Genomic DNA, 117,998 nt, shown 5'->3' on the forward strand with positions numbered 1-117,998 from the left:
GGTGCAGATTGCTCATACTACCCACCCTCCAAATTGTGTAGTAGAAATGACCGATATTCATAAGAGTCACCATTTTGACACCCATACTTACAGATGAATGGTCATACCCATCAAATACCATATACATTTAGGGTTCACGAAGTTGAGAGGTATGATCAGGATATTTCTGCCTATAGAAAGGCAGAAATCTGGCCTTGCTTCTCTGGATAAAGCACAGATAGAGAAGGAGCCAGAACATTTCAGGGAAAGTAGAGATCTAGATGCAAGCCCTTTTGGAGAAAGTACAAAATGGTCAGGAAACCTACCCACCCACAATCTCAGATACAGATATTGGAATCTGGACCGACCCTTCTTCCAGGCAGATGATGTACATCATCCTCCCCACCTTTTGAGGTTCAAGTTCAACTGATTATAGAACCCAGCCATCTGATCACCTAAATCTGGGTAATTGCATACTTCACCTTGAGCTTACTTGCTGAAGGAGACTAACTGGCAAACTTTTCTTCCAGAGCTTCTGCCATCCCAAATAAACTATATTAATGGGGGACTGATATTTAAAGTGGAAAACTCGTGCCTTTTTGATGTTGACTATCAATAAGAAAGATTCCCCACAAACGGTCATTTTGCCAATTGTCATGACCCAGGGAAAAGTGTTTTCCCGATAAACCAAACACTTTGGTCAATATGTTTAACAATGCCCTTTTAAAGTAGTCATCATTTTACTTACCCTCTCCTGAGGCCTGTCTGTATTAGCGCACAGGCTATTGTGACCTGCAGATGATAACTGCACTCCAATCAACAGCATCATTTCAGAAAATCTGGGGAGGGTAAAGATGGGGGCAGAGTTGTGTCAGCACAGAGAACATTATATGTTATTATATTGTATCTGGCAAAGTCTTGGGGCAGGAGGGCAAAGAGTGAAGCAAAGATTTACAAAAAGTCTGAGGGGTTGGCAACTGCTTCCTTTGTCTCATAGCCTCCAAAGACATCTGTGGCAGCCATTTTGGATAAACATCCATCACACTAAGTGGAGTGTAAATTTCATTCCTTTGTACACTCACTGAATACCACACTGATGGAATTTACACCACTTACGTGCACTTGCCCACTTTTCTTTAGACAACTTGCACCTGAGATATAACTTACATCTTCATTCATGTCACTAAGAATTTGGCCCAGTGAAATTATACATTCACTTACAGCAAGTCTAAATCGTGCCCTGTACATCCAGGAAACTCAGAGATACAGCAGCACTCCGTGCACCAACTCACAATTCCACACATTCCAATGGGCGGCCTGGAGGAAACACATTCCAGAACCACATGCGTAGGCCACAAAAGAGGAGGAGTTAACATGGGAGCGTCTTCTTATTGCATCTATCAGGGTGCAGATTATAGCTTTTCTCTGGGAATAAGTTATAGCATTTTTTTTTAAACACACCACACACTTGCTCTCTTACTAGCAGTATCCATCTATCAATGAATTTACAGAGGATCTAATTACCATGGTATCTAGAGGCAACATCTATACAGTACTTGGAAAAGTTTTTCTCAACTCATTGCACAAGCACAGCTCATGCCTAAACATGGAGTCAAGAAATATACCCAAGAATGTATCTGGGAAAGGGTTGGAAATCTGATATTTATTTTTTAAAATAAAAGGAGTGCTGCTGTACAAGAGGAGGAGAGGAGTAAGGGAAATCCTGGGGAAGGCACAGTGAGGCGTATCCCTCCCTGCCGCCGCCAGAATGGCCCATTATGTTTGATGATAAACATATCTTTCAAAGACTAAACCTTAATTTAGGACATCTTTCCTTTTGAAAAATGTTGATCCCACAACGTTCCATGGCACTTGAAAGCCACATTGGGGTCATGCAGGGGACACTGAGACTCTGAAGGAGAAGCCCCAGGACTTGAGAACTGTATGAAAAACACCTGGAAAAAAAGAGACAGTAAAAGAATGAGGTTGAGGAGACAAACCAGACAGTCTCATGCAGGAAGAGAAACTAAAAGAGGGAAATAGACTAGCAGAGGTCTAGAGGAAAAGTCCCTCGATACAGTGAAAGGAACAGAGTGGTGAGAAGATTAACCCTTAAGAAACTTGCAGTCTCAGCTCTTTGATAATACTTGCTAGCCATGGAATCAGTGTCTCTTCAAGGTCCTTTCTATGTCTTTCCATTAATAAGACATAGAGAGGACTCTAAAAATATTAACTACCTCACTGCTGTGTCAGATACATTAGAATTATCCCCATTTTACAGATGAGGAAACTGAGGTGGAAACTTTATTTGCCTTGGTCAAAGCCACAGACACAGTCAGTGTCAGAGCACTTTCTGAAAAATCAGGCCTTTTTATGGCATCACAAGTTGGCCGCCAATATTCCTAGTCACTTTGAAAATGTTGGCCTTCTCCGCTCAATGTTCTCATGCACAAGATGGAGCTAACACCTACTGTATCTCACGAGGCTTAATACACTAATGCTAAAAAATGCTTTAAAACACTTGATGGCAGGAAGTGCTAGGGAAATGCAAGGTTAGGGGTACACTTGAGCATTAACCATGCCACATGTATGAACCACATCTGTTTGCAAAGGCAGTCGATTGACTGATCTATGTAGCTGACTGGCCACATCCCCGTCCCTCTCTGCTTTGACTGTCAATGACTCATTTTAAGCCATTTAAATATCCCCAGATACCATTGTGCAAAGGACCTTGGAAATGTGCATAATAAATAGATGAATGAATATTCATGTGTATTATTAATAAACTCAGGAGCCTTTCCTTTACAAGCTACTTCTCCCCTGTACAGTTACATAGCAGAGACAGGTCACTGGTCATAGTTTTACTTCCTCCTGCTTCAGCACCTGTTAGCGACAGCAGTCCGAGGCAGCAGAGCATTTCAGCAAGAAGGAACCCGGCTGCTGCTCTGTGCTCTGATTGGCTGAGAAGAGCCTTGGTTTGTGGTATCGTTGATTTTGGAGTCACTGTAGACGGCGAGCTTGAGCGTTGTTCAAATAAGGTCACCTGGAGCCTAGACTGTGCACCGAATGCCACAATGCTGCACTGTCTTGCAGCAGCAGCCTCCACAAGGCTGCATGAGGCGGCACTGGCACCGGAGAGCGCGCCAGACTTTAGTGTCAAGAGAAACTCTTGAAATAACAGGAGAAATAACCTTCTTCCCTTTGGGAAATGCTGTATAGTTTGTGTGTTTGCTTTGGTCATTTGCTCCTGCCTCTGCTTCTAATGATGTGAAAGGTACAAACGGCCTGTGGTTACAAGCACTGACACAGGGATCCCTGAGAGGACCTATGTATACAGGAGGAGGCACAAGGAGCCAGTCAATCAGGGCTTAATGTTGGTATCATATCCAATCCTTCAGTGTTTGTGTGGTTACCTTGCTACCATACCTGATGCTGGTGTTATGTAACTACTGTGATACTAGCTGCTTTCATGTTTAAGTATTCCCCTCCTATCTGGGCTCTGCTTCAAATATAGTGTTTAGTTTAAAAACCAAAACCAGGTCCAACCATATCAAACCTGACCAAAATACATCATGGTGTCAGCAGAGTCTTTATCCTCCTGGTTCCAGAACCATTCTCAGGCAGCCGGGATACTCGCCTTGGTCAGGGCTGCTCATGTCTCCCTCCCCACATTCCACAAGGCCCTCGTTGTAACTCTTGAACTTCAGACCTGTATAACAGCAGTGGTCACACCCAGGGCCAGCTCCAGCTTTTTTGACACCCGAAGCGGCGAAGAAAGAAAAAAAAAAACAGAAATACCCCAATTGAGTTGCCGCCGAAGAGGGAGAGAGGGACTGAAGGACCTGTTGCCAAACTGCCGCCGCAGACCCTGACATGCTGCCCCAATAATGGACGGAGTGCTGTCCCTTTCTATTGGCCGCCCCAGGTGGCTGCTTCCTTCGCTGGTGCCTGGACACACCAGTGCCAAATACGGAGGCAAAATAACCACTATACTGCTAGTCACACTTCCCCTATTTATGCATCCAATGATTGTATTGGCCCTTTTAGCCATCGCATCTCAGTGGGCACTCATGCTGAGCTGATTATCTACCATGACCCCCAAATCTTTTTGAGTCACTGATTCCCAGGGTAGAGTCTCGATCCTGTAAGTATGGCTGTAATCAAGTTCAGACTCATCCGGCAGTACCTGCTGCTGGTCATCTCCAGGAATTCGCTCTCCAGCCATTGGAGTGCCCTCTGCAGGCCAGTGTCCCATTACCACTTGGCCCCCCATGTCCTTCCCAGACTGGGTGCCCTGTTGTCTGGGGTGTTTCCCCCTGGCACAGCCCACACAGTCTGGGGCTTTCCTCCTCCCAGGGGAATCCCCACCCACTGTCCCCACTTCACCTCAGTTTTGGCTACTGCCGAGTCTCCATCTAGCCCCCGTTCACTGGCGCAGACTGCAGTATCAGCCACTCATCACAGGCAAAGGGTTTTGGACCTGCTGCCAATGGCAACCCTGCACCTATTCAGCCTATAGTCGGGCCTGCAGCCTGGGGCATTCCAGGCCAGAGCTCCCAGCTCCTCTGGCCCTTCCCCAGCCCTGCTCCTAATCTAGGTGTCTTGCTTGGGTCCCTGCAGCTTCCTCAACAAGCAGAGGAAGACTGTTTGCTTGAGCTCTTGGCTCAAGCCTTTATAGGGCCAGCTGGGCCCTAATTGGGCGTGATCCCAGCTGAGCCTGCTTCCTGCTCAGCCTGGGCTGTTCTCCCAGCCCTCTCGCAGGGCTGGTTTTAATCCTGTCAGGGCTGGAGCAGGTAACCACCCCGCAACAATGACCTACGTTATTTGTTCCTACCTAGTAATAAAATCACCCATATGAAACTTCAAGCATATTAATTAGCTGTGAGAAACCAGATTGTGTGTGACAAAATTTGGCTTGTAATGGACAATAGCTTTAATACTAAATGAATAACATCTCTCATTTACCTAACCATCTGTCTGTCCATCTATACATTGTATAATTGAGAACAATCTTATATTTTTCACCTGACTTCTCCTCCTTTAAACAGAAGTGGGACATTTTCATCTTAATTGAAACATTAAAGGCAGTTGTGGGAAAGTAACAGTCAGATTGTTGAATTTTCAACATAAATTTGCAGAAGCTTTACTTGACTATTTGAAAATATGTTACGTTCTTAATGTTACCTATTCAAAACTCAACTAAAGAACAAAACAAAATTAATGTATTTTCATAGAATGGGTTGGAACTTTCAAAAGAGTGTTAAAAATTATTTGTGGTTATTCTGTATAACAATACTAATGGTGCATCTCAGAACCCTACAAGTAACGAAACTCAAAACTACCAAAAATTAAGCAAGGAGACCATGATAATAAATGGAAAACTCATCAGGACATTCTATAATAAACATACGTGGCTCTGTCCCACCAAACCTTAGAGAGCAAGAAATTAAGATTATCCATTAACACCTACATTGTAAGTGTAGTTCAAAATTTCCTTGGTAGAGATTTCCTGAACTGTTATACATATTCACTGCATAATGTTCCTCATCCTTTTTCTCCATATTATACAGACATAAGACTCTAGCAGAAAAGATTTGAAACCTGTTGGTACATTCATTCTTGCAGTGTTCAGTAGTTTGAATTCTCTGGTTACTTAATAAGATTTTTCCCTTTTTCCACGTGATATTAATGAGGTGGCTCAGGTCTGCACCCTCCAGGTGAAGAGTAACTAGGGTGACCAGACAGCAAGTGTGAAAAATCGGGACAGGTTGTGGGTGGTAATAGGAGCCTATATAAGAAAAAGACCCAATAATCGGGACTGTCCCTATAAAATCAGAACATCTGCTCACTCTAAGAGTAACAGAACCACCCAGGGCTCCAGTTATATTTATCACATCATTGTGCACTGGGAACAGGTGTGCTGGACAGTGTTCTCTCTAATTTTTCCCACCCATGTGTGGAATTAATTTTGTTATGTGCACCAATATGAAGGTGATGTGTGACACATCACCTTCATATTGGTGCACATAACAAAATTCATATGGTGGGGGGTGAGGCCGATGGGTTCTTGTGGGAAGGGGCTCAGGACTGGCATAGAGGGTTGGGGTGCAGGCTGTGAGGGCTCCGGCTGAGGGGTGTGGGTTCTGGGGTGGGGCCAGGGATGAGGGGTTTGGGGTGCAGGAGGCTGGTCCCGGGCTACTGTGGGGAGAGAGGACTCCCCATAGTGCTCTTTCCCTGCAGGAGCACCTGGGTGGGGTGGAGGAGGTGGGGAGAGGTGCCTGTGTCTGCTGCAGGAGCTCTGGGGCTGCAGGATAGACGCCTCTCCCCCGGCCCCAGCAGGCAAGCTAACGGGGTCTTGGCGAGGGCAGCAGCGACCCTCATATCAGGAGTCAGCAACAAGGCTGTATAATCATTTTTTTACTAGCCTTACTGATTCAAACTCACAAAGCGATAATGGATCTAATGAAACAGACACGTTATACCTTTGACCACTATATCAAACAGCATCCAAATCTATCAGGCAAGAGAATGCTAATAAACTTTTTTATTTCCACATCACTGCTGCAGCAGTGGGAAGTGAGCCCTGTATGACCCACCTCACAGCAAAATCAGGCTTTTCAGATCCCTAATATGCGAATGTGCTAGAGCAATACTCAACAGTCAAAGCTGAAAAAGGGCTGGTTGTGTGGTTTTGGAGAAAAAGGTAACTAGCAGTCGTATGGTGTTCGTATGGTGTCCCCCTCCAAATTGTGCAGCATATCAGGCATTCTCTTCCTATACAAACATACGTTCCTTAGGGAGGAACAATCAATTGCACAAATACAAAATGGGAAATGACCACCAAGGAAGAAGTACTGCACAGAAGGATCTGGGAATTACAGAGGAAGGGGCAAGGCACCTCCTTTGCCTTACTGGGCTCAGCATTTCCCCCTCGGGCAGTGCAGGGGCCTGGAGTAAATCAGTTCCACGCGGGAGAATCTTTATTCCTCATTCAGGTTTTATTTTTCAGTATTTAGAAGGTGGGCCTCAGAGTAGGCCCAAGGAGCACCCTTCAGCCAAACCAAAGAAACAAATTCATAACAGGTCACACAAAAAGGACTACCTTTTCCTGGGCACTCTCCGCTGTGTTTCCTTGTTATGCAAACCGCAGGATGTCAGTCCTTCCCCAAATAGGCAATTCGCTTAGTTGCTTCCCCTATCAGGAGGAGAGCAGCCTTTCACCCTGGAGAAGCCTTTTCTGTCTGTTGCCACAAGCCCTGCTGCAGCTTGTCTCACCTCCTTCTCTCTCACCAGAGGAGGGGTTTTTAAAGGTCTCAGGCAATCCTTAACCAGGACTCAGATGTCCCTAGTTGACCTGAGGTAAACTCTTTTCAGCCCATGGGGAAAAGAGCCTTTACCATTCTAGGGCTGCCTTCTTCCATTCTTACAGCTGTCCGGTCTGACTTTGTCACATATCCCGTCCTCCTTTCCCCCAACACTGTGGGTTTGGACTACTTGGGCAGAGAAACGGTGTACCGTTGACAGACCATCAGCATTGACATAACAGATTCCTACCCTCTGTTGCACTCTGAAGTGGAAGCATTGTAATGACAGGAACCATCTTGCTAGCCCTGCATTTTTTTCTTTGTCCTGGTGTATTCACTTCAGAGGGTCTATGGTCTGTAATGAGGGTAAACCACCATCTGAGCAGGTAGTGCAGGAGGGTTATCATGGCCCATTTTACTGTACAACATTCCTTCTCCACTACAGTGTACTTTTATTCTCTAGGAAGGAATTTCCTGCTAAGGTACAAGACTGGGAGTTCTTCCTCTCCTACCGTTTGAGAAAGTACAGCTCCCAACCCTAACTTGGAGGCATCTATTTGGAATATGAATTCTTTCTCAATGTCTGCAGTTACTAGCACCGATTACTGCAGAAGGCTGGCCTCAGATCTGCAAAAGCTTCTCCGGCCACACTGATCCAGTTCACTATGTTTGGGCCCTGGGCCTTTATCAGGTACATCAAAGGGTATGTGAAGTGGGGAATTAATCACCTATAATACCCCACTATCTTCAGAAATGCTCTGCCTTGTTTCTTCTGGATTGGTCAAGGCCAACTTTGTATTGTCTCCAGATTGTTCAGTTGAGGTTTCACTGCACCTCTCCCCACAATGTACCCAAGGTATTTGGCTTCCACTGGCCCTGTTGTACATTTGGATAGATTAGCACTGAGACCTGATTTCATCAGGGTACCCAGTATTATATCTATCTTTTCTAAGTGCATCCCTCAGTCTTGGTTGTGTATGACCACATCATCCAGGTAATACTTGGTGTGTGGAGGTAATAGCTTTCCATAAGTCACTGGAAAGTTGCTGGAGCCCCATATAATCCAGAAGAGAGGATGGTATACTGGTATATGACTCCTGGTGTAGAAAAGGCAGACTTGTCTTTGCCTTTTTTTTGCCAGAGGGATTTGCCAATAACCTTTGGTCAGGTCGAGGGTAGACAAGAATTACGTTTTTCCCAATTAGAATTTAGCTCATTTATCTGAGGCAGGTATTGAACTGAGACGCCTCATTTAATTTTCAGAAGTCATTGGAGAATCTTGTGGTACCATCGAGCTTAGGCAGCAGAACAATTGGGCTTGACCACTGATCTATGGGACTCTTCAATGATTCCCAGCTCCAGCATCCTCTTAAGTTGCATACCTCTCAACATTTCAGGTCTCTAAAGTGAGAGGGGAGCTGGTCACTTCCAATCCTGTTGAGCCATCCCCGCTGTATGGAAGTGGAGAACTAGAACGCAAGTCTGCAGGGTTACAGGTGACCAGCGCTTCCTCGCCACCACCACACTGTGGCTGTGGCAGAGCTGCAATCCATGCACTGAGAGATGGAGCACCACAGGAAGTGACAACCACAGAAAACCCGACTGGCAACACACACAGCCCAGGACCTCTGATAGAGTCAGGCGCAGTATAGAGGATGTTCCAGGAAGCTGTCTGTGCAACCCAGCTGTACCCCATCAGCTGCTAGAGTACACCCTGCTTTGGATTCCGGCTCTGCTCTCATGCTCTGACCATTGGCTTGATTCCTGATCTTTGACTCTGTCTACACTCTCTGACTAGACTTCCGATTCTTGACTCTCAGTTTGTGACTCTTGCTACAGCTCCTGCCTTGCTTGTGGCTCCTGACTCCTGTCCTACCCTCTAGGCCAGTCCACCCACATCCCAGTCATGACAGCCCCAGCACCTTGCCCACCCCACACTCAGCCCCTGCCCTTCAGCCTGATGCCCCTGAGTTCACTGTCAGTCCTCATCCCTAAGCTCCCCTGCAGCCACCGCTGCCAATGGCATGCACTGTGCATTTCGTGTGGTCAGCTGTGGGTGACACTGAATGTGGGAAATGTCTTGTTTCAACCGGGATGCGGGGGGGCGGCAAAGCAGGACAGTCCTACGAAACCCAGAACTGTTGGGAGGTATGAAAATGAGTGTGGCCAAGGTGACTTTGTGGGAGCTGGGTTCGGGTGTCTGGTGGAAGATGAGGCTAGTTGGATGAGGGAGCTGGGTGGAAGCTGAGATCTGTCAGTGGGTAGGCTACCTGGGAAAGACTGCGACCAATACCAGGTTCCTTTACCTTCTTTCCCCACCACCCTTCTGCTTGCCTACTGCTCCCAGCAAGACTCTCCCTCTGAGATCCAACATGATGGACCTGGAGGCAGAGGTCACGTGGCTGCTCAGCTGCTGACACAACAGCCTCTGGCAAATTGGAGGCCACTCCTGCAGCTCAGCCGAATAGGTAAGATTCACTCTGGCTAAGGAAATGTGTGAGGGGCTACTGCATAATCTCACGTGTGATGCCTGACGCTAGGCAAGTCTGCATATAGTTACCTTTGCCTAAGGCTGACATGTTTTAGCACACCGGTCATGTGACCTACAGACAATAGCAGCACTCCAGAAGCAATCATGACAGCCATTTTGGATAAACATAAGTGTGACACATATTAAATGTTGACAGGTTCTCTTTCAAATTATTTATACTATTGTAATTATACCGAGAAGATTGTTGGTCATGTCTCCTCCCCGAGCCTGGGAGAATGGATGCCAGAGAGCAAAAATAATCAGCCTGCTTCCATACACTTTTCCCTCAGATATGTGATGCTGTGCCATCTCCTAGCTGGTCTTCAAACATCATGGCTTTCTTCCTTTCACTGTTCAGTGAAACATGGTTTTGCATTTCCTACTGAGATTAGATTCAGACTGAGTGGCAATCTAATTCCAGGCAGTGTTGGAGTCATCTCCTCTCCTCAGATTTCACAGAGAGCTTTCTGAATGGCCTTTCAAGTTCTCCAGATGGGGCAATTCCAGGATACATGTTGTGTGGAAAGTGTTAGTGAGTCAACGCTTCAACAATTATCATGTGTTACACAGGCTGTTTATCAGAAATTGACTAAAACATGAGCTAAACCCATAAACTAAAAATAAATGTCCGCAGCTGTACAATATTTAGGAAGTATTTATTCAACAAGTTTGAAGATTACTGATTTGTTCTGAGGTGTTAGTTCTTTAGTAAAGATAATTTCCCATTCGCCGCATACCAGATCCTGGTTCTTAATCTGTTTTGGAGAATTGTGAACATTTGGGTGATGAATTATGTCAAAGGTATTTTTTACAGGACATGAATTTGAGGAAAGGGAGATCAGATATTAAGTTAGTCATACTCTGAATCAACTGCATATACAGATAAAATTACTGGTTGCTGAGAATGAGCTCCTCATGAAATTGTGCGTTTAACCCATGCCAAAGTAGTTCGGCCTCCTTAGCAATAAAACATTCTATACCCTGGTTGTAGCAACAGAATTTCAGAGTTTGGAGGTGAGTTAGAAAAATAACAATTGAGTTTAGTAAGAGTTTATTAGAACTATGTGTGTTAGAGAGAATCTTCTCTGAGCTTCCACAGAATCTAACCCCTAAGTTCTCTAGAAGGAAGTCTAGTGACAGCACAATGAACCAATGAAACACAAGTTAGACGTATTACGCCATCAGAACAAATGTTCACTGGCTGGTCCTACCCAAAAAGCATGACATTGCCTCTGTTGCCATCTTAAAAACAAATTAACACTTTAATAGCTGGCACATACACCACACTACAAAATAGAAGTGAAAAGCTTTATTATAATAAAAATTACACACTTTTAACAGAGGTGTTATTACACTCAAAGAAGCTCAAGAAATACGGTATCTAATTATTAAGGATGTAAATTATAGCAATATGCTTAAAGTTCAGACAACTCACTAGTGATTCAATGGCTTTTTGTCAAAATAACCCTGTGTTCAGCCTCCAGCCAGGCTCAAGTTCAATGTAGCTTCCTTTTTTAATGTGACTTTAGTAGAATAAATTACCAGATATGTTGTTCATAAACAAACCAACACATGAGATAAACCTCTGTCTAACTTCACTAAATTAAACTACAGCCTATTTGACCCAAAATGCCATGCTAGGAGCAATCAGATCCACTGAGCTGGGGCATCTTGACTTTGATATTCCCCTTTTCCCACATTCACCTGTAGATTAAGCAGAGAAGAAGACTAGAATCGAGATTGGGGATGAGCACATACGTCCAGAAAACTAGGAAATCCTTCTCTTCTCTAAACCATCCCTTGTTATTAGAAACAAAAGCGAAACCAAACCTTTTTTTGAGGTTCCAAAATATGTTTGGTTATTTTCTGTGTTTGGTATGCAACTGGGCTCAGAAGTGGAAGTGCTGAAATATAACGATTAAAGCTCCTTTCTATGTGTTTACATCCATGACTGCAAACTACAGTGCTATAGATGATGGGTTCTCTTGAGCTTACCAGTACAATTCTTCAGACTCAAGAGGTTTGGATAACTTGGATAAGGAATGGATGAGCATTACAGAGTTTGGATAATCCACTATTTGGAGGTTGGCCCATCACCAGATGAGAGACAACATGTGGATCCAACAGTCAGATTTTACAGTTATACCATCAACAGGCACATGCTACATATGGCCTGGTAAAATCTAATGTGAAGATCTTCAGATATGTCCTCCGGAAATTTTGTTTCAATCTGATGGCAGTAGAACCCTGGCTTGCTCCCTTCATTCAGCTCCATCTTCAGCTTAGTCTTCAATGTCGAGAGGGACTTAATCCCCAAAATCTGGAGGAATATTGTCCCTATTAATCCCAGGAGTATAGTACCTGCCATCTATAGGACCAGAGACATTGAAGGCTGCGGGACCACAGTCATTATATTCTGGAGGATCACAGTCATCGAAGTCTGGGGGAACACAGTTGTCAAAGTCTGGGGGAACACAGCTGTCAAAATCTGGTAGGATGCAGTTGTCAAAGTCTGGGGGAACATAGTTGTCAAAGTCTGGGGGAACATAGTTGTCAAAGTCTGGCGGGATGCAGTTGTCAAAGTCTGGGGAAACACAGTCCCTGTCATCCTCAGGAATATAGTTCCCACCTTTCAGAGGAACACAGTCTTTAGTAACTGAGGCAACATCGTTTCCAGCGTGCACAGGCCTGGGCTGTGATTTAGGTCCTTCCTGCCCTTGAAGGAAGAAAGTAAATTAACAACATACCTCATATTATACATTATTCTCCTACCATTTAAGCATGGATTATATAAGGTGGGCCGAAGTTTGGGGTAACCTAAAGCGTGGACATGGGTGTAAGTGGCAAAGGAATGTCATTTATTCTAATTTGGCACTCTGGATGTGCAAAATGAGTACACTGGAATTTACACATTGAAGAAAAGACGGGGGGGGGGTATCAAGAAAAATCTCTAACAGGAGAGTGTAATAAAAAGCAGTTCTCTCTTGATATATTATACACCCCTGTTAATTTCTGTTCTTTCTATGCACCATCCTACTCCCCCTATTAGGGACAGACTTTCAGAAGGTCACAGCACACTGGGTGCTGAACTCTTTCAAAATCTAGACCCTATTTAGGTGCCTAAATGTGAGCTGAGCTGTTTTAAAAATCGAGGCCCGGATTCTCATTGGCACCATCACTGAAGTATATGTTAATGAAATTTACACTGGAGGAGTAGGTCAGACAATGCTTTACACCTTACACTTATTTGCCCTTTTTTCCTGGTCCATTTAAACCATATTTTTACATCACTGCAGAATTTGGCCCAGTGAATTGCAGGGGTCTGTGCTTTCTTTGTGCATTTTAGGTTATTTTCTCTGTCTCCTGCTCCTTTTATTTAAATATAGAAGCCAGAGAAGCCAGCAATATTAGAATACCCACAAGGGTTTAAAATACCACTGCTCCAAATGTACAGAGAAGTGACATGTTTCCATGGATGTGCTTTATACCAGAGAAGCATAAATGTCACTAAGCTAGAAGTCATACATGAGATTTCTTGCCCATTCTCTTCTATTCCTTCATCCCACTCGTGTCATTCTCTACCTCCTACTTTTCTTCTCTGTGCAATTCTCTTCTTCCTTGGTAATGTTTTTCTCTCTTCTTCATTACTCACCTCTCTTTCCTTTGTTAAGAAAGCAGCATCTTCTTTCCTCTCCTTTTTCTTTCATAGTCATCCTGTTATCCACGCCTCCACTCCTTCCCCTGTTAGGTTGTCTCTTTCCCTAATGCCCCAAGGTTCTCCCAAAGCTCTCTTCACTCTTAATACTTGCCACTTACATAGCACACTACAGATGTTAGCTACCATCTCACTGTGAGGGAAGTTAGTGTTGCTAGCCCAGTTTTACAGATGGGAAAATTGAGGAAGAAAGTTTGAGAGACTTGCCCAAGGTGACAGAGGGAGCAGAGTCAGGGTTAAAATGCAGGAGTCCCTTGCTCCCTGGCCCATGTTTACTCCACTATCCCACACTGTCTTTCACACTATAAGACAGCATCTTTTGTGGCCAAGACTGTCCACAAACGAAATGGCTCAGCTACAAGCAGCTGACTGACAGCCCAGAGGGAGCTCACAGCATCCCTGGAGCTGTCAGCAGCATCCCCCACAGCTTCAAATTGCTGTGGGATTCACTCACCACATAGCCCAGCCTTGGATAGCTGTATGTGAGGATGCTGAATAACATGAGAGTTTCAGGAAAAAGTATAGTTTTCATAGACATTAAAGCCAGAAGGGACAATTAGGTCATCTAGTCTGACCTCCTATATATCACAGGTCCTTAAGCTTCATCCAACTGCTTTAAGTAAACTAAAGCATTTCAGTCTTCAGGAGACTAAAATGTTATGTGCCACAGACAAAGAACTGGAAGGATCAAGATGCCACCAGTGCCTGAAGCCTTTGCAATGGCAGGGAATTGATTAAGTGAGAGATGCCCAGATGGTCCAGCAGGGGATCCATGCCCCCATGCTGCAGAGGAGAGGAAAAACAACAAGATCTCTGCCAATCTGACCTGAGTGAAAATTCCTTACCAACCCCAAATCTGGCAATCTGCTTGACCCTGAGCAGATGAACAAGGCACACCAGCCTAACATCTAAGACAGAGGAATCTCTGTATCATCTCAGAGCCCTGATCTGCCCCATCCAGTGTCCTGTCTCCAACTGTGGTCAATCACTGATGCTTCAGAGGAGGGCAAAATAAACCACCCAAAATACATCTGACCAATTGTGCACTGGGAAAAATATTCCTCCTGACTCCTGGAGGTAACTGGCTGAAGCTCTTAAGCAAGGGACAAGCTGCCAAACTCACGCAAGCAGATTGCATTAGTTACATTTTCCCTGGTCTCCCCACAAGAAGAAGGTCTAGAGACTTGCTTTCTGCTTTATATTAAACCTGGTCTTCGCATTGGCATTGATAAGGTCCCGAAATCAGGGTGGGACTGGTGGCCACGGGCTTTGTGGGCCCCGATGGCTACTTTTGGTTAAAAAGGTAGTGCAGAGAAGGAGAAAATAGATGAAGAAGAGCAAACATGGTGAAAAGAAATAACAGGAAGTAAGGACGTATGACACTGTGTCTATTTATAACTTCACTGTTCTAGTCTCTGTCTTCCTAACTATTACAAGAGGGAGTGTGGGCTAGAGGTGTTGGCCAGCAATTTTATTCTTGGCTCCACTACAGAACAAAGCGACCTCAAGCAGGTCACTCAATTTCCCTATCTGTAAATCAGAGATAATAATCACCTGCTGTGCCTCACAGAGCTTAATTTATTAAAGTTTGCAAAATGCCTTAAGCTCTTCCAGTGGAAGGCTAGGCTAGAGGATTGCAAGCTGAGCGATACACTTAAGTACAAACCTAGCCAGCCACATTCAGAAAGAGTTACAAGATGCATCCTTCCCAGGGTTCCAACTCACTGTGCTATGTAATCCTGGGCAGAGTGGCCAAATGCCTGTCCACCCTCTTTCCCAAAGCTGCAGGCAGCAGGGGAGTCTAGTGGGCTTTACTCCTGTTTAGGAATATTAGTGCTTCTATTTAAGCTATTTAAATGCACCCAGATACCACTGTGAAGGGCATTCTGGAAATATGTATTAATAATTATAACTATTATTGAACAAACACAGAGCTTTCCTTTACAAGCTGCTTCTTTCCTATACAGTTATTTAGTGGGAGCAGGGTGCTGGTCACGGTTTTACTGCTTCCTGCTTCAGCACCAGTTAGTGATGTCAGCAAAGCATTTCAGAGAGACCAAACCTGGCTGTTGCTCTGATTGGCTGCGAAGACCCTTGGCTTGTGGGGTCATTAATTTTGGAGCAACTGTACATAGCATATGTGTGTGTTGGCCAAATATAGTCACCTGGAGCACAGACTTTGCACTGAGTCCTGCGGCACCGCTCGATCTGCAGCTTCAGCCTCCCACAAGACTCGAAATAGAGCTCAGTACAGTTACACTGAAATCGCATCTAAGAGAGCCCTGGACTTCAGTGTCACAGGAAATGCTTCAGTTAGGTTAAATAATCAGCTTTCCTGTTTGAAATGTGGTTTAGGGGCTCGGTTTGTTTCTGTCTCTGCTTACCTTGGAAAGTGGAGATATTCAAAGTCAGAGGTTGCTCGGTGTAAAAGCTTGCAGCTGTTGCCACTTCAGTCCCTTTAGCATTCTTAATGCAAGCTTCATTCTCTTGCTCAGCGGAGTTTGCAGCCTCTGGTTCCTGTGAAGCTGGATTTCCATTCTCTTCTAACCAAGAGAGCAAAATATATCTAAGTACACAGACACAGAATGCAAGCATTTCCCTGGGTAGGGTTGTCAAACATATGGCGAGTGGGCCTGATTCCACCCTTCTCATGTATTTAGGATGCCCACGTGATATATTAAGATTGGGCAGAATCTTTAATTTAGAAAAAAAGGTAAGTTTCTAGCTTTCATGACTGCAAAAAAAAAAACAAAAAACCACACCTCCCAAACATGAACCAAAGGCTTGTCTACACAGTGAGTTAGTGCGTGGCAAGCCAGGGTGTGAATCTATAGTGCAGCAGCTAGCCGTGTCGGAACTCATCATGCGTGTGGAGGCTGCTACAGCGTAGTGAAAGGTGATGGGAGCAAAGCCCCTGCAAAGGTAGGAACTGCCTGGGATGGGAGTGGCTGCAGGGAAGGAAATGCAGAGGGAAGAACATAGGAGACACACAAAGATGGGGGTGGGGGGGAGGAAGAGAAACAGAGAAAGGAGGATGTGGAAGGTAGAGAAAGAAAGGACAATCATATGCTCCCTTTTTGCTGACTGATGCCAAATGAAACACTAAGGCACTGGATAAATAATAAAATAAAAATATTAACTTTAGTTACCACATAAAGGCTATTCTCCCTCTTGTTCGTGGGGCAAATTTCCCATTGACATCTTTGGGAAATCAGCTCTGGACTGAGAAGAGCGTGTAGTCCTATATTTATGTCCCACCCCACTAAGTATAATTAAAAATGGAATCTGACCTCTTCAGAGTGAGTTTGACATCCCCGGGCTGGTGACTCACAGTGTCCTAAGACCTGAGCATTGGGCTAGCAGCTCAGAGAGTGCCCTATGGCCTGGGTGCCGGGCTAGTGGCTCACAAAATGCCTTCCTGTCTGGATATTGCCTTGATGCTCTGAGTTTAGTCTCCCCCCTGGACAATGCCTTGGTGCTCTGAGATGCCTGCCTGCCTCAGTGGCAACTGCCAGCTGGGTAAAGATGTTTTCAGAGGTAAAAAAATAAAACTGAGGTTTGAGCCACAGCATCATGAGGAGGAGAGGCAGGGGATTTGGCCAGGAAAGACTCTTTATCATACACAGTTGCAGCATTTTCACACTACAATGATTATAAATTGTTGTATAAATTATTCCCCATTGGAAAGCTTGTATTTTTAGAAGTTCATTTCCTGGGGCTGGCGGATGAATCCAGCAATGCCGGGGCACTGGCTTGACAGGCAGTGACTCATACTAGGCCAGAGACTGATGCTAGTGGCAGCTCAATTCAATAGCAGCTGCACCTAATTCTCTTGGGTTGCACATGAGTAGGTGTGAGAGCCCCATCTGATTTCCTTCCATTTTTTTCCAAGCCATGGTTCACGTTCTACATTACTGCACACACTTGTGGCCTAAAAACATGGCTCACCCTTGATACAGTCAATGGAAATTGATATTTCTTACAGACTAGGGTCAGACTAGGCTTCACCGAAGTCCCACATGGGGTCCCTTATCCATTTTTCTGAGATTTTTCAGGATCTCAATCTATGTTTAAAATATATGATTTCTGAATATGAATAAATCCATACAGTACATCATAGCCTAGTATCAGAACCTCAGACCCATGCATATCCCTGATAGTTCCTACTGAAGAGTTCCATTCAGCAGGTTACTTCCCCTGATGCCACCATTAGAGCTGGTGGCAAGGTTTTGTTCCAAACTCAAAACTCAGGCCTGGCTTGCAGAGATTCCCAGGCATTTCAGTGAATTTGGACTGAGTTCCAGGCACCAAGGAGAGTTATTGTTTGGAGTGGAAACCAAACAAAACTCAGCAGAGTCCCATTGTTACAACCTGAAGCCAAGCACAATTCAGGAGGTTTCTGGAGTTCTGGCTGAGTTTTGCTTTCAGATTTGGGTTCAGTAGATCTCATAATTCATGGGCATGTGAACCCATGTGAACTGAAACCAACAGTTCTGCCACTTCCTATGAAGTGGAACAGCTGAGCTCCACAGAGCTCTATTCACTGTGCTCTGCAATCCCTGCTGTTACAGAGTGTGTGGGCAGAGGGGCTGGTGGAATGCAGTTACTTCACTTGAGTAACCTGGGTGAATGTGTTGTTTCTCTTGGTTTTGCACTGTTCAGTTTGCACCTGCTGGAACTGAGCTGCACCCATAGCGAAGGCCCTATAGCTCCTAAGGGACACATATTAGAAATAACATTTTTAACTGTTTTTGGAAAATCTCTGTGGTCCCCCTGATTCCTACTCATGGTGTTGGGCAAGCTGTCCATGTTCCTGCAATGCCGATGGAGGTGCTATTTGTGAGGAACACACTAATAATAGGTCAGGAGCTGACTTGGCTCTGAAGCAGGAGGAATGGTCTTTATCTGTGCAATGGGCCTTTTCAAGATAGGTCTTTTTAATGGGCGGTGGGGGAGATAAAGGAATAAGAGAAGGGTGACCGAATAGAGCTAAAGAGAAGAGAAACTTTTCCCCTGGTATACACCGTCAGTACCTGTGGAGCCATTCCCATTGAAGCCGCTGGCCTCAGCACCTTGCCCGCTGAATCTGTGCCATGCTCAGCCCTACCTTTCCAGCCTGGGAGGCACATAGGCTCTGGAAGTGGGGTGAGCCTGGGCAAGCCCACGGGGGGATTCCTAGTACAGAAGCCAGACCCACAGCAGCAGTGAGAAGGAGCAGTGCTGCATACCCCACCACCTACTCAGGTTTGGCCTCACCCACCTTCCATCGTGACGGGGAGCTGTGGGGCCAAAACTGAGCAAGTAGTGTTGTGATGAGGTACATGGCACTTGCGGGGCGGCTCCGGTTTGACGCTGTGACCCCTGTGCACCAGGTCACAATGTCACTCACTCCAAACCTGCGTTGGCAGTGGGGCAGCCAGCGCTGCTCCTCCTGGCCACTGCCAATGGTACATACTGTATGTAACGTGCGTATGGCTGCAGTACCACTGCCAGCAATTCTCTTGACAGCCCAGAAGAAACTCATCCACTGCAAACTTATCAGGCATAGGAGTCAACCCACCCTGAGAAAGATATTGAAAAAAGAGGGCTGGGAGGGCATCGAGTGTCACAGTACTAATCTATTAGCAATCCTACCCCATGGGGAGCTTGACGTGAAGGGCAGAAAGGGCCTGTTATAACAGCCCTAACACTGGGACCACTGAGGGGAACTGTGTACAAGGGGAGGTATATGGAGCCAGCCAACCTCCATGGTAATAGGGCTCAGTGCTGGTATCGATGTTTGTGTGGATACCCTGCTACCATCCCTAAGGGCTTGTGTTAAGTAACTGCTGTGATACTAGTTGATTTCATGGATAAGAATTCCTCTCCTCTCTGGGCTCTGCTTCAAACACAGCCAGCAGTATCAAATACATCACATTGTCAGCAGAGTCTTTACTCTCCTGATCCCAGAACCATTCTCCGGCCACCGGCATACTCACCTTGGTCAGGGCTGCTCGTGTCTCCCTCTCCACATTCTACATGGTCCTCATTATAGCCACTTTGGCCCAAAGTCACGTTCCGGAAGCTTAGGTTTGTCATGCGACCTTAACCCAAATAAAATAAGAAAAGCACTAGACATTTGGGAAAGACTCTCAATGAAAGACAAAACTAGCATAATCTACTGGGGCCTGCTTCCCATCAACCCTCCTGGAATCTAAGAGTCCTGGGAAAGTGAAGCCCAGAAGATGAATTTTAAACAATGAATGTGTTACGTGGCTAATTTTAATGCCTCTTGAACTGCACAGTTTATGCCTATTATTTCTTACCACTCTGCCATTCAGGACATTTTGCTTCCCCCATTTTGCCTCTCTTTCCAATTTCATATGTTGCTGCCTGTTTACTTGTCCCTTCAGGATGATCACTCTGCTTTTATTCTGCTCTTTCATTTCCCCTTACTCTCACATTCTCCTCCCCTCTCCTCCCAAGACCTGTCCATTCATCCCACTGAATTTCTCACCTCCCTCATGGAGCAGGAGGACCACATCTGTTCTTCATTGCCCCTCCCAGAGGTGCATTATTTTGAAAATGTGTGTGTGTTGACATTACAGGTGGTAATAATACTGCTCTCCGCTTCTATTCCTACTTTTATTCCTCCTCTCTCCCCTTCCTATATGCTATGCTGGAGTGAGCTGCACCCGCTCTCTCTCCATTTGCCTGTGGGGTATGGGAGTAAAGGGCTGATTGGTCTCCTCTCTCTTCCCTGCCTCACACAGCTGGCAGGAAAGACGTGTCATGGCCTACTTGTTGCTCCTCATGCTGCCTGTGTGCAGGACCACCTCTGTCTCTGTGCTGCAAAGCACTTCCAGTCAATAGCTGACTAATGGCTTCTGGAAGATGGGGAGACTTGCCTAAGGGAGGTCTTTCTGGGACATACTGAACCCCTCCTCCCATCTGTGGCAGGAGAGTGTGGAAAAAAAGACAAAGTTATCTCCCCTCAACTAGACTACGAGGCATTTGCTCCTCACTCCCATCCCCTAGAGTCATGCCCATGACTATGCCATATAGGGCTTTGGGCTTATCAAAACTCTCGAGCTAAAAGATGGTCTGTTGGTACTTGGACAGGAGATCTCCAGTCTAAACTCAGATGCAGCAGAGAGGATTGGAGATTCAGTAGGGCTACGACCCCATTACAAAGTGTTACAATAGCTGAATAAGGGTCTGAGGGACAGAGTTAGCTGACACAGTGCTGACGATGACTTAGAGGCCTATGTAGACTGGGACAAATCGTGTTCAGTCCTGTGTCAACTGGCAAGGATTAAGGACTGGTTCTCCTTCCACTCACCACTGAATGTAATTTGTCTTAGTCTATACTGACTGGTCAGCATCAGATCAGCAAACTCAGCTTTTCATAACCGTGTTCAAACATGGCAATGTTCTGGCAACTGGAGTCACTACTGAACCACTTCAGGCCAGAGCCAGGGATACTCCTCTGCTTGAGATACAACTCTTAAATGAGACATAAAACTGAAGTCCTGGACACTTCAGACCTTTATAGATCCCAGGCCTGTTTAACAAAAGTCAGAGTGTTCTCATGATATCGTGGCCGAATTCTATCTCAGGTCATTATATTCCATTCTTCCAAACCCTAGTCTCACGACTGAGATTGCATTTTGAAGCAATCCAAATTCCACAGCCTATTAGACGGCAGCACCTTTCTGGTACAGTTAAGGTGTTAGGGCCAGATTTTCAGATATTTAGGCACCTAACTCCCACAGAAAATCAATGGAAGTTAAGCAACTGAACACCTTTAAAAATCTGGTCCTTAGTCAGGTAAACAGAGCTAACCAAAAAATAACTTAGGAACCACAATATAAGGTGGACTGTCCCTATGTACTGATTTTTAGTGACAGTGGTTTACCCCATTCTGTTACAGAGTTGAAGAGGGAATCCTTACCTGTTCTGTGTCTGCACTTTCGAAAATGCCATATAAGTGAACCCAACACAACAATGAATACAGCAACATGCACTCCCAGTATGCTGAATAACAGTAAATGCGAGATAACTGATGAGGCCACCGTTGCTGGTTCTAAAATGAAAATACAATGGTAAAAAAAAAATAATTGACTTAAAATTCCTTCTGCCCCATTCTGTTAGCGTTACACATGGTTCTTTTTGTTATTTCCTCTCATATACAGACAGTATAAAAAGATCATACACTAACCAATGGTATAACAAGGCTTTATTTATCTTTTCTGTTTTTCTGACTTCCCTTCAAGTGCAGCCGAGTCAGAAAAGTGACCTTACGAAACGAAACTGTGGGATTCCCTATTTTTTTTCTCAGGGTCCGCAAATTAAAGTGGCCCAGTTAACAAGTCAAAGATGAGTTTTCCTAACAGCTGGCATTGCAAACCCAGCACAGTTTCTGACAATCCAGCAGTGCTCCTTCTGCCTCATACAACATGACCAGAAATAAAGGTTTTGTGGTCAGATGCAAGCTTGTGATTCTGTTGAAGATTTGTGAGTCAGTATAGGCACCAGCTTGCTGTACTGTAGCTTGGCTTACCCTTGAGGAGCTACGAGGAGAAACAATCTTGTTTTGGTTTGTATGAAGTCAACATGTGACATAAAAGGACACAGGGAGCTGAATCACTGGGCAAGAAGAGGATTTGACTATAACATTACTTTAAAGCAGGAGTGGGCAAACTTTTTGGCCCGAGAGCCACATCAGAGAATAGAAATTGTATGACGGGCCATGAATGCTGACGGAATTGGGTTTGGGGTGAGGGAGGGAGTGCGGGCTCTGGGGTGGGGCTGGGGATGAGAGGTTTGGGGTGCAGGAGGGTGCTCCGAGCAAGGACCGAGGGGTTTGGAGAGCGGGAGGGGAATCCGGGCTGGGGCAATGGGCTGAGGGGATGCAGGCTCCGAGCGGCGCTTATCTCAAGTGGCTCCTGGAAGCAGTGGCATGTCCCATCTCCAGCTCCTATGCAGAGGTGCAGCCAGGTGGCTTCGCACACTGCCTCATTTGCAGGCACTCCCCTGCAGCTCCTATTGGAGCATGTAAGAGCTGAAGCGGGGCCATGCCATGGCTTCTAGGAGTAGTGTGGTGTGGCCCCAACCCAGAACCCTGACTGGAGCAGGGCAGGGCCGCATTGTGCGCCCCCAACCCAGCACCCTGGCCGGAGTGCCGGAGCAGGGCCAAACCACGTGGTGCGGCTCACAGGCCAGTTTAAAATGGCTGATGGGCCAGATCTGGCCCGCAGGCCATAGTTTGCCCTCCCGTTTTTTAAAGCAACTGGGTCATATTCCACTTTGGTATAACTCTAGTGGAGCCATGATAGGTATGAATTCAGTCCAAAGACAGAAGTTCTTCTAGCTAAACTTTCACCTGCATTAAAGATTTTTGTCATTATCATATAACTCAGCTGACTTAGAGGCTGGCAATCATGCGTTTTGTAAAAGGTTGGTGCAGTCTGAGAATGCCTGAGTATCAGCTCTACGTACAGTACCTGAAATCAAACTGTTTGGTTGCTGTGGTTATTACTGTCTGAAAATGAAAGCTGACAGTGCCAACAAAAAAGCAAACTATTCTGGATCTGAGTAAGGCCCTTGATCAAGTGACAAATACAATTATTTTTCTGTTCAGTTGGTGAACTACATCCACATAGCAGCTATTTTCACAACACAACCATACACCAACTGAATTTATGAGTCCATACCTATCATGCTGACTGTCTTTGCACATCAGGGTGACCAGATGTCCCAATTTTATAGGGACAGTCCCGATATTTGGGACTTTTTCTTACATAGGCTCCCTTTACCCCCCACCCCCGTCCCAATTTTTCACACTTGCCATCCGGTCACCCTATTGCACATTCTGGGAAAATCTGGGCAGCTATCCCATAGTGCCTCAATATGAGACAGAGTGATTGAAGGACATGCACAAAGAATGGCAGCAACAGCACCTGAGGCAGTGCACTCTGGGATGCCCTACTGCACAGAGAACAAGGAGGAGAAAGGTCAATTGATGTATGCTGGCATGGTTAGGGGGTCTTATCCACACAGCAAAATAACAGCATAAGATGCAGATACAGGAAGACAGGGGCAGGAGTGGCAGGTTTGTATAATTTTTGGTGGTGCCCAGAATGGGTCCAAGTCCCGTGGCGCCCCCCACACCACCACCCCCCACACACTCTCCTTCCTGCCTAAGGCTCTGGGAGGCAGTTTGGGGTGCAGGCTCTGGGAGGAAGTTTGGGTGTGAGAGGGATGCAGGCTCTGGGATGGAGTTTGGGTGCTGGGTGCAGTCTCTGGGCTGGGGCAGGGGGCCAGAGAGGAGGACTCCCCCCAGCCCTCTCCCTGTCGGTAGCAGCAAGTTCCAGGGTGGGAGGTCCCCCCTGGCTCCCCTGGCCCAACACTCACCCAAGACCCCCCTAGGCTGCTGCTCAGGAGTTGCCTGCTGGGGGGGGCCGAATGCCTGCCATGTGCTTTTCCCCTCCTCCCTCTGCAGGTGCAGTAACCACCTCAGCCTGCCCCCGGCACCACTCCCTTGTACCAGGCCGCAGCAGTGCCTGGAGAGGAAGTGCAGTGCGGAGCTGCAGGGGGCAGCCACCCACTGCCCAGGGCAGACAGGGAAGCTTGGGGAAGTGGAGGGGGTCACCTGGTGGGGTCGGGGGACACTCTGGGGGAGGGTGCGGGGCAGCAGGCGGCGCCAGGGGAGAGACCTGGTTCCAAACATTGGTGGAGCCGGGCCCCCGGGCCCTGAATTTGCTGGAGCCTGGGCACCACAGGCCCATACAACTTGCTGTCCCTGGACAAGGGACAGGGCCGGTTCCAGGATTTTTGGCCCCCCCCAAGCAGAAAAAAAAAAGCCGTGATCGCAATCTGCAGCTCTACTGCCGCCGCTTCAGTCTTTGGCAGCAATTCAGTGCCTGGTTCTTCGCTCCGAGAGGGAGTGAGGGACCCATCTCCGAATTGTGGCCGAAGCCCCGAACATGCTGCCCCTCACTGTTGGCTGCCCCAAGCACCTGCTTGCTGAGCTGGTGCCTGGAGCCGGCCCTGACAAGGGATGCTAGGGAAGTGAGCTGCACAGTTGAGCCCCCTCTCTTCCATTTAAATCAGGGAGCTGTTAGCTAAAATGATTTAGCTCAGCGGTTCTCAACCTAGAGTACGCACAGCCCTCGAGGTACGCAGGGGTCTTCCAGGGGGTACATCAACTCATCGAGATATTTGCCGAGTTGTACAACAGGCTACATAAAAAGCACTAGCAAAGTCAGTACAAAATAAAATTTCATACAAAGAATGACTTGTTTATACTGCTCTATTTACTGTACACTGAAATGTAAGTACAATTTTTATATTCCAACTGGTTTATTTTATAATTATACGATAAACATTTGTTTTTAGAAAGCTGACCTGCAAAACTTGGGGCACACCTAGGGAACCAATGAAAGACTTGCCAGAAACAGACAGGAGTGGAGGAGCTTCATCACTGCCCTAAATGCCAGAGGCGTAATAGGAACATAATGATGATGGTCAAAATGAGAAAGTGAGCAATTTTTCAATAATAGTTGCTGTGACATTTTCGTATTTTTTTATGTCTGATTTTGTAAGCAGGTAGTTTTTAAGTGAGATGAAACTTGGGAGTATGCAAGACAAATCAGACTCCTGAAAGTAGTACAGTAGTCCGGAAAGGTTGGGAACCACTGCTGTAGCCAATTGCAACTATAGGTTCTGATGGCATTAAAACAAATGGGGGAGAAAGCTAACCCTAATCTGAATTCCTTTTCATAATAATTCATTTCAGCCCAAACTGAGTTTAGTGTTTCTTGGCAGGTAAGAAGGCTAATCTTTTTAGAAAGAATAATAAGGGAGAGCCCTGAAGCAATGTTTCCTTTCTCTCTGGTCCAGTTTAGTGTCAGAATTCTACTATCTCCTCTCTAAGGGCTTTTCCATACACAAAATTTGTACGACTTTAACAATACTCGTATGAAGGTCTATACCCTGCTAATATGGGCACAGTTATATTGGCATAAAGGTCTTATATTGGTATAAAAGTATTTCAATTACAAAAAAAATCAAAATGAAAGCTTTGTTTTGAGTCGACCCAGAACCAACATTTTTCAGAATGTTCAGTGCATTGAAGTGTCAGAAAAAAATATTTTAGGTCAAATTGAACATTTAGTTTGACCAAAACATCTTATTACAATTTTGAGCATTTAAAAATGTTTTTAATGTTTAACAATTAAAACTAAATGAAATTTCAAAATAAGTAGTTTTGAATCAAAAAAATCAAAACATTTTGTTTAAAAAATGTTAAAAAAAACTTTCAATTTTTTTAACATTTTTTGAGCAAAGCAATTCTGTAAAATCAACACAAACTTACAAAATATTTCAGTGTTGCCCAATCTTCATTTTTCACCAAAAATATTTCAGCTGAACTTTTTCACCCAGCTCTAGCTTCTATTTCATGAATGCGTTAATCAATTAATGGTTAACTAGTTATGGAATGTCTCTGACATGGTTCTTCTGTGCTCACATTTTGAACCTGGAATGAGTGTTATTGCAGTATTTAACTGAGGGATAAAATAGCTTTTAAAGTAGATAGAATATTAACATTGTCCCATATTTGTTAACATTTTAAATTGAGAAATACTCACCCACTTTCACATCAATCATTCTCTGGTATAGAATCTTCCCATCTCTGTCTCGCACTTCTACTGAATACCGTCCACAATCACTTTCCTGAATCCTGTCCAGTCTGAGCGTGCCATTAGGTAAGATCTGAGATCTATAGGTGGATCTCCCATCGGACTCCGACTGAGAGTAATTTAACTCAGCAACCAACAAGCTGTCTTTCTTCCACATTATCTGGACCAAGTCTTTCCAATCCATCGCTGCTAGAGGTAGGACCATGGAGCCACCAACAATTCCTATTACTTCTTGAACAGGTGCTGTTCTATTTCCTGAAGGGGAAAAGCCATCTCTGCTAAATTTAAGGGAGGGAGCATTCCTTATGTTCTCTTTTAACTGAGAGTGATCTCTTTTCTGTTGTATCTTTTCAAAATGGAGGAATGAAGTCAAGTGCTGGGGAGTATGTTCGTTAAACCTAGTTTCATACATATGGATTTAAAATAAAAATAATGCTTTCCTGTATATTTATTATACCTTTTCCATCCCAAATGATCATAAAGTAGTTTATACACTACATCGAGAGCAAACACTCAGACGCCACACACTGCCACGTTGTACAACAATTTAGAACAGCAAGTGAAGAACAATATTATATTGTTAGAAAGTGGGTGAAACCTAGTTACAGGTTGAGTTCAAACTCCATTGAGATTGGTCAGTGTGAACTCACTCTTCAATTAACATAACATAAGTCCCACTTAAGACAAAAGATGTATGTGAACTTTAGGCTGAGTATTGTCATGGGTAGGGGGGTGTGTGTGTGTGTGTGTGTGTGTACAGGTGAAGAAAGATCTCACAGAAAACTAAGGTCAGACATGAATAGATGGAGTGAGAGAGGCAGCCTGAAGGAGCAGCTAAAAGTGTGTAACAGATCCTGGAAGAAACCTGGGAAGAGGTGTTTGGGTCAGGGGTGCAGGCTGAAAAGAGCACTCTTGGTGTTGTGAGCAAAACAAGATGTTTCCGACTATTTTATTTCTTCTGCATGCAGAAACACAATAAACAAAACTGCATCAAAGAAATGCCTGGCCGTCAACAATTTCTACTCCCAACCGCAACACCCACAGGGCCCCAACTTTGACTAGCTACTCAGGTCAAAAAGTGGCAACAATCCAATTAAAATAGTTGGGAGAATTTAGAGAAGGCAGACTGCACAATTTGATCAGATTACTATAACTAATGCCTCTTCTCTTACAAAACGTAGTACGGAATCTTAATGTTTCTGAGTAGTCTTGGCTTCAGTTTTTTCTCTCATCCAAAAGTCAGCACTTCCTGCAAAACAATGTACCCTAGCACCTGGCCAAGGTATAGGTTCAGTTCTGATACAGCTGGAAGTGCCACCAATTGAACCACCAGCACAGCTTCATGCAGCACTTGATGCTCTCCTATGCAAATAAGGAGACAACTTGAAGGTGGCTTGCATCTGTTTAGTCTGCGAGATCAAAACCCAGCAGAGCAAGGAATAAAAAGAGAACTAGAGCAGGCAGAACTTTCTTAAACACATGTACAATTGGACCACATTTCAACATTTTAAATTATTGGCAGACGTTGGGCACATACAAAACCCAACAGTCACATCAATAAATAGTGGTGTAAAGTGAATTCTTCTCCTACATATTCTGATTTACTCTTGTACTGGAAACCTAAGGAAGGTTTGGAGTTTGGGTTTGTTTTTGAAAAGTGTCCACGCATTTGGATATTTTATTGGATTTGAGCTTAGCCAAAAGTTACCCAAATCTTTGTAGTCTGAACACTGGTCTGAAAATCTTATTAGAAAGCTCTCTGTTGAAAGGCCCTGAAATTCTGTATTGCAATCCTCGTCAGTAAACCATTAGACCATCCCATACCATGGGAATCTGAGCCGTTCTGGCTTCAGTCTGGGCTGGACCTCAGAAGAGAAAAGAGTATACTATGCAAAAATGTAAAATTAAATGTACCCTAGTGCGTTAGAATCTCTAAAAAGTTTTGGTTCAAGTTTGGTTATAAAAATGTGTGTTCCTTATTTTATCTGCAGTAAGTCTTCTGTCTTTACCAGGAGATCGACTTTCTGATGTTTCTGGTTAATAACCCACTGTGGGATCACATGGTGCTGAAGACCAGGAATGCAGTTCAGGAATATAGGAACATTTTTTTCTGGGTATTTTAATCCTCCACAAAAACTGAGTTCATTAAATGACCTTTTCAGACCAATTTTTCAGCTGCAGATAGGGGTCACAGACCTGAACAATACACTGACACATACTAAAACTACACTTTCACATTTGCATGTTATTGATATAATCTACAGGCATTGCATAGTGGGCTGATACTTACCGCTATACTCTAGCTGAATTTTTTGATGGCCCAAACTTGCCCCATCATGACCAAACACTTCTGCCGTGTACTGACCCTCATCTCCCGGCTGCATGGGGCAAACACTCAAGCTGCCATTGGAGAATGCATGAAACCTCTCTCTGTATGTTCCAGAGCCGTGTACAGGCTGACCTTTCATCTTGGCCACTTGCTTATTGCCTTTCTTCCAGGTAACATGAATATGCCTGTTCACGTAATTGTACAGATCAAGCATAACACAGTCACCTACAATTCCTCTGACAGTTCGCATCCCTTCGGTGGCCCCTGATAATAAAGAAAGAATACATGGGCATGAGAACGTTTGCTTACATTCAGGGTCCTACGGTTTATCATGGTTTGGGGGATGGATTCCTGGAATCTGGCTACCCTATTGTCAGAAACAAGCAGTTCTAACTATCTGTGGCATGCTAAGCTGAACTTGGCACAGATATGAGCTTTAAGAAGCCTTTCGCCCTAATGTGTGAATGAGAACAACTCCAATACAGCCGCAGGCATCCTGCTCAAATTCATGCTTAGAAAAAACAGCAGCTCCATTTAGGTATTTGGTAAAGTAAATAAAAGCCAGCATGCAAAGTCCCTAACATATGCTCAGCATTTAATCATTTTCTGACCCAAATTCACCATAACTAGTGAATGCATCATTGAGGCCAGCAGAACCAAAAAAAATTGCAGTTTCTAGACCAAGTCATTTCTGCAGTAGTAGGAGCCAAAAAATAAAAACAAGTTAGGAAACTTTTCAGAAAGTGCAAGCAATTCATTTTGCACACTCATATAATCTAAACATCCATGTCCACTTTATATCAAATTCTACCCTAACATAAAATCACCCACATGAAATTTCACACAGATTGCTTCATAATGACTATAGTAAGAGTGGCTGTGAGTCAAAACATGGCTTAAAATGGACAGCTAGCTATAGCAGTAAGGGACTAAGGTCTCTCATGTATCTGTCCTTCTGGCCATCCATCCATCCACTTTATATAAAAATTACCGACTTCTTCTCTAATTTCTCCCTCCTCTAAGAAAGGAGGGCCATTCTCACTGTGACTGAAACACAGAAGTGATGTCATTTGGTCGGCTTCTCTAGTCTGCTAAGGCCACTTTGTGCCACTCAACCTTAAAGCTGAGATGGCCAATGGAGAATTTCCCTCTGGCAGAGGATATACAGCTGCTTCATGTGCCTGCAGCCCCACCACTACTGGCAAAAGAGGAGGGAGAGGGTGTATCAGGAGTGCAGTGGAGGCAGACTGGCTGGAGGGCAGGGTAGAGTGCACTAATGTTCAATCTTCCACTGGCATGAGGTCCCTGAGAAACTAGCTTGCACTGGGCCTGGCGGCTGAGAATCAGGGAGCCACAACCAGCCCCCCAGCTCTCCACTCCATTCGAGCAGAGTGCAGACTTTGAATTTTCAGTGTAAATCTGTAGAAATCTTAGTTTGCAAATGCATCTTGCGTTCTAACTGCTGTTTTTTCAAATCACAATTTAAAATAAAAAATCATTTATTTTCACATTTCTCATGGTATAGGCTGGCACATTCTAAAACATGATTTAGAGACAGCAAGGCCAAGATTTAAAAAACAGATGCCTAAAATTACACTTCAAAAACTAATTTAGCTCTAAATCAGCGGGCTGAGCATCCAGCAGATTTCAATTGGAGCTGATGCGTGTTCAGCATTTCTGAAAATCAGGTTGCTTATTTCAGAGCCTAAGTCAAATTTGTAGGAGACTGACTTTAGGCTTCTGGCTTTGGAAATCTTGGCCCAAGGGTGGGTGCTATGAATGACTAATAAATATAATAATTGAGTGCATCTAAGAACCTTGGGTCACTCATGGGACCAAACAAATTCAAAACTAGCAGACTCTAAAGTGAGGAGCATATGATAACAAGTTGAAAAACATAATATGGCATAACAAACTTTGATGGGTCTGCACTACGCATCCCTACAGAGTAAGGCATTAGGATAGTACTTTTATGCCTACCATGTCTGTGTAACTGAAAAACTCTTTGGTAGACATGATTTCCAGTTCTGTTACACACATTCACTGTATATTGTCCCTCATTCTCTTTCACTGTTTTGTAAAATGCTACAGTTCCATTAAAAAAAAAAAGCAAACTTACTGGTACGACGTGTCCAGCTATTTAACAAAGTCTTTCCCTTGTTCCAAGTGACATGAACAGGGTGTTCCAAGTCAGGATATTCATGATGCCATGTAACAGAACTACCCAGCATCCCATTTACAGCTGTCACATCACTGTGCACTAGAAATATAATACATGCAAAACATGTTTAGTTACAGAACAACACAATATGTTTCTGGGCACCATACTGAAATAAACAATGCAGATTTCTAAACTCGAAAACAGAAATGTATCCTCATGGCTAGAGCAGGAAACTAGAAGTCAGGATGCCTGGGTCCTATTCCCAGCTCGGCCATTGACTCATTGTATGATCTTGGGCAAGTCACTTTGCTTCTTAATGCTACAATTTCCCCATCTGTCAAATGGTTTACAACTTTTATTCTCTCTTAGCAGCCCTGTGATGCTTAATTAAGTAATGTTTCTAAAGTGCTTTAAGATTTTTTGATGAAAAGATGCTACTGCCAGTATATGCTAATGCCAAGTGTGGACAATTTTCAGCAGCTGATACTAGTCAAAGTTATTTGTTTTTGCCTTCTGGAAACACACAAAAAATATAAACTCAGAAATAACGCACCTATCACCCTTAAAGTTTTTGCAGCTTCTTATTATCATCTGAACGCAATTAAGTGCAGTATTCTTCCCAACAAATTAAATGTACAATATATTTTATTATAATAAAAGAATTTCTTTTTATGCTTGTCTTTGGTTATTTTACAGATACACTGAAATCCTCTTATATTGAGGTCATTTCTTTTGCAATGAACAACATGACTATAAGCTAAGGCTACATATGGAAATGAACAGATTGAAACACTCTGAGCAAGTAGTTCTACTTCATCCTAAAATATGCTTCAGTATTGCCCCAATCCTGCAACCACCGAACTCCTCTTGATTTAATTTGGAACAGAATCACACGTCTAATCTGAATTTAGTATAAACACATTCCACTCTGAAAGAAAGAAAGAAAGAAAGAAAGAAAGAAAGAAAGAAAGAAAGAAAGAAAGAAAGAAAGAAAGAAAGAAAGAAAGAAAGAAAAATAGCTTACCCTGGAGAATAATAAGTGCAAACAACGTAGGCTGGAAGATTAAACTAGATGACATTTCAGAAATTATTTTTGTTCCAGTATTTCACATACACTGTACTTTTTTGAGGAAACCTCTACATTCCACTAACTTAAATCCATACTGCGTGGTGTGTCTTGAAGATTGTGAACATGCAGAAATGCTTAAAGGCTTGTTCTATTTTTCAATTACTTCCTTACTGACTCAGAACTAGAGTTCTCACAAAGGGACAGTGGATATTTTGGCTTCAACCACTGTGTCAGATAAGCGTTAGGTAAGAACTGGTGAATATACTTCCTCGTTTTCCACGTCATAGCAGCTGCTGAGCAGGTGGAGGTCAGCTCAGCATAAGACATTTCGTAGCAAAATAAAGCTGGGGAAATAAGGCTTTTCTCGTCCCTATTGCGTGAGCATGCACCAAAACAAAGACAGAGCTGAAGTAGGGCTGTGCGTGCATGTCTGTGTTGTTATTATCAGCATAGTTTATATTTTCATAGTTCCTAGAAGCCGCAGTCATGGACCAGGACTGTATTCAATAGGCACTGCCTGAACACAGAACTAAATGATAGTCTTTGCCCCAAAGAGTTTACAATCTAAAGTATAAGACAACAGATGGTTACCGACACACAGGAAAGTACAAGGAAACCATGAGACAATATTGGTCAAGCATGACAGGCAGTCATAAACTCCTAATAGTCTTCTTTAGTTCAAGTGGTAGAGGCTTACTGGTTTTAGAAACAAAGGTCTTGGGCGTGTCTACAATAAAGAACTCTACTGTGGCTAACTGAACCAGAGGGACTGCACCTGTGCAAATAACAATAGTGCAGTGAATCCACATTAGGTATCTGTCATGGTATAATTCGCCACTCTGAACCTTAGCGTCCAAAAGATGGGGTACCAGCATGAATTCCTCTAAGCTCAATTACCAGCTTAGTACTTGTAGCGCTGCCACCAACCAGGAATTCCAGGGCCTGCTACACTCTGGTCCCCCCAAAACCTGGCCCGGGGTCCCCCAAGACCCAGTCCCTCTGGATCTTAACACAAGGAAAGTAAACCGTTGCCTCTCCCAGACTTCCCCTCCCTGGGTTACCCTGCAAGATCACTGTGTGATTCAAACTCCTTGAATCTTAAAAACAGAGAGGAAACTTCACCTTCCCCCCTCCTTCTCTCTCCCCCTCCCAGACTCTCCCTGAGAGAGAAAGTAATCCTAACACAGACAAAAATGAACCTTTCTCTCCTCCTTTCTCCCCACCAATTCCCTGGTGGATCCAGACCCAGTTCCCTGGGGTCTCAGCAGAATAAAAAAAAACAATCAGGTTCTTAAACAAGAAAAGCTTTTAATTAAAGAAAGAAAAAAACAGTAAAAATTATCCTTGTAAATTTAAGATGGAATATGTTACAGGGTCTTTCAGCTATAGACACTGGGAATACCCTCCCAGCCTAAGTATTTAAGTACAAATTAAAATCCTTTCAGCCAAATACACATTTGCAAATAAAGATAACAAACATAAGCCTAACTCGCCTTATCTACCTAGTACTTACTATTCTGGACATATAAGACCCTGTATCTGGGAGATTGCAGAGAAACCTGGTTGCACATCTGGTCACTCTCAGAACCCAGAGAGAACAACAACCAAACACTAACAGCACACACAAAAACTTCCCTCCCTCAAGATTTGAAAGTATCCTGTTCCCTGATTGGTCCTCTGGTCAGGTGACAGCCAGGCTCACTGAACTTGTTAACCCTTTACAGTCAAAAGAGACATGAAGTACTCCTGTTCTATTAACCCTTAACTATCTGTTTATGACAGTATCCTATTTGGGTTGAACTGTGCCCTGCATGCATACACAGTGTTCTAAACACATACTGTAACTGCTTTGCCTTCTGAGTACCTAACCTAGAGTTCGCATCACAGAGCCCTGAAGCTGTGGCCTGTGCGAGATTTGGAAAGGCCTTTTGGGAGCCCAAGGGAATTGTGTGAGAAAGGATCCACAGGTCCCTCGGAAATTATAGCATTCTGCAACATATTCTCAAAATGGAGGCCAAGCTGAATTGTCAGTGTTCATGCTTCCTCAGAGAGAGAATTTTCTGCTGGAGGTTCTGAAAACTGATTTTCCTGCATAATAAGCTGCCCATCAGTGGTGGTAGAGGGTGTTCTAGCAATACATACCTAGCCAGGGAACAAGACCAGCAGTTCATGGAATTCCTGCCGCAGGTATGTGACAGAGGCTCTGTTTCCCCTTCCTCACTACCCTAGTAACTGCTTGTTCATTATTTCAAGAAGAAATTCACGGAACAGAGCACCACCTTTGTGTCAGGACCATGACCACAGAGACGTGGAGCAGAGCAATTTGAAAAATTTGCAGAACTTCCAAATGAGGAAACAAGACTCCTCTCCTCTGTGTTTGCTGATGACCAGGAATGCAGTGGGAACATTTTTTCTGTGTATTTTAACCCTCCACAAAAACTGAGTTCATTAAATGACCTTTTCAGACCAGTTTTTGAGCTTCTCTGTGTTTGCCACATCAAACCGGCAAGCATCTTAATCAGAAAAGGTACAACTTGATTATTATGCCATTCTTGGCTAGTTCTTGAGTATTTACATTGGGGGGTGACCAGGAAAAGTGCATGATATCAGAATTTGGAAAGCTCTGAATTTTTCAGAAGTGGAAAAGAGGCACACACTTCTCCCCTGCCCCCACACATTACAGGGATGTTAATAGGTTCTCCATCCCCATCTTGATAATCTGTGCCCTTCCAGGTGGAGTGGTGTTGGAGTGTGCATTTTGTTGGCTTAAAGCAAGTTGAAGACGTCTGTTGACTTGCAGTCACAGCACAATCTACAACATGGGTATCGCAAAAGCTGTTTGTTGTATTCCACACAACATTTGTGAAAATAAGAGTGGGGTAGCCTTAGGCCTTCCTGCAAATTAGGTTGCCACACAGGTAATCAGTACCACCTGACATTGTCAGAAGTGCCTGCACAAAATGTGTGAATCTCATCATCAGGGAGGATTTTTGCATCACTCTTGCTATGCAGCTGGGTGTGAAGGGCTGATGAAGCTGAGACTTGAAAAATGCTACATTTACTGTTATTGTTTGCTATTATTGTTATCCTTGCTCCCTTGGTTGGTGGTGGTTTTGACCATATTGATAGCTTTGCTGGTCTCTTTATCATTTTACTTTTGTGAAGTTATGTGAGTCTGAGTAAGGGAAATTATGGAATACTGAAGCAGTGGTTATCTGAAGGTTAATAAAGGTATGCTTAATAAACTCTAAGACAGTGGTTCCCAAACTTGTTCTGCCACTTGCACAGGGAAAGCCTCTGGTGGGCCAGACCGGTTTGTTTACCTGCCGCGTCTGCAGGTTCGGCTGATGGCGGCTCCCAGTGGCCGCAGTTCGCTGCTCCAGGCCCATGGGAGCTGCTGGAAGCAGCAGCCAGGAAGTCCCTCAGCCTGCACCACTTCCAGCAGCTCCCATTGGCCTGGAGCAGCGAACTGCAGCCAGTGGGAGCTGCAATTGGCTGAACCTGCAGACGCGGCAGGTAAACAAATCGGTTCGGCCCGCCAGGGGCTTTCCCTGAACAAGAAGGGAAACAATTTGGGAACCACAGCTCTAAGGAAAGAGGTAAATACTGCAAACTAACTTTTTTTTAACACAAAAACACTCAAGCTAGCTGCAATAAGTAACCAATGAAAACAAAAAACAAACCAAAGACCTGCGCACACACACACACAAACACACCAATCAAGATGATGTAGGGTCTACAAAAAAAGGAATAACTGATCTCTGAGTATTCCAAATAACAGTTCAGCTGAGACCGAATCTCCTCATAGTACCAGATATTTACAAATACTCTGATGTCTCATAGACTCATAGGCTCTAGGACTGGAAGGGACCTCGAGAGGTCATCGAGTCCAGTCCCCTGCCCTCATGGCAGGACCAAATACTGTCTAGACCATCCCTAATAGACATTTATCTAACCTACTCTTAAATATCTCCAGAGATGGAGATTCCACAACTTCCCTAGGCAATCTATTCCAGTGTTTAACTACCCTGACAGTTAGGAACTTTTTCCTAATGTCCAACCTAAATCTCCCTTGCTGCAGTTTAAGCCCATTGCTTCTTGTTCTGTCTGTTTCAGGCTGGCTCTTAGCAACCTCTTGTGATGATGGCTTCTCCTCAGAAATGCTCCAAAAGCAAGTTGGTAACAAAGCAATAGCAAAGAAGCAGGCACTGGTGACAGTCATGCAATGGGACTTCAGACGTGTGCAGGTGAGAAGTTTACAGAAATCCTGACTCTGGGTCAGAAGAATACAGAAACCCAAGGCCATCTAAGCAGTGACTCGTGCACTGTAGTACTGGGGTGGAAGGACTAATTGCATGGATGAAGCTGTTACACTAGTATTTGCTTATACCGACACTGCACAAGTGTAGAATGACCTGGTGCTTCTGAGCCTTGCTTAGAGAAAGTGCAATCCAAATTGTGGTGTGATCATTTGTGCAGAGAGTCTGGGTACTTAAGTTCCATCTTTGATGTTTTTTTGCATCAGCTGGAAGAAACTATGGTTTCTGCCTTCCCGCTATCAAAGATTTTTTCCTGTCTGGGATGGGGCTGAAATAGATACTGTGACAACCTTCCTCCTACCAAAAAGATATAGCAAAACTCTTTGGGAGGAGGTGGAATGGTGGATCATTTGCCAGCTGGAGATACTCTGTCATTACTGACGGGGGTCCAAGAAATAATCTTGCAAATACAGCAATTAATTGACAGATTATTTTTATAGCACAGTTTTGCAAGACTTTGTTCCCTCACTCACTTGAGGCAAGTATTCTATTTTGAATGGAGTGTAGAATACCATTTGTGATATTGTCAGTCACCATTTTAATGTGCTGGCAAGTAAATACGTGTGCTTGTCTGGCAAATTCTCATCTCAGTTTTGTAACATAATAGAGCAGCATTGGTGTGCATGGAAATTTACAGACAAATAAGAAGATAAGTTTCTTGGAACAGCGACCTTGCAATGTTAAGCCCTGATACTTCAAGCTGTTCCAAAATGGGGGATGTCTGCACCCAGCACAGAGCCCCCTTGGACTCAGTGGGGAACTATAGCCAGATTTTGTAATTTAGAGCATCCCCTAGGATCTTGACACAGGAGTGAATCTTGCTGATGTTTTCCATTGTGATTTCTGTATAGAGGGATTACTACAGTATGTCAGTGTGAATTGTTATATTCCATGTCTTTCTTAGCATCTCTACCTGAGTGATTCCATATACTCTGGATTTGCATACCAATTAAATCTGTTCTGAGTACTGGTCACATCACTAGCTTGCAGTATTTGCACTACAATATATATTAATCAGTTTTTCTCAGGACCTACGAACCACTGGTCTCTTGCAAGTGCAATCAACTTTGTGAATACTATTGTCGTAACTGCATGTGTAAATTAGGCATACAATTTAGCTTCTAATTTGTTCAACCCACATTAGACAAACTGAAATAATACCCCTGGCCACTATCAATTACCATGTTTTACCCAGCAATATATATGTAAGCAGAATCAGGTTGAGCGCTACCCTGACATCTGGTGGTGAATTGTAGGGAATGTGGAAAGAATTCCAAGAATTTTAAAGAATGGGGAAAGATTTGCATTGGCATCCACCCTCCACTTAGCATAAGCCCACAGCAGACTGGGATGGTTATTTTAACAGCTCTGGGATCCCCAATTTCTTTGTTATTGGGGCAGGAAAAAAAAAGTTTGTCACTCTGATTGTGTGAATGGGGAGCTGTGGGACAGCTTTGTGACAGAAATGACTCAACCTCAGTTGGGTGGTACTTGCTAAACATGGGACATGGGTTCCAAAACCCCCTGAAGGGAGAAAGATTGGAGACTAGTGTGTGTACCTGATGGTATGGGCCCTGTGTGAGGGCCTGGAACACCAATTGCACATCCTCCTCTCTCCACTGTGGAATGTCAGAGTTGATTTTTTTATTCCCTTAAGAATCCAGATACAGGTTACTGAGCTGAACTCACTTTTGGCTAATGGTGCACTAGCACTGGGGCTCCCCTACTATGAGCTGAAGTTACTAAAGAGCTGAGAGCACTGAGTACTGTGCTAACTAGTGGGGGAGCCTGAAGCTATACTGTGGAACAGAGCAGCTGGCGGAGTGGAGCAGTTTGTGGGGACGGCTGGAGCGGCTCACAGGACAGCTGGTGGAGCAGAGCGGAGTAGCTGTGGGATGGGTGGAGCAGCCCACAGAGCTAGCGGAGCCGAGCAGTTTGCAGGGACAACTGGAGCAGCTCACGGGACAGCTGGTGGAACAGAGCAGCTGGTGGAGCAGAGCAGTTTGTGAGGATGGCTGGAGGAGCAGAGTGGAGCGGCTGGTAAAGCAAAGCAGTTCGTGGAGAAGGCGGGAGCAGAACCCACGGAGAGGCAGGGCAGTTGGCCCCGGACCACATAAGATGCCCCTTTCTACCCAGGCTAGGGGGAGGGACCTCTGCAGATAGGCTCTCGAATTTTGGGGCTGCACTGACCCAGGACAGAGACTTTTGGATTGTGGGACTTTTGGGACTTTGGGTGATTTGGGGGTTGCTGGACTCAAGAGCCCAGGAAAGAGGACACAGCCCAATTTTCTGGGGTGGGTCTTTGTTCACGGTTTGGTCTATGAACTCTAGTTGAGGTGTTTTCCCAATTTAGTGTTTGTTGTTTATCTCATGTATTAAACCTTTTCTGCTACACCGAGACTCTGTGCTTGCAAGAGGGGAAGCATTGCCTCTTTGAGGTGCCTCAGGGTGTGTGTAAGATTTTCCCAGGTCACTGGGTGGGGGCTTGAGCTGGTTTGGCATTGGGTTATTGAAACGGAACCCCTGGATACTGAACCCGGCCCTTGTTGCCGCCAACTCAGAGGGGCAGAAGGGTTACATATATAAGCAAATTGTCATGTTAACATAGCTCAATTCCTGTATCTACTCTCATTACACTTCTATGCCACAATTCACTGACTTTCTGAAGGAGGAAACAGAGAGAGGCTGCCCTCTTCTGTACACAAATGCACAATTACTAAGATATTAAATGTTAGATGCTAAATCACCTGCCTGTTTTAATGCACCAGAGCATTTCTTTAAGTAAAAAACTTTATCAAAACTTAAACAGAGTTAGTGATAAGCTGTATTAACAAAGTATTGCTAAATGCTTTCCTGTGAGCTTTAATCCATTGTACACGATTGATCTCTTCTTCACTACATGTCTTCAATTTCAAGGCCCTTCACAACCTATCTTCACCCTACCTATCATCTCTCATTCAGCATCAAAAGGTTGATTCCTGCCTTTAATCATCCCCTGATATTAGTCTCTGTCTCCCACTTGTTAAATTTTCAAGCAGCTTTGTGCTTTCTCCCATGTCTCACACACTTGACAGAAGCTTCCCGTAAACATCCTCAAAACTAATTCATTATCCTTCCTCAAAGCTCTGCTTTGCCATCAGGCCTACAAAAAATTTGACTACAGTTAGGGTGCTGGTGCACTGAGACCACTGCCAATCATGCTGACTAATATTATCTCATAGTTTTCTTGTACTCCCCAATTATTGTTGGGTACTAGGAAGGCATTGCAGGCTGGAGCAAGGTGTGGGTTGCAGCTCTGGGTTCTGGCCTCTGCTCTCTGATTCAGTTCTTTTGTAACACATCTAAGCTGCTCTGTCAAGAAAAATGGAGCTGCTGATACCCCTCTTTGTGATCCACTGAGATCTATACATGAGTGGTGTACATGCATACAGCAATTAATATATCTTTATTACTATCCATATGTAATAGCTGACTGAAATACACTCTAGCCTAGTCTATCTGTGGGCCTGCTGGTAGTCACATATGCAGTACCACGTACGTGACATAGTGATCTTCTCCAAAACAAAAATCATGGATCTTGTCATATTAGCAACAATCACTTTCATTTTTAAAAGAAAAGATCAAAACCTGTTGCCGCAATTTCCCCTGTGACCATCTGAAATTTTGCAGGCTAAGCAGGCTTGTGTTGATACTTAAAAAATGTGACATGCCAACAATGCAGTATGCTCTCGAGCCACTTGAAATGACTTTTAAAAGACTTGGATTATGATCTTGCTTCTTTAAGTTCCCCTGAAGCTTCAGTCAGTTCTCAGCCACTTGTAGTAATTTAGTCACCATTATGCCAGAGTGGTAGCTATGCTAAAGTTTAGATGAGCTTACTTTTTAGAGCACTTACAAAAATTGGTTGGAAGTCTGCATGCTTGATTGGACTGTCCTGAAAATTACTGCGCATCATCAGGGTCTGAAGTAGGATTAGAGATCAAAATCTGCAGTTGTGGGAGCAAGGTGTTCCTGAGATAGTCTCCCCAAAAATGCAATATCAAAATTTTTGTTTATGTCTGTGATACTTAGGGTACCCGTATCGGCGGGTAGCGATCAAGTTTCCAGGGATCGATACATCACATCTCATCTTAGACGCAATATATCGATCCCCGAATGCGCTCCCGTCGACTCCGGAACTCCACCGGAGCGAACGGTGGTAGCGGAGTCGACAGGGGGAGCCGTGGACATCGATCCCGTGCCGTGAGGACCTGAGGTAAATTGATCTAAGATACTTCTACTTCAGCTACGCTATTCATGTAGCTGAAGTTGTGTATCTTAGATCAATACCCCCCCCACCCCCAATGCAGACCAGCCCATACACTTGAGGCTCAAACTGTGGCTGTAATCCTGTCCAAAATGATGTTCCCTGCTCAGAATTGCTCTCTGCTGGTGTCTGTGGCACAATCTGGCCCTTTGAAGAAGCAATATTTTAAAATCCATTTCAAGTGTAATTTGCAACTACAATGTGGCTTGAGTCAACATGATGATCCAAAGACACTTGAGTATGCATGGCAGGACTGGGGCTCTATTGCAAGCACCAATGTTTGCAAGCAGCCTGATATCAGATCAGAGTAACTGGGTGGCTCAAGGTATGATATACTGAGCACTGCCCATGTACTGTGAATCTGAGTGGTGTCTTGGTAGATCTGTAAGAACGTTGTGTGTGCATTCCTCACAGGGGGCCTACATTCTTCAGCTGAGGTGCTTCTTCTGGAAGCTTTACCCTGAGATCAAAGCTTTTAGTTTAACGGTCACAATTTCAAATTTTATGTTTGAAAAATTGTCAAGGAAAATAGAAGCGAGGTTGATAGACTCTAAGCAACTGCATTAGGGTAATATAAATCATGACATGGGCACCTCTCTGGTTTCCTGAACAATGAAACAGTGTTTTGTTTTTCTAAAAGTAGCTGCAACTCTCCTGTAAGGGAATGAGCCAGTGCTAGGCAACCTTAATGACATTAATGTTAATGAAGTTTTGGGGCAATAATATACAGTTGTTCCTGATCATTGTCATTTTGCCTCAAAATATATATGAACTTTCACCTATGTTTTAGAAGTGGCTGAAGTGACTAACTTGTTTATCACAAACAAATTAAACAAAATTATCACGTGTTAAACACTGGAATCTCTTGAGATGAGGCATTCTAGAAATGTGTAAACTATTCCAACTAATAAACCAACATTTTAAAATCCTACTGAAGAAAATAATTGCATTGGGGAAATGGCTGTATAGTGCAACACTGGATGCATAGCTAATCAGAACTCATACAGCAGTTGCAAATGGAACATTGTTAGTTTGTCAGTGCTATAACAGGTATATGTAGAAGTGGGCAACTTGTGCGCCTAAAACAGAAATAACACTGTAGATGTGGTAACTGCAGGAAGTTATACAAAGAAAAGGCTCAATTTAAAAGAAGTCTGAAAACACTTCTCTTAGGGTTATTCCATGTGTGATACAGAACACCTGGAAGTTAACAAAAAAATCATAGCTTCACATACGGTCATAACTGTGTTTTAAAAATGTTCTCTAAGTGGTACAAGAACATTTAGCAATAGCACTTCAAAAAAAAATCCAAGACAGTTTTCCAATTAAATCCTAAGATTGCACATAGCCTTTCTTTAATTCCAAAACTTTTAGATCTGTACAAATAATCTAAGTGTTTTCACATTGTTAAAATAAAATAGCAACCTGGTCGGGATCCTAAAGATCTGCTTATTGTCAAATTTCACAATTCCAGGACAATAAAGTTTGAACTTGGCATTGTGTTTTAACCTTTGAAGTGAAGCAGTCTTTTCTCAAGGTTTTTTTTATGGGTCACATCAGGCATAGTAATACTGCAAGACATCTGAAAGCTCATTTGCTAATAAGTCCATTTCTTACAGATGAAACTATATAAACTTAGGTTTTCCTATTATATTTTTTCTTTGAATCAGATATGGTCAATATAGTTTTGGTAAAGCTATTTTCCTATATAACTTAGTCAAATGAACATTTCCTTGCACCACTTACTACTGCTTTAAATATCTCTTATAAAAATAAATTCAAATGATCATCCCCAAAGTGGAGTATCCCTGAAATGTTTCAGGGTGATGCCTTAACACACTATTATCACCACAAAAATATGAGGACTGTTTTAAAGTACTTTAACCCAAAAAATCTTTCTGTGGTTAAAAAGGCCCCAGAGGAGGCTAATCCTGCTAATGGATACAGCCTTCTGATCAAGAATAGGCACACAAGTAATACTTTGATAACAAAGTCTTATTCATTGAGAGAAAATTAGGTGATTACAGTATATTCAGTAAAGCAAGAAAGAAAAAGAAAAAGTTACAATGTATATTATTCAATAAAGTAAGAAAGGAAAGGAAAATAATTACAATATATCATAGGTAAGAAGGCACAATTGGATTATTTTTAAAGATCACACATTTAATTGACTCAGAAGATTAAACAGACTATGAGACAAATACAATGTTGCAAGTCAGTACACTCTGAACTTTTCATACACATGCATAAGGCTTCTAATATAATAACATTGAACTTATTACAATGTAACATACAAGTATCCAATGCATATCCATAAAACAGCACTACAACAAAGCCATTGACCCAGGTTTAGATATTCATGTAAAAGAGAAGGATAACTAAAATGAGGACTGTTAATCCTCCAAGTTCCACTTCCTCGCCTTTTATTTACCTTCACACCAATACTGGAAATAAAATTTGACCCAAATTTCCTTCTTCATGTGTTACTTTCTATCATACGTATATACCATGGTATCTGTAATTCAATCTGACTTTTATATACAATTTCAACACATAATTCACACCGAATATATATTCTACTGACCCCTCCTTGTGGGTCCATAATTTGAAATTGGTTTCTGTCACATTAACAAAATTATGATAGCATTGTATGAGTATTGTTCTTGAACTCTCCTTACTTCACTCAGGGACATACCATGCTATGACAGCACATGAAGAATTCTTATTTGGATATATGGTCAAATTATCTGTTCATGTCATTAGGTCCTTAGATTAGGTCCCTCTATTATTGCACATTGCCATGCTCTTATCACTTTCCTGTATATTTCACTCCTTTTATCTGCAGCATCCCAATCACAGTTTGATGGTTTTGGGGAGGTATGATAATCTGGATGGGCCATTAAGTGTCCTCGCCCTTGGGAGGCATAAGTAATGGAGCACTTATGAGCATTGTAATAGGTTGTAATAAACTTCCTGTTTTCCAAACTTTGTTCTGTAGCTTTTATAGGACCCAAGATCATGGTTATTGCTTTAGCTCTATCATTCCTTTGAATTGTGAACTCACACTTGAATACTGTTGACAGTGGTTGTGGTATTAGGTTTGATCATTGTACTGTTGTGTCTGTGTTTGCCTTCATTGTTCTTTTCATAACCATTGTCTGTGGTTTGATTGTGGTCCCTATATCTGAATCTACCCTCTCTTCTGCACTTACTAACAGATTTGTCTAGCGCCCAATTATCTTTAATCCTTCTAAGAGTGTACAGTGCCATGGTCCAACCCTATTATTCTATCAAGTATGGTTCCCATTCCTTCATCAGATTTCCATGTACAATTTGAAGGTTGTGGTGATTTCTCATCAGACCTCTGCACATCAATACTCCCTTTTCTTGATCTCTGAATAAAATATTATATTTGAGGGTAGCATCTGTGATGAGTACCCTACCCACATGATTTTGTGCCATAAACTCTATAAACCGAACAGGTCCCATTACTACTTTTATTGCCGTATTCTTTAGTTTACGGATTATGAAAACACATTCCTCAATACTATTAGCCAAAACCTTATCATTGGGATGGGAGTTGGCCCATCGGATCATCGATGTTTTGTCCGAATTCGCATCACCATAGCAGAATCCGGTAGATACAAATACCCAGAAGGGCCAAGATGAATAGAACCACATCTTCTACCATTTGGCTTCCCCTTCTGAAAGATATAAAGAATGAGAGACACTATTCTTTTTCAAATAAATTTATCTTTTATTTTAGCAATATACAAATTTAATGGTAAAACAAAATTCCTTTGCATCAAATGATAGCTACATTCTTCTCAATACTAATGATATCTTTCTTTTATTATTCATCTTAACTATACTAACAATATTTATTTATTATTTTTTCCTTTATATATGTCTATTTCCTTAGTTAAGCTTACTTTAATATTTCCCTATCATTAACAATTATCATATATGATAAATAAAAATCTTAAACATTCCTAAAATAACATTAACATTAAACAAATAGAGAAAACTAAATTGTGCTCCATAACACCCAGTTGTTGACATCAGTAAAACAAGTTAGTACTTCTATTATATCAATCCCTATCATTCCATATTCCGCCGCTCCTCTATGCATAAGACCAAATCTAGCATTTACCTATTTTTGGTCTATTTTAACTGATATTGGCACACTTAATGGAATAAAAATTTGTCCTCCCAGTATATTTGTCACACAAAACTCTCTTGAGGCAAATGGCATTAGATCAACGTCTGTATTAACGTTTAAAATTGATAAGGTTGAGTTCAAATCTACTTGCCCTGAACTTTGAGGATGTCCAGCTACATATAGTCTTTGCTTAATGACAAAAGCTTGACACAATCCCTTTGTAATTTCCCGTATAAAGTGAGGTCCCTGATCTGACTCTATTTCTTTGGGGACACCCCACTTTGTAATAACCTGATCCACCAAACCCCTAGTTGTGCTTAAGGCAGTATTATTTCTTGTAGGGATTGCCTCTGCCCACTTAGTAAAAGAGTCCACTATCAACAAATAATATTGGTTTCCCTTTGCAGTTTTTGTCAATGGACCAATAAAATTAATTTGTAACCTAACCCATGGACTCTCTATTCTTTGATGTCTCAATGGTCCTTTCATTATTTTTGTGTCTACATTATTTGCTGCACAGGATAGCAATTGTTTACATACTGTTCTACATATACCCTTATATTTGGCCACCAACCTGCCATTTGTAATCTGTCAAGGATCTTATATATTCCCATATGACCCTTATCATGTACCAGTGAGATAATTTCAGTTTTGATTTCTTTTGGAACTACTCAGATAGACATATCATCATTCGTTTTGGTAGCCAACATCAGTTCTGTTTCATGTTGCCAATTTTTCCATCCTTGGTGTTTTTCTTTTGATGCCAATTTTTTTATTTCAGGATCTTTTCTCTGTTCTATTCTTTCTCCTTCTCTTTTAGCTAGTGGGATTGATTGGGATTGTGTCTGCCATACTATCCCCTGCTTGGCTCCTTCTTTAGCTTGTTCATCTGCCTTCTAATTCCACGGAGCTCCTTCAACATTTTTCTTATGGGCTTTTACTTTTCCCACTAATAGTGGCTGTGTCCTTTGTTGTGCTAAATCCCACAAGTATATCAACTTTTCAGCATGAGCAATGTATTTACCATCTTCTGATTTCATGCCCCTCTTTCACCACTGAGGCATCCAATTCACTATAGCTCTCAAAACCCATTCAGAATCTGTGAAAATAGCCACAGTTTCATCCGCTGGCATATTTTCCAATGCTACCACTACAATTTCAGCAGCTTGCGCTGAATGAGGTAAGCACTGTTCCTTAAAAACCTTTTCATTGGATATTCTTACTGTGTTTGTGCCTTGCCTTCCTCATAAAACCTTGAACCATCCATAAACTAAATTACATCTACTTTTATCAATGATCTCGCTTAAAATTGCTCCAGAGCAATTTGCTTAGCCATTCATCAAAGTGGGTGTGATTCAGCTCTGGGGAAAGATTGAGGAATGAAATCCTTCTGAAATTTTATTTGTTTATTTTTATTTCTCATCTAAACAATAGATGACAGATTCAGTATTTTAGTACTAAGTTAGCAGTCTCATTCTCAGATCTGGATTGCTCTCCTCTGTTTTGTTGGTGTTCACTCAGAGGGGGAAGCCTGGAGAGATTTTAAGCCATCTGCTCTTATTTCCTACCCACTCAAACCCATGGTAGAGCCAGAATTTTTCAATCTTAATCATTACACAATGAATAAGAGCCACAGCGGCTGGGCTTGGGCTGATGGCTGTATTACACTGAAATAGGACAGAGACAAGACAGTAGTCTCTCTGTATGTGATTGATTGTCTTCTCACAATGTGGGGCACCACTGCTATGGTGCCATCCACCCTCAGTTATAGTCCATGCTATCTTAGGAGAGGCGCTGACTTAGGCCTGGTCTACACTACATGTTTATACTGAATTTAGCAGCGTTAAACCGAATTAACCCTGCACGCGTCCACACAACGAAGCCCTTTATATCGATATAAAGGGATCTTAATACCGGTATCTGTAATCCTCCCCAACAAGGGGAGTAGCACTGAAATCGGTATTGCCATGTCAGATTAGGGTTAGTGTGTCCACAATTCGACAGTATTGGCCTCCGGGCACTATCCCACAGTGCACCATTGTGACAGCTCTGGACAGCAATCTGAACTTGGATGCACTGATCTGGTAGACAGGAAAAGCCCCGCAAACTTTTGAATTTCATTTCCTGTTTGCCCAGCATGGAGAGCTCACCAGCACAGGTGACCATGCAGTCCCAGAATTGAAAAAGAGTTCCAGGATGGACCGTATGGGAGATACTGAATATGATCTCTATATGGGGAGATGAAACTGTTTTATCAGAGCTCCGTTCCAAAAGACGAAATGCCAAAGAGGCCACAGTAGGGACTCAGCACAGTGCTGCGTGACAAGCATAACGGAAAACCAAAGAATCAAATGGACACTCACGGAGGGAGGGAGGGAGGAAGGACTGAGGACTCCAGCTATCCCACAGTTCCCGCAGTCTCCAAAAACCATTTGCATTCTTGGCTGAGCTCCCAATGTCTGAAGGGTCAAAAACATTGTCGTGGTCGGTTCAGGGTATATGTCATGACTCTCCCCCACTCCCCCACGTGAAAGAAAAGGGAAAAAATTGTTTCTCTCCTTTTTTCAATGTCACCATATGTCTACTGGATGCTGCTGGCAGACGCGGTACTGCAGTGCTACACAGCAGCATCCCCTCCCCTCCCCGATGGCAGACGGTGCAATAGGACTGGTATCCATCATTGTCATCCCATGAGTGCTCCTAGCTGGCCTCGATGAGGTCGGCCGGGGGTGTCTGGGAAAAAATGGGAATGACTCCTGGTCATTCTCTTCTTTAAGCTTTGTCTCCTGGAGATTCAGTCCTGCTTGGAATATCATAGCAGCTGGAGGCTGTCTCCCCATCATTTTATTTCAATAAAGTCAGTGTTGTGTCTTATTCCTGCATTCTTTATTACTTCATCACACAAATGGGGGGACACTGCAACGATAGCCCAGGAGGGGTTGGGGAGGAGGGAAGCAATGGGTAGGGTTGTTGCAGGACCACCCCCTAGATTGGTGGGCAGCTCATCATTTCTGTGGGATCTCTGGGGCTCTGACCCAGAGCAGCCGTTTGCCTCTCTGGTACTTTAGTAGGCTTGCTTGATATTCTAGGCAGGACTGACTCTACATTTAGACAAAACATAAAGAAGGGAATGACCTGAGTCATTCCTATTTTTGTCCATGTGCCCCCGACCAACCTCAGCAAGGCCAGCCAGGAGCACCCATGACAGCAGCAGATGGTACAATAGCACTGGTAACCATTTCTGCTAACTTGGAAAGGCAAGGGGATGCTGCTGTGTAGCAGTGCAGTACCGCCTCTGTCAGCAGCATCCAGTACACATACAGCGACAAAAGGCTGAATGGGCTCCATGGTTGCCATGCTATGGCATCTGCCAGGGCAATCCAGGGAAAAGTACATGAAATGATTGTCTGCCGTTGCTTTCATGGAGGGAGGATTGACTGATGACATTTACCCAGAATCACCCACAACACTGTTTTTGCCCCATCAGGCATTGTGATCTCAACCCAGAATTCCAATGGGCGGGGGAGACTGTGGGAACTATGGGATAGCTATGGGATAGCTACCCACAGTGCAATGCCCCGGAAATCAATGCTAGCCTCAGTACATGGACGCACACTGCCAAATTAATGTGCTTAGTGTGGCCGCATGCACTCGACTTTATACAATCTGTTTCCAAATACCGGTTTCTGTAAAATTGGAATAATCCCGTAGTGTAGACACACCCTCAGTATCCCTTGGAGTGGAGTACATGCATTTTATCATCCATTCTAACAACTCAAGCTAGTAAACACACCAAAATGTGACATACTGAAAACAGCTACATAAATAAAACAAAGATATGGCCATTAAGTGAAAGCATAAAAAATATGCACCAGAGGCCCAATTTAATAACCTATTCCCATAGACCACTAAATCTTTAGGGAAAGCTGCTCTCAAAAATTAAAACATCTGCCAGAACACTAGCATGCTACAGCCTTATGCAGTCCACAAAACTTTACCTCTTGCATGCATATTATCTGCACACATAGCTCAGCTTTAAAATGCTAAACAAATCTGAGTCAACTAGAAATAGTCATGCTCTCCTTGCAAATATTAATACAATATTTTCTGATACTGGAAAAGAGAGTAAAAGGCATTCACTCAGGCTTATACAGTTTCTATGAGATGTCAACATTTAATTTGATTAATACTTCACACACATAGAACAGTAAAAATAAGCAATAAAGTGACACAGACAGCAAACAAAACTAACACTGAAAATACAAAGGGAAGTAAAACATCAAGTGGTTGGTGGTTGTTATGTGTATTTTAAATGAGTGTTTCTTGAAAGTGCAACAAAGCCCTTTCAGCCCTGTAGAACAAGGCAAAGTTCTTCCGGTTTCACATTGTAATTTGTGTGTTTCACCAACTCAGAAACTCAGAGGGAGTAGGCTCATTAAGTTTTTACAAGTGCAGGCCTTAAGTAAATGGAGCACATTAACCCATGGCTTTGGAGTTTGCAGACAGACCCCTGCTTCAAAAAACTTGCAAATAAAGTCTTCATTCCACAAAACACCTAGCACCAAGTGCTTGCTAATTTCTATTTATGAGTCAATGGGAGTACTCTGAAGCTTAATATTAGTCAACAGTGTGATACTGTTGCAAAAAAAGCAAACGTGATTCTGGGATGCATTAACAGGTGTGTTGTAAACAAGACACGAGAAGTCATTCTTCCGCTTTACTCTGCGCTGGTCAGGCCTCAGCTGGAGTACTGTGTCCAGTTCTGGGCACCGCATTTCAAGAAAGATGTGGAGAAATTGGAGAGGGTCCAGAGAAGAGCAATGAGAATGATTAAAGGTCTTGAGAACATGACCTATGAAGGAAGGCTGAAGGAATTGGGTTTGTTTAGTTTGGAAAAGAGAAGACTGAGAGGGGACATGATAGCAGTTTTCAGGTATCTAAAAGGGTGTCATCAAGAGAAGGGAGAAAACTTGTTCACCTTAGCCTCCAATGATAGAACAAGAAGCAATGGGCTTAAACTGCAGCAAGGGAGATTTAGGTTGGACATTAGGAAAAAGTTCCTAACTGTCAGGGTAGTTAAACACTGGAATAGATTGCCTAGGGAAGTTGTGGAATCTCCATCTCTGGAGATATTTAAGAGTAGGTTTGATAAATATCTATTAGGGATGGTCTAGACAATATTTGGTCCTGCCATGAGGGCAGGGGACTGGACTCGATGACCTCTCGAGGTCCCTTCCAGTCCTAGAGTCTATGAATCTATGAAATAAGAGAAGAACTATACCAGATAGCAAATATCTGGCCTTAATAGTTTTCAGTACCCCTCCCCAAACAAATTCTGAAACTTAATGGAAATCATTAGTCTGGAGGCATCTCTCCTGGCAACCCCAGCCCCAGAGCTGGGCTGGGACATGACAGGTTACAAAATACAAGAATGATACTGCAAAATCAAACTTTAAAGGTATAATAGATGTTCTCAGACAAAACTAAATCCAAACATTTTAAGCAGCATTAATTTTAGGAACTAGATCAGTGGTTCTCAAAACTTTTTTTTCACAGACTACCTGAAAATTGCTGAGGGTCTCGGCAGACCACTAAATGATCTTTCCAAATGTTGTTTGTACCATCAGCTAGCTATTGTAAAGTGCTTTGAATAAAAGCAGTATATTAAAAACAACTTAATAATAATTAATGTTTTTTGTTCTACAAATAAAAGCACACAACTCATATTTTAATATCAGTAATCTTACCTTTCTAATGCGATGGATGTGTCCTCTCTCCCCCGCCGTGACAGCCCCCAATGTGGGGCTGGGAAGGAGGGGAGTCTCCCCCGCCACAGTAGCCACCGAGCTGGGCTGGGAAGGAGGGGGGTCTCTCCCTCTCTTCCCTGCCGTGGCAGCCCCTGAGCTGGGGCTGGGAAGGAGGGGGTTATCTCCCCCACCACAGCAGCCACACCTGCGCAGGTCCATTAATTAGGTGGGTGGCCCTTCACTTTCTCGTGAATGGTCATCCAGGCACTCACTGTAGAGGGATCTATCTGCGGACCACCTGAATGGAGCTCGCAGACCACAGTCTGAGAACCTCTGAACTAGACTAATTAACCTATATACCAGTTAAGCAATTCTGAAATGCCATCCAATGCAAAAGCTAGAAATAAATAATACATTGTCACTTTTGTGATTATAGAAATAGTTACTAAATGTGATTTTTAATTACAGTTTGGAGAGATGATTTATTTGGATTCTTTTTAAAAAAACAATTACTTATTCTCCAGCCAGCTCTATTTATCTAATGGAATGTCCTTTTTCGAAAAATAATAGCAGTTGTATATAAAGCACATCTCAAATCCTGTATCTACTTTTTCTATTCAGCTGGCTTGACTTGACTTCTGTAAAAAATTCTGGTACAATCAGTGGTAGAATAATGAAAATGAAGCTAAATACACTTGATGATTGGCAGAAAGAGGTAAAATCCTGCAAAATGCATATATATGTAAATGGCACACATGGGGTAATCTTCAACATAGTGACAAACAAATATGACATTTAAAAAGTAACATTTAGGCTGTGTCTACGCTGCCACTTTCAGCGCTAAAACTTTAGCGGTTCAGGGGTGTGAAAAAACACCCCTCTGAGCGACAAAAAATTTTAGTGCTGAAAAGTGCCAGTATGGACAGCACTTTATCGCCGGGAGCCATGCTCCCGGCAATAAAGCTCCCACACTTGTTCAGGGTGGTTATTTTTTATCACCGGGAGAGCTCTCACCTGGCAACAAAGCATGACTACACTGCCCAGATCACAGCACTGCCGCGGCCGCGCTGTAATATGGGCAGTGCAGACATACCCTAAGTTAAATCTTTCTTACTGGTATTGTGGGGTTTGTCTGTTTCTCCCAGCGGCTGCTCGCAGCTCAGCTGGGACTCCCTTATCCAGTCTCTCCCAACCACTGCCTGCTCATTGTGAAGTTTGCAGCACAGCTGGGGCTGCCTGGAACTCTCTTGTCCCACCTTTCCAGGCTGCCGCTTGCACACTGCAGCCCAGCTTGGGGCTGCCTTGGAGAGGGACTCTTTTCTGTCTATCCTGGCTGCCAAGGAGAGGGACTCTGTCCCATCGCTGCTGCTTGCTCTCCGCAGTCTAGCTTGGGGCTGCTTTGGAGAAAGACTCCATCCCATCTCTCCCTGCTGCCGCCCACAGTCCACAGCTCAGCTGGGGCTGCCTGGGAGAGAGTCAGACTTGTCTCTGATTCACCTCTCCCCACTTCCCGCCTCTCCACCTCACTCCCCTGATCCCCACCCATTCCCTAGTCCCTCCACTCACCCGCAACCACCTCTTATTTCCAGGAGCGGCGCTAGGGTTTTGGCACCCTAGGTAGGGGTCCTTCCGCACTCCCGGTCGGCGGCGGAAATTCTGCGGCGGGGGGGTCCTTCCACGCTCCCGGTCTTCGGGGCACTTCAGAGGCACGCAGAAGACCCAGAGCGCGGAAGGACCCCCTGCCGCCGAATTGCCACTGAAAGCGGCAAAATGCCACCCCCCGAAATCCTGGCGCCCTAGGCGGCTGCCTAGGTTGCCTAAATGGAAGCGCCAGCCCTGCTTATTTCCCCCACCAAGCCCATCAGCTCACCTTCTCCACGTTCTCTGTCTGCAGGGTCATGACTCAGGAGCAGGCACCTGATTATTGGAGCCACACTGCACGGCTCCAGTAATTAGGTGAGCAGATCTTCATTGCTTCATGCGCAGGCGCGCACCTTACAGGGAATTATGCCAGTAGTAGCCAATTGGGGCACAAAAGGTTGTCCTACTTTGGGTATACTAAAGCTGGGGCTTGCGCTAATGCTTTTTTAAACTGTGCAAAAGCTACCTGCTGTTCTAGTCCCCATTCCCAGTTATTACTCCTTTTTAATCATGTATACAGTGGGCTGGCTTTCTCTGCATAATTCTCTATACATTCTCTGGAGAAATTTGTCATACCCAAAAATGACCTTAAAGTAGATATATCTGCAGGGCTGGTAATTTCTGCAATAATTCTACCCTTTGTTTATCTGGTGATCATCCCTCTTGTCCTAATGTTACTCCTGTTTACTTACTGTTGGCATATTTGGGCTTTTTCTGAACTAACCTTAAACTCTGTTTCCTTTATTTTCTGCAGTACCAAATCTAATATTCCTAAATTTTCTTCCTTAGTTCTTGTGCTTAAAAGGATACCATCTACATACGATATGATGTTACCATTATTAGGCATGTTATCCCACATTTTGTTCACATACGTATGGCAGATACCAGGGCTGTTATGGAAACCTTGTGGGGTTCAACAGAAACTGAACTGTCTTCACCGGAAGGTAAAGGCAAACTTGTACCAGGAGTCTGGGTGTAAAGAGATTGCAAAGAATAGATTGGCTAAATCTAGCCCAGTGAACCATCATGCTCCTCCTATAACAGAGCAATCACTTCACGATATTTGCTACCACTGGAGCAATCACTGGAGTTACCTTATTCAATGGCCTAAGATCAATGGTAAATCTCCAAGTCTTACCATCTGCCTTTAAAACTGGCCAGATAGCTGCATTATTCATGCTTTGCTGCTTTACTATTACTCCTTGATCCAAAAGCCATTGAATAGTTCTCATTAAACTGTGTTCTGCTTCCTCAGGGTACTTATATTGTCTTTGAGGTGGGGGATCTGGTCCAGTAACGAAGACTTCTGCTTCTATTTTTCCACATTCTGTCTTATTGGTTGTCCAAACTTCCTTATATTTCTGAACTATCTCCAAAACTTCTGATGGTGAATTAGGCCATTTTATCTCTTCAACAGCCTTGATAGCAGCCAACCTATATCCTGCCTCAATAAAAATTGGCTGATCTTCTGTTCTGATCCTATTAGTAGGTATTTCCCATAATACCTTACTTACCAAATCCACTGTCACCTCAAGCTTACCTAATACATCAAAACCCATCTAAATTCATCAAACCAAACTACTTCTTTATTGTTTTCTCCCTAATTGAAAATGTACTGGAGCACTAAATGGTACTCTACTCATTGCTTCATTAAATCCCTGCAGCTTCCTGACTATTACAGGAGATCCAAATAAATTCTTATTATTTGTGCTAACTAAAGAAAATGTGGCACCTGTGTCTATTAACATATTTTGTCTGAACGCTCCCCTAGTAAACTTCACATATACAATGGGTGTCTCCCAGTCATCCATTTGTAAATGTGTTAATAAATTAGCATGATCTTCTTTTGCCAATATTGGGGAGTTATGGGACGCTCGGCCTCCCTATGCTTGATATGGAGAGTGGAATGTAGCCATGGGCATACTCCTTTTATGATTTGCTAGCCGTCAAAGCATTTCGTCTGTGGGAAGCCAGTTTCTTTCCAAAGCCAGTTTCTTCCTGGATCACCTCTTTTTTGTTCATAAGGAACAAGCCTTCTATTCCTATTTTCTTCTTGCTTCAAACCTTCTCTATTTTGCTGGTTCTGCTGATTTTTTCGTCCTCTATGACTATTATTAGAGAAAGTTACTACTGATACTTTCTTATGTTTTCCTTTCTGGAATGACTTTGGAGGTGGTATTGTCTCTCTTTGTATTTCATAAGGTTGTTTTTTACTTTATCTTCTGTGATGTGTGGAGGGGTTTGCACAGGATTGTCAGAGACCATCGCCATTCTCATCATTGGATCAAAGCCTAGCATTAATGCTTTTAAACTGTGAGGAATCATATATCAACTGATATCCCAATGGGATGATTCCCGCATGTTTGTACAATAATTTATTTATAGTTTCTATACTTCTATACGGTTCAGGTCTTTCCTTTGGTCTTTGTTTCTCCTGATGAAACCATACCACTGGATATTCTCCAGGAAAGAAAAACTTCATAATTTCTCATCAGTATCACCTTCTCCTCCCTGGATGTCATAAGGAAGTCCAGCAAATTCCTCTGAATTTATGCATTCTTTTATTAATGCAGAGAGATCACCTCCTGTTAATCCAGGTATCCCTGTTATCTTCGCTAGCCATCCAATCCCTGTGTTCCTGTTCAAAGGACCCATGGATTGTCCTAGAGCTTTAATTTGCTCAGTGGTATTGGATCTCTTCTCTATCCTCTCTCCTGTACTCCTGTTTCCTTGTGCAGTAGTTTTGGTTATTGTGGAGGTAATAATTGGAGCTATGGAAGGTGGTCTTTGATATTCTTCCAGCTCTTCCCACAGTTAGTTATAAAATTCCAGAATGGACTCCTTGGAATCCTCATAACAAGGAGGACCAGGCCCGCTCACAGCAATTCCAGGCCCTAGGGCCAGGGCTATCCCTAGGGTGGTGCAGAGCCCGGGGTGGAAGTGATGAATCTGTCACTTCTGGGACCAACCTGTCACCTCCAGGACTGACTGCGCTAGCCAATTGCACCAGCCTGCAGGTCCCCCCAAAACATGCAGCCCAGAATGGTTGCCCCAATTCGCCATACCCTAGGGACAGCTCTTCCCGTGGCAGAACAGTCAATGGACCCCCTAGAAAGGCCCACCTGACATTTGGGTGGTGCTGTGCTAGCCGGTGCCCAGTGAGCTGCTGGGTGTGCTTATCTAGCATGGCCAGGACTTCCACATGCTCACATGGCTGCTTTGGCCACTGCTGGTACCACCCCACACATGCCTAGGAGCCCTGTGGCCTGCCTGGATGATTTTAAAGAGCCCAGGGCCACCACCATGGCAGTGGTGGCCGGGGGTCCCTGGGCCCTTTTACATCGCAAAGGGGGCAACTGCTCAGGGGCCTGGGCCTCTCCACCATTGGCAGGCCTGAGGAGGACTTATATCTTCATCAGATTCCACCTCTTCACCACTTAGGGGTTTTATTGCTGCTATAACTCCTTTATTGGCTTTCAATTCTTCCTTTGGTGCAAGAATGTTCCTTCTGCATGCTTCATGATTTAATTTTCTCCTTTTTTGCGTCTGAGATTATTAATTTCATTGCAGCTTCTTTTTGTTTCCATTCTTCAAATTCTACTGTTAGCTTCTTTTGCTCTTCTTTTATTTCATAGATTCATAGATTCACAGATTCTAGGACTGGAAGGGACCTCGAGAGATCATCAAGTCCAGTCCCCTGCCCTCATGGCAGGACCAAATACTGTCTAGACCATCCCTGATAGACATTTATTTAAGCTACTCTTAAATATCTCCAGAGATGGAGATTCCACAACCTTCCTAGGCAATTTATTCCAGTGTTTAACCACCCTGACAGTTAGGAACTTTTTCCTAATGTCCAACCGAAACCTCTCTTGCTGCAATTTAAGCCCATTGCTTCTTGTTCTATCCTCAGAGGCTAAGGTGAACAAGTTTTCTCCCTCCTCCTTATAGCACCCTTTTAGATACCTGAAAACTGCTGTCATGTCCCCTCTCAGTCTTCTCTTTTCTAAACTAAGCAAACCCAATTCTTTCGGCCTTCCTTTATAGGTCATGTTCTCAAGATCTTTAATCATTCTTGTTGCTCTTCTCTGGACCCTCTCCAATTTCTCCACATCTTTCTTGAAATATGGTGTCCAGAACTGGACACAATACTCCAGTTGAGGCCTAACCAGCACAGAGTAGAGTGGAAGAATGACTTCTCGTGTCTTACTCACAACACACCTGTTAATGCATCCCAGAATCACGTTTGCTTTTTTTGCAACGGCATCACACTGTTGACTCATATTTAGTTTGTGGTCCTCTATAACCCCTAGATCCATTTCATTTAGTTCCTCCTGTGACTCAACAATCTGGAGTGTTTGAGTCAGAATAGTGACGCTCAGTGTTTCAGCTTCTGCTGTTAGATTAACTTTTTCTTATCTTAGTTCTCTTAGTTCCTTGAATGCTTTATTCATTTCTGTATCTAGAGTTGTGGCTGCAAACAAGAGTCCTTGCAAGGCAACTTGTTTCTTCTCCTTTTTTGCTTGGTTCCCTTGAGAACAAGCCTGGTTAGGTTTAAAAAATGAATGTATAATCTTACTTTGTTACTAACTCTTGAATACAACAATTGAAACCATTGTAGAAAAACCTAGATTACTTTCTATCACTTTTTTGCAGTTCATCAAGCTTGGAATTAATCATTTAACTTTTGGAAACATCCTATTAGGGCAAGGTGCTGTGAGTTTATACTGCACCTGCCTGGGGCTCTAAGGCTGTTACCCCACTACAAATAATAGACTAGAAAATGATTTTAAACAGGAGTGAAACTGATGCTTTCAAGTCACTTCCATAATATTGCCAACCCCAAATGTTCAAAAATCAAGAATCAGGCTCACCAAAAACCACAAGATTAGCTTTAAAATAATATATATTTGGTGTGGTTTTTTATTTACATTCTGCTTTTTGAGCTTTTAAGGTGCACCAGGGTCACATTTGGAAGCTTTCTCCACAGCCACAATGGCTAGAAACTTCATTTTTCTGAAAGAATGAAAGGCTAAAATCATCACATACCACTTGACTACAGGAGCTGGGGCTTTAAGAAAAACAATAATTATCATGAGACTCATGACAAAATCATGCGAGTTGGCAACACTGCTTTCAGTTCTGTTTAAAGGCTAGTTACTTTCCAGAAGGCTCTTAAACACAGCATTACAGTGACTGAGTTGCAGTTTCCACAGGAGACTATATTAAATCAAACACCAAGAAAATTCCACGTTTTAAAGTTGGGGGAAAAATTGAGACTTCTGAGGTATATCAGGGCCATTTCGGGCAGGAAAGGAAAATGAACAGGCACAGGAGCTCTGGGCAGCTCTTCCTCTTGAAAGAAAGTTGGAGGGTCAAATCTTCTGGTCCTTAATCAAGTAACAGTTCTATTGGCATCGGTGCCTACACACAGATATGAACATCACAGTGAACATGTGATAACATGTGTGGTCAATAACTATACACTTCATACTTAAATATCTGACCCATCTCATTCAGAGTTACACATCTTATAGGCATTGGCTCAGGGACTACATTTTCTAGCATATTCTGAACAGTGCTGAGAGCACAGATCATGCCCAGTGTAAAATACAAATCATGACAATAATGTTTGACTTTATGAAATTTATGGACTTGCAAATTGCAAGACAAAGCACTCCATCATGTGTGGTAAGGAAGAACTGAGAGGGCGTAGGGTCAGTGGTACCTAATATACCGGCGCATGAGCACAGCACTCAAGGGGGTGCCGCAGCTAACGCTACAGATACCACTAAGGCAGAAATATCCAACAGCCATGTACGTGGGTGCGCACACACCTAGAATGGAATCAACATAAGCAGGCACTCAAAGAAAAATGTAAATTCCTGCATGGAATAACCCACATTCTTTTTTCTCCCTATCATTTTAAGTAAGGGAAAACCAAAGTGTAAAAAAAAAGGAAAAAAAGAGGTTGGGAATTGTGGGGTGGGGGACTTTCTCTTATCACTACAGAAAGCAGCACACTAAATTCACAGCCTTTATAGCAAACCAAACTAGCTGCTATTAGTAATGACAACTGTTTTAAACCCCTATATCAGGGATTGGCAACGTTTGGCACACGGCCCACCAGGGTAAGTACCCTGGTGGGCCGGGCCGGTTTGTTTACCTGCCGCGTCTGCAGGTTCGGCCGATCCCACTGGCCGTGGTTCGCCGCTCCAGGCCAATGGGGGCTGTGGGAAGCAGCACGGGGTGAGGGATGTGCTGGCTACCGCTTCTCGCTGCCCCCATTGGCCCCATTCTTTAAATGATTATTTTATATATTAAATCCATTTAAAGAGATAAAAAACATGTTAAATACATTTTATTTTTATTGTAAATGTTATAAATGGTAATATTGCTACTTCCCAAATACCTGTTTCTTCACGATTTACATTCCTGTAAACTATTCTTACAGGGGTTGATCTTTCTAAGCAAGTTCTTTAGACTAAAATCTTTAAGATGTGTCATAGAGATGTTTGATTCTCGATAAGTAAACTTGGCATTTCTTTAGGCTGTTAAAGCATACTCATTTTAATCTTGTGATTAAAAATTCTTTTACTGCAAAAGTTAACAGTTTTTTAAAAAGCAGAAGGGGCTGTGTGAAAACATGTTGCTTCAAATAGGCCTCATGCTCATCCCTCGTTACTGCAGTTAGTCATTCCTTCACGCTAATTTTTTTATTGAAACACATATGTGAACATTGCCCCTGCATTTTAAACACTATTTTATTGTAAATTCCCCTCAGTTAAGGATTTTATGGTATACCCAATAGAACCACTTTTGTTATAATTTTTAAACAGATAGGGTAATGCATCTTAAACATTTTTATTTTACTACAAAATAGGTCTTTACATCTCAATCAAAAATAATCAGTGCTGTTTTTTTCATGTCAAACTTTGACAGGCTTAAACTGTGTTAGCAAAAGAGCATAACCTTTTTAAATTAAGAAAAAAAATCTGGGGGGCTGTTTCTTCAGATAACAGTGGTGAGTTGGGTCAGTCTTTATCTTACATCTTCACACAGTTAGAACAGGTGCCTTTTTGTTGCAAACTGCTGCTTTTTTAGTGTCATGTTTAGATTCAGTGTAAAAGCATGCTAATATAGCTTTATTCCTAATAAAAAATTGTGACAGAAGTTAACAGCTTCAGAAAGCAAGGGTGACGGGGTTATAGCCTTTATCTTACTACTTCATGCAGTTATTCAATCCACATGGCTTTTGCCTTTTTAAACTTTTTTTTGTAAGTGATGGCACATTACATTCACTCCATAAGTCTTCACACTTGACCAAGGATATCCTTCAAAAACCAGTGATACAAAACTTAGATTAAAAGACCTCCTTACAGCTAAAGTCAATAGGTGCTAATTTCCAATAAAACTTTAAGTAGGTGGAAAAAGAGAGCTTGATATAAAGACTAGAAACAAATGATGTTTACATAAATGTAAACAAAAAAATCTACATGCATGTTCCCTTTGATTAATGTGTTAAGTTTGTCTGTTAAAACTGTACATGTTTTAACAACATTTAGATTTTAAAAAACATTAAAAAAGAAAAAAGGTTGTGTGGTGGGGTGAAATAGCCTCCTTATCTCTGGTAAAAAGTGTTAATTCTTTTACATAAACTAGTGTTTTGGGTGTTAGTGTGTGTTTTATATAAATCTAAAGCCTTCCCAACAACAATTTTTGTTTAGGCAAAACTTTAAAAATTGGTGCATTTTTAAAACACTTTAACAGCATTTTAAAAGTTAGGAAAGAAAAAGGTAGGGGGAGAAACAGCGTTCTTATTTCTTATCCGCCTTTTTATGTAAGCTGTTTTTTTTTTTTTTAAGTTAGCCTGTGTGTGTGTTTTGTATAAAGGTAAAGATTTCTTTACAGAAGTTTTCCTTAGGGCAACACTTTAAAAAGCAACCAAACACTATATTTTTTAAAGGCTGATGTGTTTCTACAAAAACTTGTGTTATCCAGTATCTGCATTTTTTTTTAAACAAACCACCAGTCAAAAGCTACTCTTGAGATGTTATGATGGTTCAGGAAACTGCATTCTATTACGTAGCTATAGAACAGCTTCTGATTGGCCCACATGAGACACGTGGTTTGCCCCCAAGACTCACTACCCTGAGAAATGTTATTTCCCTAGAGATTGCCCCCAAGGTAAGCAGCTCTCCTCTCCTCTTCTCTCTCTCTGCCATGTGCTCAGTAACACAAGCTTTCTTTCAGAGTGATAGCCATGTTAGTCTGTATCAGCAAAAACAACAAGGAGTCCTTGTGGCACCTTAGAGACTAACAAATTTATTTGGGCATAAGCTTTCGTGGGCTAGAACCCACTTCATCAGATGCATGGAGTGGAACATACAGTAGCAGGTATATAAACATAGTACATGAAAAGATGGGAGTTGCCTTACCAAGACTAAGCTTATTAAGTTTACCGAGGGGATGGTACGATGGGATAGCCTAATTTTGGCAATTCACTGATCTTTGATTATTAGCAGGTAAATATGCCCAATGGTCTGTGATGGGATGTTAGATGGGGTGGGATCTGAGTTACTACAGAGAATTCTTTCCTGGGTGCTGGCTCGTGAGTCTTGCCCACATGCTCAGGGTTTAATTGATCGCCATATTTGGGGTCAGGAAGGAATTTTCCTCCAGGGCAGATTGGCAGAGGCCCTGGAGGTTTTTTGCCTTCCTCTTGAGCGTGGGGCATGGGTCATTTGCTGTAGGATTCTCTGCACCTTGAGGTCTTTAAACCACGATTTGAGGACTTCAATAACTCAGACATAGGTTAGGGGTTTGTTACAGGAGTGGGCGGGTGAAATTCTGTGGCCTGCATTGTGCAGGAGGTCAGACTAGATGACCATAATGGTCCCTTGTGACCTTAAGTCTATGAATCTATGACTCTATCAGTGGGGGGGTCAGCCTCAACAAGATATTTCAATTAACAGTAGAATACCAAGGGAGGAAAAATCAATTTTGTAGTGGTAATGAGGGTGCTCCATTTGACAAGAAGGTGTGAATAACAGTAGGGGGAAATTAGTTTTTGTAATGACCCATCCATCCCCAATCTTTATTCAGGCCTAATTTGAAGGTGTCCGGTTTGCAAATTAATTCCAATTCTGCAGTTTCTTGTTGGAGTCTGTGTCTGAAGTTTTTTTGTTGACAAATTGCCACTTTTAAGTCTGTTACTGAGTGTCCAGGGAGACTGAAGTGTTCTCCTACTGGTTTTTGAATGTTATAATTCCTGATGTCAGATTTGCGTCCATTTATTCTTTTGCGTACAGACTGTCAAAAACAGACTCCAATGTTAAACTGCAGAACTGGAATTAATTTGCAAACTGGACACCATCAAATTAGGGCTGAATAAAGACTGGGAGTGGATGGGTCATTACAAAAAAGCTCCCCCGTATGGCAGTGTAGCTTGGAAGGCCAGCAAACGATGCCACTGCGATGGGAAGCATCAAGCTGGTGACCAGTGCTGCGACAGTGATCGACACCCAACATACCGGAGCATGAGAATGGGGATACAGGGGCACCACAGTTGGCCCTATAGATACCAATAAGGGAAAAGTTTCCAACAGCCATGCACATGGGCATGCATATACCTAACATGGAATCGACATGAGCAAGCACTTGAAGAACTCTCATTGTAACCATCTTGGGGTTTTTAACCAGTGAACAAGAAAGGAATACAAATTTAATACAACAAATTGGAGAGCTTCTATAGTAAGCTGCTGCAAACAGCCATGTGGTGTTCTCAACCCGTGCCTCCAAGACACATCTCCAAATAAATGTTATTTATACTGTCCCTTATGAGGGAGCGTCTCTAAATTATAATCTTCTACAAATATATAAGAACATAACATATGAACATAAGAACGGCCATACTGAATCAGACCGAAGGTCCATCTAGCCCAGTATCCTGTCTACCAACAGTGACCAATGCCAGGTGCCCCAGAGGGAGCGAACCTAACAGGTAATGATCAAGTGATCTCTCTCCTGCCATGCATCTCCACCCTCTGATAAACAGAGGCTAGGGCCACCATTCCTTACTCATCCTGGCTAATAGCCATTAATGGACGTAACCTCCATGAATTATCCAGTTCTCTTTTAAACGCTGTTATAGTTCCAGCCTTCACAACCTCCTTGGGTAAGGAGTTCCACAAGTTGACTGTGCTCTGGGTGAAGAAGAACTTCCTTTTATTTGTTTTAAACCAGCTGCCCATTAATTTCATTTGGTGGCCCCTAGCTCTAGTATTATGGGAATAAGGAAATAACTTTTCCTTATTCACTTTCTCCACATCACTCATGATTTTATATCACTCTATCATATCCTCCCTTAGTCTCTTCTTTTCCAAGCTGAAAATTCCTAGCCTCTTTAATCTCTCCTCATATGGGACCCATTCCAAACCCCTAAACATTTTATCAGAGGGGTAGCCGTGTTAGTCTGGATCTGTAAAAGCAGCAAAGAATCCTGTGGCACCTTATAGACTAACAGACGTTTTGGAGCATGAGCTTTCGTGGGTGAATACCCACTTCGTCACATGCCACACATGCCACACGTCACAACCCGTGCCTCCAAGACATATCTCCAAATTCCTATGTTATTTATACTGTCCCTTATGAGGGAGCGTCTCTAAATTATAATCTTCTACAAATATATAAGAACATAACATATGAACATAAGAACAGCCATACTGTTAGTCTATAAGGTGCCACAGGATTCTTTGCTGCTTTTACTAATCATTTTAGTTGCCCTTCTCTGAACCTTTTCTAGTGCCAGTATATCTTTTTTGAGATGAGGAGACCACATCTGTACGCAGTATTCAAGATGTGGGTGTACCATAGATTTACATAAGGGCAACAATATATTCTCCGTCTTATTCTCTATCCCCTTTTTAATGATACCTAACATCCCGTTTGCTTTTTTGACCACCTCTGCACACTGCTTGGATGTCTTCAGAGAACTATCCACGATGACGCCAAGATCTTTTTCCTGATTCGTTGTAGCTAAATTAGCCCCCATCATATTGTATGTATAGTTGGGGTTATTTTTTCCGATGTGCATTACTTTACATTTATCCACAAATTTCATTTGCCATTTTGTTGCTCAGTCATTTAGTTTTGTGAGATCTTTTTGAAGTTCTTCACAGTCTGCTTTGGTCTTAACTATCTTGAGCAGTTTAGTATCATCTGCAAACTTTGCCACCTCACTTTTTACCCCTTTCTCCATATCATTTATAAATAAGTTGAATAGGATTGATCCCAGGACTGATCCTTGGGGAACACCACTAGTTACCCCTCTCCATTCTGAAAATTTACCATTTATTCTACCCTTTGTTCCCTGTCTTTTAACCAGTTCTCGGTCCATGAAAGGACCTTCCCTTTTATCCCACGACAACTTAATTTACCTAAGAGCCTTTGGTGAGAGACCTTGTCAAAGGCTTTCTGGAAATCTAGGTACACTATGTCCACTGGATACCCCTTGTCCACATGTTTGTTTGACCCCTTCAAAGAACTCTAATAGATTAGTAAGACATGATTTCCCTTTACAGAAACCATGTTGACTTTTGTCCAACAATTTATGTTCTTCTATGTGTCTGACAATTTTATTCTTTACTATCGTTTCAACTAATTTGCCCGGTACTGATGTTAGACTTACCGGTCTGTAATTGCCAGGATCACTTCTAGAGCCCTTTTAAAATATTGGCGTTACATTAGCTATCTTCCAGCCACTGGGTACAAAAGCCGATTTAAAGGACAAGTTACAAATTATAGTTAATAGTTCCGCAACTTCACATTTGAGTTCTTTCAGAACTCTTGGGTGAATGCCATCTGGTCCCAGTGACTTGTTAATGTTAAATTTATCAATTAATTCCAAAACCTCCTCTAGTGACACTTCAATCTGTGACAGTTCCTCAGATTTGTCAACTACAAAAGCTGGCTCAGGTTTGGGAATCTCCCTAACATCCTGAACCATGAAGACTGAAGCAAAGAATCCATTTAGTTTCTCCGCAATGGCTTTATTGTCTTTAAGCGCTCCTTTCATATCTCAATCATCCAAGGGCCCCACTGGTTGTTTAGCAGGCTTCCTGCTTTTGATGTACTTAAGAAACATTTTGTTATTACCTTTTGAGTTTTTGGCTAGCCGTTCTTCAAACTCCTCTTTGGCTTTTCTTATTATATTTTTACACTTAATTTGGCAGTGTTTATGCTCCTTTCTATTTACCTCACTAGGATTTGACTTCCACTTTTTAAAAGATGCCTTTTTATCTCTACACCTTCCCTCAAAGAAAAACAGTATCTCTTGTATACATATATAAACACTAACATCTATGTAATAACACATGCTTTAAATTCTCAACCCATGTAGTACATTTCCATAAACCCAATGTATCAGCTACCTAGAGAGGAGAGGTTACCAATACATCATTCTCAAGTGAATTTTTACTACTCACTTCCCTCAAATACCCCTTCTCCAGGCAGGTTAGCAGGTCTCTACAAGTCTCTCAGGACATTTAATCTCTTGCTCTGATCTCAGTATCGGCCTTTCATTTGAGTCTGAGTTGTTGTTCCTTGACAGTTTCTCCTTTGCGCGTCGATGATAAAGGATCAATCAGATGAGAAATGCCAAAGTCCACATCTACTGTCCATGTGTTGAAACTTTCTGGGATTACTCGTAGATCCCTTCGATTACATCCAAATGTATCCCCCTGGTCTGTCTGGACTACATAAAGTGGATGCAGCTGTTCTTTAACTATGCCTCTTTGGCCCCAAGTATTAGAGGTTTGATTCCTCAGGCACATTCTATCACCTGGTTTCAGAGATGGGAGATCAAGGGCTCTTTAGTCAAAATAGTATTTCTGCTTCCATTCTGATTTTCTTTCATCTTCTGTATGGTTGCATTGTTATGAGATTTCAGCAGGTTATCAGTAAATTGGTAAATTACATCTGATCCTTCCTATTAACAGCTGAACTGGAGAAAAGCCATTCTCCACGAGTGTACTTTAGTAAACCATTAACACTTTATACAAACCACCCCCATTGTCAAAAGTCTTTTTAATAAGGTTCTTTATTGTCCATATAGATCTTTCCACAAATCCATTTGATTGGGGATAATTTGGACTTGATGTTTTCATCAGAAAACCCCAATCTGTGACAATTGCCTTAAATCTGCACTGGAAAATTATGGCCTACTACCACTAAAGACTTCATCTGGAATTCCATGTATGGAAAAGATTCCCCTCATGCCGGCTATCACTAACTTACTATTAGTACTGTGCAGTGTACAAATTTCTGGATACAGAGAATAATAGTCTGTGACTATTAAATAAATCAGTCCCTACCTTCTCATAAGGCCTTTGTGGATGAGGTCTCAGTGGCTCTGCCAGTTAGCATAGCTTGCATTTCAAACATGAAAAGCAGTTTCCTACCACATCAGTAATGTAATGATTGACCCATGACCAATACAGTTCCTCTCATGCTCATTGCTGGCACTTCTCAATTCCTAAATGACCCTCGTGGATATTCCGTAGCATTTCTTTTCAGAGAGCCACTGGAATTACATCTGTACTGGCCTTGAAAATCACCGCATCCAATAGTCTCTTATACTTGGACAGCAACTGCTTATTTCTTCACGACATCCATTAATAATCACCTCTTTAAGGATTCCCAATGATTCTCTGTTTTCTCTCTTATTTGTTTCAGTTTCCTGTTAGCTATGGGAACTTATTTTACAATCAGATTTACATGGGCTTGTATCTCTATGACCAGGGAGTAGTATAAAAATATTGCTCAGGCATGCAGGAATGAAATCAGGAAGGCCAAATCACAACTGGAGTTACAGCTAACCAGGGATGTTAAGAGTAACAAGAAGGGTTTCTACAGGTATGTTAGCAACAAGAAGGTGGTCAGGGAAAGTGTGAGCCTCTTACTGAATGGGGGAGGCAACTTAGTGACAGAGGATGTGGAAAAAGCTAATGTACTCAATGATTTTTTTGTCTCTGTCTTCACAAACAAGGTCAGCTCCCGGACCCAGACTCTTGCACTAGGCAGCACAGTATGGGGAGGCACTGACCAGCCCTCTGTGGAGAAAGAAGTGGTTCAGGACTATTTAGAAAAGCTGGACGAGCACAAGTCCATGGTGCCGGATGCACTGCATCCAAGGGTGCTAAAGGAGTTGGCTGATGTGACTGCAGAGCCATTGGCCATTATCTTTGAAAACTCATGGCGATCAGGGGAGGTCCCAGATGACTGGAAAAAGGCTAATGTAGTTCCCATCTTTAAAAAAAAGAAGAAGGAAGATCTGGGGAACTACAGGCCAGTTTGCCTCACCTCAGTCCCTGGAAAAATCATAGAACAGGTCGTCAAGGAATCAATTTTGAAGCATTTTGAGGAGAGGAAGGTGATCAGGAACAGTTAGCATGGATTCACCAAAGGCAAGTCATGCCTGACTAACCTAATTGCAGAAGTTATCTTCTGTGATAAGATAACTGACTCTGTGGATGAGGGGAAAGCAGCGGACGTGTTATTCCTTGACTTTAGCAAAGCTTTTGATACTGTCTCCCACAATATTCTTGCCGGCAAGTTAAAGAAGGGCTGGATGAATGGACTATAAGGTGGATAGAAAGCTGTCTAGATCGTCGGGTTCAATGAGTAGTGACCAACTGTCTAGTTGGCAGCCAGTATCAGGCAGAGTGCCCCAAGGGTCAGTCCTGGGGCTGATTTTGTTCAATATTTTCATTAATGATCTGGAGGATGGCGTGGATTGCATCCTCAGTGGTTGAAGATGACACTAAACTGGGAGGAGTGCTAGATATGCTGGATGGTAGAGATAAGATACAGAGGGACCTAGACAAACTAGAGGATTGGGCCAAAAGAAATCTGATGAGGTTCAACAAGGACAAGTGCAGAGTCCTGCACTTAGGACAGAAGAATCCCATGCATTGCTACAGATTAAGGACCAAGTGGCTAGGCAGCAGTTCTACAGAAAAAGACCTAGGGTTTACAGTGGATGAGAAGCTGGATATGAGTTAACAGTGTGCCCTTGTTGCCAAGAAGGCTAATGGCATTTTGGGCTGTATAAGTAGGGGCATTGCCAGCAGATCGAGGGACGTGATCATTCCCCTCTATTCAGCATTGGTGAGGCCTCATCTGGAGTAGTGTGTCCAATTTTGGGCCCCACACTACCAGGAGGTTGTGGAAAAATTGGAAAGAGTCCAGCACAGGGAAACAAAAATGATTAGGGGGCTGGAGCACATGACTTATGAGGAGAGGCTGAGAGAACTGGGATTGTTTAGTCTGCAGAAGAGAAGAATGAGGGGGGATTTGATAGCTGCTTTCAACTATCTGAAGGCAAGTTCCAAAGAGGATGGATCTAGACTGTTCTCAGTGGTGGCAGATGACAGAACAAGGAGCAATGGTCTCAAGTTGCAGTGGGGGAGGTTTAGGTTGGATACTAGGAAAAACTTTTTCACTAGGAGGGTGGTGAAAACTGGAATGGGTTACCTAGGGAGGTGGTGGAATCTCCCTCTTAGAGGTTTTTAAGGTCAGGCTTGACAAAGCCCTGGCTGGGATGATTTAGTTGGGGTTGGTCCTGCTCTGAGCAGGGGGTTGGACTAGATGACCTCCTGAGGTCCCTTCCAACCCTGATATTCTATGATTCTATCTCTAAAGTCTTCTCTGGTCTTGTGGGAGCCACTGCTTGTAGGAGTACGTAGCCATCCCTCGCCGTCAATCTCTGAGTGAGGCCACACTTCCTTGCTGTCAAGCACCTGTAAAGATGATCTCAACTGGGGAAAATTAGCTGCTTCTAGTGTTCAGGCTCTTAGTTCAGACAGAGCAGTAAAAAGTCCAGGAGCCAAGGCCCTCAGGAAGGGTTGAGGACACCAAACAATCAGGGGCTCTGGCCTGTGGTCAGGGCAGGGCAGCAAACAGTCTAGGGGTTCAGGCAGGGGTGAGCACCTAACACAGGCCTCCTGGCCAAATACGGGGAGGCTGCCACCCTCCGGGGGGGTGGCAGGGGGTAGGGGACCCTGGGCCCACTCGACTACACCGGGTGCCAGCCCAGAGCCCCAGCAGTGGCGGAGTTTTCTGTCCCTGGGTCAGCGGGGAATCCAATCCAGGCACACGCTGACCTGTACTCAGAAAGCAACATAGCCAGTCTGTAGTCAGCTGCTCTGGGCTACTTCCTACATCCCTAGGATTTGGTACCTCCGTGTTGTGGGTGTCCTCTGTCTCCCCAGGGTTGGTGGCCAACAGCAGCCCCCAGCTCCTTGGTGTCTCAGTGCTTGGTGGCCCTGGGAGCTCTGGCCAGTCCTCAGGCAGCAGCCCCTCAGCTTCTGGGTCAGCCAGTGGCCCTGGGAGCTCTGGCCAGCCCCCAATACAGCGGGGGTCCTCTGTGGGCACCAGCAGCAGGCGAGATTGTCTGTCTCCCTTGGCAGCTCTAGCTCAACTGAACTGCAGGACCTGTTTTTTATACTTCCTTTTCCTGTCCTGCCCTTCTGCTTCTGGTGGGGCAGGCTGGACTTACGTGGCTCTGCCCACTAGGGAGTGGGCGACAGCCCTTCCTCACCGTCAATCTCCAAGGGAGGCCACGCCTCCTTCCCACACGGCTCTGGAAAGTGCTTCAGGCAGTGAACATGAATTCACACAACCAAATCACACTTTTGCAGCTTTATCTTCATTCTTTGAATCCTTACAGTAGTGGCTCTTGACCTTTCCAGATTACTGTACCCTTTCAGGAGTCTGATTTGTCTTGCCTACCCCAAGTTTCATTTTACTTAAAAACTACTTGCATTACTTGCAGATGGTATAATGCTTACAAAAGCTTTTTTCATTTTAAACTGGCAAGTCTGTCAGAAAGCTTTCTTTGAAAATCTTCTACTGGCTTACTCGCATGAACAGGGAGTTTTGTCTTCAAATGTTGTTGCAAATGTGGCAGCTTCATACTGTTATTGAATAGGGTTTTTCGGCAAATGAAACAAAGCTTGAGATGGATCACTATTTGTAGATGTGAATCCAAAAACAGTATATTCCTTGCAGAAATGACGATGGGTTTTTTCTTCAGTCATTTTCAATTTCTTCCAATTTTCACTGTCACCACTACCACTTCTCGTTTTCAAAATCTGTTCAGTTTTACATCACAACAGCATGCAAACCATGACAATTTCAACCTCATATACGTGCTTTCACGCATCAGTAAATAACATTAAACACATATCTAATACAGTGCATATATGCCCATTATATTACCATATAATGTAGTATATAGAGCAGTATAAATAAATCATTGTCCGTATGAAATTTTAGTTTGTACTGACTTTGCTAGTGCTTTTTATGTAGCCTATGCTAAAACTAGGCAAATATCTAGATGATTTGACATACTCCCTGGAAGATCTCTGCTTACCCCCAGGAGTACATGTACCCCTGGCTGAGAACCACTGCTTTAAGGTACAGTCATTTAGTGGTTTGCTAAAAAATGCAATCAGGGACCTATGGTCCATTTCAACTTCCACTGTCTGTCCACAAATATATTTAGTGAATCTCTCACAGGAAAATAATATTCCTAAAAGTTCCTTTTCAATCTGTGTATATCTGGTTTCTGCCTCAGTCAGTGATTTGGATGCATGTGCCACTGGTTGCCAACAGTCCTTATGCTTCTGTAAAAATCACTGCACCTAACCCAGACTATGAAGCATCTGCTGAAATTTTAATAGGCCTCTCTGGTGCATAAAACTTCAACACTAGTTCTTGTATCAGTTGTTGTTTTAAACCTTCCCACGATTCCTGCTGCTCTGCACTCCACTAACTTTCATTTTTATTCTCTAGGAGTCTTCTCAAAGATGCTGCTTTGGTAGCTAGATTAGGTATGACTTTTCCAAGATAGCTAACCATTCCCAGGAACTGTTGGACATCTTTCTTTGACTAGGGATGTGACTCTGTTTCAGTGGCTGAAATATTCCTCTTATCAGGTTCAGAGGTGTAACGTGTGCCCTCCGTACCCTCCGACTAGAGGGGGCCCCGCAAGGAAGGGGGCCCCTAAAAGTGGCAAAAAAAATGTAAGGTATAACTAGGTAAGTGACATTTATTGATGCTATTGCACAATCCATGTCGGTTTTACTGACAAAACCGTGAAGTCATTACGATACATCATAATGCTATTGGCTACATCAGTTGTCTGTCAGTCAGTTTCGAATTTTAGTTGGACCCATTCAAAGAATGTGTATTTGCGTTCATAATGGCAGTCAGCGGATAAATGTTATTAATTTAGTTGTTTAGTTTTTTATCGTTTCCAACGCAGAAGCGTGCTTTGTGATGTCTAAGAGAATGTATAAGAGCGGAGCTAGTAAACGAAAGGCAGCAAAAGATGCCGAGAAGGAACTTGAGAAAATTCCAAAGTTGTCAACGTATTTTGTGCTGCAATCCAACGTACAGGTACAGGCACATGAAACGGACAGCGCTAGCAGCGACAAATCGTATACAGAAGTATCCAGAAGTGCTTCAAGTGAGGTCAAAGGTGAAGCCAGTTGTTCTACCAAACAAACTGTGACAGATATTCCAGCTGCTGCCGGGAAAGAAGTATCTGAATCTGAACCACTGACTGATGATCCAGGGGATTGGTCGTCTATAATATCGGACAGGCAAGTGTGTGACATTGTTGCACGTGGCCCACAGCAGCAGAATGAAAGTTACGAATTTCTATTTAACGAGGAAAGACGGAGGTTCACAAGTACTCATTTCTATCGAACCATGGCAAATGGCAAGAAAATAAGATGTTCATGGTTAATGTACTCAGTTCAGAAAGATGCCATTTTTTGTTTTTCTTGTAAATTATATGGCACTGGCGACATACCGCTACGTCGTGGAACATCTGCTTGGAAAGCACTGTCAAAAAGACTTCAGCAGCATGAAACAGGCAAAGGTCATCAAGACTGTATGGTGAAATGGTTTGACCTTCGGTCAGGCATAGTAAACCATACATCTATTGACCAACTCGAATTGCAGGCTTTTCTGAAAGAAAGAGATTTCTGGAGAAATGTTGTCAAACGCATGGTTGATGTCGTTATTTTCTTGTCCAAAAGAAACTTGGCATTTCGAGGAAGTAATGAAAAGCGCGCCGATCCTTCGAATGGCAACTTTTTGGGACTGTTTGAATTGCTTGCAAAGTATGATAATGTCCTCAGCGAACTTTTACAGAGGATGAAGAAGGCAGAGACACATGTTCAGTACCTCAGTCCACAGATCCAAAACGAGCTGATTCAACTTGTTGCCAGTAACATTCAAGAGGCCAACATAGCGCAGCTTAAAAAAGCAAAATATTATTTCAGTTATTTTGGACTGTACTGCCGACATGTCACATGAAGAACAGATGTCTGTGGTGTTATGCTTTGTTGAATGCAACGGTGAAGATGGTGTCAATATTCATGAAGCGTTTGTTGTTTTTTTTAATGTTCATGATACAACTGGAGAGGGCTTATTGGAAGCATTTCTTGAAAAGGCAAACAACTTAGGAATAGACATTGCTGACATAAGAGGCCAAGCTTATGATAACAGCACAAATATGAGAGGAAAGAATAAAGGAGTTCAAGCCCGCATGCTAGAAATAAATGACCATGCCTTGTATGTACCATGTGGAGCTCACACTTGGAATCTTGTAATCTCAGACATGGCAAAGTCATCAAAATATGCCGTTGACTTTTTCGGTCTGATTAACAGAATATACGTTATCTTTTCTTCTTCACCTTCACGTTAAGATATACTTCAAGAACATATGCCAATATCTGTTAAAGGGTTATCGGACATTCGTTGGGAGTCGAGAATTGATGCTGTGAAGCCATTGTGTTATCACCTTGAAGAATTGTGCAATGCTTTGTCATCTTTGCGAGAATATGCGCTCGAAAAGAAAGATGGCAATACAGCAACAGAAGCCGGTGCACTTTTAGACCATGTTACTACGTGGCCTTTTGTTCTGACTGTGTACACGTGATACGATATACTATTTCACTGTCAATAAAACCATGCAAATTAATTCAGTCACCAGATGTGTCAATTGACGTACTGCAGGCAGAAGTCGGTGCTACAATGAAGTTTTTGGAAGACTATCGAAATACAGGATATAATTCTGTGCTCACAAATGCACGTGAAATAGCAGAGCATATGGGTATTGAGCAGGTGTTTCCAGAAACCAGGGTGCGACGTAAGAAGAGAATGTTTGATTACCAGTGTGCTGATGATTTGAGTCGTCTTTCTGCCGAAGAAAAATTCAAATCGCAGTTCTTTCTTGTTCTCACTGATCAGGCCATATCTTCCGTTTGTTGCATGATTTGACCAACTCGTGGAGTGGTATAAGTTGTTTAGATTTCTGTACAATGCTAACAGCCTGAAGCAGTGTCACAGAGAAAATGAACTGGAGAATCACAGCAAAAATTTTGAAAGAAAAATGGGAGACATTGATGCCAACGAACTCATAATGGAATTGAATCGTTTTATTTATGTCATCGAGAAAGAGAGAGGACTTGTCACTGCAAACAATTTTTTAATGTACATATACAAGAACAGCCTTCAGGAGATATATTCGACTCTTTGCATTTGCATCAGAATTCTTCTGACCGCACCAGTTACTGTCACTGGTGCTGAAAGGAGCTTCAGTAGAATGAAACTGATCAAGAATATCATGCGCTCAACCACGACAGATGACAGGCTTTCTGTGCTTGCAGTTATCTCAATCGAAAACAAGATTGCCAGATCTCTGGACTATGATGCATTGATTAACCAATTTGCGGAGAACAAGGCTCGAAAGAAGCGCTTTGCGTAAATACGGAATACATGTACACTGTAAGCCTATGTATACATAATATGAACCCTGTATATTGTATAAAATAAATACCGCATTCCAGTTTCTGCATTGTAAGGGGCCCCGGACATATGTTCGGAGGGGGCCACGTTCTTTGTTGCTACGGCCCTGATCGGGTTTTACACCTTAATTGGAAATAATGTCCCCAACAAAAGTCAGTTCTGTCACTCCTAAAATATGTTTCTCCCTATTTAGTTTGAGGTTTGCAGCTCTAGGTACATCCAGGACTTCCTGAAGTCTACGAACATGCTCCTCTTTCATTGAGCCCCAGATGATGTCATCCATTGAGGTGTCAACATCATTAATACGTTCATAGATCATATGTATGGTTTTGCAGTACACTTCTAGTGCTGAAGCTATGCCGAAGAGTAAGCATAAAAACTGTATCTTCCAAATGGGGTTTTAAATGTGCATAGCTCTGAGCTTTCTTCAGTTAATTTTAGCTGCCAAAACCTTGAGGATGCATCCAATTTACTGAAATATTGAGGATTTGCAAATTGAGCCATAATCTCTTCTCTGGTTGGTAGATTGAAATGTTCTCTTTTTACAGCCTTGTGGAGGTCTCTGGGATCTAAGCATATGCATAGCTGACCATTACTTTTTTCCATGATGGGAGGAGCTCACCTATTCTGTTGGCTTCCCAATTTTTTGTATTACTTGCATTGCTTTCATCCTTGCAAGCTCAGCCTTGAGTTTCTCACTGAGTGCACATAGCATCTTTCTACATGGATGAATATTTGGAGGAACCTACTTGTTTATCCCCCTGCAAGCAACCTAGCCCTTGAAACAGGTCATGATGTTCCCAAAAGAGTGCCTCATAACGAGGGTCAGTATGATCTTGTAGTGAGACCACCCATTTTACTAGACTGAGTTTCTCACATGCAGCTAGGCCTAAAATTGGTGTCACCTCTTTTGGCACTAGAATGAATGGGAGGCCATATGTGGTGTTTTTACGGTTGATGCTAGCAATGCACCTCCCCTTCACTGGTATATTTGTTCCAGAATAACCAGTTACTTTTATTTTTGTTGGTTACAGTTTTGGTCTTATTTTCAATCTCTCATAATCTTGTTCAGACAGAATATTAACCTGAGCTCCTGTATCCGGTTTCAGTGGAATAAGTGTTCCATTCATTGTCATAGGCAGTATCCAATCCCTCTCATGAGGCTCAGTAGATCCCAGTACATTATGAAAAAATCCTCAACCAAATTGTCTTTAACTGAATACAGTTGACTTCTCTGCATTTGGGAACTGCAGCATTTTGCAAAATGATTATTTTCCCCACATTTATGAGAGAGTTTCCCAACGGCAACACATTGTTTGGAGCCATGTTGTAAGCCACACCTTCCACATAGCCATCTGTATCCAGTCTTCCCCCTAACAGTGGTTTTCATAGCAAGTGGTTCCACTTTCTGATTTGATCTATTCTAGCTATATTCTTTAGTATGTAATACATGGACAACCCCTTTTGGTGAATTCAGCTCTTTGGCTTGTGCTTTCACAATTTCTGCTACCCTGCATATTTGGAGAGCTTTTTCTAAAGTTAAGTCTCCTTCACAGAGCAGTCTCTCTCCTAACACATTGTCTTTAATGCCACAAATGATTCTCTGTCAGCTCACCAAAGTCACAGGTTTCATTGAGTTTAATTAATTCTGTGACATATTGCTCTATGGTGTCATGCATGCAGGTAAAAAATGTGTGTGTCTCAAATATTTCATTCCTTTTTGGCATGCAATGTTCCTCAAATTTAGTTAGTATTTTACTTAACTTCATGCTTTCACCTTCTTCAAACTTAAAGTTGTTATAACTATCCAATGATTCATCTCCAACAACATGCTAAAATATTGATGATTTCATTTTTTCTCCTCTGCGTCTCTGGCTGCTAAATATAATTCAACTCTTTGTCTGAATTTTTTCCAGTTCTCCTCAACATTGCCTGACAATTGCAGACTGGATGGAGGTTGCAACACATCCATTTTTGGCTTTTTCCCATTCTTAAGCTAGTTAAGCTACTATTGTGCTCACCAAATACATGCAAAAGCCTCTGTGTCTGGTACTCAACGTGCTTCTCTTGTGCCTCCCTTTGTCTCTGCTTTCAGTTGCAAACACAGGAGTTAACTTCAAAAAATTGCAGATTCCTTCTCATTCAGCACTTCTGACACCATCTTGGGAGTCACTAAAGAACAAACTAGTGAATGAGAAAGGAATAAAACTTTAAAGAAATTGGAGAGCTTCTGTAGTAAGCTGCTGCACACAGCCATGCGGTGTTCACAACCCCCACCTCCTGGGCACATCACCAAATGTCTATGTTCATATTACTATCCCTTATGAGGAAGCATCTCTAAATTATAATCTTCTACAAACATGTCTCTACACTCATAATCCTCTTTCTTTAATAACCTAAATGCAGAGTGCTTATTTTTTTCTTAAAAAAAGCTTAATTTTTCTCTAAAGCACTTTTAAAACTCTCATAATCTGCCTTATTTTCTAATTTATCTAAAAACACCTATAAACCTATTTTTTTCTTACCTTCAAATGCAAAAACACACACACAAACCACTCCTAACATTCCCATTTTAAAAAATGAAAAAAGTTTCAAAATGGCCAATCACACCAAAAAATGTAAGATATGAGACAGAGGGCAGGACATAAATCATAAGAGGGGCAGGGAAACTGTCAAAATTATATTGTGATGAATGCTGTTAAGTGGCTAATTACTTTCCTTGTTTGCTGATTGAGGTGGTACTTAGGGAGGAGCAGGTGGCCCCTGTATCCAAATACATTATTTGGCTGAATACCCCTCCTTCAGGACCACATATACCGTAGGTCTTCCCCTTTCATCTGGTGTTAGGTGCACTACTGCCCCAGGATGCTGTACTGGAACAGGGGATTTTTCAAAATATAAAGAGTCTGTGGGCACAGGTCCTTTACAACACGCTAATCCCTATTCTTGGGTTTTCCCTTCTTGGAGGTCCTTGTTCCAGGTGGTTACTTTCAGCACTCCTTAACCTTCTTCCTTGGTGAAAACATTCCATGATTGCCCTTTTCCCCTCCATATTATTCAAAGAAATATAATTAGGGTTACTTAATGCTTTTCATATTTTTACAAATTTCAAGACTAATATTGATTAATGATTTATCAAAATATTTTGACTGCGCTGCTTCCTAAAAATTCACTTAGATTATGGGTCTCCCCAGGTATCCTGATCTAAATGTGTCACCAAACAAGCATGATCTTATGCTGACACTGGAAAGATCAGGAGCACCCAGTTTCCCTATGCTATCTCCTTGAAGGGTGGGGGAGCTATTGGTTCATGCTCCCTCATGGTCTGCTAACCTCCGGAGCAGCTCTACAGTGGATGATCCATCAATTTGATCCCTACTCTCATATTGTAACAGCCACTTCCAAATGAAATTCTTCAGTGAATTAGAGGGTTTCTGCTGTTCCCTACTAAAATTTCTACTTTTATTTTCCCCATTCTGTCTACCTCACTGGCTCCCTTTTCGCTGAGGATCATTATTAGTGAAATTTACTGCTGATACATTTTCAGGCTTTTTCTTTAGGGGTGGAAATGCTTCCTATTGTACTTTATATACAGCCTTTTCTACATTATCCATAGCAGCATCTGAATTACCACTTATGTTTCTATTGCCAAGCCTAATTCCAAAACCAGCGTCCCCTCAGGTTGTGGTGCCTTATGAACTGCCATTTTCTGTATCTCTAGTAGTTTTTTTTTCTATTTTAAGCTTTTAATTCTATCATTTTGAGACCTGGCTGCATACAGCGCTGCTGTGGTTGCTCCTGAAGAGCTTGTTCTTTGCTTGCTTTAACCTCAATATCAGCTTTAAACTTCTTAAACTGCTTCTCTACCATTTCCGATTTCTGTTCTGAACAAAGGTGTTTTTCATTATACTTTTTGAGGCTGGCGTCCAACTGTGTACAGTATGTTTGCTTGTCTTCCAGCTTAGCCTGTAGCTTGATTTAACTGAGTATTTGCCTGATTTAACTCCTGCTGCTTATCTTGTCGCACATTCTGGGCTGTGTTTAAATGATTTTGAAGATTTGCCTTTTGAGTGGCTTCTAATGCTTACGAAAGCAGTAATTTAATCTTTATTTTTGAAAATTAATTTTTGGGTAATTCCTTCTGTGTGGCTGCAGTTTGAGCTGCCTGTGTTGAAATAGTGGTTCTCAAATTGTCAGTCTCTGCTCTTAGAATAAAAACAACAAGGACTCTTTGTGGCACCTTAGAGACTAACACATTTATTTGGGCATAACAAACTGATACAGACTAATATGGCTACCCCTCTGAAACCTGCTCTTTGAATGTCAGCTTCTGCTTTTAAGTTAGCTGCTTCTGCCTTTGAATTAGTTAATTCATTGTGACACATGGCTAGAAAAGATTAAACATCTTGCAAAATAAATAACCCTCAAAAGACATGTAGGGACATAATGTTTTGTGTTTTTGTGTATTTACATATGTATGAGTACGGTAGACAATGTAATCAACAGTTCCTGTCTATGCTGTATTCTGATATCATTTAAATGAATTGTAAACATATTTTGCTATTCAGCACTCTTTGAAATGTACTGTGAATGGTGAAGGAAAACGCAAATGTCCTTATGTTAATTCATATAGCTAAGTACCGGGGTGATGGACCTCCTTCAAAGTCATTCTAATTACCTTTTGTTCCCTGAAGAAATCCCAACTTGTCAAAAGACATGAAACTGTATAAAAGATCCTTGGGTCCTGATTCTGTCATCTCAGATCTGCTAAAGCTTCTTCAGGGGAAGTTTGAGTCACAAGATTGAGATCCCAGTTATGCTGGTACATGCTGAACGTGATATTTGGACTTTGGACTATAAACTATGAGCTAGTTCTGAAAGAACTCTTTGCAACCACAAAGCTCACCATTTCTGCTATGAATCTGCACCTAAATGAATTGAACTCATCTCCGTATGCATATAGATCTTTTAACCACTTAATACTCTCTGTCTCTCTTTTGTTTTTTAATAAATTTTAGTTTTAGTAAGAACTGGCTGTAGCATGTATTTGGGTAAGATCTGAAACATTCATTAACCTGGGAGCTAACGTGTCTGATCCTTTGGGATTTGTAGAACCTTTTCTTTTATATGACTAAATAAGATTTACAGAAATTTTCATCATTTGACAGGGTACCTGGATGGAGGCCTGAGGCCGGATCGCTTTAAGGGAACTGTGTTGTTTGGACTTCTGAGTAACCTGTCAGGTAATAAAGAAGCTGTCTATGCTAGCTTGGTAAAACTAGGTATTGGAATATCCACCAGCTTTATGGATCGTCTGCCCCATTCTTTTCAGTTCACTCTAATTGAGTGACCACAGTTGACTCCCAACTAGGACCCCAGTCACAATCTTCCTTTACTAATTTGTTTTCCTCTAATTATTGTATTCTTACCATGAGATTATTTACTAATTCTTTCCCTTCCAATACCTCCTTTTGTGAGATAACAATCTGGATAACCTGTGCCAGCACAGTAGCTCTCAAGAGTGTCAACTTCTGCTTTTAGATTAGCTAATTCTTCTTTTTATCCTTTTTTCCCTCTTAAACACTTGTACTTCTGCATCTAAAGCCACTGCTACCATTTGTAATTCTTGTAAAGCAGCCTTTTTTTCTTTGCCTTTTTGTTTGGAGTCCCTGAAAAGGTTCTGAGAAAAAGGGAATCTTTCTCTGGCTTAACCCATTGATTCCACTGCTCACATAGCTTGTGCTATGAACCAGACCCAGTAAAAGCACCAGGTTTCCAAGTATTTTAAAACAAACAATCTTCTAATTCTGTTTTTCCTAACATTACTTCCAAATTACTGTTACCACTTGACTCTCCTTTCTTTGCTGGCATTTTGATGTTATTATACGCACTTAGACAGGTACTAAGACCAGAGTCCTAAGTTCCCTGAATAACTCACTGATTATGGCAGAAACATACACTCTCCTTGCTTGCAGGATTGTGGTTGTGCTCCTTATGAGATGAGTCCTTGGGGGATCACTTGCAATCACTGGAACCACTCCTGGGGAATTACAACCATGACAACCCATGGTTTCTGTCGAGTTACAACCACTCTTGAGTCTTTATGGGACCTAATGCAATTGACCAGTCTCTGGTTCTTCCTACTTGCTGTTACTCTTGGGGTTGCGTCTATGGTCCTGTAACAGAGCCTCCTCAGTCCTGTTTCTGTCTCCATCTAACACCATGCAGAGACCCTTGTGCTGGTTCAACACTCTGTGCAGTTTATTTATAATTGAGTCCCACCATCTTCACAGCATACCAAGCACCTTTACAACCAGGGAGAGAGCAATCTCTCTCTACCACTCACTACTCACTTTACCTCTTTTCACTTCCTTCCTGTGCCTATTTGTGAGCTCTGGCTAGTGGCTTAATTAGCCTTTCTGCCCTGCCCCACAAACTAGGCACAGGTCTGCCTCGTCAGCTCCAATCTGCTATGCCTGACGGGAGCTGCTGTGAACAGAGTGCTGACTCAGGGGTTCGTACCTAGCACTCTGTCACACACCTCCCCCCTTATCTAACCACAAGGTTCTTCTTTCCCTGTGCTTTCTCTCCCGTTCTTGAAGATGGCTTCAAGAATACCTACATAATTTCCATTCTGAGGAGAGACTGTATGTTCCTCCCTTCCTCTAAACCAGGGGGGTCTCAAACTCAATTTATCTTAGGGCCAGTGCCAGCCCTCAAATCCTCCCAGTGGGCCAATGTTACTCATGCCACCCAGAACCCACCCCCCACCTGCCTAAGGCTCTGAGAGGGAGTTTGGGTGGGGAAGGAGGTCTGGGGTGTAGGCTCTGGGATGGAGTTGGGATGCTGGATGCAGGCTCTGAGATGGAGTTTGGGTTCTGGGGCAGGGGGTGGGTTTGCAGGCTCTGGGAGGGAGTTTGGGGGTGGGAAAGGTGTGTGGGGAGAGGGAGGGGGTGCAGGCTCTGGGAGGGAGTTTGGGGGTGGGAGGGGTGTGTGGGGACGGGGTGCAGGCTCTGGGAGGGAGTTTGGGGGTGGGAGGGATGTGTGGGGAGGGGGGTGCAGGTTCTAGGAGGGGGTCGGGAGGTGCAGCGCTTACCTGGGGCTCCAAGGCAGGGCGGGCTAGGATGCCTCCACAAGCTGCTGCCCCCAGGCACTGCCCCCACAGCTTCCCATTGGCGGCGGGGGCAGCGTGCAGAAGCACAGACCCACCCTGAGGCCACAGGGAGGAGCCGGCAGCCCCTGGAGCAAGCAGGCAGATGCCGCTCAGCTCCACTGCACTGCTTGGGTCCTGGGCCATTGTAAATGGCCTGGGGCAGAAGCACCCAGGGGCAGCAGGTGGGACCAAAGGAGAGACCTGGCCCCAAAACTGCTGGAGCCCCACAGGCCACATTGGGGAGGTTTGTGGGCCACAAGTTTGAGACCCCTGCTCTAAACGCTAAACCATGTTCAGCGAGGAACTTACCAACTACCACAATACACTTTTAAACTTCCTTCAAGTAGGCAGTTTGTGTTAGAAGCAGGGCGCAGCCATACCATCTCCCTGTGAATGTGATTCTTCCCTTGCAAATCGGTTAGCTATGCAACCTGGCTAGTCAAATAATCATGGCATTATGAAGTTCTACACTGTTTTCATAAGAACAAGCCTTCTCTCCTTTTTTCCAGTTGGAAAAGACAGGCGCTACAACGGGGCTAAGATTGTTAGGTGAGGAAATGAGTTTGCATATGAAACAGAATACTGTTCATGTGGATTTAGAATACATCAAGCCATGCCTTTGATAATGTGATCCATTTGGTAATTTTTACTCAAAGAGAGACAAGAGAGATCTTTTCTGACGTTTATACTGCTGCTCAGAAGCTATAAATTTGTCATTGTGATTCTGAAGATGGAGCAGACCTTTCTCAATACATTGGGCATGAAATTCCTCTGCTATCAAAGCAGGCCATTGAACTGGATATTGTTCAACACTAATGGCAATGTTATTCTCTTTATCACTGCTATTCTCTTTGCCTTCTGTACAGTGGGAGGAAAAATGGGTCATCATTTTCAGTATCACTTTTGTCCTGGATTTCAAGAACATTTGCTTTTCTTCTGCCCAGGGCCGGCCTTAGGATTTATGGTGCCCTAGGCGAGATTATTAAACTGGTGCCCCTGTGCCTGATCTGCTCTTAGCAACACAAACATAAGCTTACAGTATTGGAAAACTTGCCACATTCACATTATTAAAACCAGTTTAACTTAATTAAGCACACTGTAATGCTCATGGACTAGCACTAAAGAAGCAGCACTATAGAAAAAATTCTGATGACAGAATGATGCAAATTTTTTTTTAATTTATCAAAATTTTATTGGAAATTTATATGAAGAGGTATTGAAACAAAGATTTGTTTTTAATTAAAAGCAATCTTTCTGGCTTTTTTGGCTGCAAAATCAGTAATAATGTCATCGTATGACAAAGACAAAGTCGTGTCTTGTTTGATTGCAAGAATAGCAAGACCAGTTAAGCGTTCCTGACTCATTGTAGAGCGGAGATAGTTTTTAATGAGCTTTAGTTTTGAGAAACTCCGTTCTCCTGATGCTACTGTTAAAGGAATTGTCAGTAGAATACGAGTGGCAATATACACATTAGGATATATGTCAACAAGTTTGCGGGTATGAATAAACTGTACAATGTCCATCACCGATTTTGCATGTGGCAACATTGATGACAGTGTACTCAATTCTTCGTACAGTTCAAGTCCATTTAAATCAAAACTATCACCGTGCTTCAGGAGGCTCTCTAGGTTCTTGCACTTTGTCATTAGTTGCTCTTGTTTTCCTATTTCGTTGAATTTAGTTATGTCATACAAAAATCCAAACTGTTCATGGTGTACTTGCAAGGTATTAAACCTTTCATCAACAGCAGATACTGCTTTATCCATCACAACATTAAAAAATTCAACCTCAAATTTCTTTTCTGGATCGTCTATGGGCATGATCTGCTGTACAGATTCTTCACAAAGAAGTCCCTGGCCTTTTTAACTCATATTAACTATGTATTTACTTTATGAAAGTTGGAGAAAACATTGTGAAAACGTAAAACATTGGCTGCCCAACTTCTGGGCTGGCAAAAGTTATACTGACTCACAGGGAAAAAAAAAAGCAGGAGAATCTTAGTACAACATATGGTCATTCTATACCAGGGGTCGGGTCGGCAACCTTTCAGAAGTGGTGTGCCAAGTTCACTGTAATTTAAGGTTTCTCGTGCCAGTAAAACATTTTAATGTTTGTAGAAGGTTTCTCTCTATGTCTATATTATATAAATAAACTATTGTTATTATCTGAGGTCTTGGCCACTGGTCCTGCTCAGGCCACTGCCAGCTGAGTAAATGAAACCCCAAACCGGCAGTGGGCTGGTGGCTGGAACCCTAGACAAGGATCCCAGGCCCTGCTCAGCCCGCTGCTGGTCTGGGGTTCTGACCACCAACTCCTGCCAGCCAGGATCCCAGCCGCCAACCCCCCCTCAGCCCGCTACCAGCCTGGGATTCTGCTCACCCAGGCTGGCAGGAGGTAGAGTGGGGCTGGCGGCTGAGCTCCTGACTGGCAAGGGGCCGGCAGCCGGAACCCTGGAGTAGCAGTAGGCTGAGTGCTGCTGGCACCCCAGACTGGCAGCAGACTGAGCCACTCAACCCCCCATCGGCCCTGCTCAGCCCGCCACCAGCCCACTCAGCCCGCTGCCGGCTGAGTGAGTGGAACCCCAGGCTGACAACAGGTTGAGTGGTTCAGCTGGCCCGCTCAGCCCACTGCCAGCCTGGAGTTCCTTGGGGGTCCCCAGGCCAGCAGCAGGTGCTGAGTGGGGCCAATGGCAGGTATCCCAGCTGGCAATAGGGCAGCAGCCGGAATCCCAGAGCAGTGATGGGCTGAGCCGCTCAGCCTGCTGCTGCATACCATCAAAAATCAGCTCACCTGCCACCTTTGACACGTGTGCTGTAGGTTGCCGACCCCTGCTTTATACACTAGTAAGGAGATGAGCATATTACAGTTGTTGGAGGGCTCTTATCAGGAGTAACAGGCTATAGAAAAGTCAGTCAACATTTTTTGTTTCTCTGATGAAAACTGGCCCACTCCCTGCCTCAAACCAAATCTGTCACTAATAATTGTCAACAACTTAATTTTCTGTTTTTGGCTAAGATATTGATTTTTTTAAAAAAAAATATTGAAATTGGATTCAGGATTGTTAGCAAGAATTTTTGGCAAACAAAGTTGTTAAATGACAATCTAAATGGCAACACAGTACTGCTTTCATGCTTGGCTCACCCCCAAAAGCTGCAGTAGAGGAGGAGATAGGTGGAAAACTGCAGGATCCCAAAATCCACCTCTTGGGGTGCAGACTGGCAACAGCAGCAGCAAACCCTCAGGTCCAATCACACGCCAATGGGCACCACCACCAGCCTTATGGACCATGGTGCAGTTAGCACAGCGTCTGATCTCAGGGACAGGGCACCCATGGAGCCACAGCAGCTCATCCTGCCCTGTGCAGCTCCCCCCGGATGAGATGGATCGCTGGCAGCTGCCAGCCTGGGGGAGAGGCGCTCCCCAGCTAGGGTGGCCAGATCCAGATGTCCTGATTTTATAGGGCCAGTCCCGATATTTGGGGCTTTGTCTTATATAGGCACCAATTACCCCCACCTAGAGTGACCAGAAAGAAAGTGTGTAAAATCAGGACAGGGATGGGTGGGGGTGGGGGAGTAAAAGGAGCCTATATAAGAAAAAGACCCCAAAATTGGGACTGTCCCTATAAAATAGGGATATCTGCTCACCCTACCCCAATCCCCTATCCTGATTTTTCACACATCTGGCTAACCCCAGCCAAGCCCTGTGTGACATTCCAATTCTGGCTGCCTGCCGAGGAAGTGAGTTACTTCCACTTTCATTCCTCAGCAGGCAGCCAGCCAGCTGCCTCCTCTCCCCTCCCCCGCAGCACCTCACCCAACCCAGCCCTGACGGAGGGGAGGGAGGAGAGAGAGAGGGGTGCTCCTGGGGAGGAGGGAGAAAGGAGGGGGTGCTCCGTGGGGCAGGGGGGAGAAGAATGGATGTTATGGGAGACAACAAAGGTTACTGGTTCCAGAGCCACAGAGCCTGCCTCACCTGACCTCAGCCGGGGGGAAAGAGTCACACTCACAGGTGAGCTCCTTTCCCAACCCCCACCCCCTCCCCTTCCCAGAGACCCCAGCAGCCAATCCCATTCCTCAGACTGTGCTGCATTCGGCTCTCTCTAGGACCCAGCAGCCCTGCTTCTACACTGTCTGGGCTGCCTGCAGCGTGGTGCCCCCAGGGAGAGTGAGGCCACTGCCTACTCTGCCTATGCCTAAGGACGGCCCTGCTTCTGCCCTCTCCTGAGGGAACAAATTCATATGTATATATCAGTGGTTCCCAAACTCGTTCCGCTGCGTGTGCAGGGAAAGGCCCTGCACAAGCGGGGGAACAAGTTTGGGAACCACTTGTATATATCTTCCCTTTGATAATCATTTCTGAGAGACTGCCCAGCTTCTTTGGAAGATGATTCTGAAGTAGTACTAGCAAAGAAAGAGTAAGTTTTGGTAATTTGCTTACAGTTTTCTCTCTCTCTAACTTAGTTTTCCTTTTCGCTGCTCCACTTGGGAATTAAAACAATACTAAAGAAGTACTGGGCAGTGCTGCCATTAGCAGACAGCGATTAGCGCTTCCAATTCACACACCAGCAACTGAAAGTCTGAAAAAAATTAAACTCTAACTGAAAGCTTAAGAACAAAATCAGTGTCAGCAAGGGGCATCTATGTTTTAAGTTGTTTTTCTTTTCTTTTTAGAGTTAGAATACATATAATGAAATCTCCCTTGTATAGAGTCTATATGTGATGGATTGGAGGCCTCCCAGAAAAGCAGAGGCTTAAGGGATGCAGTTCCCTCAGCCCTGCTTTAATCCAGTATTGTGTAGTTAGGACATAAAAAACGTGTTTGTGCAACAAGGTGAGCCAATCCTTGCCTTGAGGCCAAAAGTATGAAAATGAGCAACTCTGGGGGCAGTGTGGGTGCCAATCAGCTTGAACCCTCTTGTAGCAACTGGGAGAGGATAATGTTCACAGGTATGAGACCTTACTCAAGGTTCCAGCAACCCTTACTTGATCATTCATTTGGACTCTTAGGGTATGGCTACACTTGCACTTAAGTTTCAAGTGTGGTCGCAGCGCTGCACGTACTCCACATCCTCTACGGGTGTAGCTTGCAGCGCTGGGAGCCGCGCTCCCAGCGCTGCGGCACTGTTTACACTGGCGCTTTACAGCGCTGTATCTTGCAGCGCTCAGGGGGTGTATTTTTTCACACCCCTGAGGGCGAAAGTTGCAGCACTGTAAAGCGCCAGTGTAGCCAAGGCCTCAATCCTTTAGTTGAAGCGTTTAAATACCTCTTTTGGCTGGGGAGAGGGTTCTAAAAATGTGCTATGGATTTAAAATGAGGCTGGAAGCATGACAGGAGCAGACAGAGTTTATAACTCACACACAATTCAGAGAAACCACCAATTTAAATTCTCTGTCTGGATGATCTGCCAGGAGAGAGACAGCAGCATCTCCCAACCAATAGGGATGGAAATGTGTATCCTAAATCATGACATCACTATTGGTATGCCTCCTTAGCTGCTTCTAAACAATCAGGTTCAGAATTGTGCCTGTCCCAAGCGACTCGCAAGCTAAAGGACCTGCATGCAGCAAACTCTGGAGCAGGAGAACCATCCTTGGAAGCAGAGATGAAGTACCTGTTGATAGTGGGGGTGGAGTGGAGGGCAGAGTGAGGGAGACACTACAGAGCATGATACACTGAGATTTCAGCAAAAAGAGAGACTCCCTTTAGGGAGTCTGTAACACAGAAGCAGGTAGGTATATGCCACGCTGCAATGTTAGCTATAGACATGGGCGATGGGTAAGACTGCGAGTCTTTCATTCAGGTCACAGAAGTCATGGATTCCATGACTTTCCGGGACTTCTGCAGCAGTTGGTGCAGCTGACCCTGGGGCCACCTGAGCAGCTGGGGCAGCCTTGGGGCCAGCCACACTGGCCACCGCTTGGGTGGCCCCAGGCAGTTGATCCCAGGTGCTGACCCAGAGCAGCAATCCAGAAGCAGCAGTGGTGCCCTGGGCTGCCCCCTTCCCCCCCCAGCAGCAGAAACAGGACCCCAGGACACTGCTCCCCCAGCTGCTGCACCAGTGGCAGGGCTCTAGGGCATCGCCCTCCACTCAGAGAAGCAGCAGCGGGGGGAAGGGTGCACTGGGCCACCCTTCAGCAGCAGTGGGGCCCCAGAGCACCTCCCGAGGAGCGGCAGGGCCCCAGAGCATCCCCATAAAGGAGCAGCAGTGTCCTCCAGAGCATCACCCCCAGAGCAGTAGTGTCCATGGAAGTGCCCCCCCAGCACCTAAATTTAGTTAGGGTTATTTTTAGTAAAAGTCATGGACATGTCAGGGGCTGTGACTTTTTTGTTTACTGCCCATGACCTGTCCATGACTTTTACTAAAAATACCAGAGTAAATCGTAGCCTTAGTGATGGGTGAACCACAGGCTCAGGGAGGCTAGCCCCCAGCTTGGCCTTCCCCTTCTGCCCGAGCCCCCGCCCCTCCTGCCCCTCCCCCTAGCTCCCTTCCCCCAGCCCAGAGCACCCGGTGCCGTGGCCCCAGCTCCAGTGCCCTCAGCTGTCCCACCCACTCCTGAGCACAGGGCAGGAAGCTCCAGTGCCTCCAGTCCTAGAGTGCCAGGTGCCAGCACCCTCCGCCCTGGAGCCCCGGGTGGCGCAGCCCCAGTGCCCAGGGGCATCTCAGCACTGGGCAACCTCAGCCACCCCAAGTCCCAGCAACAGGCCAGCCACCCCAGCCCCAGCACTCTTCCCAGAAGAGGAGCAGCCTGCTTGGGCTGGGGCCAAGGGGAAACAGCAAGCAGGAGGGGGCCTTGGGACGGAGTGTAGGCATGGCCACACAGGGCTGTTTGGGGAAGCATAGGCCTATGATATGGGCCTCCTACAGCTATAGCTCTAGAATAATCAGCTTTCTCTGAGCATTCCAAAGGTGAAAAGAAAACCTCAATCATTTGGGGACTTCTCTGGTCCCCGCCCCTAGGGTAGCTTGGTTTTTCTGATTGAGTGTTCCTTACAAGAAGAACAAGGGAGCCTGATTCTCAGCAATAGCTTAGGACTCTCTCAAACTCTTGATTTGGGTAGGGGAAGCAGCTCTCTTCACTGTGCTTTCAAAACTTACTAAGCATCATGGGTAAGATAATTGTAGTTTTTTAGGTGATTTATGAAAGCAGATCGGGATTGGAATGGGATGTGGGGGAAGATGGAATGGGAAACAGACAAGATGACCTCACCGTTTACTTTTACCTGGTTCTTCTCTTGCTGACTACATGTTTTCAGTTCGTTAGCTTGTTTCTGCGGCTAAAATGAATATACTTGGAATATTTTAAACTAGGGGGGATTGCAGGTCTTTGTCTCTTTCCTCTGTTCTCTTCAGCAGTTCCTCTGCTGTGCTTATTTTGTTGGAAGCTGCAGTGCTTTTGTCCTTCATGCACCTTGTGCTGCAATGCAGCTGAGTGCTCCATAGATGACTTAATCTCTGCACTTCACCTCAGTGTGATACTGACGCTCAGTAGCTCTAAATCAACTCCTCTGCATAGCCTGGCTCATGTTCGCTTCCTGGTGTTTCTCTAAAATAGTTCCTCTCAAAACTGATGTTCCCCGCCTCCAGGCTCTGTCTGTGCAGACTGTATATATAGGAAATGCTGCAATCTGACAGGTCTGATTCACACAGCTTCCCTCGGTCCTTTCACAGAAGTGCTCTGAAATGAGGAATGACCATTTTAACAGCCTCTGAGATGCTGTATTATGAAATGCATCAGCTGGGGCAAAACTGTGTCTAGTTCCTTTGGTTGAGTAATTGAAGTAGGAATAATTCCAATTGTGTTTCAGCCACATTTCTGTTCCCTTCTAAATCTCTCGTTTTTCCTCACTTGCTTCCTCAGAAGCAAGAAGAGGAGATGGAAGCAGAGGAGCAGGAAGAGAATCGTCGGTTTGATTTGGAGAAGATGAAGATCACAGAGGGAGGAAATATGGTGAGCAAAAGGCCTACTAAGTCTGGTAGACCTGCACGAGGAACAAAAGGTAGAAGAGTAATGTTGTCTTGTGGTTAATACCTGGGACTGGAAGAAAGGGCATCTGGATTCCATTTCCAGCTCTACTACAGATTCTGTGATATTGGGCAATTCACTTAATCTCCCTGTGCCTCTGTTTCTCATCCATACATTGAGGGAGGATACTTGCCAGACTCACTGAGGAATTGAGGCTTAATTTAATGTCTGAAGTTCTTGAGTTTTAAAGTACTTTATACAAGCAAAATGTTGTTGAGTTGTTCAGTTCTAAAATGATGATTGTGCATGAACTTATGTAATTCGTATACATCTGTCATGTGGTCTGGGTGACATAGTGAGCTTTTACATGATGCATTTTACATCAGGCCACTTGGTTGCCTAAATATGGATTTAAATAGTCTAATTTTGGCATCTTTAAAAAAAAAACTTGGCTGTATTTTCTAGAGGTTTGCCCTTTCTAGTTTCAAATGATGGGGCTTTTGCCTCTTCCTTTAGCAAGCTAATTTGCATTCTAATAAACAATTACTGATAGCCTAAATTTGCCTTTTATCCCTTTCATCATTTTACTCTCATTCATACCCTGAGGTTCAGATTAGATCATTCCTTTCCCTTCATGTGGGTGCTTGTGATTATTAGATCTGACACTCATCCTCCTTTTGCTGTCACTTTCATTTTTTAAATGTTCCTCTTTCCTGCCACTCTAGATATTTCATATGGGTGTAGTTTTTAGAGGCTCACCTGACTCTGGATTTTGTTACAAATGTGAAACTTGAGCCAGGCCCTGTAGGGAGGAATGGTGTCTAGTGGGAAATGGGTAATTGGTTTTACCTATCATCTCTATTAAAGACATTGAAGGAGTAAACAGCATGTTCATGAAACGTGATGTCAAAGAGCACACCTCCTCTGTAGCATCCTCTGCTGGCCAGGGATGGCTGTGCAGCACCCTGCCTCAGTTTCCCCTTCACAGGTTCCCAGAAGTAATCCCTAGAGGCATATGTCCAATAGCCACACCTCTTCTTGGTGACTGGGTTATTAGCATAAAATAAACCCAAAGTGAAATCTATCCTCACCCCTTCATTCCCTGTGGACAGGGTTGATGGGGAGGTTCCAAACTCGTCTTGGGACAAGACTTTCTGTCCTCTCCAGCCACTCTCCTCAAAGGGGTGGAGGAGGGTGAGCTCCAGGAAGGAGTTGGAAACAATCTTTTTTTCTGTCTGAGGTGTGTTGCAAATACTAGAGAAAATAGAAGTACTCAAAGAGAAAAACAAAATTTAAATAGATCTTAGGAGGAGAGAATAAGCAAAACTGCAGTATTCAACCGGAGGGAGAAACCTGGAAAACACAGAGGCCTAAAAAGCCATAAAGTGAGAAGAAGGAAATAAGACATAAATTTGGAATATCATGATAGCAGAATAGGCCAGTGCAATTATAAATGACTCTCACACACACACAAGTGGCACAGATCAGGAAGGCAATAATCCCTCTGTCTCTGATGCAACTGCATCAGGAATACTGCAGTCAGTTCTGGTTACCATAGGCGACACTCAACCTGACCTGGGGCCAGTTCAGCACCCTGAGGTCTTCCCTAACTTGTCACCTGGCTGCAGTTGCCCGGGTGGCTGCCAGTACACAAAATAACTAGGGTACTCCACCTATTCTGCCTTCATGCAGCCTGCCCCAAAATGTTCCTTGCACAGAGGGGTACTGTTGGGGCTTCCACACAGGGTTTCCTATGCCAGGGATACTCCTGGGGGAGGGAGCTACACAGCCCACTTGCATTGGCTCAGCTTGTGCAACAGAGCTGAATCAGGTCCCTGATTACCAGAAAGGAATCAAGGAATTAGAGTTCAGAGAGAAGCAACAAAAATGTTCATGGGTCTGGGGGGGACCTTGACCAAAGGAAGATAAAAAGTACCACTTTGGAGGGGAGACAATTTTCTACCAAAAAGAGAACAGGAGTACTTGTGGCACCTTAGAGACTATTTGAAGGGTTCAAACAGGGAGGAGGCAGAGGAATTATTTAGGTAGGCACAGGGGAGTATTTCTAGGAGTGATGAGATGAAAAAAGGAAGAAATTTAGTATGAATATCAGAAAAGACATTCTGAGAGACTGACTAGCATGTGGAATAATGTCCCAAGGGAAAAGTAGGGGTGCCATCGCTTGGAACACTTAAAACTACACTGAATGGTGCACTATTGTTCTGTAGGGAGCAATCTTGCTCTGGCAGAAGACTTAGGGTGACCAGACGGCAAATGTAAAAAATCAGGACGTGGGGTGGGGGGTAATAGGAGCCTATATACGAAAAAAACAAACAAAATCAGGACTGTCCCTATAAAATCTAGACATCTGGTCACCCTAGATAGACTAGACATGACACAACAAATCTGTTTCACTTCCAGCTTCAATAATTCTATGACAGGTTCATGAACCTTTCAAAGGTACTTGAGCCTACTTATGACTCCACCATTCACACTTGTCACAGGGTTCAAATACAAGGCTAGGTGAAATTCAATGGTTTCCACTAACTTCATGTTGAGAATTTAGGTTTCCTGGAAACCAAAACCCAGTTGGAAGGAGGGAGTGGTTAATAACTCTAAGGCTGAAAGGGAGGAAATTGTTCATGCAAAATAAAACTCATTCTAGTCCTCTTCCACTTATTTTCTTGCTTGTCTCCTGCATCAGACATACCATGCTAGTGGTGTCTTGTGCAGGCACTGTGCAAGGATCCTACCCACAGTGTTGGAAGGACTTTTTACTCTGCCTCTGCTCCTTGTCCTGTGACTGAGCAGTCGGATTGTTGCAGGCCAACAGGCACTGAGTAGGAATTCTTGTTTCAGATGCTGATGACCTTTGATGAGGAGGTTTTGTATTTCTGCGAGGCAGAGTGGGGCTCTTGGATGAAGAGCAGAGGGAAATCTACAAGGATGTCATACAGGAAAATTAATCTCCCTGGGTAAGACTCTCATATATGTAAGAAGCTGTGCAGTCTCTGAAGTGTCTATGGCCAGCTTCTGCTCAGTGTCCTTCCCTGCCCCCTTAGAATTAGAAAATCAGTCCCTATGGTACCCAGAATCACTGCAAGAACAGACCATTCTCTCCATACCAACTCCCTTTCAAAGGCGGATTCTGAAATACTGCAGTGGAGCTAATTCCCAGAGCTTTCTATTGAGACAGAATAGAGGGATAGACTAGACATGACATAACAGATCTGTTTCACTTATTCTCACCATTGTATTACCTACTAAGATTGGCTTTGTCTTTGCAAAAGGGAAAATTCCTGTGGGAAGAGCCATAGGGCTCATTCTTGAATACAAAACCAGAGTCTCTCTGCAGGCTTAGAAATGGGCAAGTGATTTAATTTTTTACACTGTGTCAGTTGTCTTATTTTCCTGTGTGTAGAGATCCCTGATTCTCCGTCAGAGATTACAACACATCTCCTAACAGTTATTTACTCTTCCAGCAGGACTCGTGACAATCTTCTCTCTATTTGGATTACACCCTTGCCTCTGGTAAAACAATATGGGCTTATAAAAGTCATGATCATTCTTTGTGACAAGTACTCAAACATTAGCCAGCTCTTAAAACATCTTTTCCAATGACCAGGATTTCCGATTCCGAAGCCTGAGATGATAGCCCAGGTGGAAAGAGGGAAAGCCATTTGTCCCAGATCTCCAGCACTCTGAGGAAACGGAGATCCTGATGGTCAACTGCACAGGTGAGGCAACGAGTGAAGTAAAAACCTGGGAATCTAATAATAATAACTCTGCTCTCTTTCATCTTGTTAGCTGATGTGCGATGGCCAAGTCTGCATCCTGTTATCCATGTGCAATAGCAAAAAGAAAATGTCATGATTCTTACCCTGAATCATGGAAACAAACCTGATAATCAGTTTCATTACATAGTCACAATATCAGGTTCTATGCTTATAGCATTTCTAATTAAAAAAAAAAACAGCTAAACTTCTCTATTAGAAAAGAGAATGATTTGATTTACCAAAGATTAAAAATAAGTTAGCTGTCTGATTCTCCCATGGTAGTCATGGATGGCAGTAGGATAGGTGTCTCGAAGTGGTAAAGCAAAAAAAAATAAAAATAAAATAAATAAAAAATAAAGGGAGTGGGTGTAGAGTTAACTAATTTTGGTCTTCCGAGGAAAAAAGCTGCCGCTCTGCTACCACATCCCATGATCTATAGCAGAATCTTATTTGTTATATCTTTGTGCATGAGTCCCTGAATATTTATCCAATAATGTAACCATTATTCCCTTCACAGAGTTGATTAACCTGCAAAAGTAAACATTGTTGACAGAACTATCCATTTCAGGTTCTCTTTATGCTCTCTCTATATCCTATTATCTCTTCCCCCTTGGCTGCTTACTCCTTCTCAGGGTCCCTCTGTCTCTTGTCTCTTCCCCCTCACTCCTCTTCTCTCCTCCCAAAGAACCACAGACTTAAGTTACATTTCTCAAACATGAACCACAGATAGGTGTAAACTGGGTTTGGAGGTGAACGAGGGAGCATTCTTGCCCCTTCCTGCAGTGCACCTTAGGAGTCATGCTTTGTTTGGCTGTCTCCATCATTCTTCCTCTTTCTTGTTTCCTCTGCTTTCCCTTGTCTCCTGATCTCCACTGCACTCTGGCACAATCTGATTTATGCTATTTATCCCCTTCAACCCTAGAACCTAATTCTAGCTCCTACAACCCTTCCTTGAAAAGGCCCGAGTGATATGTAGACCTCCTCCACTACAACCCTGATCCATTCCAATCCCTCTTCTACCCATTTCCAGAACCTCAAAAATCCCTTTATTGGCCAGGCTTCTTAATCCACTGTCCCCCATCCTGCACCCAGAACCTTAAACCTTGCCAGATGCCCTACAACCTTCTCACAGGAAGGTCTAATAAGTAGGCCTCCTTCACCACAAACCTAATCCAGTCCCTGTCCCACCCATCCACAGGTCTCAAAAGTTTCATCTGTCCACCCTGCAAGCCTTTGGAGAGAGAGATTCTTCTTCCATTTGCAAACCACGCTAATGACTGGGTTGAACTTCGAAGATTTTCTTTAAGGAAACAGCATAGGAGACTCAGGGTGGGATCCACTTCGGTGCTCTGACACTCAGCAGTACAACACCTAACTCTTAGGCGCCTGGAAAAAAAATACAGGAACAACACTGTGATCCACATAGCCTGAATTAGGCACGTTGGTTCCCTGTACAATGAATGAGGAGAGCTAGGCGCCTAAGAATGCGATCCACAAAATCTAGCAAGCTAGGTGTGGACTCACCTAATCTAGCCAAAGGGAAATGCTGACTATTTACTTAGCAGCACCCTTCTCTGAGACACCTAAGTCTGGGGAGCAGGGAGGTGCCTATATGTGCTTAGTGATCCACGAACAGGAACCAGCCACCTAGAGCCATGTCACTTAGGCACCTAAGCTGCTTCTTGAGGGAATGCATTAAGCTGTTCCCTTGCTCTACACAAAATGGCCAGAGGAGGCGGCATTGGTGGTGCCCACCTTACAACTTTTACGTCAGTGATTAGTAAGGCTGCCCAGAGGATTCAGAGGGCCTGGGGCAAAGCAATTTCGAGAGCCCCTTCAATAAAAAAAAAGCTGCAATACTATAGAATACTATATTCTTGTGGGGGGCCCCTGCGGGGCCCAGGGGTTGGGGCTGATTACCCCACTTGCCCCCTCCCTCTAGGCAGCCCTGGTGATGAGAGCACTCATCAGGGATGTGGGAGACCTAGGTTTAGTTCTCCTGCCTTGGGCAGGCTGGGGGGGAGAAAATCTGAACAGAAGTCTCCTACCTCAGAAGAGTGCTCTAGCCACTTGGCTATGAGATATTCTGCTGTAGGGCTCTCTCTGTCTCTCCTGTGGAAGCTGTTCCACTGTGGATAAATAATTAAAGTGACTGGAGCAGGGGGCCTGGACCCAGTGTCTCCCACCTACTGGTGGGTGCCCTAACACTAGTCTACAGAGTAATTTCACTCTCTCCAGCCCCAATGACTGGATCCAAAGTTCAGGAGCCGCTTGTCCAGTCTGCTTCAAACTTGGTAGAAAACTTCTACCTCAATCACTGATCAAACCTCCTAATTTTGAGGCCAATTTGACTTTTTTGTGAATTCTTGACCTGGATGCCAAAATTGAGCTAATGATGGAAACCCAGTTTCTGCTTTCTCTGTAGAGATTACCATCACTCCCTAATAGCACTGAAAACTGATTCTATTACAAATTGCGTCTGGCTGTCACCACTCCCAAATTCATGCTTTGTAGACCATGAATTGTACATTCACACAGGCACAGAGAACGAATAGTGGGGAGTCAGGCAGTAACAGGACACCACTCATTTGTGTGTGGCAGAAATGGAATGGAAGAAAGGTGCTGGTTTTGTTTTTTAAAGCAGATGAAGACAGAGAGCACTTAACATTCAGACCTGTCCCACGTTGCTGCAGTGTGGTGCACATTAGTCACCTGTCAGTGGAATTTGGGAGGGGATTTTTTGCACTCAGGGAAGGAAGGGGATAAGGAGTGGTACCTCAGATCCAGAAAACAAGGTGATGGTTTTCTCAGACATTCGCTGTATTAGAAAAGGGATGTCACATCACTGAAGGATGGATGGATGGATGATGAATTGTCCGTTTTGAGAGAAACTAACTTACAAAGAGGCTCCCGTAGCAGTATCATGCATAGAACGTATCTGTCAATAAGTAGGCATCATATGCCATCCTTACCACAGCATGCTGCCCCTGGCATGGAGGATAAGTTCACCAATGGCTACTAGCCAAAATAGTCAGTGATGTAACTCCATGCTCTGGGTGTCCTTAAGCCTCTGACTGCCAGATGCTAGGACTGGATGACAGGGGATGGATTCTGTGATAATTACCCTGTTCTTCATTCCTTCTGAAGCACCTGGCTTTGGCCACTGTCAGAAGACAGGATACTGGGCTAGATGGACCATTTGTCTGACCCAGTATGGCCGTTCTTACGACAATTTCCAGATTCCGCTCCCAACCTGGGACTGGGCTTTGTCACCTAACTCAAATCTATGACAAGTCTGAGCCTAAACTTCATTGCTGAGCTCCACGGTCCTTAGGGTTTCCATCCAGGACCACGTCTTTTCTAGTTCCCTTTCTCTACAGAACTATTCCAATTTACCGTACACAGTGATAACCTAGGCAGAGTCAATGAGTTTACCTGCTACAGTGATTCAGTAGAATTTCAGCAGTTGTGTGCAGAGTTCTAATACCTACTAATAAGGTGAATCAAGAGGAGAGAGCCCTGCCACCCCTGCTAATAATACAGTGCAGGGGCTGTATATGGGAATGCATATGAAAGGGAGCACACATCTCCTGTCCAGCTGCCATTCAATACTGCATGGTACCCAGAAGTTATCAGTCATGGCTTTCCTCTGATTCTAAATGATTTTTAGCAAAAAAATCTTGTATTTGTGTGTTTATTCAGATGAGGGGGGTGGGGTGGGTTAATGGGAATAACTGCCATTCCAAGTCTTTCCCCAAAAAGGAAGAAAAATATTCTGGTCTCAGCCTTGGGATGATAGTGCTGGGGAGCTCAAATGACACAAAAATAATGCAAAGCAACTTCCTTTTGTGTAGTCCAAATGTCCGGAAAGAATCAAAACCAGGAACAGTATCACTGGGATTGCAGTTTCTGTCGGTGGCATAGACTTCAGTTTAGGGCATGTGATTTATTCATCAGTCACTACTCTTCTCCATACTGGCTTGCGGTATGGGGGAAAACTACAAATCTGCTAGTCTTCCTTCTTAGGACCCCTTCTCCCCCCAGAAGGCTCTGCTTCTGTCTTACTGGCTTTCCTCACTCAGACACAGTTGTCGGTTCCTCCCCTCAGCAGCTAAATGAATTCCAATTCATCAGGTAACCTCCTTTCTGCCCAGTAAAGGGGCTTAATCTCTCTTCCTGATTCCCTCAGGGACAGGGACATATATTTTGTCACAGGGATATGGAAGCTTATCTGGTCCCTTCTGAGGGCCAGGGTATTCATCTCTGGATATCGTTAATGTATTCACAGTTCTCTGGATTTGTGAAGAAACCAGTTTGCAGTTCCCCCTTTCCAATGTTCCCTTTCTCTCAAACATGGGGATTTTATCATCTCTGGATTCTCCTTTTATTGCAGGAAACTATGAGATTCTGCAGGAAGATCCTGATGAAGAAATGGAGCGGCCTAGAACATTATCAGGCAGCAGATCCAAAGGAATATTTCCCAGAGTCCTGAGGAGAGAGAGACCTCAGATGGTAAGCACATCTGTGGAGAAGACAGGCTGACCATCTGCACTGAGTATGGGAAGAGCTTCAGTCGGAGCTCATACCTTGCTGCACATAAGAGAATCCGCACGGGGAGAGACCCTTCCAATGAGCTGAATGTGGAAAAAGATTCACCGACAGATCAACTTGCAACCAGCACCAGAGAACCCACACCAGGGAGAAGCCCTACAGCTGCAAAGTGTGCGTGGAAAGCTTAGGCTTCAGATCAGCACTCAGCAAACACTTGAGAACCCATACAGGGGACAGACCATGCAAATGCATTGAGTGTGGGAAGAGCTCCGCCCTCGTTGAGCACCAGAGTACGCACAGAGGGGAGGAGCCCTAAAAGTGCAGAGAGTGCGGGAAACGCTTCCAGCAGAACTCGCATGTCACTAAACACCAGAGAATCCACACAAGAGGAAAAACCCTATTCATGTGAAGCATGCAGGAAAGGGTTCATGGAGCATTTGTACCTTACTAACCATCAGAGAATCCACATTAGGGAGAGACCCTTCACATGCAGGGTATGCAAGAAGTGCTTCAATTACAGCTCCACTCTCTTCAAACATCAAAGGACCCACACAGAGGAGAGACCCTTCCCATGTGCCGAGTGTAGGAAGGGCTTTCGTGGGAGCTCAGCCCTTACTCGGCATCTGAGAATGCACACGGGAGAGAGACCCAGCGCCTGCAGGCTTTGCAAGAAGAGCTTCAGTTGGAGCTCACATCTTGTTGTACATCAGAGGATCCACACGGGGATCCTCTGATGCATTGAGTGTGGGAAAAGGTTTGCAGAGAGTTCCACATTCATGCAGCACCAGAGAACTCACACTGGGGAGCGGTCCTATAGCTGCAAAGAGTGTGCGAGGAGATTCAGGTTCAGTTTCGCACTCACCAAACACCGGAGAACTCACACAGGGGACAGGCTGTGCAAACGCACCCAAGGTGGGAGGAGCTTGAGAAATGCCTCCTTCCCCATGGAGCACCAGAGAATCCACAGCAGGAAGTGGCCCTATGGGTGTGGGAAACACTTTCAGTGGAGTTCGGACATCACTAAACACCAGAGAATCCACATGGGAGGTAGTCCCTATAAACATGAAGAGAGTGGGAAAGGGTTTGCAACAAGCTCATACCTCACTAACCACCACAGAACCCACACCAGGGAGTTGCTCTTCACATGTGCTGACTGTGGGAAGAGGTTCATCAGCAGATCAATGTTCATGCAGCACCAGAGAATCCATAGTGGAGAGAGGCCCTACAGCTGTGAAGAGCATGGGGAAAAGCTTCAGATTCAGCTCAGCACTCACCAAACACACATAAGGGACAGGACGTACAAACACACTGTGAGTGGGACAAATTTTATCCTTAAACAATGAACCCTCTCCTCCTTACCCAGTTCTGCTTCATTCAGTAGGAAGACCAATGGTGAGAACCCCTGAGGTTATGAAACCTTACAGTGCCTAGACATTTTTTTGGAGTTCTTTGTAGTGATCCTGTACTAAATATGAAACTTCTTTGGTTTCAGGTCAGGCAATTTTAATTTGGAGTAAGCCATCCAAGCATATTCTAAGGGGTAAAGCACAGGTCTCAGAATATTGAACATATTCCGACTATTTTCTTAAATACATTTTGTGTCTGGGGGAGGGTGTGTGGTCCATGAGGAAAGATGTGTTGGCATCTGGCTTGCAGATAGGCTTCCTCCAAATCCAAAATAACAGAGACTGGTCTCAAACTTTGGGACAGATCATAACCTATGCATGGGAAAATATGAAAATAAAAACAAACTTCCTGGCAGGAGGGCAGCAAAGGTTTAGGCTACAAATTCCCAAGCACAGGCTGCAACCAAGTGACTTTGAGGTAAAACTGTGTGTGCTGAAAGGCTGAGGTATTTTAAATTAATAATATCAGGATTGCTAAAATGGTTGTAGCCAACCTTTTATTCATTTTCTCAGAGCAAGGAAAGGGAGAGGGTCAGAAGAGCTAAAACCTGAGTAAAGAAAGCCGGCACCCGTGGTTCCCTTTTCACAAGCTGAACAAGCTGCTCAGATAGTGAGGAAGAAAGACCATAATCTCAAGCAATGGATGTTTGTTTAACATTTTTCTTTCTGTGTAACTACTTGCTGTGATTAGTATCTTCTTAGTTTACAATAACATGGTTTTCCATGTTTCCTATGTGGTTTGCCTTTATACATTATAAATAGCATTAGTACTCACCATAACTCAGTGTATGACATCTGGGAGCAACAGGAAAGGATATGCTATTGAGACATCTGTGAAGAGAAATAGAGATTAATTCTGCTAACAACAGTCCAGGAAGGCCACCCCTCCAAGAACTGATGGAGGTAAAGGGAGTATTTATTAAAGGAAACAGAGGCAGTAGAACCTAGATTTAATTAATGAACATAACGCATACACCTCCTAGAAAAGTTACTTCATCTGAAGTTTTTTTTTCAGCTAAATCCTAGCATAGGTGCCAAGTTTCTAATCTGCTGGGGGTGCTCCCTGCCCAGCTCTGCCCAGGCCCTGCTCCCATTCAACACCTTCTCCCAGTACCTCACCCCTACTCTAACGGGAAAGTAGTAGTATGGGTCCAGACTTTCTCCTCCCAGTAGCCTTCACTCAACCTCCACCCGCCAAAAGTCAAACCCGCTCTCCTCCCTGTTCTAGCAGCATCCCAAATTCAGGAAATTAAATTAGCCATTCCACATTGAATCTACAGAAAGCATCTTCCCTTTATGTACTTTTATACAAAACAAAGAAAATTCAGGTAGTCACCTTCACAACAGGTGTTTCCCTCATATGTCATACAATTATAATGTACCAGGACCAGCAACTTTTTCTCACTTAGAGCTTGTCTACATGTGGAAATTGACTGGAATAGCCATTCCAGAATAGCTCTCCCTATGGACATTCTATTACAGGGTGTATAAAAAATGGTTTTTAAAAAACAATCAAAGATTTTGTTTTAAAAATGAACTTATTTAAAATTAAATTTGACATTATGACAACCTATGTTAAAGCTGAGATTTTCTGTAATTATTACTATCACTTAAATTAAATGAAAAAATTAAGCACTACATGTTTGCTACCAAAGTTTTAAAGACAGTCAAACTAGCTAAACATCTGGAACCAGAATTTATTGAAGTGCTAAACTACCTTTAGACAGCAGTAGTCTCTTCTTTGGGTGCAGAGAACAGTTTCTTTATTTCAGTTTATTCAACTGGTTCGGCTGGTTTCTTAGGAGTTGAAAAAACTGGAAAGCTTGTTTTCCCCTTTCAATCTGTGAATAAAAATGAGGCGTGAGAAGCTGAGATCTACTAGTTCTAAAATCTTGAAAGATAAGGTGGCCAGATACAATCACTTCAATTCACTAACTGTAGATATACTTCATTTAATTTTTTCTGCACATTTTAATTGAATTCCTATTTCCATCCAAACAGAGCTTGACAGAATTCCCAAGTAAAAATTAGTAATATACAGTAAATACAAAATCCATCATTCACAATTTTTACATTTATTAGAAAATGAAGAATGTGAATAACTATATTAAGCTCTATAATTGCTTAATAAATGTGTGTGGACCTATATATAGTGTATCCTCCTGGCTAGCAAAACGTACCTCCAAATTTAATGTAAAGACTATATAGAGTTGCAAATCAACATGTTTTAATCGTTAACAACCAATGAGAATCAGCTTTTCTTTAGGAAAATAACTAAGGTACAAATGCAAACCAAGATTAAAATTGATCATTTAAATCAAGGTTTCCTACTTGCTGATTTAAATCATGAGTAAAATTGGTGATTTAAAATGCCTTGTTTTAAATCAATCCACCGTGCTATGTTCCAGAATAAAAGTCAATTTTATTCTGCAATAACTAGTGCATTTCCACAGCAGAGTAATTATTCTGGAACAAAGTGATTTTTATTCCAGAACAGTATTCACAGGGGACGGCAATAACTATTCCAGTCAATTTCCCATTGTAGACCAGCCCTTATACACTGATTTCAGTCTCAAATTTTGTACCAAATTTATCATTTGACTGCACTGAGTGTCACTTCTATTGCTGCAAAGCATCTGAGCAATCTTTCCATAGAAACTTTCAAACTCTCTAGGTATAAAATCTTGTACACAGCTATATTACTGGGCTCTCCTATTAACTTGTTTAGTGTATCTCTGACTAGTCATCATGTAACCTCTCTGTACCTGTTTCCCCATCAGTAAAATGGGGATAACACCTCTACCTCAGAGGGATGTTGTGAGGCTTAAAGTTTTTAAAGCTCTAGGGGAGCTCAGCTAAAGGCACTACAGGCATAATATTATCTTCTGCGACGTTTTTCCTTCAAATAATAATTTTGGACAATTTAAAGGGACCGTAAATGAGCACAAGGCTGTTTATCTTCAGATTCCCAATTCCCTGTTCCAACCTTCTAGACATGCTGCTTTCTCTCAAATATGCCTTTCACACAACCTATTCCTTAAATACTAAAAATGCCTAGGCCCAAAAGTGATCAAAGTCCCAACCTACCTCCGTGGGGGTGGGTGTCGGGAAGAAGTGCACAGAAAGGAAAGCGGCTCAAATGAGAGAAAGAGGAAGAGACTGATTGCTGGACTTTGTGACAAAGTCGTACTGGACAGAGCAGGTGGGTTAGCTAACGTATTGGACTGGGACAAGCTTTTGAGCTTACACATACATTTCCCAGAGCAGAAGAAGAACTCTGTGTAAGCTTGTCTCTCTCAACAGCAGAAGCTGGTCCAATAAAAGATATTACCCACCTTGTCTCTATAATGCTATGTCCATCCCAGGGTAAGAACACTGCATACATATGCATCTGAAGAAGTGGGGTTTTTTACTCACAAAACAGGGCCGGCTTTAGGAAGTGTGGGGCCCAATTCAAACAGTTTCAACAGGGCCCCAGCAGGGATGACTTAAAAAAAAAAATGTAAAAAAACACGTGGGGCTTGTACTCACGGGGCGGTGCTCTGGGTCTTCGGCGGCGGGTCCTTCACTCGCTCCAGGTCTTCAGCGGCACTGAAGGACCTGCCACTGAAGTGCTGCCGAAGACCCAGAGCAAGTGAAGGATCCACCACCGAAGTGCCGCTTAAGTCCCGAAGCACCGCCAGGTGAGTAAAAATTAAAAAGGCGCCTCTAGCCAGGGAAGGGACTCTCACTGGGCGTGGGGCCCGATTTGGGGGAAACTGGTGGAATAGGCCTAAAGCCAGCCCTGCCACAAAAGCTTATGCCCAAATAAATCTGTTAGTCTTTACAGGGCCACCGGACCCATTGTTTTTGTGGATACAGACTAACACGGCTACCCCTCTGATACTGCATACATACAAAGCCCTATTGCACACAGAGGGCAATGCAGCTGCTTGCTATCCTGTGTGAAGTGACTATCAACAACTAGCCTCCCACTATCATTCTGTAAAACTTCAAGAGCTGATTGCAGAAATGGGTGTTGCTGACTGGCTGCAGTTTTTCTGAGACGGAACAAAAAGCCTCCGTCCCAAAGAGCTTAGTCTAGACCCAAAATGTTTAAAAATCACAAAATTGCCTTACAAAGCACGGTTTTAAAAAATAAAAGTTTGGGGGTTGTTTGTTTCCCTTGGGATTTTTGAGCCTTTATGATGCATTCAGGTTATACAGTCAAGCTCTCTTCCACAACTGTGAGGGCTAGAAACTTTTTAATCTTAAAATACAAATAAACTGAGATTTGCAATCATTTGACTCCAGGAACTGGGGCTTTAAGTCGCATACCAGACAGCTGGCCACCTTGCCAGGAATGGCTTCCACTAACATCATGTTTCCACGCTGGGCACAGACTGTAAATTCAGTAATGTTCCGGGGGTGTCCACCCCCTTGCTAAGATGGCTCCTGTGGCTGGCTCTCACTACTTCCAGGAACATGCGCCCTCTAACATGCATGGAGCAGTGGCTGCCATGGGGTGATGAGTCTGTGTCCAGCAGCTCTGACACCTGGCCGTATCCGCTCCTTGCCTAGCGGGGTAGGATCCGTGGAGAGACCCCCTCCCTTAACAGCGCTGAGGTATTATGCTACCCCGCAGGCTTTCTCCCGGCTCCTCCCAGGAAGCGTCCTTTGCCCTCCCGGTCCCCAAGCAGGAAGCTGCAATCTGCTGTGTGAGTGAGATCTGCGAGGCTAAAGCGCATCCTCTCTCCCAGAGGAGAGCACGGGACTGGGGGCTGCAATCCCTGGCTACGTTTTCTCGCAGGTAGGTAAACGAGGGCCGTGGAAGCAGCCCGTCGCGGAGCTGGAGGCGTGCAGGGGGAGGCGTGCGTGCCTTTGCTCGCGAGCCTGGCTCTCATGACAGTGAGGCAGCCTGCACGGCCAGCATTCAAACACCGGTGCAGACCCGCCCCCGAAAAAATCATTCTGAGCTTCGAAGCCATGTGACTTCTAGCAAACACATTGTGTTTTCAGGATGGGACTTGTGAGAGTGGCTCAGGGAGCTGCAAACTGGCCCCTGTGCCCATTCCAGAGTGGGAATTCATCCAGAACCTAGCTGAAAAAACGAGGGACGTTTCTCTCTTTCCTCCACCCCCTACTCATTTTTTTTCCTTAGTGAGCAGACTTCCTTTTCCCTCTCAACCCCTGCGCCTTTCTATTTATTACCCTTCCTCCACAGTGCTCCCAGGGATGCCACCCTGTTTCTGTGCCCCTTTCCTGTGACCCTCAATTCTTGCACCCCTTTTGACATTTTCCATTAGCCTTTCTTGTCCCCACTCTCTCCTGCAGCCACCACCTTTACAGGGTTTGGCCCCCTTCCTCGGGAACCATCTATCCTCCTGTCCCTTTGCAGATTTCTGTTTGAACCCCTACTCCATGTTTTTTTGTTTCACTAGCACTCCAGCAGGCAGCCCTCCCCTTTCTGCCCCCCACATTCTTACACACCCCAGCAGCTCCCTAATTCAGGCACCACCCTCCTGCCACAATACAACAGGATTGCTCCCCCCATTACTGCACCCTTTTCTGGTCGAGCAGCATGGTCTAGCATCCCCACAATCCTCTTATTCTTGCATCCTACCCCCCCTAGCATTTTCCAGCAGGCCACTTCCACCCCATTCCTTCAGTATCTCACCCTAGCATCCTCTAGCACTCCACCTGACATAGCAAGCTGCTGCTTGTATGTTCCACTGTCCCCACTCAGCTGATGGGGGGAATTGCAATTCTGGAATGCCTCATACCCCCTGCTTCACCCCCTTGCTGGATTATAGCCTCCCATCCGTACAAAACCGTGGGAGTTCGTTCTGCAAGCAGCATGGGACTAGAGCAGGGGTCAGCAACCTTTCAGAAGTGGTGTGTCGAGTCTTCATTTATTCACTCTAATTTAAGGTTTCACATGCCAGTAGTACATTTTAACCTTTTTAGAGGGTCTCTTTCTATAAGTCTATAATATATAACTAAACTATGGTTGGATGTAAAGTAAATAAAGTTTTTTAAATGTTTAAAAAAATTCATATTAAATTAAAATGCAGAGCTCCCCGGACCAGTGGCCAGGACCCGGGCAGTGTGAGTGCCACTGAAAATCAGCTAGTGTGCCGCCTTTGGCACTTGTGCCATAGGTTGCCTACCCCTGGACTAGAGGATCTAGAGAGATCACCTTGCTGTGTAAATGAGACTGATTCCCCTAGTAGCCAGTAATGGAGGCTAGAATGAAAAGGCACAGAGTAGAGACCTGCTGCTCCTGAGGCCAGTTCTCTGTAAGCTTGTCTCACTCATCAACAGAAGGCGGTCCAATAAAAGATATTACCTTGCTCACCTTATCTCCCAAATATAAGAGTAATACTTGCCAGACAGACTTGTGCTATTGAAGGATATACTTCTCCCTGTGGCAAAAATCTCTTTCCAGTCAGAGCAGAAAGTGAGCATTATTCAGTGTTGGGGAAAATATACACACTATAATTGGATGGCTTCCTCAAAATCTGAGCTCTGCCCTGTAGTCCCCAGGGTTCACAGTGTGGAGAATTGAAGTATTACGCAGTCCATTCTCCTGCAGATTTCAGGGTCCTAAGGGATAGAAAATGGCTTGCTGAAAACATGGAATTCCGCAGTAGAGTAATCCCTATAAACTAAAAATATCTTGGCTGAGCCATAAAAGTACATGTAGCTGGGTGGAATTAAAAGCAAAACGATAAACATTTATTAAAACTCCAGCTATGAGAGTGGGGGAAAGTTTACAGACTCTTACTCTCTCCTTGGTCTCCTGGCTCAGGACAGAATGAAAACACCCATGAATATGCTTTGCCAGTGGCACACAGGAGTACTAAAGAAAGGAGGGAGCAGGGGAGCCATAGGATTCACTATCTTTGCCTCCCCTGAAGAGAGTGACACTTCATTCTCTTTGCCTGCTCCAGGTTGGCCAGTTAGCTTACTGTGGATCTCTCTGCTGCTGTAGCACAGTTGAAGGTTGAGTATGATGGGCAGCCTCTCCTCTCTGCTGCTGCCTGATTGCTTATATTTTAACTCATGGTATTTCCATTGTAAGCTTATATACTTGTTAATATCCAGTGATACGGCCTCTGAATACAAGTATTGCCTGAATGTTGGAGTGTTTGCCTATCCCTAATATTTTTTAGCAGTTACAGCCTTTGGATCCAACCAATAGTGGAGCTGTATCTCCTAGGAGATACTCTAACACTTTTTTAAAAATACTACTGTAGACAGGGTAAGTTTTAGTTATAACACATTATGGTCGTGGTGAACCCTAGGACTGCCCACTCCTCCCTTTGGTTTTCTTCCTTCCCCATCCTCCTTTCTCTCTTGTGACTTTTGAGGTTTCCCCCTTCCCTTTTTCTTGCCATTGTGTCACATCTGTTCTTCTTTGCAGCAGCTTCCAGTTCCTGGGCCCCTCCTTCTCCTCTCACAACCCCTTGCTACCACCCTGCTCCTCTCACTACCCCTTGTCCTTAGAGCAGCAAATACTGAATGGAGAATGCTTGTTTTAGGTACCATTGGCATTTTATGGTGTGGTTGTGCTGTCCAAAGACCTAGCAGGGCTTTAGGGCAAAGGACTGATGGAACTCAACAGGGATGTCATGCAGGAGAACTACCGGAATCTCTTCTCACTAGGTAAGGAGTCACCTTTTTTATGAGCATCTCTGAAGTGACTTAATTTGCTCCAGCACAAGGTTCTTTCCAGGGGGATCAGACTCTTTAATCCTCAGAAACTGGGTACAAGTCTCACCTTCCATTTAGAAGGATTTTCAGAAGTGCCGTTGACAGCCCACTGCTGTCCTTGTCTCTAACGCCTGAGCATACAAACGTTGCTGGAAATTCCTGGGTTTGCAACACACCTCTACCTGGGACTGGCACCAACTTAAAAAGGAAATCGGGGGTCTCTTGCTGGCTTTGCATATAATATCATGCTCCCATTAAGAGGGATCCTTGAATCTCTTACACAGATAAAACACATTTACTGTCAGAACCGTTATTTCCCAAAGGGTATCCTGGAACACTTTCCCAAGCATTCAGGTGACTCATCCCTTCTAGACTACTGCTCTGCTCTCTCCCCTCCCCATTAGAGCAGCTGGGCTTAAAAACATCTTTTGTGACAAGCATTGGTTGAATATTTAACAAGCCATGTTGTTTTCTTTCTCATGAGCAGGTTTTCCAATTCCTAAATGTGACATGGCCTCCCAAATGGAAGAAGGCAAAGAACTGTCTGACCGAGGTCACCAGGCTTTCAAGGATACCGAGCTCTTGAAATACACCCACACAGGTGAGGAATAAACTGAACCAACTTGGAAACACTCAATGAGTGAAGTAAAAGAAGTTGGAATTCCAATAGCTACTGTGAGCTCATGGTTCTGCCTCATGTCATCTTGTTCCGTTTTATAATTAGGAGAACTGGTTACAATGTAAGAAAACTATCTCCAGGGCAAATATCAAGGATGGCTTTCTGCCCTTCCTGACTCACTTCTGCTAGTATTGTCTACCCTCACCTGTACTCTGAGTGTTAAGAAGAGTTGTGGAAGCTGAACTCATCCCCTCCACTCTTATTTGGGAAAGACCTGACTTCTGATCTTCAGCAGTAGTCACAAGTCCTTTGCACATCCTCTTTCCAAGGCTTCCTTTCTCCCAATCACAGGGAATAACCATGTCTGGAATAATCTTATCTTTGCCAGGAGATCACAGTGGAAAGGAGGAGATTCCTCAGCAGGAAGATTCTGCAAGCATGGAACTGCAGCGGGTGTTTTCAGTGAGATCTGGAGGAGACATATCCCAGGATCCTGACCTGGGAAAAGCCCAAGTGAGTCAGCACAACTCAGCAATGCCACAACGAGAGGACCCTTCAGAGAGGAAACCAACTGAATCGACTCACAGTGAACAAGACCTTCAGGAGCAACAAGAGGACATCATCCCCCGACGAACACCCCGATCAGAGAGACCAACCATATGTTCTGAATGCGGGAAGGGCTTCAGTCGAAGCATACACCTGATCCAGCATCAGAGAATGCACACGGGGGAGAGACCCTTCAAATGCACAGAGTGCGGGAAAGGCTTCAGCCAGAGCTCGCACCTTATTCAGCACCGGAGAATCCACACGGGCCAGAAGCCCTACACATGTCATGAGTGTGGGAAGAGCTTCAGCCAGAGCTCCAACCTTGTTAAACACCAGAGGATCCACACAGGACACAAGCCCTATGTATGCACTGAGTGTGGGAAGATCTTCAGTGATAGCTCCACATGTATAAAACACCAGAGAATGCACACAGGAGAGAAGCCGTACAAATGTCCCGAGTGTGGCAAAAATTTTAGCCAGCGCTCACACCTCATCCAGCACCAGAGGATCCACAACGGCGTCAAGCCCTACACGTGCATGGAGTGTGGGAAGAGCTTTGGCCAGAGCTCTGATCTGATCAACCACAGCAGGACCCACACCGGGGAGAAACCCTACAAATGCACTGAGTGTGGGAAGTGCTTCAGTGGGAACTCCAATCTGATCAAACACCAGAGGATCCACACAGGAGAGAATCCCTACCATTGTGCTCAGTGTGGGAAGTGCTTCCGTTTCCAGCCGCAGCTTGTGCGGCACCAGAAACACCACGCGCAGTAGGGACCACCATTCCGGGGAAGAGGGGGAATACGGCCCTCCTGTAGGGAGAAAGCTAGCTGAGCATTGCGGTGTGATGTGGGGGAGGGAGCGTGTCCTTAGTGTGATGATGGTTTGAGCCATTGTTTGGGAATGGGTATGAAGCACCACAATAGGAGGAAACTGGGAAGAGTTAAGTATTCAGGGGAATCATGGCCTTTTATTTTTAGTAGTGATAAGGGCAAAACATGGATAAAATCATAACACTTTCTCAATACATTGATCAGGTTTTGGCCTCCTGGCAGACTTCGCCCTGGCCTTGTGGCTCCCTTCAGAACCTAAGCTCCTGATTCCCACTTTCTGGTACTTTTTTATAGATATTAGTTCCTATCGATTATATTTATTTAACCCCACTCCCCAACCCCACATTGTGATAGTACTTGGGCCATATCCTTGGAACTGTATTTGCTGAATAAATGGTAGTGAAATTAATGTGTCTGTGACAAATACGCTGCTATTTAATTGAGCAAGTCAATTAACATCCTAATAGACATTTCTCTCAGAAAGATGCTTGCTCAAGTGCCCTTGTGGATGGCACTTTATGAAGATTATAAAGGTGTAATCAGCATGTAGGATGAATTTGTTTTAACTGTGATCTGCTAATTGACAGTTGGTGAACTGGAGGAGGATGACATGCATTGAAAAAAAATGTAGCTGTTTGTCTAACTTTAATTTTAAACTAAATGTGTTCTTAAATTTGAATATGAATTTTAATTTCATAATTCTGTTTTTTTTTCCCCTTGAATAAATCTTCTTTTAACTTAAACCCCCATGAATCTGGAATTGTCAATTGTTATGATGAGGAGATTGTGACATATATTTCTAAGGCTCTTTCTACACTAGCACTTTTGTCAATAAAACTTTTGCCAGTCATGGGTGTGAAAAAAAATACACACTCCTGAGCAACATAAATTACAGCAACAGAAGCTGTGTGGACAGTACTATGTCAGTGGGAGATGCTCTCCTGCCAACATAGCTACCGCTGCTCGTTGAGGGTTGTTTAATTATGCTGATGGGGAGAGCTCTCTCCTGTTGGCATAGAGCAGTTACACAGGAGACCTTACAGCTGTGCAGGTGCAGCAATACAGCTGTGCCGCTGTAAGGTCTGTAGTGTAGACATAGCCTAAGAGTAGTAACTTGCTGTGATTTTTAGTTATAAAGTCACAACATGAAGAAAGTACAGATTTTCTGCACAGGAAGATGCCGGAAGGCAGAATTGTCAGAATGGGGAAAGAACTGACCACCAAGCATGTTTTCCTAAAGAATTCTTTGTGAGAGGGAAAACTACAATGAATATATCTTCCTCTAAAAGGGATGCTGGTTCAGACAAAAGCTTAGTGGTACTGAGTAGGGGTGAAATTGGTAATACTATGGAAGGTGTTAATACCTCTAGCTCAAAAAGCTCTGTGGTAAACAAAATACCTATTGAGATGCCTGTTCCATCCTCAAAGCCAAATGGGGAAGAAATTATTCCACGATTTAGTCTAGAATGAAAGTGATCAAATATGTTGTGTTGTAAATAAACACACACACACACAAAAAATCTGAATGTAGGGATAGTGATAATGATGGGCTTTTAAGACAGCAACCAGCTCCCAATGATAGGAGGCTGGCAAGGGCAAAAAGCAAGAGGTGCCATAAGAATGGTGATCCTGAGGAAAAAGTGCAAGCCATGAAATGTGCACAATGTTACTGAAGCTGTGGACTGCTTGGCCAGAGGCAGTAACACCCTAGTGCTGCCAGGCCAAGAGAGTGTCCATTTAAAATATTTGTTCTTGTTTCTGTGGATTTTTTTGCCTGTTTAAGAATGAGTTCCCTTGAAATGTAACAAAAAATTGAGTTTGTCTTTTGTACTGGTGAACATTGACCGACTATCCTCTATCCTTACATAGTGAGACTTACACCAGACTTGGACGCATTGTTAGTATTCTCCACGATATTGTGGCATCCTGTACCTCTTCAGAACCGATGCTAATTCTCATTCTAATGTCACAAATATACTGATCCCAAACTGCAGTCATTCTTTGCTTCCACCAGGTAGCTGGATGAGAATCTCTCCTCCCCCATTTAAATGTCTGCCATAGGTTCATTCAGCCTTGTCCCCGAAAGTAGTCCCATTAAGGGGTCGACTTGGGTACCCAAAATCACTAGTCACTTCTGAAAATGTCAGCATTGTCTTTCATACAAACTGTATCCCAAAAGTCTTAGTGTTCCCTAATAGCAGCAAAAGAAAGTGGCTGAAGATTGACAGACCTATAATTTCCTCGTCTTCTGATTTACCTTTTTTTTTTATATTGGCACAACATTAGCTTTCCTTCAATTTTATAAGATTTCCTCAGTGTTTCAAGACTTACTGAAAATCTACATTAGTGGTCCAGTGAGCTACTCAGCCAGCTCTTTTAAAACTCTTGGATGCAAGTTAGCCAGACCTGCTGAATTTAAAATGACTAACTTTGGCAGCTGCTGTTTAACATACTCTGAGATACTACTGGAATGGAAAGAGTGTTACATATAACTGCAGTGCTTTTTTCCCGAATGCAGAACACTTCTGCTTTTTCCTTATTAATGCTGATAGTTCTACCATTTACATATAGTAAGGGACCAATACTCTTGTTAGGATTCTTTTTGTTCCTGAAAAAAAATAAGTGGTTTTGACAGATTTTTCCTTTCCACAGAAAGAAAAACTTAAAAATAAGTGTGATGGATGGCTTAGGAGAGTGGAAATGGAGCCTGAAATGAATGGAGAAGCAGTGAATGTGGCTGAGGACAGGAATTTGTTATATTTATGTATAGGGAATGATCCAACTGAATGTAACAATTAGCGGGATAAAGCATATTAGCCAAATGCTACGACTAAGTGTTCCACAGTGAAACAGCTAGTGTTGACATTAGCTAGCGGTGGTGGTGTGTTTCAGTATGAACATACCATTGATATCATTGGTATTGTGCTACGCTTCTACTAGGATCTGTCACTGAAGGTACTCACTGAATCTTGCTGGATCAGGCCCCTCAGAGATAGTTTCAGTCTGTCTACAGGTTGGGGAAGGTTTTCCTTCCCAGCCCAGAAAGACTAGAAGCTACATTTTTCTTGACTTTTTTTTTTTTTTAATAAAAGCTTCTGTTCTGGAGAAATATTAAAAATTCCAAGAATCCCTGGAAATACCTTAAATCAGTGCTACGTAATAAAAAAATTAGAGTTTGCAAATCCTTATCTGAAGTCAAACATTTTCACAATCCCCTTACATTTTCTCTAGATTAAGAATGAAGAAAAAAGGGGGTGTTGGAAGGTTGACAGAGAATACTGGACCTTCAAGGGGAAGGGTTTGCAGCAAGGGGGAGAGGAAGAATCTTTCCTTTAGACTGCAATAAAATTTTCAACATCTTGCAACAGCCTCTGCCCTTCCCCGATTGCCTTTCATGACCACTGGTTATGAAACACTGCCTTCATTAGACCTTCTAGTCTGACCCTCCTGTCTAACACACGCTATAACACAGAATCTCCACAACCCATAGATCAAGTCCCTCCTCTTAATGAGCCACCAGCTAGTTGTTCAGTGAGCAGAAATAGATTAGCAGCGGACACCACTGATTTGGTCAACTCAGTGTAACCTCTATAAACACACATCATACATCATTTGAAAGCTTATTATGTCTACTTTAATATGATGTATGATGTGGAGCTATCAGTTGGTGCCATTACCATAGAAATAGGGATAAACAATGACACCATCAGCGCGATAAAATGATTACTTTGAAATATTTGCATTTGATTCTGTTAGTTTAATGACTGTATTATTTCAAGACATAAAATTGGATTTCTTTGAGAACTCAAAGCATCACAACAACAATCTAAAGATAAACCAAAAGCTAATAAATAAATGTGTACAGGTATTATTGAAATGTAATAGCACTTGTGACATTTCTAGGCAACATAATTATCATCTTGTTCTTCATTATGATCTCTGTCCAGAGTGCCTGGGTTACCAGTCTTCATTGCTGCACAGAATTGTGTACATGCCAAGGCAAAGATTGTTCTGACTACAGACACAGTTGATTGTCCAGTAATCTCTATAGGTACAGGCACAAATAAGATCTTGTAGAAGCTCAGATGTCATTGGGCCCTTGACAAATACAGGAAGTAGTTTGTCATCCACATTTTTGCATCCATGTTGCAATGGAGATCCAATATCTGGTTTACCTATGTGCCAAAGACATTCAAATCTTTGTTTGACAAGATGCTCTTTCGGCATGCACTTCAAAAATGTCCTCACATGGTGGAAGTTTAGCCACTGTCTTGTCTTTTTTGACAGATTGAAGCTCAAGCAATTCAAGCCTCTGGGTCTCCTTTTCTTTCTTGCTCTGGTCATAAAGCACTGCTACCAACTTCCTTGCTGCAGAAATTGTGCCTTGTCCATCACTCTCCCAGTTTGGCAAGATCTCTAAAGCAGTAAGCTCCCTTTGTTTTAACAACATGAAACACATCCTCCTCTTCCACACACCCCTGCCCCAATACCAAATAAGGATGACACAGTGTCACATTCTGTTAATGCGTGTATAGCAGGAAGTATGTTGCAGAAGTCAGGGGTGAGTCTCTCACAAATTGCGTGCGCAGGTATGAAGCAGTGCTTGTAGGTTGTGCTGGTAATGGTGCCTGCTTTAATACATGTGTTATTTGTGTGTTCTTGTAAGTGTGTATGGCTGTCAATTTTTGAGGGATGCCATGCTTTCTTGTAGTCACACCCTCATTGCAGCGCTCACTCAGAGGGGAATTAGCTGTCTTTAAAGCTATAGCCACCTAAGCTGGGCCAAGCAGCAACAAATCTGGGTGCCCAGGTCCTCAGGAAGGGCGGAGCACCACCCATTAAGGGGCTCAGACCTGCAGTCAAGGCAGAGTAGCAGAGTCTATAAGTCCAGGCCCTTAAGCAAGGCGAAGCAGCAAACGGAGGGCTCTGGCCTGCAGTCAAGGCAGAGCAACAACAAACAGTCGGTCATCCTGGCTTTGGCAGACTGCTGACAAACGTAGGCCTCATGTCCTAGATTGGGGAGGCTGCCACCCTAGGGTTGGGATGGCAGTGGGTAGCGGGACCCAGTCCCACCCTATTGCACCCAGCCCAGGGCCCCAATGGTGGCGGAGTGGTCCACCACTGGGTCAGTGGGGATTTGCCTGCAATACACTGACCTAGGATCATGCCAAACTCCCAACCAGACTGTTGTCTAGTACCCCTGGGCTACTTCCTACTTTATCCTTGATGAACACCTCCAGTGTCCTCTATCTCCCCGCAGTAGGTGGCCAGAGACAGCCCTAGCAACCCCTCGGTTGATCAGCAGCTCTGGCAAGTCCTCAGTGTGGCCAGGGTCCTCCTCGGGCTCCAGCAGCAAGCGGGATGTGTCTGTCTCCCTCAGCTGCTCCAGCCCAACTGAGTTGCAAGGCCCACCTTTTAAACTTCCACTTCATGTCCTTCTCCTCAGCTTCTGGTGAGGCGGGCATGGCCTTCCAGGCTCTGCAACCCAGGGCAGGTTGTGGTCCCTCCTTGTCAATCTCTGAGGGAGGCCACGCCTCCTCATCAGAGTTCCGTTTTTGGTAAATAGTGAGCAGCAAGGATCAAAACATCTGTATTAGGTGACCTAAGTACTATGATTCCTTGACATCAAAAGACTCAAAAGCCATACTGGCACATACAGAATGCAGAAGCATCCTTGTGTCTGCTTCCTCTTGAGTACTGTGCATTGCAAGTTGATTCTGGAGGTATTCTAGGTTTGTCAGATGCTGCACCCTGCATAAGAGACTCTGACGGGGGAGAGTATCATGTTTCAGTGGTATTTCTTGTGATGCTGAACTATCTGCAGACTGTTCTTGAAATACCACTTCAGTCACTGAATGGAAGGTATTCTTTCCATGTTCGGTCTCTGTGTTCATGGCTATATTTTTGTCTCCTTCATGGATGAGATCTCCACCAGCGCATAGGTGCTGGAACTAGGAGTGCTGAGGGTGTTGCTGCACCTCCCTGCTTGAAGTGGTTTCCATCATATATACAGGGTTTCTTTGGTTCAGTGACTTTCAGCACCCCCACTATACAAATTGTTCCTGCACCATTTGGAATAAACACATCTCCCTGGAGTCTTTCTACTTCAGTTTTTGCAGCATTGATGATGAACTTCCTCAGCTCATCATAACTAAGGCTAAGATTTAATCACTGGTATTTTTAGTTAAAGTCATGGATAGGTCACAGGCAAAAAACAAAAAATGATGGCCCTGTGACCTGTCCATGACTTATACCATAAATACCCCTGACTGAATCTTGGAGGGGTTGGGGTACTGTGAGGGGTGAGGCTGGCAGGGGAGGGAGCCTGTGGCACCAGCTGTGGGGGGTAACCCAGGGGGGCCTGCTGCCACTCCAGCTGTGGGGGGGGGAAGCCCTGGGAAGCCTGCTGCTGCTCCCTCGGAGGGGGAAGCTCAGGGAGCCCTTTCCTCTGTGGCCGCTGCAGAGGGGAAGCCCTGGGGCCCCACTGCTGATCCAGCCACCACTGGGAGGGAAGGGAAGCCCCGGGTGGCCAGCAGCTGTTCTGGCTGCCCAGAAGGGGGCGAGGGAAGCCCCTGGGACCAGCCGCTGCTCCAGCCACCCCGGGGTTGTTGCTGGGAGCCTCTGAGCTGTGGCTGCTCCTGCCGCCCCCGGGACTGCTGCTCAGGTGGTCCCTGGGGCCAGCTGCATCAGCCGCCTGCCTGGGGCTGCTGGAGCAGCGGCTGGTGCAGCTGGCTGTGAGGCCGTCCCACCAGCTGGCTGCAGAGCTGCTCCAGCAGCAGCCAGTGTGGCTGCCCCCAAGGCCACCTGAGCAGCTGGCCCCAGGGCCAATTGCTTGAGCAGCCCTATGGTCAGCCACACCAGCTGCTGCAGAAGTCATGGAGGTCACAGTAAGTCACAGAATCCATGATTTCTGCGACCTCTGTGACAAACACGGATCCTTAATCATAATTGATGCAGAATCCATGATGTTGTAGTATGGCAATTAAATTGCAAGACCTAAACTCATGGTGCAGCTGTGCAGTAAGGCTTCTATGCAGTGGTGTGATAATTTCAGAATGGTTAGATACTACACACTCTGCAGTTGAGAGGCATCTTCTTTGAATGTCTTCTGAAGGATGATACTCGTTGCTGGCTGAATCATATGCCCTTTTATCTATCAACCAAAGAACAAACTTCTGCATCAGTTGGGGCACAGAAGTACCTGACCTCTGTAAACTACAATCACCTGGCTTTAGATAATATTCTCAGGCTTTTATTTTGGCTATTTCAGACCAAAGGATTGAAGGGGTATTATACAAAACACTTGTTAATTTGAAAGCTGCTCAATAGGCTCACTCACCAGAAGAACATCCATAAAATATTTGGATGATTTAAGTGCCTGCTTCAGATTATTATCAACTTGGATAGTATTAGCTAATGTTACACTGCATAGACAATGGTAGACTTGCCCTGTCCATGCTGTGCATGGAATTAAATTGCAGAATCACAATGTTTTTCTAATCTTTTGCATGTAATTTGCTACTGGAAGAGGTTGCAGTTTCTACATCTGACAGAAGTAGGGCTTTAAATCTTTGTAGCATGTTGGACAGAAGAACTTTCTTGTACATAAGATCATTGTCTAGCTCTCATCTGATAAATGCAATGCCATAAGGAGACTGTATTGCTGCACTGTAACTAGATGGTTTTGCTTTAAAGAGACGTTGTACTCAAGTAGGAAGAAAGGCAGTGCTGAGTGATAAGCTGCATCCTTAGCAATCAAGTCTTCCAAAGATATTCTGCACAACATGTCATCATCTCCTCTTTGAAGTGGTGCCTCCCTTAGATTGGTTGCCCTCTCAAATATTTCTATTTTATGAAGTTTCTTGTTGTGTGTTTTTCTCAGGCAAACAATGCAACAGGACCAATTCTGTCTAGCACTGGTGGCTTTGGACATTTGCATTCTTTTGATTTTCTTGACAAATAAGTTTGTGGAGAGTCTTTTTCTCTTGGATGTAAGCTATAAGGGGCCTGTATCTTCCGTGTCTTCATATATTGTAATATCCCTCTAGAAGTAAAATTCCCAATTGTTAGCTTCACCACAACCACTACTACCACTTTTCATTTTGTACAAATATACAGACTTGTTCTAGACTAGATATAAATGAAATCTGTATGGTAGGATCAAAATTACCATTTTTGTTTAGCGAGCACTTTGACTGAAGCCCAATATGAAGCTGTGTATTGTCATTGCTAACACTAATACTGACCTCTGCATAAATGTCACTGAATTAAAAATATACTTTCTAGAATATTTCCACAGCTATTACTGCATGCATAGCAATTACAAACTTAAACCTTCCACTGGTCAGACTCTGTGGTACACTGTACAACAATGGCTTAAAAATGGGTAAGTATTAACAGTAGGAATTCATGTACATTTCTGTCTTCTCACTATCTGGTACAAACTATGAGCTCACTACTGCTACTGGTGCACAATCTTCAGGGTGAGACTGATCTGGTCAGCAAATTTCAACTGAAAATATAAAAAACTATTCTAATCACTTGTGAGATATTTTGACAACTAAGCATATGCGATGTGAGGACATTTCATGTTAATACATTGCAAAATGTTGCTGTTTGCCATTATTGCCACATGATAAACAGGTTAAACTTTTCTGGAAAAAAAAAACTTGCCCATGCAAAACCAATCAAAATAGTTCAATACATTGTCATTTAGTAGCTATGACCAATAATCATCACAGTGAGATGTTATCACGTTGCAGTTTTTCTGAAGTGTCAAAACATGACACTTTCTCATTTTGGATGCCATTGTTACACCTTGCCTGCAGGCTTACAGAGCCACTTGGCAGCTCCACATCATACTCCATCTAAACATACATAAAATAAGCTTTGAAATGATATGCAATGTGGGTGTGTGCAGGATGAGTACATTAAACTACAGAAATATGGCCCTTTTTGGAGAATTTCTGCATGCCTCAAGCTGTCACTGATCAAAGTATAGCTCAAAAATCCCCAATCCAGAAGCTGGGGAAAGGTTCCCATTGGATTCAGTGCACCTGAGCAGTACTGCTCTGACAGGAAGTTTTCATTGGAGCTGCACTTCGAGGTAAGCTGGGCCAGTCCCCTGCTCCTTCCAGGAAGTGTGCCATGCTCTTTCTTGCCAGAAGCTGCAGCCCAAGAGCTCTAGGCAAGCGGGAATATAAAGGAGGAGAGAGAGGCGGCAGCTCCTAGTTCAGGCTATGATCCCAGTCTATGTTTCCCTGCAGGTAGGACAAAGAAGGACTTTACTAACACTCCCCATGGGGCATTTGATGTGAACAGGGAACACATTTAAGGCCAGCTCTTGTGGGATTTAGAAAATGCTACAACAGATGAAAGTGAGTGTAGCCAGGGGCGGCTCTAGCTTTTTTGCCGCCCCAAGCACGGCAGTCAGACAGCCTTTGGCGGCTTGCCTGCAGGAGGTCCCCAGTCCCACGGCTTCAGCATACCCAATGCCAAATTGCCGCCGAATCTGCGGGATCGGCGGACCTCCCACAGGCAAGCCGTCAAAGGCTGCCTGACTGCTGCCCTCACAGGGACTGGCAGGGCGCCCCCCGTGGCTTGCTGACCCAGACACGCACTTGGAGCGCTGCTGCCTGGAGCCGCCGCTGAGTCTAGCAAGACTCATCAGTGCAGCATAGGCTCTGTTCTCTGTCAGACACTACACCTGGCTCTGGCAGAGGGGCTGGCTGTAGTCTTAATCAATCTCTTCCATTCCATCTCTACCTTCAGTGATCCACTAACACCTGGGAGCAAGCAGAATGCAGAGTAGGGGGCTGACCATGCAGTGAGGTCTCTGCTGGCAAACAGTAGTGCAGGGCATGCTGCACAGGATTCAGAGCACAGGAATGCTCTGAACAGCAGATTGGAGAGTGGTTATGGGGATGTGAAAAGGGGATACAGAAAATGCTCCTTTCCCCACTTGCAAGACTGGAGTGTAGTTTCCACAGCAAGATTTGTGCCATCCTGGGGAAGGGAGTGTACCCTAAGGGTTAGAGCAGGGGTCGGCAACCTTTCAGAAGTGGTGTGCTGAGTCTTCATTTATTCACTCTAATTTAAGGTTTCGCATGCCAGTAATACATTTTGACATTTTGAGGTCTCTTTCTATAAATCTATAATATATAACTAAACGATTGTTGTATGTAAAGTAAGTAAGGTTTTTAAAAATGTTAAGAAGCTTCATTTAAAATTAAATTAAAATGCAGAGCCCCCCGGTCCGATGGCCAGAACCCAGGCAGTGTGAGTGCCACTGAAAATCAGCTCGTGTGCCGCCTTTGGCACATGTGCCATAGGTTGCCTGCCTCTGGGTTAGAGCATTGGATTAGATTAAGGGAGTGGCACTTCAAGAGACAATTGGTCCCACTGATTATCCTATACCATGACTCCCTGAAGCCAGCCAGCCCTACACCACCTTCCCTTCCCAGGCAGGCACCAGCAGAGGGGATCAGGGCTGTTCATGAGCTTCTGCAGGCTCAGGCCCAGTCACTAACACCTGCTGAATATCTCTGCTTATGTTGCCATAGTAACTACAGCCCTGGGCCCTGCTGCATGGCTTCTCCTCGCAGCTCTGACTCCTTGAATAAGATAA

At 43.7% G+C, this 117,998-nt stretch overlaps 2 protein-coding genes across 7 annotated transcripts; one reads left to right on the forward strand and one right to left on the reverse strand.

Annotated features, from left to right (window-relative positions):
* Positions 1-11,200: 11,200 nt before the first annotated feature.
* On the reverse strand, positions 11,201-99,514 carry LOC115659993. Of its 6 annotated transcripts, none has more exons than XM_030580868.1 (8): positions 31,726-31,819; positions 30,660-30,800; positions 28,502-28,804; positions 26,161-26,466; positions 21,462-21,593; positions 19,507-19,611; positions 15,913-16,071; positions 11,201-12,529 (listed from the first exon to the last, which is right to left on the reverse strand). In XM_030580868.1, the coding sequence occupies exons 1-8, from the start codon at positions 31,778-31,780 to the stop codon at positions 12,120-12,122; spliced, it is 1,611 nt and encodes a 536-aa protein (XP_030436728.1). In that variant the 5' UTR covers positions 31,781-31,819; the 3' UTR covers positions 11,201-12,119. The 6 variants fall into 6 exon arrangements, 2 of the variants coding, with proteins under 2 accessions (XP_030436728.1, XP_030436736.1); XM_030580876.1 differs by having other exon boundaries at positions 12,453-12,524; XR_004002689.1 differs by lacking the exons at positions 11,201-12,529; positions 15,913-16,071; positions 19,507-19,611; ... (3 more) ...; positions 30,660-30,800; positions 31,726-31,819 and adding exons at positions 93,027-93,107; positions 97,135-97,251; positions 97,373-97,500; positions 98,454-98,509; positions 99,396-99,514.
* Positions 99,515-102,329: 2,815 nt separating this feature from the next.
* On the forward strand, positions 102,330-108,104 carry LOC115660006 (zinc finger protein 239-like). Its single transcript, XM_030580905.1, has 4 exons — positions 102,330-102,467; positions 105,202-105,325; positions 105,861-105,974; positions 106,381-108,104. Exons 2-4 carry the CDS (start codon positions 105,271-105,273, stop codon positions 107,310-107,312), a joined length of 1,101 nt encoding a protein of 366 aa, XP_030436765.1. The 5' UTR covers positions 102,330-102,467; positions 105,202-105,270; the 3' UTR covers positions 107,313-108,104.
* The last annotated feature ends 9,894 nt before the right edge of the window (positions 108,105-117,998 follow it).

Source organism: Gopherus evgoodei, chromosome 1 (assembly GCF_007399415.2).
Source record: "Gopherus evgoodei ecotype Sinaloan lineage chromosome 1, rGopEvg1_v1.p, whole genome shotgun sequence".
In the NCBI taxonomy this organism is placed as follows: Eukaryota; Metazoa; Chordata; order Testudines; family Testudinidae; genus Gopherus; species Gopherus evgoodei.

Excerpts from the sequence above, each read along its gene's own strand:
- LOC115659993 (XM_030580868.1), bottom strand. The coding sequence starts at position 31,780 with ATGTCATCTAGTTTAATCTTCCAGCCTACGTTGTTTGCACTTATTATT. Across the intron at positions 21,594-26,160 it reads AATGATTGATGTGAAAGTGG|AACCAGCAACGGTGGCCTCA; the intron begins GTGAGTATTTCT and ends TTTTCATTTTAG. Across the intron at positions 19,612-21,461 it reads AAAGTGCAGACACAGAACAG|GTCGCATGACAAACCTAAGC; the intron begins GTAAGGATTCCC and ends ATTTGGGTTAAG.
- LOC115660006 (XM_030580905.1), top strand. The coding sequence starts at position 105,271 with ATGGAACTCAACAGGGATGTCATGCAGGAGAACTACCGGAATCTCTTC. Across the intron at positions 105,326-105,860 it reads CCGGAATCTCTTCTCACTAG|GTTTTCCAATTCCTAAATGT; the intron begins GTAAGGAGTCAC and ends TCTCATGAGCAG. Across the intron at positions 105,975-106,380 it reads CTTGAAATACACCCACACAG|GAGATCACAGTGGAAAGGAG; the intron begins GTGAGGAATAAA and ends TATCTTTGCCAG.